A 118,308-nucleotide genomic window follows, 5' to 3' on the forward strand; every position below is an offset into this window, starting at 1 on the left:
ATAGCTTTGTTTATGTTGGCTGGCAATATCTTGCACTCATCCTGGACTGCCATTCTGCCTTTCTCAAGATAATGCTTCTGCGAGACTGTTAGCCAAGTAGATAATTGTGTTTATTGGCTCCATATTTACTAACATGGTGTATTTGACAAAGTTATGGCTGGTAGTGCCTTTAAACTGTGGTTCAATGGATTTATCAGCTTGCAGTGAAGTATGAATTTGGATATGTTATTGCAAGTCTGCACTATCTCTAATCCAATTAATTACTGGAAAATGTATTAAAATAATGACATCTGACAAATTAAGGAGGAGAGTTCATGCTCATCTAGTTACAGGACTGCTTAATTCTAGTAAGGAATTTACTATTTGTTTTGCTCAACAGACATGTGGAAATAGAAATATTGGTGTTCACAGCTGCCCAGACTGAGGCACAAGGAGTGCTCCAGTGGGAAGCACTTTTCTTTTTTAAGCCATTTAAGACAAATATTACATTTGATCTCACGAGTCAAAACCTCCTGCTGGCACAACGTAGTCCAGGGAGACGGTAAAGCCGTTTCCCCGCCACAGCAGAATACAGCAGTGAGCACAGATGACACAGCTAATGGAAACAAACCCACAAGTAGAACTAGAAAGAATGAATGTTTAGTCATTAATACTCAAAAATAATATAAACAAAATTGCTTGTAAGTGATACTTTTTCCATAGTTCACACTTTTATGACTGGACAAAGTAAAACACTGAGGAAAATGCAAAAATGCTGGATCAAATGGATCCTGTTGCTATATTTACTCCTATTTGCATACCAAAGCGGTGTATGTGCCGTTCTGCTCTGCAAAGTGACTGTGAAACTGCCTGGATGCTTTTTGGATAACTGATTTACATATAAAGCAAATCTTTCCTAACTACTGTTCCTGAAAACTCGTGCTAAGATCAGACCAAGCTGAATTCTTCTGCTCGAGTATTTTTGACAAGTAAGGAAGGTGATATGGATCAAACAATGGCTTATGTTGTGTTTGATAGGTCTGGTTTTCTCCCAAAAGGCTTTCAGAGGAGTCACTGACTGAGGCTGTAGCCAGTCCCGGTGATGATGCAGCAGAAGGGACCAAGTTTAGCTGCCGGCTACCGGCTCTGAGCTTTGCAGTGCTGGCAGGAACAAAAAGCAGTAAAAACTTGCCTGTCACTGAAGTCAGCAGCTCTCACAATGAATGCAAACAGGGGGCAAATCTGCTGAGTAAGATACCTTCCTACAGGGTGACTTTAGAAACTAGAACTCGGCACAGACAAAAAAAAAAAAAGAGCTTAGAAATCACTGGCTGCAAGCATGGAGTAAAATTAGGGGTGAAGCTGAAAGCTTAAATGATAGTGGCAGGATTTGATTTGATGATATCTCCCATCCCAATGGTCCATAGGGTGTTGATAGCGTGATTCTCGAGCCATGTGTTTGTAGCGTAGGTCTACAGTTTGGGTCTATTTTGGACTCGGCAGCTGTAAACTTACGGGCGTTTTCTGGTGGAGACAAGTAAAGGGTGGCTCATCCTTGGCAGCAGAGCACGGCCCTGCATGGCCATCTGGAAGTGGTTTTATCGGTGCTGTATGAAGGGGTCCGAGAACCATTGACAAAATGGCACTCCATCTCTGATCGGTTCCCACCCTCTCATTCAAAAACTAATCTGCACGTGGGGGAAAGCCCGTTTCACCTGGGTGTGTGGTGCTCTGCCAAACTGCACATCACTCCACCTGCACTGGGCACTGCAGGGTCCACTGCATGGGGCTTGCCTGAGCACCTCTACCGGCTGGATGCCCTGCGTGGGCATCTCCAGTTTTGGCACAGGCCTTTGGTAAAGCTGGGTCGGGCTCAGGGCCCGTTTTGCAGATGCTCGCCATGCCGGCGCGGAGCGCGCTGCAGGCTCTGGTGTCCAGGGGCGCCCTGGGGGAAGGCATGGCCGGCAGCTCCTACCGCGGCCGGAGGGGCTCAGCCCCTGCCCGCGACAGACCGGAGCCGGCAGAGCCGGGCCGGCTCGGGGCTGTCCCGGTGAGCCCGGGGGCAGCTGCCGTCGGGTCCCGGCGCTGTCCGAGGCGCCGCCGTCCGGGAGAGACCGCGTCTCCGGGCCAGCGCCGGTGCTCACCCGGGTGGGGGTCGGGCGCAGCCCCCCCGGCCCAGATGGCGCCGGAGCCCGTCGCCCCTCGTGCGCGGGGCCGGCGGGTCCTGCCGCCCCCCAGGTATTGTCCGCCGCGGCCCCCCGCCCCGTCCAGCGGCGTCCCCTCCCTCCGCCCCCCGCCCGGCCCTGCCCCTCGCCCCTCTCCTCCCCAAAGGCCAATGGAGACGAGATGCGGAGAGTAGGGCCGGGACGGGCGCGCCGGGGCCGCTCCGTCCGTCCCTTGTCTCCTCCCCTCGCCCGCTGACCGGTCTCTCTCGCGGCGGCCGGCGGGGCATGCCAGCCGCCTCCCGCTAAATGGCGCCGCTCCGCCGCCGGGCGCTGCTGCTCCCGCTGCTGCGGGCGCTGCTGCTCCCGCTGCCAGGTGAGTCCTCCCGCCCCGCGCCCCAAAGGCCCATTGTGCGCCCCGGCCCCGCTCCGCCGCACGTGGTTTTATTTAACCGGCATCGGCGGGACCGGCCGGAGCGGGAACCGGCCCCGGCCCCGGCCCCGCGCTTTGTTCACGCCGCGCCACGGCGGGCGGGCGGCGCGGAGGGACTCCCGGGCGCCCCGCCCCGCCGGCAGGGGGCGCGAGCGGGCCGCGGGGCCTCGGTCCGCATCGGGTTCCGCGGGGAGCGACCGTTAATTCGCCACGCGCTCAGGAGCTGGGCGCGGGGAGGGCGGCTCTGAGGGGCCGGGTGGCGCGGGCAGGAGGCTGCCCCGGGGCTGGCCGTGAGGGGCGGCGGGGGGTTTGCCCGCCCCCCCGCTCGCCGGCGAGGGGGTTTCGCTAACGATTTCTTGTAAAATTAGCCTTTTACGACTCTCCTCGCTCCGGCTCCTTTGGCAGGCTTGTAAAATTAGCGAGCGGCTGGGGCGCCCCGGCTCCCTGCGCGGCGCTGCCCCGGCAGCGGTAACGGTCGCACCTGTGTGGCAGCCCCCGGCGCTGCGGGGTTGGAGGCGGCACCGGGGCGGCTCCCTGTGGCCGCCGGCCCCGCGGGGGTCACCGGTGCACGCCTCGACACCCCGCGCGTCCCGTGCTGCGCCGCGGTTATGGCTGCGCGGGTGCTGAAGGCTGTGCTTCGCTAGCTCCCTCACACAATGCGTTTGAACACTAGGCGGCAAACGCCCGGGTGTTTTACAGCCTGATGGCTTCGCTCCACCTGAAGTCAGTACCACCGTTTTCCCAGAGTTTTCTGAGTTTGGAGGGTTCGGAGACCTCGGAGCCTGTATGACGGTAGTTGTACCTCGTGCTGTGGGTTCAGCACGGTGACTCGCAGCTCGCAAGTGCGCTTGGTAACTTGCACGTCTGTGCTTACAGGCAAAATCTTTTCTTCTCTCTCGTAGGACTCTGGTGCTTTAGTGAACTGTTTTTTGTGAAAGAGCCTCAGGACGTTACTGTTTCAAGGAAGGATACGGTGGTTTTAGACTGCCAGGCCCGTGGCGAAGCTCCTGTAACTATTACATGGCTGAAAAACGGAGGCAAAGTGTCTGAAAATGAACGGATCTACATTTTATCCAATGGCTCGTTATATATCAGTGAGGTGGAAGGAAGGAAAGGAGAGCTGTCTGATGAAGGATTTTACCAGTGCTTAGCTCTGAACAAGTATGGGGCCATTCTCAGTCAAAAAAGCCACCTCACGCTAGCAAGTAAGTTCTAGCTCTTGTTTATTAACCTGCTCCGGAGTTTGTGATAGTAATTCCCTGTTGTTTTGATTGCATACCTGAAAAGACAAATTATAAAAGTAAAGAGTAAGTCAATTCTGCAGAGCATTTGTTTCTTTTTAAAATGTGTGAAGATTATGAGCAAAACCTGTGGTGGCCCCTTTTCAAGTCCCTGATGTGGCAGGGACTTGTGTGGGTGGCTCATGTGGGTCAGTGGTCTCCAGAGCAGGTGATGATGTAGAGCCCTGCTGGCAACCTGCTATAAAAGTCCTGGGTCTTGTTTCTCCAGTGCTGTTCAGGCAGCCTTACAAGGGTTATCTACAAATATGATAAAAAATTATTATTCCTTGTTCAGTAGCTTGTTGTTGTGTTGTGCTGTCTTGGGGCAGGGCAGAATGATAATAGAGATGGCTGTCTTTGGGAGGGGGAAGAGGGGAAAGATTTTCTGGGCAACTGTGAGGGTTAAATTACCAAGCCCGTGCTTTTCTGACACGCGTGTTCAGCCAAGCAGATGTGGGTGCTGTCCCTTTTGGAACTGCTTCAGAAAGGGCCTGTTACGTGGTTCCGCTAGGAAGTGAGACACGTGTTTCTAGGGTGATTCCCTACTACTGGATGAATGGTGAAGGAAATAGTTGTGTGTAAGTGCCTTTATGGCATTAACAGTCTGACCCTGAGCATGTGTTGCCCTCCATTTTCCTAGCAACTTTAAATGTATTGAGCAAGAGATGTGTGTTAGGAACCAAATGCCATGCCTTTTTCCATGCTGGTACAGAGCTTTGCCAGTAGGCTGCTTCTACAACACTTATCTTTTTTGCTTTCCAAAAGTACTGGAGTAATTTCAAAGAAATTATAACACAGAGAAGTACACATTTTATGTAGTCTTCTCATGTTCCCTCTATAATAGGACTTAACTGATGAACTTAATCTAATAGGAAAAGGCTTCCTTTGACCTCTTCAGCCCTGTTCTTAGGAGCAAGTTGCACAAAACTGTGACACTGATACCACTACGGAAACTTGACATTAGTTGTAAATTACAAGTTTTACCAAATTCAGTCTGAAACTAGTTAATATAATTGGTACATTAGCTTACATTAAAAAATGTCTGAATGTTAACATTTTTTAGTTTTTTTCTGTGTGCTTCTGAACTGATTGTAAAAACTGTCCATAAGTTATCCCAGGAAGGTGTGAAATACCTTGTTCAGTGAGCTAGAGTGTTGGGCAGTTGAAAACCAGCCTGGAAGCAGGTGGCTCTGAGTAAGTGATGAGTTTTTCACATGTTGTAAGAGGCTGATCTGTGAACTCTCAATTTCAAAAACCTGGCTACTTATTACTTTGTATTGTGGCATCTTACTAATGTACAGGATTAATAGACCAAGAAGTTCTTGGATACTTTTGATAAAATGATGAAAAATTAAGTATTGATATTGTTGGCATTTAAATTCACATCATTAGGTTTCAGAGTGTCAGCACCATTAATAAACAGACTGAAGAAAATCTTAAGAGGGTAGGAATTTTTTTGTTGTTATTAATAAACATAAAGCAAAGCAGTGACAGATGGATTCTGTGTGTAGGAGTGGAAAATTCAGGGCCATTTTAAATCTGAGACATTGCAGGATGGGCTCTGTGCTCAGTATCAGAGAACTTCTGGAATAGTTCAGAGTACTATAGTAGTAAAGCATGGTAATACACTTGTAGTATCTGGGTTTATTCAGACAGTACTAAACTTATAAATGTTTGTTTCTTGCATGCACGTTATTTAATCAGAAAGGTGGTTTAATTTTTTGTTTTTTTTTTTTTTAATAGTGAAATTTTCACCAAGGAAGAGTTGTGAACCAACTCTTGTGTTGTGGAGTGAGACTCTTGTGTTGCAGCCTTTTTTTTTTTTTTGTCCCCCTCCCCTTCCCTGTAAGACTGTGAAGACTGTGACAAAAGGTTTCTTTTTCTTCTTTGAATATTTGAAAGGTTTCCTATGGCTGTTGGAGAAAACTGGAAGAGATAGTGGATCCATAATGGTCACAGTAGGTGTTGTTGACTTAGTGATTAGGTGGTTAACGAGTGACCAAACATGAAGTTATCCTACGTAGCAGTCTCTTCTTTTTAGTCATATTGTAATCTGACTGGTTTCAGAATATCATCTTTACAGTAAAGTTGTGAAATAAGGCAGTAATTTGTATTGTTATATTTTGAAACCCATAAAACACGTAGAAAATAAGTTTTATATCTCATTTTTACAGTGTTTCTGCCTGCTATCATGAGCTGATTGCATTTAGCAGACGTTTTAAGTGAAATAAAGTATTGTGGGGGATTTTGTAGGCTTATAATTTTGTTTAGAAGCAGTTGCTGCGAAGGCAAATTACCTTGTGGTCAGGGTACAGAAGGAACTATACGTATTGAACAGGTGGAGAATAGGCATTAAATGGGCATTCTTTCTTTGGAGGAAAAAAGCAAATGCTCTCTTCAGTCGCTGGTAGCAGCAGGGTGCGAGGATGTTCTTTTACTTTGCCTGGTCAGAGCTTTTGCCAGTAAGCTTATCTTTTGCTTCAGAATTGTAATGTTTAGTGTTGCATTTGGAAATCAAAAACTTTAATCTGTCCAAGAGTTTAAGATTTGAACACACGAGGAGATCAGATCTTGGTTTCTAAAGTTAGGAACTGGAAGCTGAAGGTTGCACTCTTGGCAAGAATTCCATTATTCATGTGCAAATTAAGAATTCACAGGGTTAAAAGGTTAGAAACTGGCCAGGATGAGGTTTACCCTTGTGATAAAGAGCAGATGACCCTCATTCATTGGCCAAAGCTTTCATGTAGCTCCTCTGCAAAGTTAGTGATTGCCATGAATTGTTCTCGAGGAATGCAGAAATTCAAATGTGAGCAGGCCTTTCCTTAAGTGTCACTATGGAGCCTTATCTCCCGAGCACATCAGAGTAGGTCTGCAGGGACAGGGTTCCTCCCCAGAGGCCCCAAGGCTTTGCTTTCCTGTTGTTCATCCATGCACAAAAGAATTTGACTAATTTAGGGCTTTTTTTGGTGATATCCCCCTACTTTTTTTAAAGGAAACTGTGGGTCTGAGGTATTGCTTAGGTAAAAATGAATATTAGTTTCAGTACATGTTTGTAGTTGTTTCCAAAGCAAGCTAATTGAGGGCAGGGGGGAGAGAGGAGGAAGTTCCTGTGTGCTTCTTTGTGAGGCAACGTGTAGGGGTAAAATGCCAATAGTGAAGATTATGACTTACTCAAAATTCAACTTACTGCTGCCACTGCTACTGACAGGTCTCTTTTAACACAATATAAAAGGAATGTAGACTGTGGAGAAAGTCTAAGCACTTTTGGTACAACTTTGAATGAGCCAAAAATAAACAAGCTGAGATTTTTGTATTCCTGCATTTTAAAATTATGACTGTTTAACCACAGTTAACTAAGATTTTGCCTGAAAAGAAAGTTAGACTTCCAATAAGATAGTATTAAGAAAAAATGGAGAAGGTGGATCATGTTCTGAAGCTCGTAACATGGGCTCTGGGCAGTGGTTGGGCAGGATGCTCATTGTTTATTTCCTTTTCACAAAAAGTGGAAATTGAAGTCTTAAGATGGCTGGATGGGATATATACAGCTGGGAAGGAGCATACCTAGATGACCCTTTCTCCTCTTGTAACTTGGCTGAATTGATTTCAATGTTTGTGAAGTACAGGAAACGTAAGCCCAATTCTTCGTGTACAGGTTTCTACATTTCACAAGAGTGAAAGGTTATGCAAGCAGAGGGTTTCTGGGAACATGCTCCTGGAGGGGAAACTGCGTGTCCACACTGCACTGCGGTTTGTGAAACGCTGGGCCTTTTACATGTAGCAGGATACACTTTGTGGAGAGTTTGTAATTTTGCTTACCTGCTGTGGCAGTGATGTGACTTCTGGTCCCGCTGTCATGACAATAATTGGCAATAGTTATGTATTAATATCATAATAACATCTTTTGCTCTGCTTTTAAGTATTTGCACTTAAGAGTGCATCCATCTGAGCCTTATTCTGTACTGTGACAAACATGTTTTTTCAGCCGTTCCAGCTATTTGTTCCCACTTTTGCGTTGTGCCCTTCCTTGTGTGGGCACAGCTGCACGTGTGGCTAACTGAACAGGGAACTGATCTGGGTTAAAATAATAGAGTTAAAACAAAAGATGGTGTTCAACCAAAATGAGTTCCCTAATGCGGTTTATCATGGAGCCACTCACAGTGATTGCACTGGTGTAACTGAAAGGAATGCTGTGGAGGTGGGAAGGCGTAGTGGGGACAGAGGAAGACTACTGAAACTTAGACTGTCACAAAAATAGATGTTCATCAAAGGGCAAAACTTTTGCCTTTCTGCTACTATTTTTTTAAAATTAGATTTAGTATCTTGCCTTAAATGGGTGATTAATAGCTGTGGTCTAACAATATAGTTTTTGTTTTGTATGGAATCTGTCATTTTGGGTATCTTCCAAATGCATATAGAGCTCAAAGGTATGTTTAATTAATTTAAATATTTATGGAGAGAGGAATAAATTCTGAGATGAAAGGGTGGGGTTAAGGGCCAGAAGTGGTTTTTGACTGAGGTGGAAGTAAAATGGCAAATGGCTGTTATAGATAATGGTCTTGTATTAAAAGAGAGAGCAAAGTCTTAATGCTGTAGAACTGGTGTGGTTACAGACAGTTTGAGGAAGCTGGTGCTGCCTTATTGCTATTGCTTTAATTAGTTGATTTGAATGTCCTAGAGGAGGATCCATTTCTAAGCTGAGTGTGTACATGGCTGATCCTTAGTGTATTTAAATTCCAGTATTCAAGGCAGGAGACGGACGTTTAATGTCTCAGTTGGCAATGTCAGTTGATAATAGGATGAAGAGTAGTAAGATTTTTTTTTTTTCTTTAACTGAGATACACTGAAGAAATAAGAAAACTGGGAAATACTTTCCTTCTTAACTCTTTTTCGTGTGGTATTTCTCTCTGGAGCTCCCCCAGACATCTTTTGACCTGAACTCCTACAACACCTTTACAGAAGAAATTGTCAACATCCTTTCAAGATATAACCACTAGCTACTTTTTTTTTTTTTTTTTTGACACTAGGGCATCCCCTGTTCTTTCAGCAATGACTGGTCTGCACTTGTAAGAACTCTTCCACAGGCTGAGGGATGGGTTTTTATATTGTTGCCAGGACAAAAAATGTATGAAACTTTACTTAGTGCACATGAACAGTGTTTGCTTCCGCTACCACATCACTAGAGAAGTGAGCTTTTTATGGGTTTCCTCAACACCTCAGTTTGAAATTTGTGTCAAGCATAATGCCAAACTGAGGTATTTCATGCCTTGCTTTTCTTCCTAGCTAGTAAAGCCAAAGCTGTTATGTTTTTCACTAGTTTTTATCACCGTAACTTTATAAAGTTTTTACCAGCTTCTTTTTTAAAGGAATGCTCAGTCTTACTGGCAGTGTACTCTGTAGATAATAAAACCTTCACCTACCTGAGAAATGTTGAAGGAAAACATGGTACCATGCCAGAAGTTGTTCAGAGCTGTGACTATGGGCACTCATTTCTTAGCTAGTGCAAGTTCTATGTGTGATATGTGCGCTAAACTATTGAGATTTCTTTTTTACTTGTATGGCAGCAAAGGATGCTGTTCTGTTCTTGCAGTGTGGTGCTACCCCCCACTGCTCCCTTTCTTCCCCCTTCCCTCTCTCTCTGCATTTCTTGGTGTAGAAATTGTTGAAAGGGCATTCAGTAAGGCCCCCTTTTGTCAGCCAGCTCTGATTATCCTAAAGAAAAGGATCTCACTCTGAGCAGTTGTTTGCCTAGAGACTTGTTGTCACGTCTTCACAATTTAACAGCTGTGGCTATTGATGGTGTGCAGAACAATTTAAGACAATGACAAAAGAGAATCTTGGAGGAAGAATTTAAAAGTTACTAAGTATTTTCCTACAGAAATATGGTCATTTCCATTGTTGGACAAATTTGTGCTTAGCTTTTGTGCGTTTTCCTCAGGATTTCGTATTTTTCCACATCCTATCTCCAAAATTGTGGACATAATCTTCTGTTTAGTTTTGCATTGTTTTTTTTTGTTTCATCAATAGGCCCAGCTGTTAAATTGGGATTGATTACTTCCAGTCTTTATAACTGGTAATCACCACCTAAGTGAAAAAGTAATCAACAACGTCAAGTCTCCACATTTTGTTGAGTAAGTGTGGGTTGTATGGTCAACATTAGTTACTAGGGTCAACCTCTATGTAGCTTTTAAGCAGCATCTACATTTTAAAGTTAATTGTCTCAGCAATTGAGTTAGAGGAGAGAAAAAAAAAATGCACTTTTTTTTTTTTTTTTTGTGCTGGGAGTTAGAAATCCATCTGGCAGCCTTCCAAAACGTACATCTATAGTGGAAACATTTTTTTTTGTATGGGTGGAATTGTTACTTTTTTAATAGATGGAGATAAACAGCAGAGATGGTTGTGAAACCACCAGAGTGTGGAGGGTTTGTCTGTGACTTACTTGATGAAATTACTGTAACCTCCTCTTCTGTGTTGTTTTTCTGTATCTAAAAGTTTTGGAAGGAGATGATCTTCCTTATATAGTAGAGGAAAATGTAAATAAGCAGTACTAGACAGATTTTCTTTACTGCTTTTACTTTGTTTCATAACTTTCAACAGTAATTCTGGTTAGGTTTTTTTTCAGTGAAATCTAATTTGATCTCCTTAGGTGACTGGAAGTTTTTTTGTTTAATAAACGAATGGCATCTGGATAATATAGTTATCATCTTGAGGCCCTGTTCCAAAGTGCTTGTTTCTCAATTGTCCGTCTCTGTTGGACTTCTGGTCCGAGGTTTCTGACACAGTGCATCTGCAGCTTAGGGGAATAGGATCTAGGTATCATTCCCCCCTCCGATGAGCATAGGTCTGCTGTATGCTCATGAGGTTCACTTAGATTCTTCTTATCATAACCCAAAAATGACAGAATGTCCAATCTTTGTATTTTATGGGGTAAAGATTTCAGGGTTACCAGGTCTTTCTGTGCCACTGTTAACACTAAACAGCTTTTAAAACTCCTGCTGTGGTCAGGGTATTGCCTGAGTTTAGCTAATGGGAAAACTCTGTAAACTTTTCAGTAGTTAAGCTTGAGGGAGTTATGTTTGCTTCCAGCCAGAACGCTTCGTTGTAGTAATTGTGATAGTATTCAGTGACTACCTTCTCATTTAGTGGATGTCAGACTAGTAGAATGCAATGTGAGAAATGAAATACTGAAAATGAACATGTTATAAAAGATACAGGAATGCTGACAACAAGCATTATAGCCAAAGCGGTTATCTGAATTTAATCATTAATTTGAGGCAAAAGTTACAATGTACCAAGATACCACTTCACCATCTCTGGAAGGGTTACTGGGAACTTAACTACTGGGGAGGGAGGAAGTCAGCAAGGAGTGCAGTTATTTAATCTTCTGTAATTATGGTTCTTGGGTTTATACCTATATAAACTGATTCCTCTTCTGACTAAAGTAGTAAGAATACACACTTATTCCCATAAATTATTTGAAAATTATCTTATGAAGTTGTTTCTGCATGTAGGCAAAGTTTTGAGGAAAGGAATGACTTCTGGAATATGAAATAACTGGAAATGCACTGATTGTAAAGTTGTAGCAAAATTGAGAGCAGACAAGAACTTTTGTTATAAAACTAGAAAACAGGTAGAAACCTCATTAAGTGAGTTTCCTGCAGTCATCGGTGTGGAGGCTTGCAAGGCTCATAGAACATGTGATGCACTCTATCCCAGCTCCTTCTAGAAACCTGTCCTTACTGCCTAGGATTGTTAATACAGGAAAAGAGCATGAGGGCACAAGGGTGCCACCCGTATCCTCATCTCTGTGGTTGTAGGGCATTTGTTCGATTAAAATATCTCAGGTGATCTTGAGAAATGAAAGTAGAAAAGAAATGCAACTTTGTTTTCACCTGGGATATTTCTTCCTGTCACTAAATCTGGGCGTTGATTTAAACTAATGATTGTACAAGAAACAGCCAGGTCATGTAATTTTACCTTGTATAACATAAATCAAGGAATTATTTTTCTTTAAAAAAAATAATAAAAAAAGCAAAGCTAAAAAAACCTTGGAAAAACGAAAATCCAAAGAGCAGGGCTCCTCTTTTACAGCAATGATTAATAATCTGCAAGTGTGGAAGTGCTGCCTTTGGATACCTCAGTAGACCCTAAACTATTATCTCAATGGCCATTTTTAAGGGACACTGCTACATGAGAAAACACAGCTGAGCCATCTGCTCAGTTAATTCAGTATTAAAAAAATAAATAATCAAAATCTCAGCAGTCCCTTCCATAGACAGTAATGGTCAATACTTTTCCTTTCAAGACCTTACAGTTACACTTTGACTTCTCTTTTACCAGTTTTTTCAGTGGTAGAATACTACTGAGCAAATTACATCTCCAGCCTTTGACAAGAACTGTGTTTGAAAGTGGTGCCTGCCGTAAGAGCCCTGGTAAACTTCTCCTGGACAGCAAGGAGTAAGATTGTTGTTTCTGAATTATGACAGAAATCTGTTGTGAAAAGCATGAATCTAACTGTAGAGAGGGTCTTTGATATTTTCCCATCTATAGAATCTTAGGAAGAAAACTTCCTACATACCGGCTGATATAAAGGGATTGGTGGTAGGATGGGTTTGTCTCAAAACATTGACATTCACTAAGTCTGTATTCAGATGTGGAACATCTTTGCCGAGCCCATGTTTAAGTAGATGTTGGAATGGGCAACAGATTCCATGCTGTGCACGTTTACAGTTCTGTCCAAAATTGGCAGGCTTTTCTGAATCACAGCTTTAAGTGGGATGAATACAATGTTTTAAAAAGGAGAAAAGAGTTTGTCTCTAGCTACAGGCTGCACTGAGTGGTAGGTATATTTGATGGCAAAGCAGCAAAACTTACCTCATCCTAGTCCTCTAGCCTCAGAACATGCTAAAAATATAATTTTGAATTTAATAATAGCAATTATTTACCTTGTCTTAGAATATGTGTAATGAAAATTTGCTCTGTAGCTCTGAGGTGCAGTAGCTCCATTTTGAAATGATTTGCGTATGAGAGTTTTGAAAGAAATAATCACCTGATTGAGCAGAGGTAAGGGGTACGTAAAAGTTATTACAAGCATTAAACATGTAATGTGGTGTTCTTTTAATACATAGCAGGGGGCAGTTAAACTAAGTCTTTACAGCTTGTGATGTATATCTTGTGTATAGTGATACATGAATGTTGGAAACTGGAGGGGATTCTGTGAACAGAAGCAACTCTGTATCTTCAGATTTGGTTTGTAACGTTCAGATAATAATCCTGTTCACATTGATTACGTTGTTTTTTCTCATTTCGATAGACCAGAATTTCTTACGCAAAACCTTCATGTCTTAATGGTATCCCTGGCAAATTGACAGAATTATAAAAGTAGAAAAATGTTGGATTTTTAATTGATAAGTGTAATTTTACTACATGTGTACTAGCTCATCTTTGGACACCCTGATAGATACACATGACTTACTTTTTTAAAATGGTGCATTACACCAAAGATCTTTCTGAGTCTTCCAGTCAAGAGGGTGTTGAATTTTGATTTTTTTTTTTTTTTTTTGTCTCTCCTTTGAGCCATTTCAGATTAAAGACAAAACAAGATAAAATAGGATTAGAAAAATAACTTACTCTTCTGTATCTCCTCAACTTTTGGAGCATGAGTTTCTCATGTGAAGTAGCAATGGTCAGCCTTCTCTTTTTCCACTAAAATCATAAAAGTTGTCTATCAGCCTGTTTACTAAGTGGGATTGTCAGTTCTTTTAAGCTGTATTGAGAGACACTTCCTGAACACCTTAAAATGGAGAGGAAAAAGTGTCAAATAGAAAAGCTTTTCATTTATTTGCTGATCTGTTCTAATATTAAAAATTTTCTCATAATTTGTGTCCTCTCCCATGTTACCACTCTTTTCTCTTTCTCATGTCAGGTTCAGGCTTGTTTTTCTGCGTGTAGTCAGGGTTTCTTTTTCCTTTCCTTTTCCTAAATTGTCACATATATGCTATATCATTGTTTTGGATTTGCAAGACTTTTTCTGGTGACCTCCCCTTTCTTATTCCTGTCTGATGACTAGAAGGAGGTACTGTTTTCCAGTTGAGGTTATTTTCACAGCTGTGGCAGAGGAGGGAAGTGTCATAAGATACTTTGAGGTCAGTTTTGACCCCAAATTTAGATGAGATAAAAATGATTTGACAGAAGTGCAATATCTTGTCTCAAGTGGTCTGGCTGTCACTTCAAAATCAGATAATAATTATGATTAAGAAAAAGCTGGTTTGATAGCCACTACAATGTACAATGAAAACAGCTCAGTGTTACACAGTATTGTTTTTTGTTTTGCAACTTGTTACAACTGGAAGTTATCAAATAAGCCATTATCTTTTCAAAGAAACTTTAACATTAATCTTAAGGTCTTTGAACATGCAAAAGAGTTTTAAATAATTTTTTTGCTTATTCCTGCTTGTACAATCTTCAACGTATTAATAATTGTTTAGGTAACTTACCAGCAAATTAACTAGTGTAAATTGTTAAATTACCATTTCACTGTCCACATCAAGATCTCTAGTAAATTCCTAATAATTGTAACATGTGCCTCGGGCAGAGCTGTGCATTATGTATGTTCTTTGTAACGAGAATTCGTTGACTTTATGAAGCCATTGACAGACATTTATCATTTTGTTCATTAAACTTGTCTGTGACATCCGACAAATTGACAGTAACTGGAAATATTCTCTGGGAGTTCTGGCACGACTCTCTCATTTTGCCTGAGGAGAGAGAAACTTTGTACATAGTGTGTCCCAAATTACAAGGGTGAAACTTCCTTCCCCCACCCCCTCCCCAAAAGCGTAAGTGAGCATATGACCAGCTCTTTTTTTCATCTTGCTTTTCATGCTTATTTATGCAAACAACCCTGTGGCCCACAGTTTGCAAGCAGATTTATCATTGATCTTCAATAGAGGCTGAAAGTGGATACTGCTTTATTAGTTCAGCCAGTCTGTGCCAGGAAGGCAGCTCACTTTTATCACACGACCAAACTATTATAAAAATGACCATAATACAAATCCACAGTGCTCTGTGCACAGTGGCTCGTGGAACAGGTACGTGTGGGTTTGTATTCAGATGCATTAGCCTATGCTCTTAAAATTAGTATTTCATTTATTTAAGAAGTGGAGATATAATTGGGTATGGGGATTTTTTGGTTTTGTTCTTCATTAGTAGAATTTTTTTGTTTATTCCCGTTAGTGAATTTTCTTTTTTTTTTTTTTTCTTCCCTCCTTTTAAGGATGTGAACTTTATTGCAATTATGTTTTCTAGTGTTTGGAATTCTTGGATATACTAAACACTAGAAGACATAAGCATTGATACAGTGTACAAGAAATTAACTATGGAGTTCTTGGTAGCATTGATGGGAGTTTTGTGGCATTCCCACCATGTGACATTTAGTACTTGTTTTTAGTGGTCATCATCTTCACCTGATGTTGCTTATTGCTGATTCTCATAAAAAATGCTTTGTAGAAAGCCTTTATAATATACATTATAGAGCAGTGCTTTGTTTGGTCTTTTAAAGTTACTGTGTTTGGAATGATGAACAATATCTCATTCTTTCCGCTCTTGAGCGCCCAGTGTGGAAAAAAATATGCACTTTTAACACCTGCCTGTGTTTGATTCCTGTGGATAGCTATCTCTAATAATGGCAGAGGTTGTTAATAGGATGTCTGCCCACCTGCTAGTGTTCCTATTGTGCTACCTGAATCCAGCTCTATCAGGGATCTTTCAAACAGGAGTGAACGTACTAACAAATTGTGGCATAACTGACTAAAATGTTTATTAATGGATCAAAGATAATGTAAAACCTTCCAAAAACTGAATATCTAAAAATCCATTACATAAAATTTTTGTATTTTGAGAGAAAAAGTAGAGCAGTTGGCTCTTTAAAATATATTGTGTCTCACTACATAATAGTTCACTGGATTAAATGAATTTATTGATTTCTGCTTCTTTACTGACACACATTTATGAGCAGTTTCTTTGGCACCATGGCCACATGTCAAAGGTCATAACTTTCCTTCACTGTGGAAGAATAAAAGCTTTCAGATGGTGAATCCCTGAAGTCCAAACAGTGCTTCATTCCCCTCTCCCCCCTGATATAATTACTGTTTTTCCGTGACTTTATTTAAGATAAATAAACAATAATAATAAAAAGTATGCACTCTAAAAAAACCCCTATACTATCTGTTATAAAATAACTGCAGGAAACTCTCTGCACTAAAGGCGACATATCTAATCTGCTAATAGGTGTCATTATGAGATATATGTTAGGCTCTTTTATGGTCAGAGATTTTATTGAAAATGGTCAATTTTAAGACTATAATAAACATTTCTGCTGAAGAATTTTATTACACTTCAGTTTAGAAACAGTATTTCTTTCCTTTTAGAGCTGTATCAAAGGCATATTACACTTTGTGCACCAGAGGTGATACTGGAAGTAGGTCCTGCTGAGAGAATGGAGCGCATCCAAAGTCTGTGCTTTATGTTTAGATGAACGTTTATAATGTTGGCATTTGCTTTAACGCGCTTCATTAGTAGTAGCCTGTGGGATTTTTGGTGTGTGCTAGATATGAATGTCCACTGATGACATAAACATGAAGCTGTTAAAAAAGTAACTGCCATGGAATATAAAGAAGTTTAATCAGTCCACTAGTTCGCAAAAAGAGAACAATATATCATGCTTTAAACATAAGGTAGCTGACACTAGTTCTGAAATTTTGGAAATGTGGAATAGGATGCAGTTAATGCCATATCCCTTGTGCAGTCTGTGGTGCTCACCTGTTTGATAACCTTGCAGAAAAAATACTTTTTTTTTTTTTTTTAGCTACATAGTTATCTGTCTAATGTGGTTAGTTGTGATGATTTGAACTGGCTTTCTGTGTTATCTGCCAAGTGCTAGAGCTGGCTGGAGGTAAGAGTAGTGGGGATTTGGGACTATCTGGGAAGAGTTTGTCTTTGCTTTTTAGCAGCTACTAACTGGTAGATTAGCTCTGACCATCTCAAGAAACAGCAGTGTGAGGGTAACTTCACTCAGGTGTTATTTTGATGTAAAATCATCAAAATGTTTGTGCTAGGTAAGGTGAAATAGGTTTGAATTGTTAGCAGGGCCGGGCTGTAGTCCTCCTAGCAGGACTGTTTCTGAAGAAATAGAAGAGCCTGGAGTTGTATCAATGGGGAAAAAACCCCATGATTTTCTGAGAAGATGTAAAAAGTCTTCCCATCACCCACCCCAACAAAGAGAGTTGTCTGCCAAACTTTATTTTTGCATACTAGGGATGAAGCCTGTTTATGCTTTTAATCATGACTCTTGCAAAAAATACCAGTGGTAGACTTTTCTTCTGCTCTATTGATTTGTGCAAATGATGATCTTATTATAAGTGGGTGGTGGCACTCTGCTGTTAAATTTACCAAATTTTTATATTTCAGGACTGTAGTTGCTAAGTTTCTGACATGTTAACCTTTTGGGTAGAAATTTGTAATGTCAGTATCCATCTCTTTGCTTTTTTTTTTTTTTTTTTAATATAGTATACTTCTGCAGGACTGTTTATTGTGTTCCCTAGAACAAATGTAAGATGAAATTGCTTCTTCTGTATTTTTGTTTTTCACTAGGATAGTGTGGGAATGTCTGCTTAGGGAACGGAGACATGGGATTTGTTGGGGAAGTGGTCTTTGTGTCTGGAAGAAGCTTTTGCTGTTGCGATGAATATATTTGCAAATTTGGTTGTCCTGTAAGTTTTGAGGAAAAATCTCAAACTTTTTTTTTCTTTTTTTTTTTTTGCACATGTTCAGCAGAGACTTACTCAGCTTGACTAGCTTGAGGCAGAGAAGATGCTGTTTGTGCTGAGCATGTTGCTTGTGAACACTGAGCTAGGCTTCCCTTCCAAGCAGTCCTAGGCAGCTGTGGACATGCCTTTTTTTCCTGTTCTGAATTAATGAGGAGCTAAAGTGTGATCTAACACTGCCTGGAGAAACCAGCTGGCATTGAAAGCCAAAGTAAGTGAAAACAATGGTCTAATTACCTGGAGAGGAAGTTTGGGAGGGGAAGTGGGTGAGGTGGAGGTGTGAGTGGTCTCATGTGTATAGAGTTCAGGAAGGGGAAGAGAAATGCATTGGTGGGAATGCTAGTATGAAGGAAAAGCTTGTGGAGTAAGGCCTGGGGTTGGCTTGGTTTGGAGATTGCTGTGGGTACAAGTTGGGAGTGGGAGAGGACCGAGGGACTGGCAAAGACGGACTCAAGAGAGTGTGCCCATTGGAGCAGCTGATATTTCAGGACGTGAAATGTGGACCCAGGAGTCCTGGACTTCCATTGGGAACTTCAGAAAGACAAAGAATAACCTCCCAGTCAGGGGAGCTTTGGAGAATGTAAATTGCGTCACTGCTTCAGCCAGAAGCTTCTACAGTATGTGATACAAGTCAGCTTGTCCCTGCTTTTCATGGGAAGTCTGTGATTACATGTTTCTTATGGTCTTGGTGTTTGATATGAGGTTCTGAGGTTTGATCAATTGGAGCTGCAACAAGTTGGGGGAGCTGTGGTTGCAACACATGGAGTGCTGTGAAGGATCAGTGTCTTATCTTGGACACCTAAATTTAGTGAATATTTTGGGCCACCGTCCAACTGTTTTTCCGTACCCAACAATAAAATTAAAATAATAAAAGAACGTCATCTCGAGGTGTTGTGAGAGTAGATGCGTTAACATTTGTGAACAACTGTAGTGCAGAGCCCTGCAGAAAAGGCCATAGGGAAGTTAGTAACTCTGTCTTCAGGGCAGTGCTTAATAGAGTGTAATAAATAAGGAATGAGGCCACACACTGAACAGAGAAGAGAAAACAAAATATTGAATAGATGCTCATTGTGTGAGCACCGTTCATCTGGTCCTGTGAATAGTGAGGGAAGCGTGATTGTGCCGTTGGATTGTTTCCTAAAGCATGTATATAAACAGAGCAAATCAGTTACACAAGCAGCTTCATTCCTCCAGTTTCCTGACTTCTGAGGATTTGTGTTTGGAAATCTTCATCTTGTGTGTGTGTAGGCACATATGTATGAGGCAGATGTACTGAATGATGTGTTAGTGGGAGAGTTTAGGGGTTAGCTTCATTTAGCTAATTATGTACGTAATGCAGCAAAACATGAAATAAATATGCTTGAAAGTATTAGAGTTTTATATAGGCAGGGTGTCAGGAAAAAAAGACTCGTAACAGAGGGCACTGCGACAACTTCTGAGACAATTTAAATAAGTTTATCAGAACTTCTTTTGATTCAGTGAAAACATAGGCTGGTGTCCAAGCATGTATTTAGCAATAGCTTTAACTTGATAATAATAATCCTCAGATAATTTTTTTTCTGTATATGAAAGTTTACTGACCAGTGAAGATACTGTAGAGGTCTGCAGCAACATTTATAAACCTGTTGGTAGTATTGTTTACCAGAGTGTAATCTGACTTAGGAAACCATTTTAGCACAGTACTAACAAAACCTACGTTTAATTTATACTTTTGACTACAGTTTAAGCTTGTGTGTGAACAGGGCTTAGGTGAGCGCTCACCTGTACACTCTCTGGTGTTTGTCAGTGCAACCTTTACTCTCTTTGTGACCTGACTGAGAGGACATTGGGTTAATTGCTGGTGTATGGGAGAAGAGCTTTTTTGTGGTGCACGATATTAGGTAGGTTGCAGGGAGGACTGCAGGCTCTGGTGCTGTGAAGGCGTTAGCACCTGTGGGTTTCACCTCCTCCTTCATCTGGTCTGTTCTCTTTTCTCAAGTATTTACTCCAGCTCATAGCCTAGAGTACCACCTACTTGTTAGGCTACAGGTCTTACCTTGAGCCATAGGGCAGGTTTCTGGAAATACAGCCTAGCAGTCATGACTAGAGAAAAGCCCCAATACTCTTTTTTTGTTCTTTTTCCTGACATATTTATGTAAAGAATCTCAAAGGTAGGGAAGTATTCAGCAGCTCGCGGCTTCAGTGCAAGGTATGCACCTGGATCCTGTCACGGATCTGGCCCTTTGGGTGCTGGGACATTCTTTCTCTGAGGATGTTTTTCACAGCCATGTTCAGAACCTGGAATTATGAGGAAATGTAAAGCATTATTTGTACTTATTTTAATTGTTCTTTTCCTCACTATTTAGTTGCTGCTGTGTTCGCCATTGTCTTGCGTTTACCTAAATAATGGTTGCCTGGCCTTTCACGAGCTTGTGAAGAGGAAAGATGGTGACCACCTGAAACAATAATATCTGTGGCAGAATAGCCTGAGAACTTTAAATAACCGAAGGGGACCGTTTCCAAGGCAGCTAAGTGACCTTTGGATCCCAGAAGTGGGCTATTCATAGAAGCGAAGCCTTTGTCCTGCTTTGACCAGTGGTCAGTGAACTCTGGCAGGCCCCTCAGCTCACCATCTTGGCCCTAGACTAGCAGCTGGTGATTGATTCATTTAACTGTCCAGATTCACATTCTTCTGTCAAGGACTTGTCAAGGAAGAAAAAGGTTCTATGGAGGGCTGTTCATTTTACTAAAAGGAAAGGGATGCATTATATGATTGAGTGGATTACTTTTGGGTCAGAAGAGTTCCTGCATTGCTCTGTTTTAATTCGACCTTCAATCAAAGAGAGATTTAGTTTATCAGCGCAGTGTGGTGCTCATGAAGAGAGGCAGATCGTTTCAATTCCATCAGTGCAGTAGGGCTGTTTTGTTTGTGGGTTTTTTTGTTGTTTCCTCCCCTCCTTTCTATGATTCATCCCCCCACCATTTTTTTTTCCAACAAATCCATACATTTTTGTGATTCTATGATATGGCACAGGGTTAAGAATATTAATTTCTATTAATCTCACTCTTAGTTTTAATGTGTATGATATATGGATATTAATGCTTCTACTACCTCTCATATATGGTGTTAAGCAATCCAGAAAAGCCTAAAGTAAAAGATTAGTGTGTTACCTCTGTTTTAGATGTGGAGAAAACTGAGAAGAGAATAAATTCTACAGGATCAAACTAGTAAATTACTTTCCTACAGACAACACAGGCAGCTGTAAAGCTGAGGGTAGAACCTAGTGTTTTCTATGCAGTTCCCATTTCCACCTGGTGAGCAGAAGTTTGTTGTACAAACCCAGCATTTTCCAAATGCACAAGAGTGCTATCTGTCCATTTGTCTGCTTGTTCAGAATCCCTTTTATAAAACAAGAGGGAAGTGTTTCCATGCTTTATGAAACTTGAATCATGTTTTCAATTTTATAATTAATGTGTCCAAAAACCAACTTTGCGTTGCACTAGCGAGGTGTGTTTCCACTTCATCGTGTTGCCAGGCTCTTCTGTCCATCTTCTTTTCAGCTGGGCTGTGTTCCCTTAGCATGAGGATTTTTTTGCTGATCCTCTTCATGAAGTACTGAGAAAAGAACGTTGTTGCTTAGCTCTTTCCACTGGAAATAACAGGCATTAAAGAGTAGATCCCACCAGTTAACCTTCTGCCTCTGTTTGAATGAACATGATGTGCTGCAGCAGATGAAATATGACCTTCAAGTTTTTTTACCCCACTCTCATAAGCTATGTATTGTTTTGATTTGGCTTATTGAATGCATTATGAGGGATTTCTGATTGGCTTCAGGCCAAGGTGTTATACTTCTGCTGATGGAAGTACAAGTGCATAATTTAGAAGAAAATATAGTGACACATGGTCTGTTGTATTTTTTTTCTCTCCTTTTTGAGGGAAAAGTGAGAATTTTGTATTTGTTGAGATGAGTGGTTTAACTATCTTAAGAGCACAAGAGAGGAAGAAAGTCTGAGATAATTAACCTTGCTTAACTCTTCTGTTATACACCTCTAAATATGTGTCAGAAATCTGGGGTAAGTACACCACCTCCTTCTTTCGTGGAGGCCTGGTGGTATTCTTTTGATGTCTGCAGTTGCGTTTACTGGGGATCAGTCCCCTTTCTCAGAGCTTGCTTGTTTCAGGCTGGAGCACGATGTCTGAGATGAGGGTACCGGCTTCTCTGTGCTCCAGGTAACATTTCCCTCGGCCCCTTCCTGGTGGCTTTGATTCACGGGCTTGAGCTGGAGATAAATAATGAGCTTTTGAAAATAATGGAACAGGAAAATGGGTTGGCATTGTGTATTAGAGAATATAGGTAATCTTAGTAACCAGAGGTATTGCCTACTTAATAGAACATGGTTATTTGCTTGCACTATGACCAGGCAAACTGGAAATCCAACTATTGCCTCCCACCCAAGCAGTCAACAGCCATAGCAAGGTGACTTCCGCTGAAGACAAAATTTTTTTGTTTTCTTCTGTTTGCCTTTGCTATGAGGGCTTTCATGGTGCATTCAGAATAAATTTGCAGGGTATTTTCCAGACACATAAGGGAGTGAGAGAAATATACTTGGGCAAAAATACAGGGATTTCTATGACATTGAAGGCAATATGATTTTTATCTGGAAGCCACACTTTTGATTTGTTTTATGTGAAAATTGCAAGAGTTGTAAATTCTTTTTCCCTCTCTACCTCCAGAAGTTTTCAGATAAACACCTAATTAGAGGATTTAAGTAACTTCAATAAACAAACTGTACTGACAATACCTTTTGTTACTTGGTTTTTTTTTTGTGTGAAGTTTGTTTCTGTTTTTCTCCCTGCTGCTATCAAACTTTAAGACATTCAGAATTTTGCCATTAATTACTATCTTCTGTAGAAGGACTGTTATTGGGGAGAGATCTCTGGGTTGTGTAATGCAGTAGGGGGGCATTTGGTGACAGGGAAATGAGCTGCAGGCGTTTGGAGGCATCTCTTCTTTCCCCATGGGAATGCTGAAATGTTGACATTTGGAGAGGGGGCTGAAGGGCTTGAATTCGCAGCGCTTCTCCTCAGCGTTTTGCAGTGAAATTGTGTCTTTCATCCGAGGATGCTGATTCTGAAACACTGTAAGCAAAAAATGGAGAGTGCTCGTATCTCTCAAGGGTAGTGTTTCTGACAGTCTGAAGACTTACAGCACTACCATATCAGCTTACGCTCATTCATATGTGGGTGGTGTCAGTTTGCCACTGTATGAAATGAAACCCCTTCCTCTGCCTCCCCCCAGATGTGAGGGAAGGCGCAGGGGTGGGCGGCGCAGCAGAGGAATGTGTGGGGCCCCGCTTCTGTCCTGGATGCGCTCTGCGGTGCTTCCTCTGATTGATGAGCTGGGCAGGGTGAGGTGAAGAGTGGGTGTTGCATTCTACTTAGGGTCTTGTTTTATTTTAGCCAGGAATAGCATTTATTTATTTTTAAAGGTACATGACTGATAAATAGAGGTCTTACCCTTCAGCTGGCATCTGCAGTGAAATTCATTGATCAGTGGGGCAGCTTTAGTGCTTACAGTGCTGGAGGCTCTCGTTGCACAGTGCTAAAATTGTCTTTTCTGTGTTGCATTGATTATTACATTTTCGTTGTTCTTTTTGGGATTGTTCTTTGAGGAATTTTAGAATCATAGCACTGAATCTTTAATTTTCTATTTTTCTTTGGGGTTTGTTGGGTTTTTTTTGATGCCAAATTAGGATAGCTGTGAAGGGATAAGTCTTTTGTTGCATAGTCCTGCTTGTGTTCTGATCCTTCTCTTCATGTTGTAAAGTACAAAACTGCTGGATGTTCCCCATGCAACAGTTGGGCTATTAAGCAGAACTAATTCTTCTCAGAATGGCAACAACTCCAAAGAAAGGCATCTGTAGGATTAAGCATAGATGCTAGAAGGCAATCACTTGGCAAACTGCTGAAGGAAAGCAGTCCTTGCAAGGGAGAAAGCGGTGTGTTCTTTCTCCTGAATGCATGCAGCCACACAAGTAGAACAGCTTTGAAGCTGGTTAATGTGGCTTATTGTGTGCCTTTTCTGTACTATTTCCTACATTTCTTGTCTGAAGAAGAGCAGAGGGGAATTCCTTGATAAGTGCATTAGCATTTATTGTGCACTTCTGTGGCCACACACTGTTGCCTGGATGATAGATAAACTGAGAAAGGAAAACCCCAGCTGGGATGCCTTCAAAAGTGAAAAGATCAAATCTCTCATGCTTGTTTACATGATTCAGTAGGGCATGTCAGTTACACTATCAATAAACTGTTGAATATATAGAACCACATATTTCTAAGCCTTAATCTTTTATTTCCTTTAAAACAGTGCTAGTGATAACTCCTGAGGTTATATGTTGCCTGGTTTCATTGGGCAGGGTGGTAGTGGTTTATTTTTTGCCACTTATTAAATGATTGAGGTGTACTAAAACAGTGTGTGTGGTTATGTGAATAGCTTACACATAGCTGCAGGAGGTGGAAAGTGCCGTTGTTACAATATCATTAGCTGCTTTGACCAAGGTAAAATAGAGAGACTTGGGTGTATTATCCTGTACCTTCTTCCTTCACAGACTGGGAATTTTGATGCGTGCCCCTGCACTGCAATTTTCCTGGATTGTCCTCTCAGTGTGGCTCTAAGAGCACCTGATGGGCCAGAGAACGAACAGTAAAATAAGGTGCTCATGGGTTGGTAGTATGTCAGTTAGGATCCTCCTTTTATTTTCTCTAGCACATTGGTGCTGCCTAGGATCCCATTTATTGTCACAGTTATGTTAATATGTCATGAATAACAAGCTGTGTGTCTGTTCCAATGGTCTGAAGAAATGAGGAAACAGTACAGTATAACAGTCACCTTGTCAAATTGTACTTTTCTGTTCATGCATGTTTCTGCATTTAAGAGACCTTTCTGAATGGTGATTGTCCACTTCTGAGGAGACCGTTTTCTTTAACTGTTTCGATGTTTTTTCTTAACATACAGCGGACATGCTAATGATGAACTTTTTCTGTTGCTAAGGTTAACGTCAGTGAACATATGCTGCCTATTTAGCAAAAGGAAAGAGCATCTTTCATAAAGTGCAGTATATGCTGAGATGAAATGATTGCTTTTATCCTTGAAAAAAATGGATCAGTATCATAGAGACTTCTGGTGTATTGTGATGCTTATAATAATTTTGAATTCACAGTTTTACCCAAGAAGGAAAGCTTAGACAGCCAGCCACATGTTTAAATGTTGAGAGTCTGGTGTGTCATTTGATGTGTCCTGTGCCCAGAAAACAAATGTTTACAGGACTGAAAGCCTCTGAGACAATAGTTAAATGGCAGTGGTAGGGCTTGCTTCTGCCTTCAGTGATGTCCATGTGTCTAGGAAGGGGTTGCCACTGCCAAAACTGCTTCACCAAAGGGAGGCTGTTCCAGAACCACAAGCCTCATTTCTTCTTTTTTTCTGCTGTTTTTTCTCTGGAGCAGCCAAAGATGATACTCTGTCCAGACCTTGCACTTGTAAAGAGCTCTTGCAAGAGGGAAAGTAAGTTTTGTTTTTTTTTAATGAAAAGAGAAACAAACTCAGGAAAGTTGGGATGTACAAGGAAAAGGCTATTCTTGGCTCTTAGGGGAGGTGGGGGGAATTTTTTCCTTATCTTGTCAAATTTCTTCTCCTTTCCTGTTAGCTATCTTCAACATGTATCCATTTGAGTCCTCCTCTTCTCTTGACTTGCTGCACTGGGATTTATCAGAAACTTGCTCACAATAGTTGCCATTCTGTATGTGGAGAAGACAATATACTGTCCTACTTTCTGAGGATACTGTAAGAAAGAAGGAATAAGAGGATACTGTAGGAAAGAAAGAATAAATGAGTACATTTCCCTAAAAACCTAGTCCAGAACAGTCTACTTGACTTCCAAGTTTTCAGGAAGAGAAAATACTACATATGAAACTTCAGACTGGTCTTAGCTTTGAGAAGCTGATGGTGAAAACAGTGTGTGTCTGTGTGTGGCCAGAAACACTTTTACAGAATCTAGTCCCAACCCAAACACTGGAGAGTTTAGTGATCTTTAGTGAACATATTCAGACTTGGTTATTCCTGTACAGAGATTTTTAAAGTGATCATTTGTCAGCCACTGAATTAGGAGCTTTAAAGAAAGGAGCAGGGGGACCCGAAAGTGCTAGAGGAAACAAATGAGATTGCAGCTGACATCTCCAAGGGAACTTTTGTTCAAGGGTGCTCAGGCTGTTGACCTCTTTGCTTCTCTATTTCATTGCCTTTAGATTATAGCATTCTTCAGTACCAGAAAAGTAGGGGCTAGTTTGTGACTGGGCAAATGCTACCTTTTTTTTTTTTTTTTTTTTTTTTTTTTTGTGAGGGAGGCAATCATGGACATTACTGTGCAAAGATTTTAATGCACAAAGAAACAGTTTTGGATTGTATTCTGAAAGTGTGGGTTTTATATATGAAGCTACGGATTTATTTGCTTTTCTCCCTTCTTATCAGAGATTGGAGAGTAATTCCTAGTGATCTGCATCTTAGTTTGGAAATCATTGGCTAAAAATTACACTACTTAGGTGTCTGTCAGCAGGTTGGCAAGAATATGAGAGAGGAAAGGAAAAATTAAAACATACTTTTTTTTCTTCCCTTTTCCATTCCTTTCTCTCTTGCATGTCCCTCTCTTTGTTTAGTTTTAGTGGCAGAACTAAGTATATGGTAGGCTAGAAGTAAATGTTTTTGCAATAAGGTGACCATAAGTTTTAGCAGAGCAGACTGTTTCCCGGATGTAATTGACTGGCAGTTTGTTGGAGGCAAAACTGCAGTAAGCTCTGCAAAGGAGCTCACCCTTTAGCTTAGCAATCAGGGCCATGGAGAAGATTTGTCCAGAGCAGAGGTAATGAATTGAGAACAGCAGAAAGGGCAGATGGCCGCAATCCTCACTTGTTACCTCATCTGAGGTCTCCTTGGTATTTATCAGTGAAAGCTTTCTGTAATTACCCCTATGTGCAGAGCAGTTTCTGGTCCTTCCAAAAGTCAAAATCTGATTTTTGAGAGGATCTAGCAGACTAATGCCTCAGAGAGATTTGCTCCTTGCCTACAACCTGCCAATACTATTCTGTGAATGGGAATGTGAGGAGCACATGGTGTGAAGGATCAGTTCCATCTACAGGGAATGTCAAATTTCATGGCCAAACCTGGGTGATTCCTTGTGCTTACATGTCTCTCACACTGTAGAAACGGGGTTTCTAATCTTGTTAGTTTTTTGCAATATTTGGACCTTTTTAAAAATACTTTTTTTAATTGTTTAAGTTTGTGTTTTCAGTTGAAGACTGACATATTTTGCACTCATAAAAAATATTTTGTAAATATTAGTAAAACAAACCGGAACAACTCCCTTCCCTTCCTGTCTTCCTTCTTCCCTCCTTCTGATCGCAACAAAGCAATGTATGCCAGAGTTGTGGAGTAATACACACATCATCTAGAGAATTGAGGAGGCACAGTGTTTTCTCAGTGAAGGGTCTATTACCTCTCTAAGTAAGGCCCTGTCTCAAAGCCTAGTGAAATCAAGGACAAGACTCCTACTGGTCAACAGGTGTGAACCGGTTGGGAAAAATGAAGAAATATGTGTCAGCAGTCTTAAACATCTGGCTTTCAAACTCTCTGGATTTGTGAACATGAAGTGCTTGGATGCCAATAAGCTATGCCAGTAGCTCCCAAAATGTCATCCCATTTTGGTAAAATCTATCCTTTGGCTTAGGAAAAAAAAATGGTAGGAAGGGAAGAGGAACCCAAGTTGTAGTGCTAAGCTAGTGGCTCCTAAAAATGCAGCTCTGTAATTTCCCACTCAACAGGGTTTTCCAAAGTATCAGAATAATAACGATCACTGTAGGAGATGATTGCATTCTGTAGAAGCTGTAATTCCAATGCACCTTCTTTAAAATGTTAAAATGTCTGCTAGGAGATTTTAAATGGCAAATGGTTAAGAAAAATCTTTGGGATAGACAGATTAATAGGTATCTCGTATCAATTATTGATAGCGTCAAATCAATGCAGCAGTTTCAGTCTCATTTAACCTCCTTATTATTTAGTTGTAATGCTCTAAGGTAATAGATTGAGACTGGATTCATTTTTCAATATGATTCTGAACTCTTGTCTTCAAATCTGCTGCTATGGTGTTCATACTATCACAGTCTTAAGAATTTCTTCATATTGGTGAAGCCATAGAGGAACATTTCTTTATCTTTTTGTTTTCATTTTAGGAAGAGAAAATTGGTGTATTAGGTTTATCCTGGTTTATCCTGGAAATATGTTTAACTCAAGAAATATCTGTGAAAATACACCGTGTAATCTGTTTCACAAATAGCATGGTGACAGACTAAATGTTATCCTGCTTGCTGATATTTCCAGTATACCCAGCAGGCTTTGGGGTTTTTGTTCTGTATGTTCCTGAACAGCTTAGAGTTTATTAAAGGGAGCATTACTTGCACTTCTGTGACTACTTTTCATTTCAGCGTAGGCTAAAGGAAACATGACTCATTACCATATCCAGATTTACATTTTTGTCTCCAACTAGTATTTTTCATGGAAAAAGTTTTGATGAATTTAAACTGAAACCTTTTGCTTAGTTACGGAAGGGAAGGTTTTTCTTCCTCAGATTTAATTTCAGTCCATGGTGTTTTGCTGAAAACAGATATAATTTGGACCAAAAAAAAGTCAACAGGAATCTATAAGGAAAAGCTGAGCATTATAATCCCTTTCATCAACAGTAGCACCTATGTTCAGTATGGTAGTCCTGCTGAATAAAATATGCATTAATGAAGAGAAACTTGAAAAGGATGCTTGCAAAAAAAAAAAGAGAACCTGAGGGAAGGAAAAATCCAGGTTCCTTGTTAATGGATTTAAGATTGTTGTAAACTAAGATATAGTCTCATACATGCAGAAGACAGCAGTTGCTTGTAATTGAGCAAATGCAGAAAAAAATGCAGTCCCTGTGCCAAGAAATTCACAATTTAAGTAGGAAAAAAGATACAATAAACAGATTCTGACAGGACACTACAAGGAAATTATACTGGTCCATGTCTAGCAGCCTCACGGTTACTGAAATTTTTTTGAGTGCATCATGACACAGTGAATTGTAAGGACAGGTTAGATCAACAACCTTAAAGCAGTCCCTGCTAGAATTTAGAGTTCTCTGATGCTCATACTTTATATGAGCATATCCACTATTTTATATTCATATTTAGTAGTAACTGGAGATGTTCAGAATCAGTTGGGAGATTCTTGGTACTTTGGTGACTTCACTGGGAGGATATTATGTTGCCTTTAAATAATAATGTAAAGGAGATGTTTGTTTCCTATCTAGAAAGTAAGTTATAATTTAAATTAGACCTGTAGCCACATTTCTTGGTGAACTAGGAGCACCATGTTCCCAACTCCTTGAGCAAAATACACGTCCTCTTAGATGACATTTACAGACTATGTGCTTCTGCATGAATTGATGTATAAGCTGCTTCCTTAGCAGCTTACTAAAAACATGGCATTTTAAACGCCTCAAGAGCTGTCATCTACCTGCATCCTAGAAATCCTGTTTTATGAGACTTTACAGTTATCTGGAGAGATTTTCCTTGTGTGTTTAAGGTTCCATAGTTTAGTATGGAATTACGATCATTGTATGCCAAAGTTGGCTTTAGGATTTTTTAAGATTAAAACTATTAATTTTAAGTTGAAACATAACAGGTTATAACCTGCTTCATAATAAAAACAAAAACAAAAACACAAACAAACAAACAAAAAGCCAATAATATTTTACTTTGAAAGGTTTTAATTTCCCCATGCACTTTGTGTTTGTTCTGTTGCACGGATGTCTTTCTAAAAAAAAGCAGCACTCATTTGTAGACTGCACCTATACTGATTAAAGATAGTCAGGTGTTTTTTTGACTGAACAGTTTAGGTTTGTGTTGCTGTAAAACTTATCTGCAGTTCAACTTGTTTTCAAATCCTGAATGTATAATTTTAAATAAGCATGTTGATGTTTTGTTTCTAAAAATCAGTAGAGCGGTCCTCTTTCTAATGTAGTTGAACAGCTGTTGAGGCATCAGAGGCTACCTTTTGTACCTGTTGATCATCTTGTCACTTTTTTCTCTGAAAGAAGTTTATTGACTCACTTGGCTTGAAAAGAATGGAGATGTGTAAGGATATTGATAAAGCTACTCAAATACATCAGCTGTGGAATGGCAAGTGTACAAATTGTTGTCCAGCAGTAGTGGTTCCAGGTGAGGTTGGATGGTGGCACATCTCAGCTGTCTATTATGCCTTAGAGGATCGTTTGCTGACTGACACTGGTTTCTACGGAGGGATGCTTCTGGTTTTAGATTTTAGGGCCTATTGATGTCAAATGTACCACACTGGTAAAGCTCTGAAGAGCAAAGAAGAATGAAAGAGAAGGCAGGGGGGAGGCGGAGGAAGACTGAAAACTGAAGAGCCTCTTCATACAAGTCTTTTTGCCTGGGGAAAAAGAAACCAAAAGACTAATAGATTCTGGATGTTTGTGAATGACAAAATTATTTTCTTTGTGAAAGGATCTTTACTGTGGCATTTGGTGTGAGGAAAGTGGCAGGAGCAGTGTCACTGCCCTTGGGGGGGGATAGGTAACAGCCCAGGCATTTCCCTTTGGCAACCTCACCTGAACTTCCCTTGCTAGAGCTAAAGCTTCTTCCTGCATCTTCTGTTCTTACTGGTTAATGAGAGTCATCGCTCCCTGCCTCCTCTAATATCTCCTTTGTATACTTGTAAGACTGTAATTTCACTCTTCAGTTTCCTTTCCCAGGGCTAATCAGGTCCCAGCTCTTACAATCTTTCTTATGGGTCAGGTTCAGTTTTCTCATGAAATCCCTCAGTTTTATGCCTCGCATTTTAAAAATAATAATTGTAGGTCAAACAACACTTGATTTAAAATTTAAAGGATGAATGTAAGAATTCACTGTGCTTGTAGTAGCACATACAAAACACCATTTCACAGTAATCTCTTTTCACTTACAGTTATGAAAAACTTTACCCATATTGTTCCATTTGTGTGACATTCACCTCTGAACTGTATGTACGAAGCAGAACTTGAGCTCTGAAATACTTTATTTAATTTTTACTAGCATCTCCTGGGAAACTCAGCAAAGGTCCACCCATTAGATCACTTCTTGACAGCTCCAGCTCTGTGTACTCCAGCTGCTTCATCAGAAATGGGGAAGAATAGCTGTGTGTCTATAGTCTTGCCGCATGTCTGGATCTGTCAATACTCATGTAAAGGTTATTCCCAACCCAGATCCAGACCAGAGTGTGCCATTTGAGTAGCAAATCAGTTGGAAATATGTGTCCATATAGCCAAAAGGGATGGCAGAACTCCTTTCATAATCTGTTTTAAGCCTTGCTCCTGCAAGGACTGAGAAGTCACACTAAACTTGAGGAAAATACGTGTAAGTTGGCTTCGGTACTGAAATCTAATACACATGTATATTTGTTGCCTTTTTAAACACTGCTTCAGAGAGAGAGAGAGCATCATGAAAACTAGATCTAGAAGAGAAAATATAATATTAAATTTATCATGTGCTGTCCTGAAATCCATTTATTTGGAAAAAGCCATAGCTTTTCTTTAACATACGAGTTTGTTTTTCTCAAGAGAAACCTCTTCACCTGAGAATTAAAAAAAGGGGAAAGATCCTTGGTGTCGTTTGAAGGGTTAGGGCTATTGTGTAATTCTTAATAGCATTAACACGTAAGTTCTACAAATGGCATTATGCACTTTTGTTCTTTCCACCTGAGCGGTTCATCTATCTGAGTGGCCATCATCTCTTGAGAAACACTTAAGTGGTTGGTATCATGTGCAGGAGAGTTTCTCAATATTTCCTGCTTTCTGGTTAGATGAAACCCAATTCTGTGCTACTGTTTCAGTTCAGGGAGTAATTCAAGTTCAGGGGTTTTATCTTCCATTCTTTCAGTTAATTTGTTTTACAGTTGCAGTCCAGTCTTGGGCTAGTGTCAGCTGTGATGAAACTAGCAAGCTTTAACAATAATAAACCTGTAGGTTGTTGGAATTTCTTTTCCCTCCTAAAAGAGCTCATTCAGAAAATCACTTAATGACACAAAATGTGTGAGTAGAAAGTGCAGCACGTAAGGGAACAAGTCACCTGGATTTGTATTTGAACAAACTTCAGGACTTCATTTCAGGAGTCAATGAAGTGGGGGTGTGTTGTGTTGTGTTTGTTTTTTTCTCTTTTTTTAAAAAAAAAAAAAGTGAGTGAAGAACTGCTGCTGTATTTAAACAAACAAACAAAAAAGGTGTGAGGGATGAGCTGCTTAAGTTTTACTTTTTTGTACCTTAATAGCTAAATCTATGTAAACCTGTTTAGGTACACAAAATTTTTTTGCATGTGTGCAGGATAGTATTCAATCCGTGTATGGTGCAGGAGACACCAGCAGTGTTTCTCTAATACTTAATCAGCATGTGACAGCAAGTAATCATTTGGGTTTTGAGCCTCAATGGTAAATGAGGGAACTCATACCAGAACTGAATTCTGATTTCTGCCTGGATAGATAACTTTATTGGACAGAACTGTGTGTTTTATGCCATCAAAGATATTAATACTCAAAAGTAACTATACAGACACGTTCCCATCACACAAATTGCAGGAATTTATGAAAGTGAATACAGTTTCTAGCTATTGTTTTCTTCTGTAAGCAGTGTTTAGTATCTTGAAAGTTAAAAAGGGTGGGAGCATCAGCTTCTCGGAGTAGCATTAATTGTTTTCTTTTGGCTATAAATCTAGGAACAAAATGATTAAATAGACTGGAGAAGAGGGGGGGAAACTCAAATAAAAAGGCACTTACATTTATTGCGTTTTGCAGGGTTGTTTTGGGGAACAAGGTATGTCTCTTGAGACTTTGTTTCTTATCCATTTTATAGAGCTCTGGCCTCTTAACAGCACCGCTTTAATGACTTGTTCTTGGGGTTTTGAGTTGGTATCAGCGCTTGCCATGAAAACAAGCCTGTTACAAAGAGGTCAGGTTTCACGAGACAGCAATAGACTCGTAAAAACAGATTTTACTGGAACAAATAAAGTCAGAATTAAGAAGAAACCAGAGATTTGCGTAAAGAAAAAAGATACAGAAGGAGCAAGAATTGAGCTAAACGGATAAATGTATGAATTTAGATGAGAGATAAGTGGGGCGTTTTTTCTTTCTAAAACCATATTTAATGACATTAATGAGCGTTTCTGAAGATTTTGTGCAGTTCTCCATAGTTCTGTCTTTTGCTGTCTTTAAAGATTATTTTTCTGAGGAAATACGTTCTTCCTGCTCAGGTGAAGAAATGTTCTTTAAATATCAGATTCAATTAACAACTTGCATTGGATTTTCTAAACTGTATAACTGAATCTCTTCTTGCTTGCTATCATGATGACATTTTGTGTTCTGTGAAATACTAATTTTCCTCAGTTTCTTTTGTAGTTCTTGAGTCTCACTTCTGTCTTTAATCATCAGTGGTAATGTACCCGATGCATGGAAATAAACAATTCTTTTTATATGCATAAATGAAAACCAAATATTGTGTTTCTGTTGTCTCACTCTGTCCCTTTTAAATAATCGTACCAATATAAGAAAATTCTGGGTGTAATTTTATAGTTCCTATGGAGATGACACTTTTAAAGGTGTGTAAGAGCTTTGCTTTGATGAGACTGCCTTGTTAAAATGGTCCTTTCTTATGCCACTGGCTGTGTGCTGCAGCTGTGCTACATGATGGCTCTGAAGCTCGTGTTGATTTGTGTTGTTCTTATTATCTATGTCTTTATTACATCCCTTTATTACATCCCTAGAGATTTTATTTTGAAAGCTAAGCAGACTTGCCTAGTTTACTACATCATACTTTCAGTAAGTAAATGAAGAACGCAAAGCACTAAATTTTCTGTTAGGAAATCTGTTAAGAAAGGCACTAGGGAAATATTATTCTGACTCCAGGTGAGCACACGTTGTCTGTGTAAGGAAGAACTAGAACAGAGAAGGGGGGAAGTAAGACAAGCTGGATGTTCCCCCCCGCTTCTGTGGTGGAAGACTACAGGAGAGTCAGACTGCATCAAATTCAGCAGAAAGCAAATCCAGAAAGTTTAGAGTTAAGGGAACAACCTGATGTATGTGCAGGTTATTTGATTTGCACAGAGTCCTGTTCTGTGAAGCTGAACTTCTGTAGGTAGGCAAAGAACTATTAAGTCTTTTTTCCTTCTGACGATTCCTTAGCAATCAAAAGAAAATCTGTTCAAAGGGAGAACTGTTTTTGTGTCCTCCCCAGCAGACTCTGAATGTAAGACTTCTGTTGTAACACCTTTATGCAAGTTGTGGGTTTTTTTTGTTTGTTCTTGAACCTGGAACTGCTCAAAAGTCAAAGAAAGAACAAAAAGTGGAACATAGGGAACTGAGTTAAATTCTGCTGGGGAGAGAGGTTAGTTCTGTCTGCGGTGAAGGTGGGTACGGAGCAGACTGCAGAGTGTGCTGGGGCTGTGGGGACCTGCTGCCAAAAGCGTGGGACTGGTCGTAAAAATGGATACCAGGAGCATCTCTGCTTGTGTCCTGGGAGTCTGCATCACATCTGAGGTGCCAGACCTGGTTTCCAATGGCCACAGTGTTTGCATTGTGTGGCTGCAACAACTTTCAGGTGATTTTTCTGTACAAGGCGGTTCGGTTGTTTTGGTAATCATCATCTTCGGGAGGTCTGTTCGCAAAGCTGCAACACTTTAACTCTGCTGGTATGATTAGGAACGCTGATTCCCGCAGTGCCTATGCAACTACAGGAATGCGGTGCAAAAAAAGGCTTTATTCTGACCAGGGAACCAAAGTAGGTGTACTAGGAATAGGATTCTTTAAGTTATGTAGCTAGGCCCACATTAGGAGTTAATTTGTGCATGGAGGGGAAAGCGACCAGGTGATGTCACATTTCCTTCACGCTACAATGTTAATCTATTGATGCTATGCAGTAGTATTAAAATGACGGGGGAGTGGAGCATTCGTTAGGATGCTTGGTGTGCATCAGTACTGTATGTGTCCTCTATGCAGAAAGGCATTATTGAGAACATGTTACAGTAAATAGGATGAAAAACCATTTAAATTCATAAACAAGTAAAATAGAGGAATTCTTTCAACAAAAAACTTGAATGTTAAGAGATGGGTAACTTACTAATATTGGTTTATCTATTGAAATCATGTTTCTGTATAATTTATACAAGGGTAGGAATTTACTTGAAATTTGATTTTTTTAAAAACAAATCAGTACCATTGAGTTTATGCAGAGATTGTTCCCTCAGCAGTTACAGGGGGTGGAAATGTGTGTGGAATTATTTGTGTTGCGAGTTACCCACAAGGAGTTGCTTCTGAAGAGTTGTTCTTTCTGTTAATTATGTTGTAAGTAGCAGTCAATAAGCAATTAATTAGGGGGTTCTGTATTCCTTTCCCTTTGGCTTTTATTTTCTGAGCAAAGAAATCCAACTACTGATCAATTTCTTAGGTGTCTGTTAGCTGGAAGGTATTTATTGATCTTCTACTTCCGTTGGCTCAATTTTGTGAACTCCTTAAGTTGTAAATGCTCAAAATTATATTGATGCTCTGTGCATCAGGCATCTGCCAGGTGACTTCTCAGACTGTTGGGATGAAAGTGTTCTTACATGATTAAACTTATTTTGAGTTCTTTTTTGGTTTTGATGTATTTTTGTTATCAAACATGAACTTGTACAATTCTGCAAATGCCTTTACTGAAGGACTAAAATATGACTGTCAGGAACGAAATGTTATTTTGGAAATTTTCTATTGCAGTCAATTTTTTTTTTTTTGAAATGTAGTGGGGCCCAGTCCCAAACTAGTTGAATCGACATGAACTTCATTAGTTTAATAATTGATGTGCTTCCAGCTGCATGCCAGTCAATTTGTGTGCTTCATTCTATTTGAGAGTGTCATTTTCATTGAAACATTTTTTCACTGAATTAGGTTAAAGCAAAGTTATTTTAAGTAAACCTTCAACCAATGAAACCATGCTGTAGGTCTAATTACCTTGTCAACTTTGCTCTATCTTTCTTTGCATGTAGAAAAGAGGACTATTGGAAGTATTTCTGGGTATTTTTGCAAGTTGATCTATGATCTGGAGTTTTGTTTAGCCAGAAATTTTTCCTTACTTTAGTCCTTTAAATTTGATGTTCTCTTATTTTTAGGCATTTCTGCATTTGAAGTCCAGCCACTTTCAACTGAGGTCCAAGAAGGTGGAGTAGCTCGATTTGCCTGTAAAATAACAGCAAACCCTCCTGCCACTGTGACATGGGAAGTGAATCGAACAACTTTACCTTTAGTCATGGACAGGTATGTAGAGTTACACATTTTAGAATGTAATTTATTTTCTGTGATAATTTTGAGCCTGCCTCAAGAAGAAAATCTGAGTACTTGCAATGCCATTACGTAAAAAAGGTTCCATGTGTATAGTATGTCAACTATTAAAATAGGTAGTAATAGTTACATTGTTAATGAATTTTAAATAGGTGTTATGAGTGCAGACCAGAATCATCCGCTATTGTCTACCCAGTAATCACTGACCTATGAATTGTTATTGGTGAATTTTACATGCAAGTCATCCTCAGGAATGGGAATTGGCAGTGGGTTACAGAATAGGTGGACTTTGGCTGTGGGGGTGGTTTGAACTAGCGGGATTGCTTTCACAGAAGGATTGGTGCTGAACCTGTTTTTCTTTAGAGGGCCAATAAAGAATTATATGTACATAAAATTGAGTTAAAACACTTCATGCTAGGGAAGTTCTTCGAGGGGGGGACTTCTCTTGAATTGATTAACTTGAAGCAGACAGCCTGTTCCCTGCTAGATTCTTTCCATGTCCAGATTGTATTTGTTGAAACTACTCCTGTCCTTCTTGACATGTAACTGTTGTTGAACATGTCTAAGATATACCTAGTGTGCACAGGAAGGTAAAAAGAGAAACATAAAAATTGAAAGCATAGGTGGGTTTCTGGGAACGGTATACCAGTTATGCCAGTATATCAGAAATTGCTGCCAAGAATCAGCCAACCTGAATAGTACAAATGTAGTAGCTGGCTAAAGAAGGTTGGGATGGTTGCTTCGGAGGGTGAGAAAGATCTGCTTGTTGAAAGTAAATTCCTCTGCTCTCATTGTGGTGCTGGGGGGAATCTCGCCTGTAGTTCAGAAGTGTGGGGAGGTGAGTCATGTATAGAGAATGCTTTTGAGTCTCCAGCCTCCTGTTCCCAGATCAGTGTAGCGATGGCTGTTTGTAAATCAAGTAGCTAAATCCATGATGGTGTTCACTGGCTTTATCTGCATTTCTTTTTTTGTTTCTGTGACAGGATAACCGCTCTACCTACAGGAGTTCTTCAGATCTATGGTGTTGAACAAAAGGATGCTGGGAATTATCGATGTGTTGCCACAACAATAGCCAATAGGCGTAAAAGCACTGAGGCAGTGCTGAGTGTTATTCCAGGTATGCAGCATGTGAGATTTTTTTCAATGGCATTATATTCTTTTTTACATTATAGCAAAAACACTTACATGCACTGAAGAGCTGTAACTGTCCTCTGAACCACTCGTTGAAATGATAATTTTACTTGCTTGTATCTTGTGGCTAAAATATTGTACAGTGTAAGTTTCCACAATTATTGAAATAAGGCTTTGGTGTAAATCTGATTTTAAGCATCCTTAAAAGAAAGTCATGTTTTATTTCATATTTAATTGACGTTTTGTTTAATTGTTCTCACTTCCTTTGATTTTTTTTTTTGATTTTTTTTTTTTTTTTTTTTTTTTTCCTCCCAAAGCCTCAGACTTGAAGCCTCTTCACAAGCCATCTATAATAGCTGGTCCTCAAAACATTACAGCTTCTCTTCATCAAACTGTCATACTGGAGTGTGTAGCCACAGGGAATCCAAAGCCGATCATCTCATGGAGCCGGTTAGGTAGGTCTTAAAATTACAGCGTATGACCTTCAGCCTGTGGAGAGGAAGTGAAACTGGAAAGAAAGGATTTCAGCAATTAGGTTACGGTTCTGAGGCTTCACGTAGTAGGTAACGATTAGTAGGTTAGGGTAGGGTAAGTGAAACACTTTTAGTTGCATATTTCCCTAGTGGTGTTAAGAAGCCCTGAGGTTTTCTGAGGCTTTGGACTCCCCACTTCAGCTGTCAGTCCCACCCTGCTCCCAGCGCAGTGTGGGCAAAGCGCTGGGCAGGATGGTGTCCTCCGGGGACCTGTGACTCAGAGTAGGATCAGTGGTGAGTTAGGGCAGGTTGGAGTGGTTGCATCCTGTGAAACAATCCTGTAAATGTTTCTCCCCTTCTTCTCAGAAGCAGTATGTGAATGTGATTTGGACCTTGTGTTAATGGGCCATTTGGACTATGGATAGGTATAGCCAAACCCCAGTAGTCTGCCTGGGATGGGAGCAGAGAGGGAATGCAGTAAGAATAGTAACATTCATCAATGCATCACATTTTTCCATGAAAACGATTTCTGTTTTTATTCTGATGTGTTACCTAAGTGTGAAAGTCAGGACTGTACCTGTAGAAGCAAATCATGAAAAGTTTTCCTACATTTTTATTTCTAGAAGTGGGAGAAATAAACATATCTTTCCTGGTTGATTCAATGGCTCTTATAGACAAACAAGTAAGAAAAAAGTTACCTAACAGTCACAGAGCATTTGCTGTGAAAGTAGAAGAAGATACATGGTAATCAAATATACTCATAGGTGATCCCTGTTTGTAAAGATGATGTGGATGCTGGTAGTGATGAACTAAATCATAGTGCAAGGTGATTGGGGAGGCTAGCTGGGAAAATGGCATTAGTTTTTTAGTGGTGATGGTGAATTTCAGATATAAACCACTTATCAAGTGGTGAGACCCAGCCATCTGAATGGTCAGATAACTAGAGTGAAGAGCAAAGGAAATGCAAAATGGAAACCTTTGAAAGCTCATCGGTTATTTCTCTTTGCATCTTTTGACTTTTAAACTCTTATCTATGCCATTATTGCCTAGGCAACCCTGTTTAGATAAGTTACTAAAATACATTGAGCAGCCTTGTAATCACACTTCTCCCACTCTCTCAAATAGACCATAAGTCCATTGATGTCTTCAATACCCGTGTCCTTGGAAATGGGAACCTCATGATCTCTGATGTGAAGGTGCAGCATGCAGGCGTGTATGTGTGTCGAGCCACTATTCCAGGCACACGGAACTTCACTGTAGCAATGGCAACTCTCACTGTGCTGGGTGAGCCTGCTTTGACTTCCACAGTGTGTTTTAACATCTTGTGTCTGTCTTGAGCTGTGCTAGGTACTGGGCTGAATTTTTATCTCGAATATAGTGCACCAAGGGCTGTAGGGAGACTGCAGAGATGAAACAGATCACAGAACTGTGGCTGCCTTCTTCTATCTGTTGACTTAGATGAGAAGTGTCAGATACTTAATGTTTGAGTTATAAACTAGCAGTTCATTTGCACTTGGAGATACCCAGGTGCAATGTTTGCTCTGGGAAGGCAGGCTTTCAACATAGAAAAGAATCCCGTAACAAAGCAGAAATATGTAATATGTGTGTATGCTTTGTGATCAGTATGTCATAGGCTGTTTGTATTCATAAATGCATGAACAAAAATGCGTAGAAATGTTGCTATCTGTGCAGATAGTATGTATCTTTAAACAAATGTGCGTTGTTTACGTGGAATGTGCTTTCTGCATGGGTATATGTGTATTTGAGTGGCCTGAGGAGAGAGGTTTGTGTGTGGAAAATACATTATTATTCTGACTGTTCTTGCATTTGTCGGGGCTTGATTTTTTTTTTTCCTCCCCCCTTGTTACTTATCTGTAGCTCCACCTTCATTTGTGGAATGGCCGGAAAGTTTAACAAGGCCTAGAGCTGGTACTGCTCGTTTTGCCTGTCAGGCAGAAGGAAATCCTGCCCCTAAAATTTCATGGTTAAAAAATGGAAGGCGAATACACTCCAATGGTAGAATAAAAATGTACAACAGGTAAGATTACAATTGCTGTATGAGAGCTGTGCTAGTGATGTGCTACTAAAGGATGACATTCCAGTAACTAAATATAGCCAAGCAAGATATAACTCAAGTAAACATGAAATTGGACAGTCAGTGTAGTTATGGATATTTCCTTGGCAGAAGGAATGCAGATGGGTCAATACCTAAAATCCTCAGCCAAGCTTTTGTGATCACTGCCTTACCTCAGGGGCAAACTGAAGAGTTTCACCACAGAGTTGCTCTAGATTTACAGTAATGTAGCAGAGACCAGAGTCTTGTGAGTTGTTTGAGGCTCAATTTCACCACTTCTGTAGAGTGAGCAGCTCATATTAAAGAGTTGGTTAAGAAATGACAGTCTTAAGGTTCTGCTTTTTGCAGGCGGGGAATAGATATAATAGAATATATAGAATATATATATATAATGGAATAATAGGTTTGTTTTCACTGTGCCTGGCTTTGCAGGCATAAACATAAACACAGGTTTTGAGGAACACTTCCAGTTGCTAAATTTCACAGCTGCATATTAATTTCTAATAGAAGAGTTTGTGGCATGTAAGTCAGTTATACTAAACTCATGAAGTAGAGGCAAACATAACTCTTGTTGCATTATGTAGAGCTAAGTTTATCCAAGATGTGAACTCTTTCCCCCTTTTTCTTCCTTTTGAATTCAGTAAATTGGTGATTAACCAGATCATTCCTGAAGATGATGCCATTTATCAGTGCATGGCTGAGAATAGCCAGGGATCTATTCTCTCCAGCGCCAGGCTTACTGTAGTTATGTCAGAAGACAGACCCAGTGCACCTTACAATGTCCATGCTGAAACGATGTCAAGCTCGGCGATCCTGCTAGCATGGGAGAGGCCACTATATAATTCAGACAAAGTGATTGCATACTCCGTACATTACATGAAAGCAGAAGGTAAGCAGTTTGATTTAAATACTATTTAACTACTTGTATGTGGTAAGAGCTTGAATGTCCTTGCAAAGACTGTCAAATTTGAATGGTTCATAGCCAGGGCTGCATCAGAGCATACCAGCATATAAATGTATATTGTAATCAACAGGCGTGCTTGGGGAAAAATGTTTTTGCCACATCATCTCATTTGTGGGACTGAGTGTTCTTCCAAATCACCCTTGTCTGATTGCTCCAGTGAGCAAATTTTAAAACCTGGGGCCTTCGTACTACTATCTGGGTTTCCCTCTGTCCCCAGCAGGAGCTTTTGCCTACTCTCTTCTGTGTGTGTGTGCTTGGCAGGGAAGGACAAGAACGTACAACAGAATCCTGGAGGCTTACAGAATTGAACTTTTCACCAGAGACAGCTCTTCTGTCTAGATTTTCAAATTCTTGTGGCTTTACTGACGTTCAGATATTTTGGAGCAGAATAATTGATCCTTTATTGGCTTAACTATCTTCTCTTAGAGCAAATACTGGCTGAAAGGTAAAATCCACTCTCCTTTCACCCCTTGGTCTCCTATAATGAGAGAAGTATACTCAAACTCTAAAATATGCTGAAATAGCCATGCATGGTTTATCCTAGTCTCTGAAATGATATATAAATTCCTATATAAAAGGGAATGGATAGAATAAAAATGAGTAACTAGACATTTTAAAATCTCTTGGTATCATGTAATTGCTTTAAGTTAAGGTAATCTTTAAGGTGACAGAAAACAGGCATTTTTCATAAGCAGGAGAAATGATTGCCAAATGACTTGAAAATTTGTTAAGTGCATGGCTTAAACTAAGCTGCAGTGCAGCTCTGTTTTCTAGGAGTGATTTCTTTTTCCATTTCTATTCAGTAAGTGGTTTATTCAGGGGCAGGACTGCAGATGCTCAGCTCTGTGTGGAATACCCGTCTGCCATCTGCTAAGCAGAGGACAGGAAGGACAGCTTAATTACTTTAATACTGATGCAGGAATAGCTGCTTTTGCTTTTGCAAGTGGGTATTTCAGGACACAAGAGAATTTTGTCTGAAGGAAGGAAGGAAAGAGTTTTAAAAGATAATGAGGACAAGAGGTGAGGGAAATTACCCCCTACACTTGCAGTCACTGAGGTATTGTGTTCACAACCCCCTCTTATCTAGTGTGATTTTATTCATATTAGCTTTATCTGGGTAATTGTATGTCCAGTGCCAATGTAGAGAGCAGAGACTGGGTAACTTCAAAGAAACCTGGAAAGCTGTCCTTAGGGAAGTGTGTATTTGTGCAGGAAATACATCCTTTCACTACTGTGCAAGAGTATGTTCTGAAGGGTGTTTTCTGCAGTATCATTTTGCAATCCCTCCTGCATTTGCTTGCTTATCCAGAGGTTATACCTTGTGAAATAAGACTGTAGCTTGTCTTGGTTTAAAAAACAAAACGAACTCCAAATAAAAGCAGCCAAACAAACAAAAAACTTTGATTTATTTGAACTTGCTTTCTCAAATACCCATTTTTTCATCTTTCCAGACTGTCTTGTGATATTTACTTTGTTTAATAAAATGCTGTTGTGCATCCTTTCACATAAGTAAAGAAATCCACGCAGGGAAAGTGGGGAGGGCTGTATTAAGAGGAGTAATTACAGTGGTGGGAATCAAAATGTAGGTGATCTGCATGCATTTTTTCTTTGGTAACATGATTGAGTAGTACCAGACGATCTGCATCAGGACGTAAAAACACTTCTGTTTTGTAGAAAAAATATTGAGCTTCAAAGGCTAGTGGACTGCGCTTCTGTAAAAATAATTGCTTTCTAACTGATAGTCTGTAAACCTTTCTGAGGATGTTGCCCACGTATCAGAGGCATTATAAAAAACCTAGAAAATGCCTTTGTGAGACAGTATCACATTAGCCATCTCTAATCTAAATTTAGAAGCAACTACATTTAAAGAATGCAAATTAAATATTAAGGAAAGTCTATGACATTCACACCATACCAGGCCATAGACTGCTAACATAGACTGTTGACATTGTCAACACCTTATTTACTCTGTAAGAATTCTGGATAATTATGTATTAATGTAAATAATTTGTATGAATGTGTGGCTTTCATTATTCCTTTCAGCCTGTCTTTTCCCAGTCCACCCTCACACCCAGTTTCAGACCCTAATGAAGATTAAAAATGATCTTGGATCTATCTGACTTAACTAGAGTGTATCTTGCTTAAAGCTTCTCATGTGTAACTTTTTACTTTATACATTTATGTTCATATATTGCTCTCTTCTTTTAGTTAGGAACCATATTTGTCAGCATGAATAAAGAACATTTTATTGCAAAAGAAAAACAGTGCTTGCTAAGCCTCCTAAGTTGTACTGATGCTTATGATTCCATAAACTTTAAACAGAAAGGAAAACTGGATAATACACTAATTATATGCAGTTTTGTAGAGTTTTTTCTGTAGACTTCCCAATGTGGTAGGTGCTTTGAATATAAAAGGTAATGTCACTTGTTGTTTAATTTCACAACTCGAGTATTCTGAAGTTTCACTGTAAAAACAGGTTCAGGTCCTCTTCCCTACTAAAAAAAAAAGTTAGTGTTTTAATCAAGTTAGTTGAAGAAACTAACAGGTGTTTTTTTGTGTTTTTGTTTTTTGTTTCTTTAAGCAGAATATTTTACATTCAAATCGGGGTCATAGTAGCAAGAAGAATAAGGGTCTGATGAGCGTGCATGTTGGAGTGTGTTAATTCCTTGTTAGTGATTTAGAAAAGGCACAAAGGGAACACTGATTGTGGTGGAAGGCAAGCCTTGTTCTCTATTATGGCTGTTTCATTAGGGCCTCTGCATGAGGCCTAGCAATCCATTCAATGAGAGAACAAGTCCTTTTAATTTGAGCTCAAGGATCTTGTTTAGCAGGTCAGAAATCGTGCCTTGCAATTCCTAATTAACAAGCCATTAACTAGTCTGTTGTGAGATGCTCGTAATCTTGTCTAATTAAAATGCTATCAAGTTAATTCATAAATGTGGGAAAACTTAATGGTGGAATTTGCCTTTCGTTTTGTTTATAAATTCAGTTGTGAAGAGAAGGAGCTGGCTCTTAGAGTTTTGATTAAGTTGACATGCACTTGGTGTGAATTGTTCGTTAACACAGCAGCTTTCACCACACTTATTCCACTTTATAGCCTTACTCTATAGGAATAAAGCCCAACAAAGACAAGGACTGCTGCATGCATTGCTATGCGTATTTTAATGTGAATTGCTGAGAATTTTTTTTTTTAACAACTCACTAAGGGGCCAAACATTTTTCAAGATCATTCTGGTCTGTTCATATTGGCCTTTCTCCAAATTAAAGAAAAAAAAAAATGTCAATCAAATGTAATAGAATTCGCAGGGATAAAAGGAGGTCATTTTGCTGAATAAATTCTTTCTGTTTGTTTCTTTTTTGGGGGGGTGTTTGTTTTGTTTTTGGTGGAGTGGAGCCCTCGCATTCCTTGCAGTCGGCTATAGAAAGGCTCTGTAAATAGGTTTTGAAAAAAACCTCCCTGACTCTAAACAAATAGATTTAGAAGCTTGGTATGAATGATAAGGCTATTAGAGCTTGTCTGTTGTGTTACTGTACATTGGGCACAGTTTGTTGTGACTAATTCTAAATAGGGTTTAGAATTGCATTCAGCATCCCTTATTCAGGAAAATCCTGGAACACCATAATCTACACCACAGCAAGACACAGTTACTCCTGTGCATAAAAGAGTACTTTTAAAAGCCTACTTTTACTTAGTAGGCTTGAAAAAACAGAGGTAGGCTGGGGAAGAACATGAAATAACTTTAAGATCTTAAAGCCAAGATAATTTGATGTTTAGGGATTGTCAGGAATTTTTGTTTGTCTAACCATTGCTTTATGCCAGGTTTAAATAACGAAGAGTATCAAGTGGTCATTGGAAATGATACAACCCATTACATTATTGATGACTTGGAACCAGCCAGCAACTACACCTTCTATATTGTAGCTTATATGCCTCTGGGAGCCAGTCAGATGTCAGATCATGTGACTCAGCACACCCTTGAAGATGGTAAGACAAATACCATGGATTTAGGTGAACATTTTTATTTGCACTGAATAGAAATGTACGATCTCGTGTTAACAGCTCTTGAGGATCCTAAATTTCCATTAACATCAGTGAGAATTCTGGATATGGGCAATGTAAGATGGAGCCATCTAATGAAAAGAATGAGAATAAAATAACACGGCAATATTATATATTACACAGTGTCTTTTTCTATGTTGAATGAGCTTTCTTTAAATTCTGTAAATAACTATTCTAGATCTTTAAGAACTTCCTCAGTGCTGAGAATTTGATGATAGCCTGGGATTTAGTCTCTATGACTCTCTCTTGGGCACCTGAAGCATGCATCAAACTGCACACCCACTGCATCTTTTGCAAATTTTGAAGGAAAATTTGGAATAAAAATTTGCTATTCTAAAAAAAAAAAAAATGTTTGTTTGCTTTGGTTTTTTTTTTTTTTGGTTTATGTGCTTGTTGGTAGAAGCAGAACTTCATAGAAAACCCTACTAACTTATTTCTGTGCAGTGATTTAACTAATCTGAACATCAGGGCAACAACAAACTGTTTAGTATAGTTCATTAGAACTGATTAATAAATTCTGACAGGGTTAACCTTTGGCAGCATGGAACATTGCCAGTTCCAGTTGTCTGCCTGTCTCTTTGCCAGGAGTTACTATCCTCATTACATGATTGGCGGAAGAAAACACGCACTGGGTCTTCAACAGTACAGGTTGTTGTCTAGACTCTCAGTTTAAGCTGCTGCATCTAACCTTGACCGATTGCGTTTGATTACTGCTGGCAGCAATAAGAAAAGAAAATGTTGAGGGCCTTACAGAAAGGAGCTTGCAAAGGCTATACTGCATGCTGAAGGTGAGAAGTATAAGCATTGTCAAGTTGTCCTTAAAATAAACAAGAATCTACAAAGCTTCTTGGATTATTTACTCTTACATTACTGGCACCTCATCATAGGCTAAAGTGTCAGATGAGCATTTTCCATCTCTCTTTTCCTGAGCTTAAAAGCTTTGTCTTTTCTTTTTAGTTCCCTTGAGAGCTCCTGAAATTAGTTTGACAAGCAGGAGTCCTACAGATATTCTCATCTCTTGGCTGCCAATTCCCACAAAATACAGGAGAGGTCAGGTGGTCCTGTATCGTCTGTCTTTCCGCCTCAGCACAGAGACCAAAATCCAAGTCCTGGAGCTTCCCGGGACTTCAGATGAGTATCTCCTCGAAGGCCTGAGGCCAGACAGTGTGTACTTGGTTCGTATCACTGCTGCAACAAGGATTGGCTGGGGAGAGGCATCTTTGTGGACTTCCCACCGGACTCCCAAAGCTACAAGTGTGAAAGGTAATTCTTAACGTTACCAGCAGCCTAGAGATGGGGGCAATTTCAGGCTTCATCTAAATGCTACAATTTTTTCTGACAGGTAGTGTAGGGGTGCAAAATACGTTTTTCCATTACATGTTCTTGTTCTGGTGATTTAGAAAATAGTGTTCAAACCGTGATTCTGTGCATAATCTGCAAAAGCTTCTGATTCCTTTAATAAATTAAATGCAGTTAATACAGTTTCAGGATCAAAAGTTGAAGGGAACTAATCTGTTTTATGAAAGGCCTTATATGTGAAAGCAGAAGGAAAAGATGATATATTATTTTGGTGTCAGTCTTTGATTTGTTTCCACATGTTGATGTTCACATATTTGACATGGTGGCAGGAAACTTGGATTAATGTTTGTGAGCTGTTCAAATATTTTAGCTTGTAGACTTGTTTCCAATGATAACACAATTTTCTTCTGTTCTATATAATCTGAATAAAAAAATCCAACAACCCCAAACCCCATTGTTGTTCAGTGTAAAATACCTTTCTGCAAATTGGGACATTACACATTAGCAGTGTGTGCAGGTACTTAAAGGATCTGAGTTGATGCATGTGTGTCTGTATTACAAACAATAGGCATGTATGTTTTGAATATGCAAATTGACTTGACATTTGAAGTCTTAAGTTGTTATAATTGAGCTTTGGATTGCATTATTATTTAGTAATGTCATGCAGAAGAGCATTTAACTTGGCTTTAATAGCTTGAAAAAGATGTAGATTTGAATTTGTAACTTTATTTCTTAGCTGTAGTCCACATCCATCCACTTTGCATTTCAAGTTTTGACTACTATAGCAAATTATTAGCACTTGATGAAGTGTGATGCTACAGTTAATCACATTTGCTCTGGCTCACTTTAAAACAGGAGGTAATTTTATAACTATCTTTGGAGTGTTTTCATTTTTCTTTGAAAATAACTACTTTATAAATTTTATTTATTTATTAAGATACAGAATTAAAAAATGTTTCTATTCTGATTTATCCTAAATTGAGTTGTTAGATTAGCTTATAGGGAGTCAACCATCACAATAAAGAAATAATTATGTGAGTATACATATGAGCTAGAATCAAAGTCTTGAGTGAACTTTGGACTGATGGGCACCCAGATTTTTGCGTGAAAATTAGTTGTTTCTAGAATGTAAGAATATTATATATATTTCTCTAAAACCAGCACCAAAGTCTCCTGAGCTGCGTTTGGAGCCGATGAACTGTACAACCATTACTGTACAGTGGCAGCAGGACTCTGAAGACACTGCAACTATTCAAGGGTACAAGCTGTATTACAAGGAAGAAGGCCAACAGGAGAATGGACCAATTCTGTTGGATGCCAGTGATCTTGAGTATACTGTCAGTGGTTTAGGTGAGTATATAAAATATTTCTTACCTGTTCTGGAAGATAGTGAAGTCAAAGGACATCTTAGAGTGCTTAAATCATTATACCTGTAAGGCAACCTCGTTAGGTTTGGCCATCTCCTTTCCCAGCAATAAGCTTCACAAGCTTGAGTTATGCTGCTGATGGAGTAATCCTCTCCCAAAATATGTGTTGCACAACACTTAGATAACCAGATCTTGTAAATCTTGTGTAAGTTTGAAGGACACCCAATGACTTCTTATAAGATGCAGAACTTACGGTTAGTAAACACTGCTAATAAATGACATCTTTTTAATATTCAGTTTAATACGCAGTTTTTTCAGCTTTTGTGTATTTATGCCTGATCTAGTAACAGTGAAAGATTAATACAAAAATTCCAAATATTTTTCTCTGGTATTTCTAGCCCATTTCTCTGTTACTTGTAGCCTTTGTCACAGCTATACTGCACAACAAGCACTGCTTGCTCGCTGTAGTAGCAAGTAGCCCTTGTGCATGTTATTATCCTGTTAATATTTTTAAGGAGTACTGATAAATATTTGCAGGACTGTGCACAATGATTAAGGCACAGAGCTTGCTGGGTCCCATTAGAGTCTTTCCATTGATCAGCTGACTCTTTCCTCCTCTAGCTCTTGTGATGTGTATTAGTACAGATGTGTTGGTATCATCCCTAGGTAGAAGGTGCTTCTGTTTACATATATAACTGAGAATTTCTTTCATAAAAAGATGTGATCTATAATATAATCAGCAGACGTAATATAGGACTTGACACTTAGTGTTTGAAGTGTGTTGAGATAGTTTACTTAGGGGTAGTGTGGAAAATTAATCTTGACTAAATTCTCAAAATTAACCTGCAGTCTTAACTAGGTCAAACAGCCTCTTGACCATGCTCAGATATATTCTCATCTGCTGCATACAGTTGAGATACTATTTTAGGGGAGATTTGAGGAGAGCATTCTGGTCTGTTAACTGGACAACTGACCATCTGTGACCATTTCTAGCCAGAGCATCTGGCAGCAGCTGACTGTTTAACAAAGCTGTGAGACAAAAGAGCAGTGGGTTGAAGGGATGTGGTGTCTGTGTGTCCTAGGACATAAACGCATTCTTTTTTGTCTTCTCATTATGCAGTTAACAAAGCAGTAATTTCAGACACATGCAGACTCTATTACCTGTGCGATCCACATGATATGGATTTTCTCAGTACACTAATCCTCCTCAGATTAAAATATTATTTTACAAAATTATGTTAGAATCTGTATTATCTGTGTGTTTTTGTTGGTTTTTCTTTCCAGTAAGCATGTAGACAGAGGAGAAAACAAAAGCAAAGTGGGTTTGGGAAATTACAATTTTTACATGGTCACATTGTTAACTGAATTACAAGAGCTGTGGGCATGGAAGAATTCGTGTGATTGAGTTACCCATTGAGTCATGGTGCATGTGATGTGTTGAGTGTTTATTCCTTATTCTAAATGTTTAAATTTGATACATTCCATTCTCATTTATATTTTTCACATATGTGTAATTCATGCTGCCATAGGTTAGATTCACTGGAAAGTAGTTTTTTCAAATAACTTCAGTAAAAGTCATTCTTTTTTTTATTTTTATGGGATGTATTGAGTTATTTGAAGCGTATATCAAATACGGGAAGGTTTCCTGTGTAGGTTTCTTTGCTGGTTTCTTATTTTTGTTTGCTTTGTAGCATTTACAGAAAAAGGCATTCATTGCTATAGCTACAAAAGACTCACTTGGCACAGGAAATTTGATTAGGTCATGATTTTCCACTGCTAAGACGATTACATCTGTTGAAGCCTGGAAAGTTGACATAGACTTCTCACAGTGACAGTGCCTGTCTACTGTATTTGCCCATTGAGAAGCTGCCTGTTTGAAATACTTGTGCACGCTAAATCATTTCTTAGAAAACCAACCTTTTTCTGCCTGTGGCAGCTGCAGATGTGGAGAATATAGTAGGTAAAATTATATGCAATATATAAACCAACAAAGACTGCAGCAACATTCACACATTAAGAAGGGACTGATTTGCTTTTCTTTTTATTTCTTGTGACTAATCTAAATCATTTGGACCAGGTTATTTTATTTATGCATTTCAAATTTAAAATATTACTTATTAGGAAGTGATCCTACCTGGTAGAATTTGAGAAGAAACTAGGCAAGCTACCACTCTAGGTTTTGTGACTATGGTAAACTGCATCTTCCTGAACTGGACAGAGGCTTTGAGGACTAATGTTCTGTCATCCATTTGCTTCTCCTGAGGACACTAAACTACTGATTTGTTGACAGACTCTTTAGAATAAATGTCTTCATTATGAGCTACAGGAATTAGCAGAATACTGCAAGTGTGAAACTTGAAGGGGAAAGGTGTGTGTTAAGATTTTTGGTTTCGTACATGTTGGATAACACAGTCTAAAGAAAAGGTTATTCGTAATTTGGAAGAATATGCTAATAGTATTAGGTGCTTCCCAGTGGCAAAGATGGAGTAATTTCTCATGCATTATCCGTTGCCACTGAAGTTATGTGGCTTCCAAACACTCCCTCATCATGTCTTAGTTTGTCATGACCTAAGGCTGTTCTGCCATTCCCTATTCTCTTGCATAGTTAATAAACTGCAGATAGACTTCTAGTGACATTTGGAGCATGTCAATACATCTCTCCATGGAACTTTCTGCAGATGTTGGTACAGCTGCCAGTTATGCAAAACCTGTGTATTTAATGAAGATGGTTCACTTACTCTGTGGCAACTGAAGTGCGTCACAAAATCAGAATTCATAATATTCTCTAATCAAAGAGAACATTAGCATTGATATTATAAGCACTGTTGATTGCATTGACTGTTGATAGCATCGATATAACTACTTAAATGATTTGCAAATGTCTACAGGACTCTTGATGGAGGGACAAGTGTGATAGGTAAAGCAGAATCAGCAATGCTGGTGTAAAATAGGTTACAATGAATGAACATGAAATATAGCAATATAAATATTATGCTGTATGTTTTAATCTCTTGTTGGTTTGTACCTTGTTTTTTGAGAACTGTCTTCTCTCACTCCAGTGTAGGTCTACCCAGTTACTTCTGTGTATTTTTAAACTGGATTATTTAGCATGATAGTCACCATGTAAATAGAATTAAATTATCTGATCAGAGTCAGGGCTGCCATTCTCAAAATAAATATTCACAGTTTGACACAGACGTTTGTTTGTGTTAAAGGCCTTGGCATTTATTTTTCAATAGCAGGCCGTTTCCTAGTCCAGTGTAAAATTCCATTATCACTTGAGTTTGCCACAGGAGCAGACCCTTGGGTGCATACCAGGCATTTTTGCCTCTATTTTTAATTCCTTCTTCTGCCCTAGAAAGTTTTCCCTAACAGAAAGTCATTCATTGTGAGACCTGATGAGTCTGCTGGTACAGGTTCTGTTTCTGTAGTGTTACAGGATATGTGTGTTCAGAAGTTCAAGTGAGTTTTGTTGATGGAAGAGTTTGCTTGGGAACCTTCTCGCTGTGCAACGGGGTAGGGATTGACAAAGCTTGAAAGTTAAAGGGAGTGTCCGAGAAGCTCATATCCCCCTTTAAATGTCTTCAAATGATTTTTTTCAAAGAATATTTTAAGCATGTGCATATGCATCTCTGCCTCAATGTTGTTGGTGCTTACTGCTGTGCTAGGTGGACTGTTTGCCTGTCACAGCTCACTGTTTGCAGCTACATGACCGGTAGGAAGGTAGAACCTATACAAGAAGGGCAGTGACTCAGAAGAATCCATTTTAGGCTTGTCTGGTCTATTGGAGCCAGGAACTCTTCATAACTAGGTTGTAGTGCTGACAGGAATATTGTCCTGGAACCTACAACTTAGGGAGAATAAAATCAAATTCAGCTTCTTGGTTAACAAACTCAAGAAAGCATGATCAGTTCTGATGCTGTAACACAAGAACGCTGTTCTTCAAGCTGTCTGGAAGTCTTCCTCTGAACTTTTTTTAATTTTTCAGTTCTTGTCATGCTAGTAACTAATTAAATGAGTGCCACTGGTGATTGGGGAATGCAACATGTTCTTGTGCCATTAATGCCTTCTACGCTTGGTGGTAGGGAGGAAAGCAAGAATGCACTCTGCTGATTCATCCTTCCGTAGTTGCTGTCTGGGAGCTGTCCCACCTTGAGCGATGGTAGTTACAGCGGGGATTTCAGAACGGTGCGCTTTGGTGACAAGGCTAATGTAGGGTCTCACTAAATGCACACGAAACCCGGAGGCAAGCAGGTTGTGGCAGAGATGTGCACACCTTAGGTCCTCTTTTGTTTCTGTTGCATACAAGATGATATTGCAGTAAATAACCGTTTTCAGGCAGACACCTTAGGGGATGGAAAAACTGGTCTGTTAGCTTTGAAAATGTCTTGAGTGTGGGAGCCCACATACCTTGGCCTTTCCCTGGTGAAGGCCCCTCCCAGGAGAGCCTGTAGAGTGGAGTGATCTGCACTGGGAGCTGCAGCCCCTGGAGCACTGCTGGCTCTCCAGGGCTTGGGAGGGCACTGGGCAGAAACTGGGCCAAAAAAAAAAAAGAGAGAGAGGAAAAAAAAAAAAGTCAGTGATTCATCTGAGGCTTGGAGAGACTGCAGGCTTGCTCTCTGGGAAAGCTGCTTCTATGCTGACTGGGGTCATCTAAACTGTTTAACGTGAGGGACATCACAACCCCTCGATGCTTCTCCTGGTGCTCCAGTTTTACATTACCTGGGGGCATTTTCCCCTGCCCCAATCTAGTTCTTTTGGGAAAATAATTAGATTCTGTCAGACTCATTTGTGTGATTTATTCCAAAAAGTTTGGTCTTAATCAGAAAAACCTCCCTGCCTGAAAGCTCTTCTATGTCCTACCTCTTTCCAGTTTCAGAGAGGAAAAATAAAGCAATGTCCGTTTCCCTGCCCTCCTCGACTTGGATAAAATTTCCAAGGGAAGAATTTGTCAGAGTCTAAATGACATAAAGACACATTTTGTGACCCTGCATGGCACTCTCCTCTGAAAAGGGGGCTTGTGCTGAAGAATTAGCCACCTACCTACTACACTTAGCATTCCCCCAGAGATTTGGCCTTCAGTAGTTTAATTTCCTCTGAATCTATTTTTATCGCTTTACAACCGTGATTATAGCTAAGCTTTAGTCCAGGGCAGCGAAGATGACAAGGTGATTCTACAGTCTATAGAAATTGAATAAAGGTGTGTAAGATGAGTCAATGCAAAGAATTTATCCAATTAAACTGTCTGATGCGTGTCACCCAAGTGTCTCTTGTAATAATTCTGTAAAAGTGCTTATGAAGTTTCATAAAGCAGTTGATATGATGGTCAGATATGACATAGTGGTCTCGTTTGTACCATATTGCAAGTGGATGTGCTAAAAAATGTAAATTTAAAAAACTTAATGACATCTTTGACAGCTTTGATGACATCTTTCTCATTAAGAACTGCAAGTGCTGTAATATTGAGAAGGAATACTGTAAGAGCTTTACATGTGTTAATATAGTTATTTCTGATAGCTAGGGCTGTAATTTCAGTTTTACCCCAGGTTTTGTTGGTGTCAAGATGTAGTCTCACATACTTGTGTCTGAAAATTCTGGGATATCCAAAATTGTGCATGTGGGAATTGATATTGCTTTTTGGTTATAAGTTACTATGGAAATTGAGCTTGGGATTCCCATACCAATTCAAGGAGCCAGGCATTCCTACGGTTTCATGAAATGATGTGAAAGAAACACAGGTCTTTTCCCTCAACACTTTTTTTTTTTTAATTTCATAGTTAACTGTTCTCAAATGGCATTCAATAAAATATAATCTAGGATTACAGATATACTGTATTTCTCTTTGAGGTATTTTATGTCAGACCAGACATTCACAGTTAATGAAATGTTGATTTGAACAAACTGCAGCTCTGTTTTTAAAAAAAAAAATCAGATATTACTTTAGTTCTTAATAAAGATCAACTAAAAGTTCAGTTTTCTTGCTTGGAAAACCAGATGACAGCACTGTATGCTGGATATACTGTAGCCATTATATTTACATTGTTACATAGTGAAAAGTGTCTAATAGCTCAGTAGGTGACCAGGACAAATATTATCATTTATTTCCACTGTTTACAGCTGGGTCAGCCTAGTGTTTACTTGCGCTGATTACATCCTGAAACTAAACCTCTTATCTGTCAATTCTCCTGATTGTGTGTAACAGGCTTGCTACTACTACTTATCAGCTAAAACATAAGGGATTTGCTGAGAGAGGGGAGGAGGAATTGGTCATATTGCACAGTAATAAAAGCAAAAGCCCTAGCAGTAGACTGGGCATGTTTAAAAGCAACCTCTTCCTCAGCTGACTGTGACCTCCTTCTATTTCACAGACATGGCAGTTTATGTATATTGGTACTTAACAAACCCGAGCTCTTGCCTAGTCCTGGTATGATAGTGTGCTTCTACTACACGTCAATAAACAGGAGACACGCATTCCTTACTTCATGATCATGAAGGGCAGACCTATCACTACTCTAAATGAGCCTGTCTTCCACATGCAGACGTGGCATATCTGCATAACATTTTTTCCCTTGTTTTTTTTTCTTTCAGGGTTTAAAAGGGGAGGGGGAGAAACCCTTCTAGATTAAAGGAGAAAAGGGAGGGGGCTTTATTACCCTGTAATTTTTTTTGCCTGCAAAATATCAAAGCAAATGCTGCTTTGATAAGCTTTTACCTCTTTTATATAAGGAACCATATTGCATTTCACAGGCTGTAAGTGTAAATAGAGATCAAACTGGTTTTTGTTCTGTTTTGTTGTTGGAATTTACAAACTGTCACATCATGTTTTGTTTCAAATGGTTGTCAGTGTTGGTAATTTCTCTAGATATGTCTGGAGCAGGGAGCTCCTTTTAGATTCAGATTTACTGTTCTTGCTTGTGCAAGAACTAGGTTGGGTGGCAGAGGCAGGGAAGGAATCAAACCTCTGTCTTGTGCAGCGTTTCTGATTACGTACTTGTTGGTCCATGTGCTGCTGGACATATACCAGGACAAGCGAGCGGGGAATATCAGGAGGTTGCACAGCACAAATACACTGACGTGAGGTGACCAGACAAACTGATTCACAGACTCACCCACTTGTTTTGTGCCTCCTTTGTGGAAGAAAAATACTACACTGCTCTGTTCAGATGAAATATTGATTCACTTGGGCTGTAAATTGAATTCTTACTGAGCGAAACTGAAGCTTGTGTTTAACTATGTGGCCCTTTGTTGGAGCTTAATCACAATAACTGCCTTTGGCTCAGCTTTATTTAAGCACTCTTACACACGACTGAGTGGGAATCCTAGATAAATATCAGCTTGTTCTGAGCAGATTTGCTGAGGAGAGGCCAGTTAACTATCAGCTGCTAATGCTGCATACTTATTATGCAGTTCAAGTGCCACATCTGTAAAACTGTAATGCCTTCCTTCTTGTGTAGTTCTGCAATTATTTCTCTTGCATTGTGCAATATTGCAGATTTGTATCATAATTACGTATTTTCACTTTAATTTTTGTTCTTAAAAAAAAGATACTTTGTCATGCATTCTTTGTGACAGCATTTAAGCTTGCCTCAAAGAAACTGGATTTATCAATTATCTGTTAAATCGCATCACAGTTACTTCTGCCTATGTTTCTGGTTTTTGAAAGGAAATGTTATTTTAATACAGTTTATTTGTAATGGAAAGCTTTAATGTTCAATGTATTTGTCAATTTTAAATTACACCATCAAGCCTCTCAATAGGGCTGATTTAGCCAGAATCAACTTCAGTAGGCGTTGGATTTCAGTAGGCTGAAATCTGTAACATCTGCATTAGCAGCATAACTGGTTTTGGCGTTAAGATGTTACATATGACAGACACTTACTAAGGAATCTCTAGGCTTTCTTTGAATTAACTGCAGTGTCATGAAATGGTTCTAAAACTCATGGAAAATTATTAATTTGTCTACATGATAAGTGCTTAATCTTGGGTCAGAAAGACACATTCTTGCTCTTTTAGACAGTTAAGATCTTTCAAAAACAGGCAGATTGTGTGTTGGAAGGATTGTCTAATATATTTTTATGTAACTTCCTTGAACATGCTCTCTGAACTGTTCCAGTTTGAACCCATTTATCTGGGAAAATAGTCCTGACATCCTCATTTAAACATGCCTTGGCTTTTGCAGTAATTCCTTTTAACTTCCCAAGCTAGTGGCTCTTTAAAGGGGAAGGACATGGTGAGGGGGAAGATACCCAAGTGCAGAATAAAGATTGAATGTACTATACTTCAAAAAACAAAATAGAGTGCTAAGACCAGTTAAGCCTGGCTCTCTAAAGTGAGAGTGGGAGCTGTCAGGATGAGGGAAGTTTCATTATTTCATGTGACAATGCCTTGTAGCAATTCTAAAGGCAAAAATGTAAAGATACAGGCCTTACTAAGGCAACAGGAGAGATTATGTTCTGTGGGCCCACTCCAGTAGCATGGAGGCTTGTTGCCTGTTTTTGAGAGACTTTCTGTCTCTTTTATCAGCTGTCCCCATAACTGAGTCAGATGCAGTTACTTCTCTCAGGACAGCAGACTAATTGTGTCACAACTCGAAGAACTGGAATCAAGGGTGCTGCAAAGCCTTGGAAATAGGAGGGGGAGATTTTTTCCACAATGGCAAGATAACTTGCTAGCCTATAGTAAAGCAAAATGTGTCAAAGTACTGAAAGGTAAAATTTGCAGTGGTGGGAAAGCGATTAGAATCTTGCAGGAAATGCTCTCTGCTGCTCTGCGTTCTCCGTGTAGAAATTCCACCGTTTAAAGCCAAACCCGTGTGGGAATTCAGTGGGGAAATTGTGTCATGTTGATTGAATAACAGTTAGGATGTGTGCAAATAGTGTTTCATTGTTCGTTTGCTGGAGCTGAAGGTTAAAATTTGCTTCATGAAAAGGACATATTGATCACTCTTTACATCAAGAAAGTTGTAAGTTATTTTAAATAAAAGCCCTCAAAGTTGCTTTTGAAATGTTGCTAAGTATTACAATGAATATGTAATAGTATACATTTTAATAATGTATTACATTATAATGTAAAAGTGACCAATAAATAAAGACTAATTTCTTGGAAGTGGAAATTAAGTTAAACGTGTACCCCTGTTTAAAGAGAAAAAGGAGCAAGCAGTTAACAATGGCAGGAATGACCAGATAATTGCTCAAGTTTCTTAAACAAAACAACAAAATAAACTAAACCAAACAAATCCCCCCTCCAACAACTATGTACATTCCTGCTATACAACCTTTTTTTAGATTTAACCAGAACTTTAAATACGGTGGCTGGTATTTTTTTTTTCTTTTCTCCTGCAATGAGAGGATTTGTCTCTGGGAGACAGCATTATTTAATTTGCTATTTATTGGACTTCATTAGTAAAATACTTAAGTGCTGGATTGCAAAGAAACTGCTCCTTGGAGAAAGCTTAGAGAAAACTCCTGTTATAGGAAATTAAATCAACATTGTCCATTAATCATACTGCATGTCAACCCCCAGACCTCTCTTGATTGTTCTTGGTGAATGTGAGGAACCATTAGATGTGTGAGGTCCTTAAAGGTCTGAGTAAGTCAAAGGGGAAGAGTTTAAAAAAATGCCACCATTAGCACATGAAAGAGACTTCAGAGTGGACAGAAGAAAACATTTGCTGTACAGGGCTAGTTACATTTCTTGATTTTTTTTTCCTTTTGTTTTATTATTTTCTTCCTTTGTTAAACAACAATCCAGATGTTCTGATCAAAATGTTAACTTAATTTTAATTTCTCCCGAGGTTTTTTTCATTAACTTTTTTTGTGTCGTGTTACCACTTGTGATATTTGTATGGGAAAGGTAATAATAGTTGGGGCTCTTTGCAAATTCTATGTTAGTGATAAGTAAATGCACTTCTAAAGCTAAGCTAATATGTTTTCTGGTAGCTTTCCTGCCTTGAGTAACACTTTGGTTATATATTTGCCATGAAGGCATTATTGCTAACAGAAGCGTTTTTCTATTTTGGGAAGAGACACAATTGTGGAAAAGCCAATGTGTTTGGTGGTTTGTTTTGTTTTGTTTTGTTTTTTCTTTTTTTTTTTTCAGGCTGCCTGGAGTCACACTTTTGTGGCAAATGAAGGGAGGGTATGCAGGAAGTGGGGAAAAAAACAATCTTGTGTTGGAAGAAGCAGCTCTTGCTGTGAAACAGCTCTTCCAAATCTGTGATTTTTTTCAACTGGGAAAAAAGTTTAGTAGAAATAAGTTTTGCATAAAAAGTGTATTTCAGCATTTATACTCACTTTCACAGTGTTTTTACCATTATCATAGCTGAATGTTGTACCCTGGCTCAAGCTGGTTATCATTACAAAACAAACGTACTTCTTACTGCACATGTTTGTAGAAGCTGGGACAGGGAAATACATGCTTGATCCTGTTTGGTAGATCAGTTAAAGATTTGAGTTTTCTGCCTCTTGTATGCATCCAGTTGTGCATGGTGTGGCTCTTTATACACCTGACACATTTGTATATTCAGACAAAGGAGGAGACATAAAATATTGTGTGCAAATACGTCTTGAAAATGTGGTCTGTGTATCAGATCCCAGGGCTTTTTTTAAGGCAGTTGAACTGGAGATGTTTAGAAGCAGTAGGTAGGGTAGGACGGTGTATGTGGGGGAATAGAGGCAGATGGGTAGGTGTTGCACTATTGTGCCTTGTGTCCATTTACCCATCAACTCCCCACTTTCTCTTTTGTACACTTACGAGGTGGAGAGGGATGTGCTCACAGCCTGTTGCCTAGCTCTGTATCTGCGTGTCTATATATGCATGTGTATGTAGAAACTGTTGGGAGAAAAAGAGGGTGTCTTCTGGCTTCCTGATTCTCTTTGTCTTAGTCTAGTCCAGCACTTCACCATCAGAAGCATGCCTCTTACTATATCAGTCGTCTGTATTCATTTTTATTTTCATAATAATTATTAATGTTGGCCTAACCTAGCCTTTTTTCTCTGTTCAGATCTTTTGGCTGCCTCCTTACTGTTTCTTACCTGCCTTTATCTAATTTCTCTCATTTTCTCATCAGTCCTTGTTGCCTCGGTGACAACCACTTGCCCTGGAAAATCCATAGCTGTAGCACTCCCTACCAGTTGTTTGTGCTGGAAAACTTTGCTCAGGGGTGGCTTGGATGTATTAAGTCTTTGTATGTTACCCAGGCAGAGTCGACAGGTATGCATGGGCTGTGATTGGAAGGGCCCTGTCATATATGCAGTGATAATCATCTCTCTCCTTCAGAAATGACAGCCAGATCACACTTCCGATCAACCCAATAAAATACCTGAAGAAAAGCGCCACAGCACAGTCAGGTTGTAGGACCGAGAATTGAATTGCTTAGCATGATTCAGAGTGCAAGCACAAGTCCGGAGTACTCTGGCGGGCCCAGCAGTGCCTACACCTCCCTCTTTTGCTTGAGCCTCCCTGTTGGAAGATCTGCCTCTGAAGGGTCATCTTCCCCCTTGTTGAAGCCAGGAGGCGTGTCTCCCCTGTGGGACTCCAGAGCCTATATTGTCCCTGTGCCCCCGTGCAAGGCAGCTGAAGCACACTGCCTGGAGTGGTGTGACAAAAATCCACTTTAGGCAGTTATTCATATTTCCACTTTTCTTTATTTCTGCTAACACATGCTGCGTTCTTCCAGCACTTTGTAACCGTTCCAATGAGTTTCACAGGTGGATGAGTGTTCACTGCCCCATCTTACAGACTGGGTACCTGAAATACAAGGAGGAGAAGGGCCATTTTCATGGAGTTGCTCGAGTACTGATGGTTTAAACTGAATGTGATAAGATATCCCCGACATCAGTGACAGAACTGAGCTGTACACTTCCAGATTTCCAGCTTTGCATTCAGTCTATTAGATAACAGCTCCCCCTTGAGGGAAACTTCTTTTATTAATAAATCCATAACACAGCTATTCTGTCATTGGGGTTTTTGTGTGGATGGGTTTGAGGTTCACAATTTCACCAGGCTGTGTAAGATGAAACAGGCTCCTGGTGGCTGTGTTGTGTCCTAAGCAGCTGGCAATAGTGAGATGGTCCTGCCACTGGCTTGCTCTGTGGTCTTGGGATGTCACTTAGTTCTCAGAGTTCATCAAAGTGCAACTCAGAGCATAATAAAGTAGCAAAAGCTGGCAAGAAAACACCCCACATTCCTTGTGTACCTGTCCGTGCTAATTTGTACTGCTCCTCTCTGTGCTTGCATTAGCACTTGTGTGGTTGCACGGGGACAGGGTGGGAAGTTGGCCTGAATGAAAAATAGCTCGGCAAACGAAGACTGTGGTGGGAGTGAGTGGCTGAAGGGTGAGGGGAAGCAGGCTGGCTTCTTTCAGCTGCAGTGTTGGCTAATGCTGGTTTAAAATGCTCATCAAGCTGCAGGCTCAACTTTGCATTTGTAAAACTGAATTAATGATGGGAAACCCTTTTAATTGTACCAAGGAAGACAGCTAGCTAAGAGTTAAGTAGCTGTGTGTTTATTTTACTTAAGTAATCAATCAGTCAGACTGCTTTCCATTTTCTGAGTGTTGTATAAACTTCATATGCAGAGGAATTACATCAAGATAATTTTGTTCTCCCTTTTTCAATCAAGATCGTAATGTAGCTTGGATTTAAATCTTGAATGCATTAGGAAAGATAACAAAAATTACCTTGATTGAGTAGTCTCCCAGTTTTTTACTCTGTAGCTTTCATTTTGTTAATACAATGTTTGACATGTATTCAAGGCTTGTTCTTCACAAAACAAACTACTTAAAAATACAGCAGGTATGGCAAAAGATTTAAATTGCAACTGGTCTGTGGTCAAACAATTTGACAACAGCATTGCTTCCCATGAGAAGTGATTTTGTTTATTAAAAAAAAAACAGTTAAAGAAAAACATTTTGAAGGAAAAATTTAAGCCAGACCAAATTCCCATGTATATAATTATGGAAAATACTTTACACACATAAAAAGTATTCTTGGAAAAAGGGGCACGATCTGTGAAATTCTATTCCAGATTCTGCGAAGTTGTAATTTACTTTTCCATGTTGTTATTGCTATTCTGGGCTATTCTGAGCATCCTTTAAAGTACAGTAGTATTTACCTGTAGTAAGTAGTATTTACGTTAAAAACATGTTGTAATGCATTTCCAAGTGGGGGAAAAAATACACTTTTGTCTTTACAAAACAACACGAAGTGTAAAAGAAATAGTAACTTCTGTGTCATCAGCCAGAAGAGCAAAAGATTTTCAGAAGTTTCGGGAAGCCTGACATCTTTCAGGCTGCTCTTCTTGTTTAGATGCCTCTTTGTATGGGCATTAAACAACACTTCTGTAGAAGGGTGTTAGTACTCAGAACACAGTTCAGAGAATTACCCTGAGTAAAGCATTTGAGCTCCTGAGAATATCGGGTCCAAATTCAGATTGCACATGTTGACCCCTTTTACACCACCTGCAAGATCTGTCTATGGTGCTTTCAAGAATACAGTTCCAGAAATTTGGTCTTAATTAAATAGTCTTCAAATAAACCATTAACATCTATTTAACTAAAAGCAACAACAGCATTAACTTGCACAGCTGCTGCCACTAATATAGACTGAGTAATCCTTCTGCTGAATTATCTTAGAAGAGCAGTGTCCTGGCCTGGAAAGAGATGAACACAAGATGCCATTGAAATACGGTTTTAGGTGAATCAGTGTGGAGATGAAAAGTTAGTATAATTTTTACAGAGAAGCAAATTCTCCTGGCCTTCTAGATGGGTATTTGTACCAAATTTAAGCTCACTGAAAGCATTCAAGAAGGAATATAAGTAGGTAGTATATCAGGCTTCATCACCTGGTGACAAGCTGTCACTTACTTTGTTCTTTTAATAAACTTTTCTGTGCAAATTCCTACCACAAAACTCATTATGAATAGCTCATGCCAGCGTGCCATTGAATATAACAGCGGTGCACATTAGAGCGAAGGACATTGCAGGGTCCTGGATACTTTTATTATCATTACAAATGGAAATTTTCTTCAGGGCATGTTTTAGAAGTCCGGGATGTGCTGCATGAAAATGTAAAGGCTAAAAATAACACTGCTGCGCCAAACCACTAGGGAGGTTGTTCGGCATAATCTAAATGTAATTACAATGAATACCCTTGCTAAATGTCGAAGATCCGCAACCAGTCAGAGAGGCTGTAGAGAATGAGGCATCTAAGAAGACGGTGAGGGAAAAGTAACAGACATGTTCATGTATGGAGAGAGATACTGCAATGCATTTCATGGCTGAGGAAACAGACCTGTGTCCTCATGCCATCACACTTCAGGTGAAATTACCTGCTGAGCTAAGGCATTTGAGTTGGACTCTTTACAAGTGCCATTAGCTGTCTTCCCTGCTTCCTGGTTTATTAACCCGTGTAATTGGAAAATGTTTGGCATTATATGCTGAGTTTTCAATGAATGCTTTGCATTAAAAGTCGTGTACAAAGGAAGCTTGATGCCAGCCTTTTATTTTAAGCCTTTTTTTAATGCATCTGGATTCAACTTCAGCAAATGAAGTATGAGAGTTGTCATATTAGAAGCAGTAAATGTGTATCAGACTAACTGGCATTCTATGACAAATGTGTCAGTTTAGCAAATTCACTATAAAACTTGTCAGCCTTCTAGGTTAACCTGCCCCTCCACCCTGTATTCAACAAATGAGTGCCAAATTTTGAACTTCATTAAGCAGTTGCTTTATTTACATATGCAAAGTGTCTGTATAATAACAGTTCAGTGCTCACACAAATGTGCATGCTAGCAAGCCCGTGGACACAGAGTGCAGGTTAGGTGTCTGTCTGTCTAGTAGGTGCACCACCACAACCTGGTGTCTGACAAATAAAAGGGAGTGAGAGCTGTGTGAGCAGGAGCACCTGTGGCCCTGGACACCTGCAATAACAGAATGTCCCACAGAAGTTTGGGCCCTAATAGATGCAGCTGGATATAAGCTATGTAGCCAATATTTGGCTTAAGAAAAATTTAGTGGTGGTTTCTACTTGAATATGTTTTGTTTGTTTTCTTGTCATGACTGACTTGTTTTACATCTAGCAATTTGGATGTGTTTTAGTGCAGTTCCTTGTTGCCCTCTCAAGGAGGAGAGTGCCAGAGTGATTGTTAGTTGCCCTACCTGAAACTTTTGCATCCTGCAGTCATGCTTGCAACAGCACAACTCCTAAAGCTTGAGATCTGAGAAGAGTCACCAGACCACAGATGTTTTTGCAATGAAACTCTGCACCTCCTAGAAAGTCACTGTGGTGCAAGTAATGATAGATAGTGTTTTCATTTTGCTGCACAAAAGGGTCAAAATGGCATGGGGAGTCCATGACAGACCAGCAGAAAATGTTGGTTCTGAAAGAAAATTTATTTCATAGCTTCAGGGGAAGGTTTGGGCGCTGTGAACAGATTGCCTTTGTTGTTGTGTAAAAATATGTGGTTTGTAAGGTGATGCTGGATGTCAGGCCCTCAGTGCGTGTGTATGATAGAGCTTGGTACCTAAACAGACGTTAAACCAAACTTGCGTTTAGATGCGTTTTCTGGAAGCATTCCTCTTAGCATGAAGGTGAGGCAAATTGTCTGAACTTCCTTCTTATCTGCAACCCAGAAATATTGGTCTTCACTGGGAAGATCATCTTTTCAGTCTCTTCCATCTTATGGAAAAGAACCTTTTAGAGCACACTCCTGTTGTGATGTGCTTGTAGCAGCATTTGTGTGGGGTTTTTTTTCCTTTTTTTTTTTCCCCCCCCTCGACCCTCTACTGTAACATTTGATTCACTAACTGGTTTCTGTCACTCGTGCGTGAGTCAGTTGCTGTATGTAAGGGAACCAGTTGTATGGGGTGGCACATCCTATTTGGACCACTGTGTGAATTCTCAGCAGCGGACAGACCTGTGTTAGTAACTGGGGTAATTAAGGCTGTGCTGGCTCCTTCAGACACTCTTTCCCTCCCCCCTCGCCCTCCCTTTCTCCTTCCAGAGATGGCCTCTCTACATAATTCCATTAAAGTGATTGTGCTCCGAGGGGTGGACTGAGGGGCAGTGCTCTCATCTTTCAAAGCAGGACCAATGAGCTATGTGCTTTCCACTGGGCAGCAACAAAAGAAAAGGTCTCTTAGAAGAAAAGACGAGCACAAAAGATCAAAATTAGGTGTTTGTCCAGGCCTCTGGTATTGCTTTCAAGTTAGCTTTTGAGGGCTCGCTTTGAAAACGGTGAGCCAGGCTAGTTAACATAAGGGTGTCTGTCTGCTAGTTTTAGAGTGTGTTGTTAGAATAATATTGGAAGAGAGCTTTTTGCATGTGCAATTTAACAGTTCTCTAAAGTGCAAGAGAAACATAGGCACTGATTGAAAACGTTGTGGGTGTAGCGGTCCTGTTCTACCCCTGTAAGGAAATCGAGCAAGCTTAAAATCCTTGAGATTTGCTTCACTTCTTTTAAAAAGATTAGAGACGTGTAGATGGTTCTCTCGGTTCTGTAGTCTCCAAAAGGCCAAACTGCTGTACGCTGGGAATCCATCCTGCCCCGCTAGCCCTCCCCCCGCTTTTTGTGTATAAAGCTGCTATTGCTGATGGTGGGCAGGAGGAGAGGTGATGTTTTTACTGCAAGGGGGTGTGAGGTGGTGTTTGTCCTGGGGCCCTCGAAGGGGATAGCGCAAAGCTACAAAAGGGATACAGACCCTTTTCAGATTTAGACAAATAAGCGAGAGCCATCCAAAGCCGTGGAAAGCCAGACCGTTTAGCTGGATCAATTCATGTATGTCATATGTTCTAGTTTCTACCAAAATAAACTTTTACAATGTTGTACAAAGAACAAATTGCTTAGTTTCTACTTCAGTTATTTGGTTTGCAAAGGAAAACATGAATATCACAGGCAGTCTTTGTTCCAGCAAACAGTTTAAAGTTACCTTTAAATTGAGAAAGAAACCATGAGATGTAAACGTTGGCGATTTGTAACCTCTCAAACTACTTTAATCTGATATTAGAAAGCTGATATTTAAAATGCGCAATTGAAATTCCAACTCCTTTAAAAATAGAATTAAATATTATCTGAAGCTAGTAATAATGCTTAGAAATTACAACGCAGAGCCTCAACAAGATTTTACAAACATAATGGAATAGGCCTGCTAAACAGTGTTTATTTGCTTAATCTTATTTACTTGAGCAAGGTAAAAGGGCATTTTTTAGAAAAGAGAAATAAAATCCAGTACTGAAAACCTGAGAGGGAATACCTGCTTTTGAGGAACAGACATGAATCTGTATCATCCTTCTACTTCCTGGCTTTATGTTACTGTTTGTCTTGATGCGCTTCTCTGTCCCTTTCGTCTAGTGTATTTGAAATGTATTTGCTTATTTTCCTAATAAGTTTCTGCTGTATTTACATTACTTTGCTTCAAAAGTACATTTTTAAGGATAGTATTTCTCAGTGCTCTTCCTTTCCCACCCTTCCCCCTTAATAATTCCCCTGGACCTCTGTTGCTTGGAGCAGACTTTGGCTAGCCCCAGATTCGATGTCAAAGGCCATGACCCGATGTCAGAGCAGCTCATGCTGCTGGCCTCTTCTTTGAATAATTATCTGGAGTTTATTGTGTTGAAGGGACGGGCTTGGGAGCAGCACAGTCACCCTGGCAAACCAGACCAATGAGCTCTCCAGCCGTACCACTACCCAACAATGGACCTGTAGGTTACACAAAAAATCCTGCAGCACAAAAGATTAGATTAAAAATGGACATTTGGCCACGGAAGTTTTGTCCTTAGAACAACCATTTTTTCAGCCTCCTTAGTGTAATGTGGTTTTGATACCTTTAATTAGAAGGAAAAAAGTATTATTTAAAATTTTGCATGTAACCTAGAATAAAACCAAAATATTTTTCTTATTGCCTTCGCCAACTGTTAGAATCACTATATTGGATATAGCTTAAGAAGTTGTTTCCAGGTTTCTAGCCACTGAACTCAACTCAGAACATCAAGCCACTGAACTTTTTTTTTTTTTTTCTCTAGAAATTCTCTGCAATCCTAACTCTTTTAGAAATAAGATCAAAGACCCCAATACATTTATTTCTATCAATATTTTCCTTTTAAAGTGCTGAGAATGGGAATGTTCAGAACGGGTGTGAAAGTATGTTCAGTATCCAGACTTAATGAGTCAGCAGTAAATGATAGTGAAACGTCCATTTTCTTTGGCCTTCCTTATCTTTTCTTCTCCCCGAGGAGGACTTAAAAAGTCTGAAATCCAGATTGTGGAGTGCTGTCTCTTCTTATCAGGACTGAATGAAAGGCTGCTGGAGGTGGACTCGCTGTTCTGGAGGGGTGGGGGGAAAAAAAAGTTCTTTCATGGTCTGACCTCGGATTCTTTCTTAATTTTATCTAGCCCTGACCTGTTGGCTCTGCTCTGGCTCCTTTCAAGGCCTTAGGAGCTTCACAAACATGCAGCAGCTGAAGGAAACAATGACAGGGCTTTTAGGGGTTGCAATATTACACTCTCTTGTAACCTTGGCTAAGTAGCCTGTAAACAGATGCTTTCTATGAAGCATTTGCCAGAAAGACAAAATTTTGGCTGTGTTGATACCAGCAAACACGGCTCTGTAACACTTTTGATTTAAGACTCTTCATTTTGTATTCAATATAAGCTTCAGCTGAATGAACAGTTACCCGGTGTGTCTCGCGAACACTGTGGTTGTGGAACCTGCTGTTACAGGTTTTATATTTCTCTTTAATGCTGTAAATTTACCTGCAATAGAAGAACTGTATGAAGACAAATTATTAAAATCTGAATGGGATAAACGCAGTTTGGTCTTTTGCAGAAAACTGATTTGAAGATAGTGTTAAAATGTAATCAGGACATATGCATTTCTATGTATTCTTTTGAGAAGGGAGGATGGAATTCTATATGGATTAGGATTTTTCATTGGCTGTGGTGTTAGTGGTGTGCTGCTTTAAGCTGAGAGGGTTTTAATAAGAACGTATTGAGAATAGAATTTTTGTTCCATTGTGAATATGGAAGTGACTTTATTGTTCTTTAACTTTTCCTAAAAGTTCAGTCTGTGTAATCTTAGGCATTTATGAATGAGGTAGTTGCATTAAAAAGTACTTCACCAGCTGCAAAGTGATTAGAAGCACATTTTTGGTTTTAGTTGTTTAACTGCTAATACAGGCATTTAATCTTCGATGCCTCTAGTTTTTCCAGCTGTGTTCATTGTAAGTGCATGAGGACACCATCTGGCAGTAATGAGGTATAGCTCTACCAGATGGAACTAACCCGCGTTGGTTGGAGAGATGTTCCTTCCTCTCCCCATGTCACCTTTGTCACTAAGGAAATGTCTTCAAAACAGAGGACTTTCCCCCCGCCTCCCCCTCCAAATAATGGTAGCTGCTAGAGCAGTCATCCCAGCAAAACCTAGGTTTTCAATGGATATATTTCAGAGGCCAGTAAGGGTCAACAGAAGCACCATTTATTTTATTGTGGAATAATGCCAGGTTGTTTTTTGTGTATTTGTCTCAAAGTTTTAGAAGAAGTGAAGAACTAAGTTTGAGACAGTAACTCAATGGAATTCCATGGAATACACTAACATACACTAGAACTAGTTCTGGCATGAGAAGATACCAACTCTGTAGTTGCTTTTGCCTACCGTTGTGTATGTATTTACTAGACCATTTATATTTTCCCAGGCTTTGAAGACTGGGCTCTGTGTGTTTAATCCATGTTTACCTAATAAATAGATATAATTTGAACATATAAATATCTTCAGTTTTGTAAAAGAAAATGGGAAAATCTGATATGAGTATTTCTGACTGACAGCTGCTTTGTAGTAGCAACTTCTCCCCTTACTGAAAGAGAAATGGAAGGTTTACATAGAAGCAAGGCTGATGGCACTAGTAAAGAATACTGAATAACTCTGAGCTGGTGCAGCAAAACGTGGATGTTCCAATGAATTATAGAGCAACAGAGCTGCTAATAAATAAAGTCTCAGTTCTTCATGATATTTTTGCAGTTTCTCTCCGTTTCTTGAATCCAGACAGATAAGCAGCTGTGGTTCTCCCTTCATGCTGGGAAATGAAATGACTTGTCACAAAAACAGGGTTGGAACATCTGAGTGCACTGTAATATTTTTCTTGAAGAATCTGGTTTTACAGCATTAATACCAGTAACTGCTATGAGCTGCCTATCTGCTTTCTGAGAAGCTGAACATTATCTCTAAGATAATCTCTCAGGGATGTAGTAAGACAGTAAAATACACAAGTAAGCCACTGTCATCTGAACTCTTACCAAGCATCAGCTACTGTAATGTTTAATGTTTTTATCCAAGTTACAATCCGTGTTTTAAATGATAGTTCAACTTATTTTTTTTGCGCATACTTGCAGTATTTAGCTTTGCTATAGTTTTACTATATGGTGTAGAATCTATTCATAGACTCACAAAACAAAGAGAAGGCTCCCCCATGTGTCTTGCTGCTGAAAGACCTATCAGGGTTAAATCTGCAGGGCTCACTGCAGATTTTTATGGGAGAGTGAATGACAGGATGTGGGATTCCAGAGGAGTATCGCCAGCGAGCAGCGACCTACCTGCCACAGGAAAACGAGGCTGGTACTACATAAATTGTAAAACAGTTATTTTTGGGACAGTATCTATTTTGATAATTTGAAATTAATCAATACAAGGCATATTTAGCTTTTTCCTACTCTTCTTTTATCGGAGTATTATTACCAGAGGTGAAATTTGTGCCTCTGCTTGAACTACCATTCATGTATTTTTAATACTGACAGGTTTTGGTTATCTAAAAAGGGTGTGTGAGGCAGATCCATTGCACTATGCGAAGCTGTGCTGGCTTATCACATCCAGCCTATAATGTCTTTTAAAACAGTGTCTGCGTACTCCAGAGGCACTCTTGTAACAAAATCTATGAATTGGCTCTGGCATGTCTGTATCAACATCAGTGCTGGCCTCGTGATTTGTACAAACAGTGTAGTTTTTGTGTCCTTTCTACCATCTGATTTAAGTAATAACAATAAAAATGCCTATTAAAAAGCTGTAGGTGCTGTGACACTTAACTTTACAAAAACCTAATGTCAGCAGCACTAAAAAAAAACCAAAACAAAACAAACCACATTCAACAGAAACAAATTAACTTTAAAAAAATTCAGCCAGTTGCTAAATAGGCTACAAAATTGTTCCTGTTCACCTTAGGTCTGGGAACAAGCCTTCAGCCACTAGACAAATGCTGGCAATTGCAAGAGAATTAATTGAAATGACTCGGTGTTACCAGCTGTTCAGAGAAATTTTGAAAATGCAGAGGTGAAATCTTGATGTGAGTTTTTTTTTTACTTAAACTGAATTTGTGTTGGATGGGTTCAGTAAATCACTGCACCTAATTTGTTTCTGAATAGCAGTGATATTCTGGGGAAAGATGTGTTACTCCTGGGTCTGTATGAGCATGACTGATGGCCTCAATACTCTTTTGCCTGATTTCTGAGCCTCTCAAGCCTCCTGTTGCTGTATAATGTGTGTGGATGGCATACACTAAATTTGAGACTGTCAGCCCCCCGGGCAGCCAGACCCCAATCTTTTATCAATGATTTATGTGTAAACTATTCAGGATACCTATGCTGGTTAAAGATAAGAAAGCTCCTGAAGTTTGTTTTCTCTCTAAGGATACATCTGGCTTTGAACGTTTGATCCAGCTGATGAACTGCTAGATGAAAGTGTTTATGCCAAGTTTGTACTGGGATTGCTGTTGAGGAGTAAATCATATCATAAGCCTGTAAATGAAAGTAACAATTGTTAAAAACATTCTAAACAGAGGCTACTTCAGACAAAAAATATTTTCCACCGCTTCATAAAACAAATAGTGTGCATGTATCTGTTGGAACGGGAGGCAGATCTTTGGCTATTGGTTATCTTGTTTTGCATATGGTGAAGCTATGATCAACATGGAACACCATCTCAGCAGCTACTTTGAATTGGTCTTCACTAATGTTATACATGTAATCTGTGAAGCAAGTTTCACAACAGTTTCTTTCACTGCTCAGGACAGTGTCTTTAAAATTCTTTTATATTCTCCTTTTTAGATTACTAGAATATTTGGGCTTTTCTAGGCCAGTACATAATGCAGCCCTCCTCAGTTGCTCTTTCAATTACAGATACCTGCAGAAGGTTTTTCAACCACAGACGTGCTACCATTAAACCATGATGTCCTGAAGTGGAAATAACCTTGTTTTTCAGATGGTAGAGACTAGTGGAGAGACTTCATTTTTAAACAGGTTCTTCTATATAAAGATAATTCTTTTTGGAACTTCTTGCATTAAACAAGAGTAAGATGAATGGTATTCAACATTGTGCTTTTTCTAAAAGTAGAGTGTTAAAGACACTTAAAAGTAAGATTAAAAAAAATGCATTTTTTGCAAAGACATTGGAAATTTTTTTTGTCAGAGTCACCTTTTTGCCTTTCTTCCACATGCCATTATTCTTCCTCTTTTCCCCAATCAAGTGTTAATGAGGAATTCAGGTTTTAAAAAAAAAGCAATGGGGACAAACAGACCTCACAGGCTTCTCATTCAGCTCAGCAGGGCACTGGACCTTAGCTATTCTTCATTTCACAGTGAAGGTGATCAGTTCTGGGTGACCACTTTCAAAGGGCACAGAGTTTTTGAAGGTGCTCGGCAGGATGATAAACTGTCGTGTCTGTCATCCTGTGTCTTGCGGAAATGCAGCGGGGGTCTCTTCTGCAGGAACTTCTAAAGAAAAAGATAGACTGTGACACTTGGCCGGTTGGATGCGGCCTGTTTATGTGGAATCTCTTCGAGGGTCTACTAAATAGTACCTGAATTCAAGTGTTTTCTAAGAATGGATGGGAGAATCGATTAGTATAACAACCTCCAAAGCATAAGCCTAATGAGATCTTAAAGATATTTTGATGGTCTCTTTTTAAAATTTAGACTTTGTTTTTGAATATTTCAGTTATGCGCTAAATATATGTATTCCTAGCAGAGGTTAAGAAGTCTGGGAAGGAATATATTTCTGCTTTTCTGAGATGCATGCTGTAATTCACCTCCATAAGCCACCATAACTTGATTTTGGTGTATTGAATCACTTCGTGCTTTTGAAGTGCAGTTATCTTTTTGGTTGGGCTCAGTGTTTTTAAATGCACCTTCCATTCACATGTCTTTTATTTTTTACAAACTTTTAAGAAATTGCAATGATTTACATATAATATCTTACCATCTTCCTGAATTTTCAATGTTAAAATTCCATATTTTCTTTTACCACATGCTTAAGGTTATTCTGTGTGTTTGTGTCCATCTCCTTTTCTCTGATTGTAATTTGTTGGCTAGGAACAACTGATGTCATGTGTTGTTAAAGTGTTTTTGTAAAGTGAAAAAAAAAAACTTTAAAGCAAATGAGAATTTTACTCTAGTTTAAAAAAAAAACTAATTTTTTGACATTTTGTTATTTATATGGTCTACTTGTGATGTTAAACTCTATTTGAAAAATGGGAATGGGCTCCTCTTGTCTATTCCACCATTAGTGTTAAACATATCAAAGAAATACTTTAATTCAAATTTAAGAGCCCCTTTTCCTTTACACCTATATTTAGATTTTGGTAAAATAGTCTTTTAAAAATAAACATACATAGGGATGTAAACTCTACCTAGCGATACCTCATTTAAAGCTGATGTTGGTAACTACAGCACAAAAAGATTGTCTATTTCAAAATAAATATGAAAAGATTTTACAAAACATGTTACTAGGAAATTACCATCAAGAGTTGTTAAGACTGTGTTGCTGGTGCAGAGACTGAAGAGGGAGCTAATGATCTGATGGAAACGAAAGTCCTATTGCTGGTGAAGAAATGTCAGGGATTTGCATTCCTGTTTATTTCATGAGAGGGGCCATGTCAAATCTCAGCTAAAACGAGAACGAGGAGAGCTTCTTTTGAGAAGAGATAATATTATGGTATTTTAGGGAAAGGAAAAAAGAAATAACAAGATCAGCACAGTTGTATAACACCTGTCTAGACCTTCTGAAAATCTTAATAGAAAGAACAGGTTCATGATAATAGAAGACAAAAATGTCCTAATATCTACATCAGTACTAGGATGAAGGTCAGCTGGACCCAGAAGAGCTCATATGTACTAGTAGCAAGCACTACTACCTTACAAATCATCACTGTATGGAAGGGATTTGTTGCAAGTGCTATCGCAAGGGAGTATGCTGCAGAGAAGCAGTGCAGCCAGCCTGGAGGTTTGCACTCCTACCTACCTGTACGTACCCCACACCATCCCCGCTACAGAAAGCTCAAGGCCCCTTTCTAACTTGTTTCTTTGTAGTAATTTTTCACTTGGATCAAGGCCAGTGGATCCATGAAACAGAACTAGAGAAGCAGCAAACTGCTATATGGGTACCCAAAGACAGGGCCAGAGAAAGGAAAATAGGGAGACCCTTCAAGCTAGGAACAGTGACCCTCTAAGAATGCCAGAACCAGCTTTCAAGAAAACACATGGAAGTTGTTAGTCAAAGGCATTATTAACAATCACTGTTGTTTCCCAGTAGATCTCCTCTAGGAACCTGAAACCAAACATTTCCCATTTCTTTCCTGGGTCCTGTCTTCCTGCCTTTGCTTTTATTGCCTTGCTTCATTACAACCTGCTTATCTAGAAATAAATGTTGGTTTCTGTGGACCTTATGCTGTTTGTTTTAACAAACCTTTATTAGAGACTGAAAGCACTTTCAATATGCTGAATAGTACTATTCAATCTAGCTCTGTAGCTGTGAAGGTGTGATTTTGTTACAAATAGAAATGCGGTATTTATCCTGCTCCCACTGATTTCTGTTACAAACTTCTGTTTCAGGCTATCGGAAGCAATACTGGGAGATAGTGACTGATTCTAGTGCACTCTGGGCAAAGATTCAGGGAAATTCACTGGGCTGGAGAAAAGACAGGCTTCCAGGCATCCAGCCTGTCATCAGTCCTGCTGATCGTAGCAGACAAGTTTTGAACCAAACTTGCAGGAGAATTGAGCTATCTCACTATCTGTAGAAGTCTGAACATCCTTATTTTTCTACTTGAGTCTAATCATTCCTTTTCTCTTTGTGCAGATCCTAGAAGAAAGTATCATGTAAGGCTGCTGGCATATAACAGTATGGAAGAAGGTTACCAGGCAGACCAAACAGTGAGCACTCCAGGATGTGTCTGTAAGTGTTGTAGGTGCATGAAGAATTTATTAAGAGCTGAGCTGTTTCAAGGTCCCAGCAGCTCTGTGTTTCTAACGTATAAATAATCAATTAATTCAGTGTAAAACAGAGAGCCAGAAAGATCATATCTGTGACAAATACTGTCCTAGTCATCCTGGAACTGAAAGAGTCTCCTGTGTTCATGAACTACAGCTGAGGAAACAAGATAGCTACCAAGCATGTTTTCCTCCCCTATAGAATTGTCTGCATCATCTAACCAGTGACATATCATGTATCCTTATGAGAGATTTATCTCTCTCCTTTGTCTCTGTTCATAGTTTTGACTTTGTTTTTGACTCTAAACAAGTGGGACTACAGAAGTAATATGTGACGTGTATTGGGTTAGGAGGGATCTTTAATAGCTTGAACAATGTTCCTGGGTCTGAATACCAGGTAGTGCTGGGTAGGAGCAGATTTGAATCTAAACCTGTGGGCTCAGACCTGTCTCTTAATCTTACCAGTGTCTATATACAGTTCATTAAATAATTCATGCTCCTTTTTTGTTTTAAACAGCTGTCCGTGATCGCATGGTACCACCACCACCACCCCCTCACCACCTCTACGCCAAAGCTAACACTTCATCGTCTATCTACCTTCACTGGGGGAAGCCTGCCTTTACATCTGCACAAGTCATTAACTACACAATCCGCTGCAACCCAGTGGGGTTGCAGAATGCTTCTCTGGTTCTCTACCTTCAAACGTAAGTGCAGCACTACTAATGAGTCTTGGTTTCCCATTTCCAGATCCTTCTCACTCAGTTTCTACTCTTCCTGCCCTCTCTTAATTGCCTTTTACTGTAACAACTTTTATCTCCCTTAGAGGACCCTGTGTTTTGTCCAGTGGCTGCTAGTTCTGTTTCTTGGATTATTTAAGATGTGTTCGTAGAACAGCTTAATTCTCTACCTGTGATCCTTGTGTTGGATCCCTGGACGAGCTCTTGAATTTTTAATCACTTTTTAGCTGTGTAAATTGAATTTAATTTTAAGCTCCTCTTCAGCCAAACAGAAGAGATTACCTATTTTATAGGTAGCTTGTCTGGGCAAAGATGCGATTTAGTCCAGTGTCTGATTTTAAGGCTGGAAACAAGAATTTTTGAGTTTTGAGGGGTTGAGCATGTTATTGTGGGAATGCCACATTCCTGAGTGTGTGGCACCCTGCCAGGAGAAGGCTGAGTAGGAACTACAGGTTGCGTTTCAGAGAAGCAATGCATGAGCCACAGAATGGCACAACAAGGAAGAAATTCTACCTGGGCTTGGTGTTCAACTCTGCCCAGGTGCTATGGAAGCAGAAGACTTTGCTCCATTGTGACTGCCTATGCTGGGGGCCATGATGCTGTTGAGGGAATCTGTACGTGTGTAGCTCCCTCAATACTTGGGTTTACTCAAGCCTTCTAAATAAGAAAAATGCTGTCTTAAAAGATAGTTTCCATCCTAATATTGGTGGTTTTCTCTTCAAAGAACACACCCCCTGCTGTATAACTCCTGACTTAATGATTAGACACAGTATAATCACCATGTAAAATTCTTAGTGTGCAATATGCTGCTTTTTGTGATAGGATGAAACTGTTGCAAATATTGGTGACTGCCTTTGCAGTATAGATGAAAATACTCAGTGAGATTTAATAAAGCAATATCTGTAGGGTAACACCATTTTACATTGAGATTGAATCTCAACTTGGTTATTATCACCTGGAATTAACCCTGGTGTGTAGGAAAGATTTCCCTCTGCCCCCAGAATCAAAATAAAGCAGAATGTCTACAATTGACTTTGTGATCAAATAGTAAATTGCGGTATTATAATTAATAAATTACCAAATATAACTACAACATGAGTAGGGAACATTCATATTCTACAGACATCCCCTAAACATGAGGTGATAGAGGCCGTAAGTGGAAGGGGAAGTTGCACACATAACCTATGTCTGTTCTGTGAACTGAGAAGCAGATCCAGGAAAAGCTGATGGAGCCAACAGCATGTGCCTTTTCAGCTGTGGTGCTGGTTGTAGTTTAAGTCTTACTCCAGCTTGAAGCATAGTGTCCTATGGACAACTGTGGAAAGAGCTGAGTTCGGGATACCTACTGGTGACCTGGGCAATAATGTTCTTGGACTTGCTTGTGCATCAGCTGTCAAACAACCTTTACAAAAACTTGAGCTCAAGTCAACTGACAGCAGACTTAATACCCTCCAGAGAGCTCCAGCGTTAGTACAATTACATTTCAGGTAGACAGCACAGATGGACACGTGTCTAGGGCTTGAACCTGTTTTGTCTTGTGTTGGACTGACAAGTGACAATCTACTCAGAGTGACTAAGAGATATCATTTGAGTTTGGGATCTTCTAGTCAACTGCTGCTGTTAAATTTATTTTATTGCTTCATCTGTACAGGTCAGAGACTCACATGTTAGTTCAAGGTCTGGAGCCAAAAACCATGTATGAATTTGCAGTTCGGCTGCATGTGGACCAGCTCTCCAGTCCCTGGAGTCCAGTAGTCTACCATACTACACTTCCAGAAGGTAAAGCACTAGGAGAGGACCATGTGGGTCTAAATGGCCTGAAATATTGCTTATTAATTTTAAGCTGTCTGTAGGAGAGAGAAATACTTTCCTCTGAGATACAGATACTGCTCTTCTCGGTGAGAGATAGAAAAATGCTGTCAGGAAAATCCTTGTTTTGGAACTGTGAAATTATTTTTCAAAATCTACCTAAAATCAGCAACAATTTTATATAAAATGTGATATACTTACACCATTAGCAACCACTGAATGGAAATAACTTGAATAAAAAATTTAAAATATGTATTGAAGAGGCATGGCTGATTCATTTTAAAAAACAGAAGTTTTAGAAACTGTAAGAATATTACACATCTACTGCCCTAGTTGCTGGTTTGCTTTTCTGTCAGCTTGGTCAGTGAAAATCAAAAACTTCAGTTTCGTGTTCTCAGCATTGCGATGTTCGGGATGTACCTGTTCACAGGGCAATGATGTGTTTTTTTTTGTCAGTAACTCTTTCCTTGTGGAGCTGAAGGAAAAATACAAAATTTGCTTTTACAAAATCTAAGCTATTGACCAGATCAGAGTTAACAGGAGAATTTCTCTTGAGGAGCAGTATGTGTTTGTATGTTGTTTATCTGGGAGGTAGCAGTAGCCATTAGGTCTGCACATCAGTTTCTTTCTGAGCAATTTAATTGCATGTAAATTAGGTTAGCCTAATAGCATTGTGTTACTGTTCTCACAGCACCATCTGGCCCTCCAGTAGGAGTGAAGGTGACTTTGATAGAGGATGATACTGCTTTGGTTTCCTGGAAGCCACCTGATGGTCCTGAAACAGTTGTTACAAGATATACTATCCTCTATGCATCCAGGAAGTCTTGGATTGCTGGGGAATGGCAAGTGTTGCACAGAGAAGGTAACCTACAATCATAAACCAATGAAATGATGCTACTTAGAAGATGCTTTGTTACTTTCAGCTTCCTTAGACTACAATAAGAAAGAAATTCATATAAATGTTCACATAAAAGTTATAATTAGTTTAGAATTATTCGCATAGTTGTGATGTAAATGCATTAAAACCCAATCAATACTCAGAAAGTGAAGGGAGAGGGGCTGTCTGTGTTGCTTTGTAGCTCAGTGTGTGCATGTGAACCAAAATGTCTCATAAATCCAATTATATCCATCTTAGTTCTGTTGTAACCATGGTTGTGAGGGCTTCATTTTGTAAATGCACTCTTTCAAATCTGAAGTCTCTGAGATGCCTTGCTCTCCAGAAATAAATTTATAAATGTGGCTGTGTGGGTTTATATGTTTCTTTTGATCACTGCCAATCCAGTTAGCTCGGTTTGCTTAATAAACTTTCCCCTACTCCCAGTAAATCGCTCTGCAAATTCAATTTAACTCTCTGGCTCTATTCTGCTGCTGAGCCCCAGCTAGCTAACCTAACAGTAATGCAAGTATGGTGATATGAACTGCAGCCACATCTTTGTGATTAGATGTAGATATAGTATAAATTTTTATAGGCATTTCCCAGCATAATACTACGATTTGAAGAGCTGCATCAAGAATGGATTTCTGCTACAGCCAGAAAAAAAAGAAAAAGGCATTTACTGTTTGGTTGGTATTCAAAATAGACAGAAGCAGTTCACGATAGATAATGTTCTAACATATTAAACCAGAGAGGGAAGCTCAGTGTTACAGAGTAAAGTCATGTGCTTGAGTAGCTTATTTAAGAGGATTGCCCAGGAGGAGTTACTATTTTCTTGTTCTGTGTTGTTTCATGGCTGAAAGCTTAGTTGTCAGCAGAGAGTGAGGCTTTAAATTCTCAGTAGAGAAAATTCATAAAACTTAATGAGCGCACTCACAGAGGACAATTCATTTCGCCACCAGTGAGAGTGAACTGTTCTAGTTCAGAGACAGTGGTTGTCCTTTGTGCTTCTCCCGAAGAGAGGATGAACGACCAACATCCATTTTGAAAGGTGGCAGTGCAGCTTTGTCTTTGCTGGAGCAGAATGGTATTTGTCAGGCTGGCCTCAAATAGAATGGCTATCTGTGAAGAATAACAGTGAAATGACTATTAATCTTAAGCAAAACTTGTGAAAAATAACTAGTCTCTGAAATATCAATGAGGTCTAACTACAGGGGGAAGATTGAGCGCATGGTTCTTCACTATTAAAATTGTTCAAAGAAGCAGTGATACAACGTTGTCCCATTAAATTGCTGAAAGAAACAGTGATGTAAAGTTGTAATATTAAAGGACCAATTTAATATTAATTTTTACTCACTAAAAAACCCAGCAGATTTAAATTCACAGAGAGCTTATATTCGAAGAATAAATCTCGTCATTCTGGTGATGATATGCTCTATTTGTTGTATGCAGCAAAGTGGCTCAATTGCTTTCAGGTATATACTTCAGCTCAGCCATGATGTGAAACTGAACAGCATCGCAAATAGTATTTTGCTATAGATGTTTCGGATGAGGGGATGGCAATAACGGTAATCATTTTCATGTGTTCCCATACTGAAAGTGTTGGAGGGAATGAGCAAATGGAGAGCTATAAATCTCAGTGTATTACTATATCCATCAATGTTAGAGTCACTAATTTTGTATTTTGCCAGATATATTAGGGTTTGAGGCATGGCATGGAATTCGGGCTTCTTGACACGTTAGGACAATCTGTAATGCTCTTAGTTAAAGTACAGATGAAAAGGCCTGTGAAAGAAAAGGAGTACATAGACATAAAATTGGGCAAATACTGTGATAGTCCTGTGACAGTCCTTTCATAGGTAAATTGAAGTAGAAGCAGGGTTTGGGTTTTTTAATGCATTTATTCTGATAAGATCAGCTAACCCTACGCAATAAATAGCATTGTTTTGTCTTGACGCTAAACTTGTTCTGCAGAAGATTTGTGAAATCTTAACCCCATTCCTTTCCCATACCTCCAAAGACAACCCCCCCCCCCAAAAAAAAAATTTAAAAAACCCACCAAACCAAAATAAAACCCACAAACCAACCATACCACCTCTAAAAGTCCTAGCATGGGCTTTAGTTTATGCATGAAAATTTTTACCAATCCACCAATTTAAAAAAAAAAACAACCCTGTTATTTGACTGAGCTTTTGTCAGCCATGGCAGAATTAGAAAACATAACTGCAGTTTGTTGCTGATTCGTGATGTGAGTTATCTCCCAGCCACCTCCCCCCTTTTCCCTAGATCTCTTCAAGTGGATGAGAAGTTACAGCCTTCACACATGTGCTGTGCAGTAAATCAGTACAAAGTGCTTACTTGCGTTAGCAATGCAGCAGATTTGAAGGGAGCTGGTGGGGAAGAGCCTGTAATATTGAAACGTGACCTTTCGCCCTTGCTGGTGCTAAATATTACAGCTCCTTTGGTTACAGATACCTCACATTTTACTTCAAATGCTTGCAGCTAATGGGTGTTTTTATAGAAGAACTGAAATAGCTTTTGAAGTCGCTTCCCTTTTGTCAAATGTATAATCTTTTCTGTCAACACAACCACCTTATATTTTATACGCTCCCATGATACTATAAATTCTGACTTCTGAAACTGATTTGAAAGGTTGAAATTTAGACTGAAGTCTGAGAAAGTGAATGGAATATGTGAAAGAGAACAAGGGATAGATTTGGTCCTGTAACTGCCCCTATTTAGGGAAAGAAAAGCAATATATTTCTATCGTAGGAAGAAACACAGGCATTTTAGAAAGGAATTGAATTTTAAGCAGCAGTCTGCAGTCCCTGGACAGGCAAAGCTTTCATTGACTTTGATAGTTTTGCCTGTCTAAGGATGATGCAAGTGAATCCTATTTATGTTCTTAATCTGTTTTTCCTGCCTTCAGGGACTTTAGGAAATGAATCCTTAGCATGTGAGACATTTTCTGTAATATTTTCAGTAGCACAGCTTAGACGCACAGTAATCAAGGAAGCCTACACAGGTCTAAATAGGGTTTAATTTTATTTTAATAGTGTGGTATAATATACTCTTCCAAATCTGTCCTGTTCATTTTACCAACTAGACCTGAAATTTGATAAACTGAACCTGGATTATATTGTTATGACAATTTTCATTCACATTCATGGTACAGTGGATCTAGGAGAGGCACATAGATTAGTAGATGAGAGAGGTCTAACATTCTGCTTTCTGTGCCTGAAAGTCTGTTTAATGCTTGGAGCATCTTCCCACAGATATTATCACAACATAAACACTATCACAGTGAAGTGCAGCTAGCGCTAGATTTAGGATTAGTAGGCTTTGTATCATAGCCAATGCTTTACTCTTGGTTTTGAACTATACTGGTACTTCACAGTGTGCTGTGTTCAAGCAGTTATGGAGAGAAAGGACAGAAGGGAAAAGCAGGCAACCTCAGTGTTCATTCTATACCCTGTATATGCAGGTTAGAACATATGAAAGTGATCACAGTCCTGATTTGGAGGTGGCATTGGAAAGAAAGTTTAGGTCCTAATGTCTAAATCTCAGTCTGTTCCCACAGAGTTTGTCTAACTGGAACTGTTTATCAAATCTTTTCATAGGAGCAATGACCATGGCTTTGCTGGAAAACCTTGTAGCAGGGAATGTCTACTTGGTCAAAATAGCAGCCTCCAATGAAGTGGGAGAAGGACCCTTCTCAAATGCAGTAGAACTTGCTGTCCTGCCAAAGGAGACATCAGAGTCTAATCAGAGACCTAAACGCTTGGATTCGGGAGATTCCACAAGTCAGTAGCAATGTTTTGATTACTGCTGTCACAAGTACCAGGAAAAAAAGATCCCTGTTTGGTTTAGATTGTAAGCGCTTTCTGGGTAAACCAGTCTGTTTGTGTGAGGCAGTCCTAACAGTGTAGCGTTTTCTTCTAAATGAAGCCATTTTGGCATTTTTATCTCAGTTCAACTCAGAACTGGTTTAACTCTTTTGCTCAGAAGTTGGAAGTTTGCTTTTCAAATGAGAATGCATAACTGGTTTGAATTTTGCATTAATATCAACTTTGCAGCCACTCTTCTAACGCACTTCCTGTAAGTCCTTTATTTGGTTTGAGATACCAGTAGCACTGGGCCAGACAGAACCAGACAGACCAACAGAAGTGAGACAGCATCTCAAATAAATCTGTTGAAATTTGCTGGTTCCTGCTATTCCAGCAACCCAAATCAACCTGTCAGTCAGTGATATACCAGCATATATTTTCAACAAAGTCAGCCCCACCTGCTGCTCATTGGGGAAAACTGTTACCTTGCAGAAGTTAAGGTAAAGAATGGAAGAACATATTGTCTTTGTCTGATATAGAAGAGGATTTATCTTGGTGACTTGTTACAGATTTTAAAGCTATTTGGGGAGACAAGAGCTAGTAATTATTCAGGTACATGATCCTTTTAACCTTTCCTTGTTGCTACACATTGAATTGTGATTAAAACACAGGGGTTTTTCTTGCTCAGGTTTTCTCCCTTCCTGGAATTCCATTATATTTTAGGCCTGAATAAAGCATAAACCAAAGTGAACCCTCTTCGTTGACAGTGGCTGGAATTCTCCAAGCCTTTTCCCTTTGTTGTCTAGGAGCACCCTGTAAGGAAGGGGTTGGAGAGAGCTCCTCTACTCCATGTTGTAGGTCACTGAAGAGGCTGTGGTGTGGGGCAGTCCCTTCTTCCCCTCCCGCATCAGGACTTCCGTATGCTCCTCTGTTTGGTCTACAGGTTTATTTGCAAAAGTGTCAAAATGTATGACGGAGAAGGTCTGGAAATCTCATTAAAAGGAAGCATTTGTCTCTGTGGTTGTGACTGTAACCCTTTAATTTCCTGACAGGGAGCAGGGGGTAACTCTTATTTACTGAGCCTTTCGATGTTCTTTTTTGCTGTAGCTTATTCTGACTATTACCATCTGGACCAGAAATCAATGACTGGCATTGTTGTCGGGGTTTGCATAGCGTTGACCTGCATCCTTATCTGCATCCTGATCTTAATTTATCGCAGTAAAGCCAGGTATGTTTTTGTTCTTGAAGACTGAGCTCTTTTTCAATGCCCTGATTCTTGGGACGTGCCGCCCTCCAAGAGTGCTAAGTTCTCTGAAGTACTCTGTCTCTTCACCTGTTCCTACTAGCAGTGGAAACAAAGCACTTAGTTGGCTCTTCCTACTGTACCTGAGCCTCTTCTCCAGTGAAAAGAAAGAAGAACCCACAGAGTGAGTCAGTGGTGCTTTAACAACTAAGTATGAGACATGTTCCCAAATAAAAAAAAACTCTTTGAGTCAGATAAGCATGCTGCTTTACATCATCTGCTCCTCCTACTTAACCCTCCAGCCTCCCCAGGCCTGGTTTGCAAGGCTTTAACACTCTGGTGTTGCTGGACAAGAGGAACTCTGATATAAAGCAGTTCCATGATGCAGTTTCTTTGCAGTGGTGCAAGCCACCATCTGTCTGTCTTGTCATCAGCTGCTATGGGGCATAAACTGGCCCAGTGACTCTGCCCATAACTGTGGGATCAGAACAAATGTAAGTTACTTGAAATAATAAATTAAAAAACTGTCTGAAAGTATATTTTAGTAACAAGAGCATTTTAGGCATACATGCAGGAAAAATATGGATTGGGAGACAGTCTCTGTGTAGCATGGTAGCAAAGTCTTAATATCATTAGCTTTCTCCAAGTAATATTACTAATCATGACAATTCGTGTCTGCACATAAGCTTGTAGCCTACTGTGTATGATTAACTGGAAGCAGATGTTATTTTCATCACAAGCAATAACATTTAAATTCCGTGAGAGTTAGAAGTATCATATAACAAAATGTAAATGCCAAGAATATACCAATATTACTTTATTAATAACAGCTTTGAAGTTTCTTCTTGATTTTTTGTACTTTCTTCCTGTGGGTCAATTTTATTCCTGCTTAACATTGTGTAGGAAAACATCTGCTCCTAAACCTGTGCAGCAAAGCACTGACCAGCTGTCACATACCAGCATCTCATTAGCCAGTGCTAATGAGGTGGAGAAGAGTATTGAAGGAATTGCAGAGAATGAAGAATCCTTATTGCCAATGATAGTGGGAAACAGCTTCATTGATGCTAAGGTACTGTGAGCTTTACTCACTCCCAAACCAGAAATCTTTCTTTAGAATTCATTTCTATAACATCTGAGTCCTTATCAAAAGCAAAATATGTACACTACAAATCCACAGCATGTTTTTTTAATGGGACAAGCACAAGTTTGGCAATCCAGGGTGAAATTTTCAAGACTTTAATCTTAAAGTTCACCTAGAGATCTGTTTCAATACACTTATCTTGCACTGTACTCTGCAGATTGCAGAGTTTGGCTCTGCACAGCGTCAAAGGATAAAAACTCCATAGACTTCGGGCTGCTAGGTGGCCTCTGCTAGCCCAAGGAGATAGGGGAGAGTGTCCGTGTCAGCACCTAGTTCAGTAAGCGCCTGTGCATGATCTAGTCAAGTATGACACTAAGCAGGTGTTACAGAAACTATTATTTTTCTGTATATTTACTGGTTAAGACAATGTTACATTTTATAAACTCATATTTGGTCAAATTATAAATTAATCCAGATGGCAGGATGTATCAGTGGATGTGTAGGACCTTACAGTCTCGGAGTCCAGTGTGACAAAACCACACTGGCCTTACTTTCACATGCAGACATACTGATTTAAGGCTTGTTCTGTACACACTGCAAACTGGAATGGAGCCGCTCACGGAGGATATATGCAATGGAAACAGGCCCCAGTACAGGCATAGACACTATGTCTATGAACAGTCACATTCGAAGTAGTAGAGCAAGAGCAGTGGCTGGAATATTTTGCTGTGTGTTTACAGCATTATAGCTTTTGGGTCTGGCCTGTGGGCTTGCCAGATTTAGTGGATCTGGTCTTGACTTGTCTCGAGCAGTAGATGAATACCGGACCACAAAAACGTGACTAAGCACTAAGATTTCGTTTGTCTTTTTTTTTCAGTATGGAGCCAATAGGTAGCAATAGAAAAATATTTTCAAGTATCTTAGAAATTTAGTTTGTTAAAATAAATGTCTGTGTGTCGTCTTCTATTGTAGGGGGGATCTGATCTGATTATTAACAGCTATGGGCCTGTCACAAAGGCTAACTGCAAGAAAAGGTGGCTGTTCTTCCAGGATACTAAGAAGATGAAGACTGAGGAGGTAATTGGCCTAATGGGCAGAGATGCACAATCTTTACTGTAATACCCTGTGTTTGCAAAGGAAGATACCTAGTTTTCTGTTTATGGAAAAGCATAATTCGTGGTCTAAGTTTTAATCAGATAGTTTCAGTTGTGTTAAGGTTGATGGTGTTCTACCTTGTAGTAAAGTCTTATGGAAGTTTCATTTGCTGTCCCAAGTTGTCAGATACTGTAACTCACAGTTAACTGGTGGCTTTCTTGCCTGTGCCCTTCCATCTGTGAGCAAAATGATTTCTGTGTACTGGATCTATGCATAGTATCTACAGTACTGCATCTGCAGAGACTTTGTATAAATACAAACTAAATATCTATTTGTAAATAAAAATAATATAAAAATATAAAGAATCCCCTCCTACCCTGACAGCTAAAACTTTGTTTGCTGAAGAGAAACCAAAAGAAGGAAATTAAATTATTTACCCCAAGTACTGAAGAAACTGAGAATCTGAGCTAGAACTCTCTGGCTTCTGAAATTGTTGCTCTGCACACATTTGCTATTTGGATGAGAAAAATAACAGTTTAGAACTGAAGTGTTAAACCAAATCCTGAACATTATCATGCAAATTCACACTTATGGGGCATCTAACCAATGTTTATTGCATTGTAACTTGTATTGTGCTCTTGTATGTTTAAGGAAAAGGAAGTCTTGATATCCATGTTGTAAATTCGTATTCCAAACTATTTCCAGAAGCAGTTGCATATTTCTGATGCCTCTATAAGCAAAATATTTGCTACCACCCAAGGAGTAATGCTTAAAGAATATGCATGAAGGGATGGGAGAGAGCTCTACCAAGTATGTTTTTAAAATACCATTCAGGTCTCTTCAGTGGAATCATTCTTGATTAGCCATGCTTAGCTTAGAAGGATTATTTCATCTATTATGGAAGAGAAAAGTATGAGCAAGACTTGAAATTTATCTTTTTAACCTCCTGTAGGAAAGCCAGATTGTTCTGAGCCAATGCTGTTAGAGGCACTCTGGTGGAATAGGAGATAGGAAATGCAGTAAAAATTCAAATTATGGCTCAGCTTTTCAGAGGCTGAACAACCTTTTTTTCTCTACTTTTTATGTAGCCTCAGAGAAGATTTGTCCAGGCGGTGTGTCTGTATCAGCCAGGCACCACTGTGCTGATCAGTGAGGATGACTCCCCACGCTCTCCTGGCCAGCAGTCTAATTTCCAGGTGCCGTTCAGTATTGTTGCCGATACGGAGCATTCGGCCAACAGTGAAGGAAGCCACGAGACTGGTGACTCTGGAAGATTTTCTCATGAGTCCAACGATGAGATACACCTCTCCTCTGTGACAAGTGCCACTGCTCCCACTACCAGTCCTTTTGTAAGCAGTGACTTGGATACGAACATGCCAAGCCCTGCCATAAGTGACTGCACAGAGCCTCCTCTGCCGTTCACTGCTGACCAGACTCCTACCTCACCTCTTCAGATACACTCTGCGGTGCAAAACTGACATCTTTAGGGCCATGCCAGACATTCTTGCAGTGTATGTCTGTTCGAAGGACAATGAACAGGGAGCCAAAGTTCTATTGTGGAAAGCCTGAGTAACCTAGCAGGTGATCCCAGATTTCTGTTGAATGTTTTTTGGGATTTTTTTTTGTTGTTGTTTTTTAAAACTCACTCATTGTGAATGTTCAGTGGTCAACAAATGTGAAAGGACAGTGAAGATTTCTGACTAAAGTTAAAAATATGTCACTGGAGCAAAGGGAAGGCTGTTGGCCCTTTTGCTGATTATCTACCTCAGTTTGCCGAGAGGTGAACTCTGAATGACGACTGCTTTACCTCATTTGTGTTTTAGTTGGTCTCAGCTATGGAACTGATGATACTTCCTAGTAGTGTTGTTTTATTTTGGTTTGGTGGGGTTTTTTTTGGTTTCAGTTTTGTGTAGAATGTGTGTGTGTGCGCGCACATGTGTGTGCTCAGTGATCGGGGAGTTGTATAGGTAGGTGAACAAGATTGTTTAGCTGAAGCTCTGTCTTTAAAAAGAAGGAAACCTCAGAGTATAAAACATAATGATTCAATATGTTTGGCATAGAGGATGTTAAAAACTGGGAAAACTGGAGTTGGTGCTTCCACATATACAGCCACATGAAATCTTTTGTATCTCTCGATTTCTCATAACCCCAGTAAGCCTAGGACAGTGCCTTTTCCCCAGAAACTTGTGCTAGCAACTGCTGACAGGATGCATGCTATATCCTTAGGGCTCTGGGACATGTTGGGTTCCCCACAGTGACAAATGTTGCCCCTTTATTGACAGTTAATGCTAAAAAGCATGGCAAAATGAAGAAGTATTCAGCATTTCCAAACAGTTTGGCTCTTCCTGAGAGTCATGGAATAGATAATAATGCTGAGCATTCCTGTATCGCAGTACTTCTTAGCAATGGTGCCTTGCATTATATATTATGAAATTACTGATTTGCCTTATGCCTTTTTAGTATTCATAAAGTTGCTTTGGAGTACAGAAAGATGCCTTAAATGCTTCTTATATGTTATAAGTAAACTGTATCAAGAGTTTATAGTTCATTTTTACCCAGCTTTGAGTGCTGATAAGCACTGCTAGCATCATAGTATGTGTCAGAGCTGTTGTTAGGACGCAGCCCCGCTCCTTGCCTTCGCCTAGTGTGCTATTAGCCAGGAATTTTAGCTCAGGGAGTGACTTTACCCACATGCCAATCTAAAACTCTGATTAGGCTACCATGAGAAATAAAAAAGCCAGAGCTTTAGTTGAAGAGTCTGTTGAAAGAGGTGAGTACTGCTACTGCCTTGAACCCATGCAATTCCTGTTTTATACTACCTCCTTTAAAAGTTATTCTAGTGTTTTTTGGGGTTTGTTGTTATTGTTTTTTCCTGTACTCAGGGAACAGTTTGTTACTTTTGAGCTGCCTCACTGAAATGTGGAGCAAACTGACAGGGTATCATGTTTTGTTTTTTAATAGGAGAGAGGGAGAGAGAAGGAGGAGGTTGGAATCATCCAATGTTATAAACTTTCCTGTATCTATATCCAGTCCTCTTCTCCACTCCTCCTCTTTCCCTGTTTTACTTTTTTAAAAAAAAAAAAAAAAAAGAAAAGTTAGGCTTATGTTTTTACTTTAAAAAAATGCCTAAAATGTAACGTTGTGAGAAAGCAAGCATAGGAACTCCTGGCTCTATTTGTCTGTCAGAACTCCCATTGACTTTACTGGGGCCAAGATGTCACCCTTAACGTGGGCCAGGCTGACTTTTGTATTGTTCCTTATGTATCAAAAGGTGGTCAGAAGTCGTCAATAAGCCCTGCTGTTCTGTCTGTTTTGTGTTGATGAATCGCCCTCTGGTTACTGTAGCTCTTTACCTTGTAACTGTTTGCTAGTTCTGAACCAGACAGTACACATTCACCTTTTCATAACTGTTCATTCAAACACTTTAAAAATAATCTTGTACCAAAGACTTTTCTGTAGAAAAGAAGGAAGCATACACATATTGTCCAAAAATAATTGAACTAGTTAAAAGCTATAGATTTGAAGAGCTGAATACATTTTATTGTATAAGTAGTTACTAACAAAAAACAATAGGGCTTCTTGATTGTAGTAGTTGACTGCATAGAAGAGTTGTATGCTTCTACAATTTTAACTACCTTGTTGTTACAAGAGCCTTTAAAGAAAGTTATAATAATACCAGCAGATATCTCCAAAGACTTCCAAGTGTAACTTTTTTCTCCAGCATGTAGTTGATCAACAATACAGTATTAAAAAAATATTTTTGAACAATTTTTTATCTACTTGCTGAAGAAAAAGAAAACCTTTTCACCAAAGATTTATTTTTGGTCTCGTCAGGCAGAATGTTTAGTGTACAGCAGAGTACTGTTTCTAGTTAGGTTAAGTGTGAATTAATCAAAACTAGATTAAGAATGTGTAATTGTAGCATGAAGTTTCACACTTCATCTTTCAGAGTAGCCTCTTTTGTTAGTTTCATTCAGAAAGAGCTGATATGCAGATGGTAACTGTTTGCTTCTCCAAAGACTTGTTTGCTGTAAGTACTGATAATCAGATGTAATTTTATGACCTTCATTACAGGTAAATACTTTAAATCCTAAACTTTTTCTTCCAGGGACCCACTCTGTAGCTTAATCATGGATTAATTTGAGAAAAAGAGACTTCATTTACAATTTGTCAGTCTAATATAGATGCTTTAACTTCAATAACCAAAGAGATTAAAATATTCAGTGTATTAGAGCAGTGCATCCAGAACACTATTCATCACTTAATGTTTTATTAAGGTACTTTTTATCAGCAAATAAAGAAAACCAAAGATATTTAAGGTTACCTCAGCATATAGGCAAGCTTAGTTAGACATTAATTATTCTGTCTTTTTCTTTATTTTTATGTTAACCAAATATAATAAGTTTCTCCAGAACCCAGTCTACATTCATGTGCTTCCTTTTAGTCATGATTACTACAGAACAAAAAATAACATTCTCCTCAAAATTTATGGCCTATTACTAATATATCACAAGATTTTGTGAGAGAAAATTTGTCTTATGATTGAAAACTCCACCAATGTAAGCAAAGGAATCTCCAGAAAAATTGTGTAGAAATTGATACTTTCTCTGTTGAACTGAATAGCAGAATCAATCCTTCACCATTGTAACAGTGCAAAATTGGGCTCAAAGCTTAAATGCTTCATATCCTTGAAGCCAACGTATGTAATTATAGATATGATATTACAGATATTAATTTTCTTAAAAGTTTATACCTGTGGCTGTCTAAGGAAATCAGGTTTTCAGATGTAAACTTTGTTCATTCCATTTGCTTAGAAAGAGCTGGCACAACACAGCAGGCAGGCAGAATGGTTTCAGGTTTTCCAGTATTTTTTTTCTTTGTTATGTCTGTAAAAACTGGGTCCTGGAGAAAAAAATATCATTTTTTAATTATTAATTTTACTAAATATGTTCTGGAAGATGAACATAAATGTGGAATTTAGTGTTACACTATGTGAATTGATTTTGCTTAAGTGTATTAAGAACTGAAGAGCCATGGCTGGTGTAATGAGTGTATATGCAACCTTGTACTTTAAAAAGAAAGCAAAACGTTACAGATGATGTGACCAGAAAAGCATCAAAACTTATCGAGGAAATCTTGAAAGCGGCTTACCATGCTAAGTGTGTTTCCAAGTGAGGACTCTGCCCTTCAATTGCAACAGCAATGCCTGTTCTGCAGGACCTGGACCCAAAACCAAACGCTCAGTCTGCCCACAGTTAACTTGTGTACTTTCTTCATATGTAACAAATAAAAAGTATTCTAATCTTTCAGGAGTTATCTAGGAGAACTGGGAATGTGTGTGCTGTGTAGAATAGGGCCTATCAGTTGATTTTTGTTTTGTTAGCTCTGCTTTTGTAAGAGAAACTTGAAAAATCTACATATACTTTTAATAATTTCCTATATGAGCTGTGCATTTTCTGTATAACTGATGAGATTTTAACAGAAAAGAGTATCAAGAGATTTCTTTACCTGTTTTTAATTATTTTTCATAGTTCATTCCCTCTTTGGTTTTATTCCCTTGCTTTAGACTATGAGCTAAATCTTGTTTGCCTTATTCAAATCAGAGTCCTCGTCCTGTTTCATTTTAATTCAATGGGAGAATTAATTTTGATTTCAGTTTGCATGGTCTGGAGAGACAAAATCAGCTTGTTTGTTTGTTTGTTTTCTAAATCTTCACAGTATTATTATTTTTAAAAGACTGAATTCTTACATGGTTAAAGCTCCCATTGACAAATGGATTTTTGTAAGATAACAAGTTACTATGCATCAGAGGTCCACTGTAACTACCCATGCACCTGTCTTAGCCTGTAGTAAATACCGAGTATTTCAAGTCAGCTTACCTCTTTTTCATTGCAAACTAAGTCAACTTGAATGACTTAACCATTTGCTGCAACCAGAGCGTACACAAGAATAGTTACCATGGACTGCTGGGTCTCAGTAACACGTTACTCTGAGCAAACTTGTAAGCCCTAAGACCAGGAGCTCTTGCTCATTTTATTCATTACAGAATGAAGTTCATGCAGGGAAAAGTCCATCTCCTAACATGGGGAATGTTGGTAGGTTCTGTAGGGCATTCCCATGTTAAGCCAAGAATCTCATTCTCACCAACTGAAAAGAGAGCTACACAGGTGTAACTCTGGTGGTATTTCATAGAAATCAATTTACTGAAGCTATTCTGGTAAAATTGCAAGCTTAATTATACCTAGTTAAGCTAAAGAGGTAGTTCTTAGCTTGGACAATTGTTACACACTTCTTCGTTGCTGCAACTGCAGCTCTGCTAATAGCAAGCAATTTCTGAAGTGGAAGAATTTGGCTGCGGGAAATATTGAGCGCCTTTCTATAATAACATAAGTTAGAAATATATTATTTATGTACCTGTGTTTTTTGGAACGTGTGTTTCAAAAAATACTATTCTTCAATACAAGTCCAAAACCATATCGCTTTCTGTTAATAGAGGCCCATATGAAGAGAACAGAAATTCAATTTGGCTCAAATGCGAATAAGTTTGTTTCTTTGGAATTCCTCTAGATTTACACTGAGACTGGTCCTAATTGACTCAAAAGGGATGTAAACACATGCTTAAGGTGTTGCTGTGTTGGGCCCTCGGGTTCCATTGCGAGCTGTGCTCCTTCTGGGATTTCCAGCTTTTCGTGGTTGCATATACCCACATTGCATCTGCCTCGTGTGTTGTCAGTGAAGACTGACTGTATATGAAAAACTGACTTATACAAATGTTGCTTTTTGACTGTTTGGCTTTTGGGTTTTTTTAAAGTTGTGAATGAATTGCCAGTGTAGGAGCCAGGTATGTATCTCATATTGTGGTGTTCTGGATCCTTTCACTCCATGTGCCATTTTCTTCTAAGGGCAGCAATGGCTGACTGGCTAATGGAGGATGGAGCTGAATTGTATTAATTTTATACTTGTCTCAGGGGATCAGCTCTGTGAATTCCATTGCGTGAGGGAAGCTAATGTTTGCCCTGATTTGAATGTAACTTTTTAATGTCTTTTAAAACCTATTTTGTTTAATAATGTGGATTTTTTTTTTTTCTTTTTCTAGCATTCTAGTAAATGTTAACTAGTGTGTTGGTTCATTTTTCCCCTCCAGGGTTGTTTATATATTACCCCAAAGGTCATGCCAAAAAGTAATAGAAGTTTAAATGCCAAATGTTTATGAAACTGCTGTCTAAATACTGATTGATTGCACAGTTGAAATAAAAGTTTTCCTTAGTAAAAGTGCTGCTTGATAAATACTTTATTTTAGTGTCTCTGACAAGTGCTCAAACCAAGGAAGATATAAATACAGTGCCTCATTTTAGGCTGAGTGGCTAGGGAGATGTTGGCACTTAAAGTCATAAAAAGAGGTAGACAGTAAACTGCACATGCCTTATCATTTGAAATTCATGGAACTTTCCCAAACATGTACTCACGTATCATTTATATACCTGGAATTACTTCCCGCCTAAAAACTCCATCTGTGTCCCACTACTGTCAAACACCTGTGTAAGATCTCTGTTTTGGTTTATTTTCATTGGGTGTGGAAGGTGTGGTTCTCGGCACAGTTGTTCTCAAAAGTCTGGAAAGTTGCTGACAAAGCTGCACTACTGAGTTTTCCTCAGCATTTTCACACCTGCTAACTGTTGATCCTGGTATTTCAACAGATGACAAGACTCTGAAAATGCCATTGCTGTTGGTCAAAAGGCAAATTGTAATTTTTACAAAGGACTACATTCTAGGCGAAAGTCAGTCAAGTTAAGTCAGTGAGGAAATTATGTTCTATAGGTATTAAAAGGTTTCTGTTGCTAGCAGGTTGATTACTGATCACCACTTGAAAGCGACTGAAAAATTGGCCAGGCAGGTTAGAGAGGTAGGTACAGAGCTGGACTTAGCATAGTGGTGCCCATGCAACTCTTACACTACCAGCAATGAAACCACAGTAATTACTGCTGTTGTTTACAGGGGCTCTAGGGAGAATAAAAACAAAACAGCAGTGGTACCTGAACTCTCACAATACTTAGGTAGGTTTGACTTTGGTTGTTCATCTATACTGTTCCCTAAAAGCCTGGAACTCTTCACTGGCACTGAGTATACTTAATGGGAAAGAAAAGATAGTTCACAGGTATTTCAAAGCTTTGAAATCACAGTATTGGGAATTGAAGATTTGAAAGAAATGTTCACTAACTTTCTTCTTGTCCAGGTAATGGCCGCTTCTCAATAACATTTATTTTTACTTCTTATTTTGACCCTCTCTAAGAGGCATGTGACCTGTTTTTTACGGGCGCCCCTGAGAAAGAGGGTGCACTGTGTGCACCCCTAGGAGACAGCCTTTCTGCTCTGGCAGCATCTCGTGCTGGTGAGGCGGGCTGCCTGGATTCTACAGTAGAACCATGATGTCTTTCTTTCCTTTTCAGTTCTCAGAAGACAGAGGAAATCCGACAAGCCTCATCATGCTTCTTTATGAATCACAGCTGTGCCTACCTGTGTAGTCTGCTTATAGAACAGTTCTGCCTAGTTGGGTAGCTTATATGACCAGCTGTGGTGACTATTTATAAAACAAACTCTAATCCAAAACTCTTTATTCCTTATGTTCAAATAAAGGAACACTGAAAATATTGTTATTCAGAGGTAATTGAGAAAATTAGACCAATGCGGAAAAAAGAATAAAGTATTTTAACAGAGTATTTGTAAAAAAATAATAAATCTTAAATATAGTAAATAAATTTTAAAAGATAGCAAAGAATTTCAAATAGCTAGAGAGCAGTTCGTCTTGGACTGTCCCGTGATACAAAAGCTCTACCAGTGCAGTCCACCAGAGATGCCGTTCTTTCTCTAGGTGAGAACAGGAACCAACTTGCAGTTCCTGATTGTGTTACTGGTGGTTAGTACAGGTGCATGTAACAGTCCAGAATCCTCATTCTCAATAGCAATAAGTAAATAGTAAAGCCCTATCTTTCAAGGAATTATTATTGCAAAGGAAACTTTAAAACAGCCCAGGTTTGTGATCTGATGCTTGTGCTACCTGCTGGCAGTCTGCCACCAACCGTCATGTCTGAGCTTCAGAGAGGTGAGCTCTGCGGGCCACTTATATTGAATGGCCAAGTTAATTCAAATGACAACATTGCTGGTTTTTTGTTTACCTTATCAGTGACATCAATTTACAGTCTTTGTTTACCTGTTTTTTTGGATAAAAGGACCAATACCTTGGAATATGAAGGCCAGCTTTCTGCTGTGCTTTGCAGGTTGCTTGGCCCCCAGCAAGCGGGAAAGCAAGGGAGTAGGGAGGGAAAGGACTCTACCTGCAGTCATGGCAACACATCAGGATTGAGGTATGTGATGTGAAACAGCCCTTGCACTACAACAGGTGAGCATCAGTTCAAAGGAGTTAATTCCTCTTCCTGTTCTCATCCTTTCACTCAGCAGGTAAAATTGGCATCTGTTAAGAAGCAGAGTCTGTGCCTGTATTTGGCTGCTAATACTGTGCAGAGCACCACGTGTTAATGGAACTGGCTGCCCCAAGGTCTAAATGGATATGTGTGTCTCGAAAACCAGCCCGGTTCTCCACCAAATCTGGGGCTCTGGTGACTGCAGATTTGGAATCTCCTTTGCACGTAAAGCTAGACTTTGCATTTTGTTATATACGAAAAAAGACATCTGCTTTCCATTCATTTATTCCTTAAGTTATTTCTCTGAATATTTCCAAGTAAATCCATTTGGGTTTTCTGTTTGGGAATGCATAAGCATTTGTTATCAGTAGGATTAACCTATGCTGTATCTTAGTTCTAATACATGTTGGCACTGTGCAGCCCAGTCTGTCTCCCCTATTTCCTTCATCTGCAATCATGGTCTCAGGATTGGTGCTGGACAGGAGTGCATCCTCTGTCAGTAAGAGAAGAGCTGTAAGTGCTAATGCTGTTGCTGTCCATGTTGCAGTGTCCTACTCTATTCAGACTTGGCTTCACCCTTTTCTCCCCACACAGTGAAGCGGATGGGATTTGAACCTTTGTCTCTGCACATACCTCCATGCTAGAGCCCCAGGTAAACAAGCTCAGACTTGACAGAGAGATACCATATTGTTTCTGCCTGAAAGTGGAGTGTAGGCTTTATTTAAATCCCGTAATTTAAATCCTACTTACACAGGAATACACCATTAAGACATACAGAAGATGCAAATAATTCAGAGTCTAGCTGTGCCTCACTGAAAGATACACCATGCACAGATACCCCTAGTCTGTAGGATCTCCCTTGGCTGGCAACAGAGGTCTGGGGGCTGGCAAATGTTTGGGTGCCACCTGCTCTCTGAGAGACTTCTACCCTTGCTGTCAGGCGTGAATTTGGCCTGCAAGAACCAGCTGAGATGGTTTTCTGGCAGTGCTGCAAAGCAAAGTGGTCCAAGTTCCTCAGGGTTTCTCTGGAGACATGGCTCAAGCATCACTGGAAGTTTGCTGAACTACTTGCTCATAGCCTGCCCTATATTAGGTCCCTGAATTGCAGTTGGAAGTAAGATGGTTTACAGCACAGACTGTAAAATAAAAATACAATTAATTTCCATTAAAAATTATATCATTCATGTTTGGCAACCATCATGCTTTGGAATAGATCCTGAAATATTTAAAAGTCAATAACAGCTTGCTCAGTCACTTCCAAATCAAACAATCTGGCTTTGCTTTACACAAAACCCACAGTCAAGGCAGAATGAATCCCTTGAGATCAAGATTTCCAATTTCAAAGGATAAGTTAACTCCAAGCTTGAGTTCTAAGTATTTCAATTAAAATTCTTCTGCAAAATCAAAACCAAGACAACCTCTAGTTCATAATAGGAAAGAATTCTGATACTGGCTTTTGCAACACTTCACAGAAAAATTAGAGGAAAGCACTCTCATTTTTTATATGCTGCACCTCTAGCTTTGTGATCTGCATATGATAAGATAAAATCAGTAAAGAAGGTCTGCGTATTGGAAGGCGTTGTAGCACAGCCTAGAATCACAGTCAATACCCAAGAGTCCACTTCTGCCATTGTAAAGGCTCAGAGGTTTACATGAGCCTGGACTACCTCAGTGATCAGCTTTTGAGCACTGGCTAGAGATGGGCTAAGCACCCTGGCACCCAGCAGACTCTGCTGGCTTGCATCATATCCTACGATTTAGAAGTCTCAGCCCAAGTGACAAGGTTGCCATTTGTAGTTGGGCTGACTGGAAACAGCCTTTTAACAGGCGCACTCCACAACTTGGTTTAGTGTTCAACACAGTTTTAAGAGTTTTTGAAGATGTTTCTCTTCTGTAGCTCAGCTGGGCCAAAACTTACAGCCCAGCCCTGCAGTTGCAGATAACTAAATGACAGGATGCCTGTAGGAACAGATACGTAGCACCCTAAAACGTCTGTCTGTAAATTTCAGATTTTGAATTGTACCCACTAGGCATAATACATGTCAAGCAATTTAATCCAGTTTGGTGTTTGCAGACAGATAGTGCATGTATTTTAAATAATTAGTTCCACATTCTTTTCTTGAAATCCTGGATTTCATGTGAATTTTACACTGGGGATTAGGGAAGCATCTCTCAGATGTAATGGGGGAGTGCAGCATCTGTGTAACTATTTAGTTATCTGTTCTTGCATTCTTCCTGAATTCTGTTGCACAATAAACAAAAGAGGTAACTAAGTTTGATTTGTTATCTCCTCTTAAAGGACAACAGAATTCTAAGATTTCACAGTGGTATTTTTTTACTGCATTTTTCTAACAATGGTATGTTTGTGATAGCTTTTCTTTTAATTTTGATTTTTTTTTTCTGCTTTAGCTGCATTTTCCTTTCATAGTCTATAAACGCACAAAGTCAGACACTAGTTGGTTCCTGCTTCCCAGCAAATCTCGTTACTCATAGTTACTTGTTCAAAAGAGAGGTTTTATTACTGCATTCCAGTAAATATTTTCCTTAAAAATTAAAACTAAGCTATAGTTGCCAAAAAAAAAAAAAGAAGACATAGCACATACTGTCATGTAGCAGTCCCCTCGATTGGCTACAACTACATTTCCTTGTTACTTGCTAATTGTGGAAATGCTTGGTAATTACTGCAAATACATGATGTCTTACTGTAAGAAGGTCTGTAACATTATGATGAGTTAACCTTGGCTGGCTGCCAGGTGCCCACCAAGCTGCTCTCTCACTCCCTCTCCTCAATGGAATGGGGAGAAAATGAAAAAGCAGCTCATGGGTCGAGATAAAGACAGGGAGATGGCTTACCATTTACCATCACAAGTAAAACAGACTTGACTTGGGGAAGATTAATTTATTGCTCCTGGTCTGTACTCACAGAGGCCACCCCTGCAGCCCCCCTGCTACCAAAACCATGCCACCTACACCCAATACAAACATTAATGATATTTTTGTACTGAGATTTTTGGTCCCATTGCTCTTAATATAGAGCTGACTTCTGAGCATCCTACTCTTAATTTCAAAGAAACATAATTATAGCTGAAAAACTCAACTACTGATCTGGATGCAGGGAAGGGCCGGTGATATAATTTGACTAAGATGGCTGTAAAATTAATTGTTCCTCTTGACAGACATGTTATTGCTAAAATCTGTCCCGATTCTTGGCTATCCGTATCCTTCCTAGAGAGATCAGATGTATCCCATAAGCCCCAGTAGAGAGTCCTCCAAAGAGAAACTAGTACAGTAACATCAAAAACAGCCGGCCTCTACATCTGACTTGGAGTTTTGTAGCTGTGAGCTGAGCATCAGTATTTTATCTCACAACTAAAGCATGTTGGTTTTAATGGAAGACAGTGAATCACAGATGCATGGATTAAATTTATTCCTTCGTGTGCTCTTTGACTGTTAGCAATGAGGTACTGATTCTCTTCCTTAGTGCAGAAAGCTGTTATTTACCCATGTGTAACTAGGGTTAGAGCAACTGCAGCGTGCCTTGAAGTTGCATAGAGTGGTATCACAGAATCCAGAACAGTCTACAGAGGTACTGAGGGAGGCTCTGCTATTCTCTTAGTGACTCTGCCTGATTCTCTGAGCTGCATTTTCTGTACGTACTTAACTCTGACTGGACAAGCAGTCCTAGTGCTTGAAATTCAAGGACTTCAGTCAGCGATGTTCAATGGGTCTGATCCATCCGAGAGGCAGCGCCCTGTGAACTGCACTCTCCACAATCATATAAAGCAGACCACAAAACAAAACAAATGCATTTTCGTGTGTGGAAGTTTCTATAATATATAGATCTTGTCAAATGAATATGACTTGCAAAACTTTGTAAAAAAGTTGTTGGTGGTGTTAAGAGAAAAGAGGCAGCATATCCAGGAAGATTCCCTCTAGTGCAAGCAGATACGCATGGGTCAGGAAGCCCGTGCCCGTCCAGGGCTCTCACTGAGGCACAGGGCGGACATGAGAGAATACACCCACAACCGTTCTAAGCCTGGAGAGCTTTTTCTGCAAAAGGCTCTGCTACCTCTAGAGTTAGCATTACCACTCCTTTAGTTTTGTGGCAAAGATTTCGCTTTGGCAATTCCGCAATGCAAATCCCAGAAGAGTCTTTGCCTAAATTTAATTACTTCCAAATGTACTGATGCATAGAACAGCCTGGGACAAGGATTGCTCTGGTTTTCACAGCACACAAGCTTAAAACTTTGACTCTCAGCAAAGTCATCGACAGTCTGGATCCAAGAGCAGATTCATAACCAATTATTGCAAAGGTCAGCGTGGCCTTTGCAGAAAACTAGAAAGGGCTCTTGAGAGAACTGAGTTAAGTGCAGGAAGTAAATGCTTGCCTCTCTTTCCATCAAATCACGATAAACAGGAAAATGTAAAGGATTAAATATTATAATCCAGAAAGCACAAGAAATTGCATTTCTTTCATTTCCCCACAGAGTGTCCCCATTTCACTAGTCATTGCTCAACAGGCGACCACTTCTTTGAGTAGGTAATAGTCCATTTTGCAGAGGAGCCCACAAAAGTTTATTAAACACGTGTTTGTCCCTTTTAAAAATTTATTATATTGATAACATTAACATGGCAAACTGAAAGTTCCCTTTTACTTATCCTAGAGGTAAAGGGGAAAGAAATCTTACATTCCTTGGTGACTTGAAGATCAAATGAGGGGTTTTTAATGCATATACATACACACCCACTGGCTTTCTTGTCAAAACTTTTGTACTTTGGTATATAAATAAATACAGTAATGAAACTTAAGTTCCTAGATAATCAATGTCTGTCTTCATATTTTAAATGTTTAGGTACTATACTTACTAATTTTTACACATTGGCTATAAAATTTTATAGTTTAAAACTGTTGGTAAATTGTAGGGTTTAACTTTAGAAGTCATATGTGTTCTTGGCAAGAGCATCTGAGTGCACCAATTTTTTTTTTCCTGAAATACTTGAGCACGGCTGTATTTTAACTGGAAGTTGAAAAGGCAAGTGTGCACTCAAGAAAAGAAATCAGTTAGTCTTGCTGAGTTTCAGAACTGTCTAAGAGCTTGCTTTGAACTTTAAAAATTTTGTTCCAGTATAGATACGACACTAGAGTGGCCTTTGTACACATTTCTGAGACATTTTTTTGATCAGTCCACTAAGAATTTGTCTTGCAAAGCTTAGAAAAATGTATTTCATCAGCCAATGATTTGCTATGTGATTAGACAAAGGCATGATCATTCTCAGGCTTTTTACTTGATTTCAAGATACATCATGCATCATATGGAACAAAACTAACACAATGGACTACAGAAAAAATCTTATGTTCTTTCATGGACTAACTCGTAAAGCAATCTGTTCTGCACTTTTTCCCTACAGTTTTGTATTCGTTTCAAATTAAAGTTGAAATATGAACAGACAATTAATTAGATTTTGTTTTGTACTTTATATTATGTGGATGAATGGTTATTGTGGAAGTTTAAACAGCCTTAATTTTTGTTGATTAAAAGGAGAAATGAAACAGATGTGGGCTCGTGAGGCCTGGTTTACATCACCGTAACAGATGCAGCATTCACCAGCAGGCGAGCAATTTGCACTAAAATAGCTTCCAAGACTTGTGCTCAAACTGTTTCAGTTACAGTTACAATCCCTGAGACTGGCAGAGAGATGCTCTACATCAGATAGATGGAAAAGGGACCTGGTTAACACATTTTTCCAGAGCAGTACCAGCTGCATAACCAGCTAGACTAAAAAGGCAGAAAAAGCACATCTCAGTGTAACTTACTTACAAACATGCACGTGTTCAGTTTTACTACCCTGAAAAAGGAAGATGTGGAGGAGGAGAACAAATGAGTCTGGAGGAAGAGGTGTAACTCCAGTGTAACAGCAACAAACAGATTTTTAGTGTTGTCTCAAGCCTGACAGGAACTCCCTCCAGCCTTGATAAGTAGTCCTATTTATCACAGTAGTATTGTGAAACATGTCCAAGTTTGTAGAACTAGCACTTTAACTTGTATAACATGAAAAAGGGCCTTTTAGAAAAATGAATTATTGATTTTATTTTTTTCCCCTCATAGCAGGTGGGGGAATCAAATCTACTGATGTTGGAAGACTGTTACGAGACAAGGCTATCACAATCCAAATTTCCTTAAACACATCCCTTTTCTCCAGCTCAACACTTTGTCCACATGGCAGAGAGACTACTGCCTGCTTCGCTTCTGTGTCCACATGCCAGAAAGCCTGCGCAGGTGCTGCTGGATCTTGCTGTGCATGGGCCATACCTTGACACTGCCCGTGCAGGCTGGACGTACTGCCCTTCTGCATGAGCCTGCTGGACTCTCAGGGCCATGTCCATTTCCGTCTTGCTGTGTAAGAAATCTGTGATGAGTTGATAAATCACAGTAACCTGACAGTTTAAAGCTATGTGTGCTTTATTTTAAAACATATGGCTTACATGAGAGGAAAACTTTGTATTTTCCCCTGGTACTGGAAGTGGCAGAGTTACACAGTTCAGCCAGCTTCCAGCTTTTTTCCTTCTGATGTCACGCTTTCTTTTTTCTTTCCTAATTTTATTCCTCTGGAATTAAATCTTCTCCCCCCATAAAATCAAACAGAACAAATCTTTCACTTTTTCCTTTTTTGAATCCCTTAAACGTCAGTGAATTTCTCTGAGGTGTTTATATTTTTTCCATTAGCACATTTGCATACATTCATATGTTGTCAAAATGGACTTCTATGCTACTCTCTGCTCCTGAGATATGCAGCAGATACATGTGAAAAGAAACAGTAAAAATCCTTTAAATGTTAATGCTTTGTTGTGGACCCATGTCTCATTGATGCTTCTCTCCTGATAATGTAATGCAGTGTTGAATGTTCAGATTCTATGACAATAATTAATAAAAGAACTTCCTTTACCTGCTGGTTGATTGTACAGAAAGGCTCTTTCAGTAGCATTCTTTTTAACCTGAATTCAGAAGGAAAGGAACCTAGAAGTTACCAAAAACAGCTCTTCCATCCTTAACATTTTTAGGCCTGATATGTCATGTGTGATTGAAGTTACTGTTATCTCACCAAAGCCACCCTTTTCAACAGTGATGGTAAGTGATAAAGTATTAAATAGTATTTGTTTACTAGCAGGGAGCAAGAGCTTCCTGAGTGGTTGGTTATTGTTAAAAAGAAGAAAATTATTGCAGAATCACAGAATCATTACAGTTGGGAGGGAGCTCAGGAGGCCCTGACATTGAGTCCAGCCTCCTGCACAAAGCAAGGTCAATGCTGAACTCGGGCCAGGCTATTCTGGGCTTTGCCCAGTTGGGTCTTGAAAACCTCCCAGGACAGAGATTCTACAGTTTCTTCAGTTTCTTGTCCCAGTGCTTGCTTAGCCTCAAAACAATTCCCCCCTCCCCAGCCAGTTAGAACCTTGTTTCAAATTATGACCACCGAGTCCCATTTTCCTGTTATGCACTTCAGTAAAGAGCCTGTCTCTCTCTTCTTGGTAACCTCCACTTAGGTGCTGGAAGGCTGCTACTAGGTACCCCTATGCTTTCTTAATGAATGTCACCTTTTGAGAGGAAGAAATGTTGGAATAATTTTAAGGACAACCAATGAGCAGCGAGGCTGTCAGGTCGTGAATGGTGTGTGATAATGATAACTTTCATAGACTTTTGGGGAATATTTGAGATGTTGGTGTAGGTACCTGAGCAAGTGAATTAATTCCCTTCAGGCACTGTGTCAGCCGTTTCCAATGTAGGTTTAAAAGTGTAACGTCAGTCCAACAGGATTCTCACAGACCACTCACTGAAGACCTGAGTACAAGTTAAAGCTGAACTTGGATGAACAGCAAAACAGAGCTAATTTTTTGCAACTAGAGCACTGGGTTAAATCTGAATTCCGTGCTCACATTTCTGATGCGATCTCCCCCTAGGAACCTTTATAGACTCAGTGACATCAATCTGTGCATCCATAATTACAGTCTACATGCTATTACAAGGCAGCCTTGCATGAAAGCTCACGCAGTCCTGTGAGAATCATCTAGGCCTACAGCAAGCTCCCATCACAGAAAATGCAAATCTCTTCACAGATAACACACATCTTCCTCCAAATATAGACTAGTTTACACCCACCTTGCTAATAACAGGCTATACTTCTCTTCAGCAAGATCACACAAAATTAACGAGCAGATCCCACGAGAATATTGGCAATACGCTATACTTCGAGGTACATACATTCTGAGATTGCTGCAAAGTAAAGTAAGAGACTGTGGGCAAAGAAAAACTATGTCTAGGGAAGGGCAGAAATCAACATAAAAAACTGAATGACTTTCTCCATTTTATTTAGTTAGACATGCAAAATGTAAAAGCAAAAACATATCTTAAACTTTACACAAACATCACTTTTTTCCCCCCTCAGAAAAACTGTTCCAAATACTTGAAAAGTACCAACTATCCATCTAACAAGAAGGTATGTAAAGAAATAGTACTGCTAGGTATTGTGAAATAAGGCATGCGAGCATAATCCATACTTGACAGCTGGACAGCTTTATCCTAGTTAAGGGAGGAGAAATCCTTACTCAAAAGATAATTATTTTTAATACAGTTGATTAACAGTTTTGATCAAGGATGAGGACTCCATATGTAACACCTCTGAAATGCAGTCATTTCAGATGATGGGAAACTGTGGCAGAATGTATGTCTCCACACAATTAGTGACAGTGGCAGTGATTTACCTATCATCTTGTGTTTTTCAAGGGTTCAGAAGGGTTTACCAACGCTGTCAGACCCACCAGTTGGGCCCAGTGGGTTGGGTCTCCTCTGTACTACCCTCAGGCTTGAGACCAGACTAGAGAGTAACACCTGTATGGAAGTAGCCCCTCCTTGAAGAGGGTCCTCGAGCCGGCGTGGACCTACCCGCCAGCGAGCCGCCGGAGCTTCAGCACTTCAGGTGAATGCCCGCGTGGACTGGGACGAACTGGAGCTGCGGCCTGAAGGCGAGAAGAATGCGTTAAGCACATGTCGCAAGAGAGGTAAGCGATGAAGCCATTAAAAACGCGAGGAGCAAGCCTAGACCGAGACCTGAGCAGCAATTACCTGCGCGGCGCTTGACGTGCCTGACTGTGGCCGAGAAATCACCCGAAGGAGCCGCGCAGCGGCCCCGGCAGCCGCTCCCGCCCGTCCCGGGCGCTTCCCCTCAGGGCACGGATGCTCGTGCCCCGGCCCTCGCCCTCACGCGCACTAACGGTCCTCACGGCCGCGCGCTGGGCGCCGGCCTCACCGCCCCTCTGCGCCGCGCGCGGCGGGCCCGAGCCCGCCCCGGGGCTGCCCCGCGGCCACCGCAGGCCCGCGGACGGTGGCGGAGCCCGCCCCGGCGCGGCGTCTTTGTTCCGAGCGGCGGCGCGGGCCGGGGGCGCGGCCGGGAGCCCACGGGAAGGGCCGCGCCCCGCCGCGCTCATGGCGGGAGCGCGGGGAGCCGCGCGGAGCGCCCCGCCGCCGCGGGAGCTGAGGCCGCTGCCCCTGGGGGCCCGGGAGCCGGCTGGCAACGGCGGCCGGGGCACGGCGCGGTGAGCGGCGCTGGTGGCCGGGGGGGGCGCTGTGCGGGGCCGCGGGGCCTGGCAGCCCCGGCGGCGGGCGCCGAGCGAGGCGGGTGCCCGCAGCCCGCGGGGGCCCTGCCCGGCGCGGCTCTGCGCTCCGCGGGGCCCCGCGCAGCTCCCGGGCAGTACCCCTCCGCTCACCGGGGCCCGCCTCGCCCGGCCCCCGCCGCGGGCCGCCGTAGAGCCCTCCCGCGCCCAAACTTTGCAAAGTCTGGCAGCTCCGCTGCTGGGGCGGCGGCGGCGGCGGCGGCTACGGCAGCAGCGGGCGGGGGCGGGGGCGGAGGAGGCGGGGGCGGAGGGGGCGGGGTGCGGGCCGGCGGCGGCGGCGGCAGCAGCAGCATCAAAGAACCCCAATTCCTGTCGCCTTGGGAGCCATGCGCCGCTGTCTGTAATGTCAGCGGAACAGGAGAAGGACCCCATCGCGCTGAAGAGATCCCGAGGTACGGGGAGGGCTGGGCTGGGGGCGGCCGCTGTTGGGGCCTAACTCCCGTGAGGAGAGCTGGCGGTGCCGCGGGATGCGCGCACCGGCCGGACCCCATCGCCGCTGCCCGCCGGCCTCCGAGCCGGCCGCCGCGCCGCCCGGGCTGGGCCGCCCCCGCCGCGGTCCCTCTCTGCGGCTGGCGGCGGCGGCGGGGCCGGGCGGCGTGGGGGCCGTGCTAAGTTTGCACGGTGGGGCCCGGGCGGGCCCCGCGGGCTCCCGCAGCCTCCGGGCCTTGAAAGGCAAAACTCGGGGCTAGCTCTGCGCGCAGATGTGACCCGCGAGTGGCGGCGTGCGGGTGCGTGGCTGTGTCCGCTGTGTTTTTCTGGCTGTGCTGCCCATTAGTATGCAGCGTGCATCCTGGTGGTGCAAGGGAATACGTCGGCAGTGCCACATGTCCGAGTTAGTGTTGATGCAGAGCCCGTAAATTACACTTGAGTGTTCGCTGTTGGACCCCTGGTCTTGCTCTTGTGCTTGATTCTAGTTAGGGGTTTGCTTTTCTCTTTTCGGGAAATGAAAAATTTATGGAAATATTATTCTTTATTAATAGCACTGTTGTATGGCTCTGGTGAGGTCTGAAGTACGCTTTTCTTTGAAACGTGTAAGGAGAAGGGTAGAAATACGGTATCTCTTCTGACTTCGGCTGTGCAACTGACTTAAATGGCAGTAGCACATCAGTCTGTGTAGCGGTACTTGTGTCCTTACAGTCCTTAAAAACAGAACTGCATTTCTGAATGAAATAATGAAAGAGTAGGGTACCGAGTTGGGTGAAAATCATGGCAAAATGTTGAGGTCTGTGATTTATTGCTTCTCTTTCCCTCACCTCCTGTTTTGCCCCTGGAATTCTATTGTTCTTGATGTTTTAAGCTTTTTTACGGTTGGGTAAGTGGGCAAAGGTGTGGATTCTGCTATGCATATTGTCATCGATTTACAGTTTGCTTTTCTAAAACCGTTATAGTAACAGCTGGATTGCAACCTTGAGAATGAGAGAATGAAAATATGCAGCAGTGTTACAAAGGAGACTGGGATTCATTAGACTCCTTCACTCTCAAGCCCTGATTCTGCAAATATTTAAGCACATACAGTTTCACATACCTGAGTTACTCACCGAGTTCCACGCGATTACCACTTAATATCAAAACTGTTTACAGTGTCAGGGCCACAGAACAGGCTCACCAAATCTGGTTGAGATTAGACTCTTTTTACTTTTCTGACTATAATGAAAAGTTTATTCGGCCATGTATTTTTATTGGAAAAACATTCTTGCTGAGATAAAGCACTGTTTAAAAAGACGCTGGCATCCATCCTGCAAAAACCTAGACAGAGATTTATCAGTGAGTATGAAAATACTCCATAGTGTATTTGCACATAGTTTATGCCGTACTTAACATACTGCAGAGTCATAATCTCTTAATGCGTAAACAAAACTACAAGTTGCAGTTCTCCTGACTAACGCTGAAAATGTCTATCTTGTGTACGTATGAAGTAAAAAAGAATACGGAATTTACCTCTTCACCTTTTGCCAAGTGTAAATGGCTGAAATACATTTTATCCATTATTTAATAAGGGAATAGTTATCAGATATGTATTTATATGTCTAGATCCATTACATATATGATGTCCCAGTCAAAAAGATTGTATTTTTTCCTGGAAAATTAGTCTCAGACAATGAAATATTTTTTTTACTGCCTTAGTGCAATGTTTCAAAATGCTCGGTACACCTTTTAATGAGAGTCTGCGTGGTAGGTACCAAAAGTGACTTTCTGGAAAGTTTATTTTGGCTGCATCAAAATGAACCTTATTCACTCTTTTTTGGAGGTATGCTAGGACTAACATTCTGTTTCCTTTCATGTATAAATTAAATCATTATAAAATCCACAGGGAAAATATAAATTCATAGGGCTAAATTAAATCATTGGCCTCACACAGAGAGAACTGAAAATACAAAAGCTTTGTACCTTTCCAGACATAGGACTCAGTTCTGCAACCCTAGGCGTATGAATGGCGTCACCTGTGTAATTCATGTAGAAATCAGTGGAACTTGTCACTGGAATTCTAATATTCATATGCTTATGTTTTTGAACAATGATGTCCTGGAGAGGGAACTTATACATAATTTTATAAAGTTTTAACTTATGCTGCTGTGAAACAGCACTTGCATATGATCCTCAGTATTCTACTTGATCATAGGTTTGCTAACATCTGTGCTGCTAGTTGTTGAATTTATTAAAAGAAATCTGGATATTTGTAATATTTTGCTATCAGTGGTTAATGTCGTTTATATATTAAATAGAGTATTAAGAGTATAGGACCATGAACAGGAGTATATTTTATGCAGTTGTGAGGAATGGTGTTCCCAGTACAATCTCCCACTGAATTTGTGATAAATGTATAGGAATGCTGGAGAAGAAGCTAATGGAAGTGCAAGGACAGTTTTGAGCAAATCGTTTATCAAAAAGACAATTTATAGAGTTGGAATTTAAGGGAGATTTGTCATCATTCTTTATGTAAAACTTCATGCTGGGATTATTTAGTATCCACGGTTAATGTAGTGGCAGTACTTCATAGCACACTAGGTGTATGCAGGATTTTATATTCTAAATCAAGGCAAAAAGGACTGTTTTTTTTTTTTTAAAGAGTAATCCCTATTTACTCTGATGGTAGGTTATACCGTGACATGCTATGCTCAAGCATGAGTTTATTTTGAGAACACGATAGTCACTTCATGCCCTGGTCTTTGAAATTCAGACTTAAAATTTGATAGGTGTTGCTTTGGGATGTCCACGTATCTTCCTTATGTATAATGAAAAATGAAATTAAATTTCAACAGTGACAGCCAAAGCTTGAAGGAACTTATTAAAGCAGAGGCAGAACTGGATTCTTATTTGAGGTAGGACTGGTAAATTCCCTAAAACATCAAAAAAGCAGGGGTGGGGGGAAGGAGGTGCTAGGAGTGAAAATCTGTCAGGCGTCCTTTGCTCAGGAGTATTTGAAATAACTGTTGGATGTTTCAGTCTGTATACAGTAGGTCTGCTTCTTCCCTGTGAGAAGAGATTTTGTGTTACTTTACTGAATAGTCCTAAAGCTGGTTTAGCTGTCTGCTGGGAATACTTGTCTTAATGTAGAGTGGTGTAATGTCATATATTATGCTTCTTTGCATAACACTGTTGATAATTCACAGTTATCTTCAGGTTGCCTTTGGTAATAAAGACAGACCCGTGTGTTCAGCTGTATGCTTGCATCTTGATAAAGTTTGACTTGTCTTTTGAATATGAGTTTTAAACAAATAACAGTAAAATTTTTAGGTTGGATTGCCCGCTTATTGTTCTACACTGTTACTATATATATATATATATATATATATATATATGTTAAAGAGCAAATAAGCTATTATCTTAATGGACCTGGGAAAAAAAATGAATTAACATACAGTTTCTTAATGTAATGATGTTAGTGTCTTAACTTGTTGCTCTCATATCACCCAAAAGTGACTTTCATACTTCAGCTCAGGGTTTTCTTTGCATTCCTGTATGATGGCAAATCCACTTGAGCCCCATGAAGGCAGACTGACTGGGATAATAAGGAATGTGCTAGAAATTTTTTTTTTGTGCCTATGATCTAACTAGAGTTTTAAAAATGAAAGCCACAACTTACACAGCTTTGAGACCTTGTCCCACTGTTACGAAAGGTGAAAAAGAATCCCAGGTGAAGGACACGTATCTCTTTGTATTGCTCAGAGTCCAATACGATTGAGTGATCAAAAAAATGAACATTCTTTACTTATTTTTGTGCCGGAGCAGCTGTGCTTAATTATTCTATGAGGTTTCTGCAGAGTAGGGCAGGTTCACTTAGACCCCTCTCATTTTTGGCAGGTGTCTTTTTGTTTGATCAGGTCTTGCATTTAGTGAAATTTAGATCTGATAAACTGGAGATCTGTCCAAACAACATGGCAGGTTTTCAGTGGCTTTTATTCATGGATCTACTACTGTTTGCTTTTTCCTTCATGGTGTATTGTCACATACTGTTGTATATTGATACACTGAGTTTGATAAATGCCATGTCTGTGTAAAATAAATAGGAGGTAAATCTTAGGTATGGTTTCAAGCAGTTCTTTTGAAAGTTTTATGCATTATGCAAACAAGAAATACTTCTAACTGGTGAACTGGAGATGTTAAGAACGAAGGGACAGATAAACATAAAATAAATCAAAATGTTTATTCCAACTCTAATGAGCATGACTTGGACATTAAAGTGGTAATAGAGTAAGATAGCTGTATATGAAGTATGCTAACTTTTACCTCCAGATATTTGCTCCTTAAGGACTTGCAATGTAAGGCACCAGAATTAATGCAAGTTCAGTATTTGTAACAGATACCTGTTGCTATGACAGACAGAGGCAAACTTAAAATACAGTCTGTAAGAAAACTAATGCACTATTGCACTGATTGAAATTTTGTAGGTGGTGACAGTGGATTGGATGGGTTAGGAGGACCAGGAGTACAACTTGGAAGCCCTGATAAGAAAAAGCGCAAAGCAAATACACAGGTAAATTCCCTTTGCTTCTTTTGATTTCTTATTAAGTAGCGCACTGAGATGTTGTTTGCTGGTATGACTATCTCACGTTGTTCAGGCTATCAGTCTATTCTCACAAGTAGCAGTTACATACAAAATATTTCAGTTGTACTGTGAAGTTGAAATCTTCGTAGTACTAGCTATTCTGACTGAAGTTATTTTAATCTCTGTAGGTCACCAAAGACCTATAAAGAGAGGAGCACAGTGAGACTGCAACAACTTGTATTTTACCATATGGATTTGATTCTGAGGCAGACTTTCTTTTAATGACTTCGTAGCCATTGGTAGAAATCAGTACAGCATGAGTAGTTGCCATGAGACTACTTTTCTTCTTTTATTCCTGTATTTGTAGGTTTGTGGGCTAATGGATCAGTACAGTTAGTTAATGCTTTGACCAAACTCTTGGCGTATTCCACAAGTGATTTTCAAGCAAAAGCTGTGAGGCAGGTTCAGCTCCTTTCCAGTGAATCCCTGCAATTTGGCATTTCTGTGCAGTTTCTGTTTCCAGAAACGGAAGCCTGAATACAAAACATCTAAAGCAATTAGAGATATCTGTGGTGCAGAATTTTCCTTTGTGTGTTCATTCCGCTTTGAATGAGAGTATCTGTTAATTTGGTACTGCCCAGTGAGAGTAATTTTATTTATGTAGGTCAAACAATCACTTTCTGGTAGGCCTGTCCAGATTCCACTGAGATGTGGATCTGTTTTCTTAATTTTTGTTTCGTTTTAAAGTGGTCACGGTGAAACTTGCTCTGAGAAATATTCAGTTAATTTAAGGGTTTCAAACCTCTTTCTTGGTGGAGTTTTCCTTGTGTTCTGGAATGGTGATAACTGTAGAGGACATGCAGATTAGTTACTTCTCTTTTCTTGCCAAGTTCAAAATTTGCAGTCCAGCAGAATTTATTTTTGGGGAAAAAAAAAATAAAGTCTTGGCTTGTTAGTATTTAGGAGGAAATGCTTTCTGTGAGCACAGTTAGCATGAGGGTGAACCAGCTAGATGTTCCCCACAGGCTAGTCTAGAATGAAATTCAATTGTATAGCCACTCTGATGACATTTAAACAGCCTCTGGGCTCCATTAAACACTTGATTATGCTCTGTAACCAGAAATCCTTGTATTTTATACCTACTGACTATGCTTTGCAGACTGTCCACAATCACTGAATGCTCATAAGGGACACTTGTGTTTGGTACACAGAGTATAGAAAATTCCTATATGCAGACTCCTATATTCTACATACCTTTTTTTAGGGTTATAGTAACATTAGGTTTGTATATCCTCATAGAAGTGGGGTGTCTTAAGAGATGTATATTCAGTAAAATGAACCCTAAATGAAACTAAGGAAATGCTTCACGTCTGCTCTTCAACATTTGGAAATATTTTGTGCGTGTGTTTAAGTGACACATGGCTTTCTGCATCGTTGCTTTTCTTATGTAAAAGATTAAGAAATGGAAGTCACATATCAAGTAGTATTTTAAGAATCATGGTTGTGCAACTGCACAATTTTTAAAACACTGAGGTTACTATAAATGACCATGTTACCTGGAGCCCAAACTCCTCTCTTGCCTCTATACTGAAATTTCAGACAGCCTGGCAGGGTTCAGTGGGTGAGCTTTACACAACAGCTGAACAGTTCTTTTAGCAGTACTGCTGCTGATCCAGGACCTTTGTGGTTGGTCTGTCTTGCAGGTAAATACTAAAACTAATTTAAATGTATTTAAAATATTTTTAGGGATCATCATTTCCTCCTCCATCTGAATATGCTCCACCGCCGAATCCAAGCTCTGACCACCTTGTAGCTGCAAATCCATTTGATGACAACTATAATACTGTGTCTTATAAACCACTTCCTTCAGGAAATCCATATTTTAGTAATCCTGGTTATCCTGGCTTTGGAGGCTATAACACTTTCAGAATGCCACCTCACATGCTGCCTAGAGTGTCCTCACCATATGGTGGTTCTTACTCTCTCAGAAACCAACCACATCCCCTTCCTCAAAACCCTGTGGGAATGGGTTTTAGTCGACCCCACTCTTTCAGCTTTGGTCCACATGATAACCCAGGTTTTGGGAATCAACCACCTTATAGTAGTGGTCAGATAAATCAAAATGTCAATATGCCTGGTCAGCATTTCAGACCAAATCCCACTGAGAACTTTGGCCATTCTGGTCAGATACCTCACCCTGACATGCCATCTAACTTTGGTCCTGGAAACAATCCAAATTTCCCAAATTCTCAGCTAGAGTCAAACCATTCTTTCGTTCCTCCACCAAACACGTACAACCAGACAAAATCATCAGCACAAAAGCAAGACTTTAGTCAAGGTGCAAGCAAAGCATCCGGCCAGAACACTGCTGCTCATCAGCATCATCACAGGACAGAGGACATTGTGAGTCAAGGTAACAGTGACCTAAAAAATGTTACTCGAAACAATGTGGGAAATCAGGATAATAGCCATTCTAATAGTGCTGATAACACTAATGCTGGTCATTCAAATGGGACTCAGAGTAAGTCCCGCCAGCCTCGAGGTACTGCTGAAGGATGCAACTCTGAAAAGAGCACCAAAACACCCCTTCATCCCAGTCGTCATGGTCACTCGTCCTCTGAACCCGTCTATCCATGTGGAATTTGTACACATGAAGTTAATGATGACCAGGATGCCATCCTGTGTGAAGCCTCTTGTCAAAAATGGTTTCATCGGATCTGTACAGGCATGACTGAGTCAGCTTATGGCCTTCTTACAGCAGAAGCATCAGCAGTATGGGGTTGTGATACTTGCATGGCTGACAAAGATGTCCAGTTAATGCGTACAAGAGAGACTGCGGGACCACCTGCACTGAATACGGATGGCTAACAACGTGAATTGGTGGTGGTGGTGGTGATTGAAATACTTGCTATGAAGATTTGCTTACAAATTGGGTACTTCACTTTTTGCAGACAATCATTTATGTTTGATTGCTGTCATCTTTTTTTCCCTGATCTGTTTTCACTCATAAACTTCCATCTCAGCTTTTGTATTCTTACTTTTATGTGTGCAAATGTTTTACAGGATGGAATATTTTTTGTTTCTGATTAAACTGTAAAACATAACTGACAACTGATCAGAAGTAGGATGTGCATTGACAATTTTATTGAAGGCAAAAATGTGCCTGTATGAATAGCCCCTAATTTGCTAGTGTTAATGTGTTAACTAACACTAGCATTTAGTGCTCGGTTTGAATGGTACTATATTTGCAAGTACTTACTACATTTTTTTTGGGGGGGGGTCAATGTCCATTACTGTTGTTCTTGCTATCCTTTCTTTGAGTATAATGGAGATGACATGGAGCAATGTGCATTACTAAGTTTTTATTTTAGGGTAAATACAGAGAATTTCATGTGTGCTTTTTCCTATTTTTGAAGTAAAGCATTAACAAGCTATTCAAAAATCAATGACTTCATGCTTAGTAACACAATGAAACCCGCTCACTCTTACACATTTATATTTCCTTGAAAAGGCCACGATCTCTCTTGACTTCTCAGTAAATACTTACTTGCTGAAGACTCTTACTAGGTCTTGCAGTATTTGGAAATAGTTACAAAATATTATTACATTGGAAAAAGTACACATCAAGTTTATGAAGTCCAGAGCTTTAAATCTAGAGAATACCAAAACTAGGCTTTTATATGTAACCTTAATTCATTTATCTTAAGCACATACATTAGGATACAGTCTCTGCATCTGTCACAGTTGTGCAATCATGCACCCCTCTCTCATGCTTTCTCATTGATGGTTGTAGTCTCCCACCTCAGCGCTTCCTGAGAATTGTGAATGAACTAGTGCAGGGAAAGCCCTGCCCATCTTCTAGGGCTTTCAACTAGAGCCTGCTTGGTTGTCCTGAGCTTACACAGTCCACTTGGCATGAAGGAGGGTTCAAGGCAATGGAGTGTGCTCAGCATAGGCTCTGAGTTGCAAGACAATGTGGCCAGCAAAGTCTTAAAACTGAATTCCCACCACTGCCTCAGCCAGTCTTGCAGTGAGGGGGTGGGAAGTCTACAGTGAAGAAAAATACAGCTTTCGTATCAGGTGAGTTTAGCTCATAACAGGAGCAAGTTATCAGAAGTTTAGCTTCTTTGCTAAATTTGATATCCTACTGACAAGTATGAATGGCACTACAGCTTCATGTGTGATGCTAAGAATTCTTTTTTAATATGGGTAATTTGATTTTATTCTTGATCTCAAAAATAACCCTCTTTTTTTTTTTTAATGAGGGGAAACATCTAGCCTTGAAGACTTCAGCCTTACCAGTGTGATAAAGTTGCATATGCAACTGAAAATGAGTGTTTCTGTAGAGAGAAGTGTTGTTTTAACTTAGTAAAAGGTGGCATTGTAATAACAGACTCTGCTTGTAATACCACTGTGCTGGAAACTTTTAAACAATCAGCAATTAAATCGTATGTCAAGCATTACAGGTACTAGTCATGTTCCTTAATGTGATAAGTTGTTCAGGTCTGTGGTGATGAGTGAGGTAGGAGCCTTTATAGAATACAGTCATTTATATAAAGAGGTAGTTTTTATGGTAAGCTATGCTAATGAGTTAAAAGTAAGGCCTGTTTGACAAACACCATTGTGTTTGATTTTAAATGGGCTCTACTGTGGTTCTTTCCTGGAAGATACTGTGCAGATCTACATTCCTGTCCTTGTTTTATTTTAAAAGTGAAAAGTTTTATATACTCTTTAACTGGAGAAGTGCAGTATTGCCCTCTTTTTTTGTCTTGCCTCTCATCAGGAAAAAGGAAATAATGTCTACAGTGTAAATTACACAATTTGTATCTTGAGGATTTCCTGTATGGAGATGTAAAGAAAGTGTAAGGCAAATCCAGGGCTTCTGTTTTCATCACTATTTGCTTTATTTAGTACAGAGACTAAACTTAATCTTGTTTTGTTAGAGGTGAGATATTTAAAAACAAACAACAGAAAAACAACCAAGCAACAACCTCTGCTAGATTTATTCTTCAGTAGTTTTCCTAATGACTGACTGACTGTTAGAATTTGCTTTTTGTATCTAAAGCAGAAGTTAAACCAAACCTTGTTTAGATAGATTTGATCTTCTGGTAATCAATTTAATCTCTGCAACAATTTGCACTGCGAAGGTAGTGGAGCTGGTTCAGACTCACAGCAATGTAAATGGAATAAAAAATTTTGCTCAGTGAAAATTCAACAAAAGTTCCAATGATATTGTTAGCCAAGCATGCTGTTCACAATACCTTTCCCACTCCCACAGCCTGTTCCTGTTGTGAGATGATGTTTGGAGCATTTGTTCTCAGAAGTCCAATTAATGTTTTAACATTTTGGAGCAGACATTGTATTTAAAACAGCCATGTATTTCTTAATCTCTTCTTCAACCCTACATGAAGTTAGGCAAGTGTTTTCTATATTAGTTAGCAAGACATTAGAATTTAAATATAGTGTTCTTACAAACTTAAAATCAACTGGAGTATCATTTTACAAGGCCTTAAATTGTGTATTTGTGAAACTTATTCTAACAATTTATTTCAGTTCTTCTAAACTGGTACTATGTTGGGTTTGTAATCCAGTAAGTTTTCTGCGTTTCTTAACCTACAAATTTAAGGCATTAGCATATGCCAATTATATCAAATAAAAACAAATGAACAACAAAACCAAACTTGTTGTCACACTGATCATAGAGATATGACTGATTAGGATCTCCAAAAGTCATTCACCCGATATGCTTGCCGTACTGATACCCTCTCGGCATACCTGGACGCTTTATCAAGAGAGAGGGTTATACTTTGTTTTTCTCTGCATGTGTTGCCTACTAGTAGTTCAAGTATGCACAGGAAAAACAACAGTCATGTTTTGTTAGTAAGGTACTAGGAAAATGTCAGCTGGTTAGAATTAGAAATTAGTTATAGAAGTGTGGGTGGGAGGGAGGGGTGATTAGAATAGGTAAGGTTTTTTGTAATACTCTACATGAAACAATTTGTATTGAACTATCATGTGCTTCTTTCATTACTAGTGATTTAGACTGTACTGGTGCTGCACACCAGATTCTTGTAAATCTTACAAACCTTAACATTTTTGTGGGAAATGCCTGTGTCCTTTCTAAATAGCTCCTTGTCAGGGTCAGAAATGCAGCCTCTATTGCCCAAAATGTTCTCCCCCCGGCTCAAATAAATAGGTATAAACTGTATTGAACTGTCCTTAATACTTAGGGTTTTTTTGCCAGAGACCAGTTTTAAATGAGAAAATATGTAATTTGCTCTTTAAAATACTTCTTTTGTTGGTGTCAGGGTAAGTGACAGTGCCGCATATAGGCCAGAGGGGAAGTATCAAAAATCCTGTTTCTGGCTGTTTTACTGATCCCTTCTACAACTTGAGACAAGCAGGTTAACTGTTTGTGCCTCAAGCTCTTCTTTCAGAAGATCGGACTGATGCCTACTTCCCGAGGATGTTTAGAGGCCTAGTTATTGTTTGAGATCTTCAGATGAAAGAGTTTGCTCTATTTAAAATAATAATACAATTTTGGGGGCTGCTCAAAGAAGAATATACTTTGTGACCTCTAAAGTTTTTAATTTAAGAAACAGATTTGTAATCACATTTTTCAGGCTTACCCTCAAGCATGTGAGAATTAACGAAGTCACTGGAACTGCATGCACACAGTCAAGAACATTTCAAAGTGTCTGCAGTTCGAGGCCTATGATATTTGCAAGTGAAAAGCTTTTCATGGTTTGAGATTTTTACAAAATCAATGGTGTTCAAATGTAGCACCTTTTTAACATTTGTCTTTATTCCAACTTAATACGATAACATATCTGCACTAAATATATCCCTTTCATTTTATAAATAAACATTGCCTGGCAGTAAAAGTATTGGTGTAACATTTTTAAAAAGGGAAGTCATGCTTCTTATCATGTTGAATGTGACTTAAATGACTGTTTCATATTAAAACTAATCTTTCCTTATGTACTGCTTAAATATACCTGTTTTGGGATATCAGTTCAGTACTTTTTATACAATCTTGAATGTGTTCCACATTGGTGACATGTATTTTTGCAAACAACTTTTTTGTTTCGATTTTAAATTAGAGCATGTCTGAAGTAATACATGCATTAGTGCTGTGGTGTGTGGCAAAGTTAATGTATGTAATTCAAATTGGAAAAAAGTTTCCAGACTTTGTCCAACATTAACCCTGTGGCCAGGGATTAAATTACTATGTAATACAAATGATTTCATATCATGATGTGTTTTAAGCTACTCTATGAAGTATGTGAAACAGTATTGTTTATGGATTGGTAGCTGGCGTGGTATCTTGCATAGAATGAGGTATGATAGATGGTAGCAATTCATGGTAATTAAAACAGACTACCTTTCAGAACACACAGCACTTACGTGCATTGTCATCTTGTTGCCATAATTGTTAGTATGAATTTCTTAATATTATTCACTGACAAATGGGTGAACATTTGGTAATAAGCTCATGGGTGTGAAAATTCTGTTTAACACTCTTTACTTGGTTTACAGAACATGATTTTTTTATCTATTGGATGTGATTAGCTATATGCAGGAGGATGTAGAACTGGATGTATTTTAAAGTTATTCTGCAATTACTGAGTTTTGTCTGAAGCTTTCTATATTAGAATAGACTTTTCCTTAAAATTGGAAAATTAAGTGTACTTAGCAGAACTCTTAAGGCAATATAACTATCCTATACTACATCTTGAGTTATGCACATTCACTTCTTTGTATGGAACTCCTCTGATTTCTTGTTGGCTGATGCTTTATATGGAAATAAAGGGTCCCTTTAGCGCCCAAGTGTTGTGTCATCAGTTCTGAGGTAATTAATTCTGAATGGTGTTCAGCCCCTTAGAGGTGCTGTCTATAGCTTAAAGTATTCAATGTTACCCTTGGTTTCCTGGTTGAGAAATGGCTTATCCTAACATCCTAGGGAATACCTATTTTTGTATTGTTTGCCATACATGATTAATTTTCCTTTTTCATGTTCAAACAAACTGTCTCAAAATAATTTTTGATCCAACCCCACCTTTTTCTCGGAGGTTTGTGCACTGTAATTCAGGAATTGCTGTATTGGAGACAGTTTGGGATTGGAGTCATGAGAGATGTTGTGCTTATTCTTAGACACTCATCTTCTAAAGGATGGTCTAATCTGAACTTCCATATAATTTAAGGAGGCCAAGCTTTTAATATATTTCTTTTTTTTTGCCTTTCCTGATAGTTTTTTCTGAAATGTGAAATAATACGGAGTTGTTGAGGGATTTTTACTTGAAAGACAGTCTCTCCTCCAAGCTTTTTTATATGGCCTTTAGAGCAGACACTGTGTTCTTTAAGGCCTTCTGACCTGGAATTTTTTTGTCCACATTTTCTTTTCAGTGTTAAAGATGAGTAGAAAAAGGCAAGTTACCAATCTACTGCCATCCAAACAATGCAAAATATAAGCTGATTAAGATTGTTGACATTTAATTTTTTTGTTAATAATGATGTGATATTTTACCTTTTAGAAGAACATATATCAGAATCTGATTCAAGCGTTCTTGGAAGATGTATATGGTAGATTTTGTCCAGCACTGTATGTAACTTTGTTGCTTTCTGTTGTCTGGTTTCAGTTTCTTTTGAAATAAAGATAGTTTTTGCGGGGAAGTTGCCTGTTGATTTTATGAAGATTATATAATGCCTAGATTACCTCTTCTAATGTTTTGCCTGTGAGAATGCATTTGCATTAAGCATAATCCTGCAAGAAACAGTATGAGGTTGTACTGATCAGAAAAGCCAGCTCTTGCCTCTCTTGGAAAGGTCTGCTGTTCTGTAGAGGCATTAATGTGAAGTAAGCTCAAAGCAGATTAGAAGAGGTCTTGCACCGTAAGCCCCATGTCTTTCTTACAGGATGGGAGGGAAGGCTCAGGCACTGTTTGGCTGAATAGGTTTGGGGTTTTTTTTTAGAGCTTTCTGCACTTGGGAAGAGATTATGCAAATAATTATTTATTCAAATTTATAAAATTATTACTAAGCTATTCCTGATTGTTGAAATGCCAGAACTAACACACACCAAATCAGTACCTTCCCGATAATTTTTAAAAGCAACTGATATGGGTGGTCCCAAGCCACCCATGCAAAACAGTTCATTGGAATAAATAGCATCTCATAAAATGTTCCTGCTCCTCTTGGAAAAAATATGGAGGGATGAGAGAAATGAGAGAGAATTTAGAAAGGATAGGAGAAAAAAAAGGTTCTTTATTAAATTAAAGATAAGAAAATGTAAACTATTTAAAGGATTTTTTTTCCCCATATACTAAAGCCTCTGAAGCCATTAGAAGTGAAATAACACCTGGAAGAGATGTATGTATGTATTGGCAACTGGAAGGTCCAGAATCTTAGTAATATGATTAAGATTTGACTGGAATATAAATCTCCATCCTTCATAGTGCAGGAGATGAGAACTTAAGAATGACGTTTTCCAGGGAAAATTTTATCTCCTTTCACTACAAAGTTTCTTGCATTTTTGACTGACAAGTTAGTGCCAACAGAGAAAGATCCTGAATGGACCTCTCTTTAGGTTTATTTTGCAAAAGTGTCATAGAGAGAGCTCAGTCATGTGGCCAAGTAAGCTAGCAATGTGGAATGTGTATGACATAGGTGGTGATTCAAGAGATACGCATTAATTTAAGATTTTTAAGGTTGATCCAAGACCTTGCTGAGTCCCTTTTGTGTCTTTTAGCAGCTAAATCTGCTACTTTGACTTAGAAATGTGTTAGTCACATTTACTGTGTCTTCTACGAGTGAAATACATAGCTTTGCATTGGAGATCTAGCTTTTAAGTAAATAGACTTTTTTGTTAATGTACGGGAGCTATTTTGTGTACTTGAGAACACCAAATACAAGTAACCATAACTATGTCTTATCTTGTAAAGTGTATATACATAGTATGTTCTTTCTGGCAGGAATAAATAATAAGCTGCTTCATTTCAGTATATTCTCTGTGGTTAAACTAAAAATGACACCTGGATGACCAAGGCAGAGAACCAGCACTCAACGAATCTAAGACTTTTATTGTCCGTGAATGAACTCCCCGGAACTGAAGGATGCATTCTGGATGACTACAGCTGCATTCTGGAGTGGTAGGAGATTTTGAGTTACTGTTACATTATAATCATTCTAGCCAATGCTGCTATTGGAGCATCCTGATTTAAAACAAAACAAAACATTATCCCCTCCAACTCCCAGCTCTCCCATTACTTCATCTAGGAAGTGGGCAAATAGGATTTTGACTACTGTGTGCAGTTTTGGCCTCTCCATTTTCAATATAGTAGAACTGGGAAAGCTTTGGAGGTCAGCAAGGAAGATAAAGCTATGTGAAAGAAATATAAGTAAGATAAGAATCTCTCTAGGAAAAAAGAACATCTCTGAGTGGAGACAGGTCTGTAGAAACCTGAATGGCGTGGAAGGGATGTTTAGAACTTCCTTGTTTCATCCTTGTCTGCACTTGGCCTGAAACTAAGAGGTAATAAATAAAGGTAACAAAAGACAGGTTTAAAACAAACAGGAGGAGTTTTGTTCTCACATAGAGAATCTTTCCTCGGCTTTTATTTACTTATTTATTTTCTCTTACAGTTTCTTAGACTGGTTTAAGTCTAGGTTCTGAACTATAAACCACAGAAGTCTCATCTTCTGCAGCTGACAGCAAGGCTCATTATGCCATGGTGCAGATCCTACTGTAAGTCTTAAAATATGTATCATGCAAGGTTTAAAAGAAAAAAGTCCCATGTGCCAAAAATACCTAAAGCATTTTGACTTCCAGTTAAATCTCTTTCCTCTTGTACATTTGAATGCTCTTGGAATAAGGAATTTAAT

General features: G+C 39.6%; 2 protein-coding genes and 1 long non-coding RNA gene across 4 annotated transcripts; 2 read left to right on the forward strand and 1 right to left on the reverse strand.

Annotated features, from left to right (window-relative positions):
• The first annotated feature begins 2,429 nt into the window (after positions 1-2,429).
• On the forward strand, positions 2,430-84,835 carry PRTG (protogenin). The gene is given in 20 exon segments (XM_068410440.1): positions 2,430-2,517; positions 3,477-3,779; positions 35,910-36,054; positions 37,062-37,195; positions 37,527-37,664; positions 38,808-38,966; positions 39,561-39,720; positions 40,398-40,645; positions 44,541-44,705; positions 45,738-46,043; positions 47,241-47,429; positions 72,561-72,656; positions 73,209-73,395; positions 75,080-75,207; positions 75,929-76,099; positions 79,732-79,914; positions 81,046-81,166; positions 82,085-82,250; positions 83,235-83,339; positions 84,446-84,835. Coding segments are annotated over 20 exon segments (3,582 nt in total).
• On the reverse strand, positions 76,884-102,051 carry LOC137668702 (uncharacterized). 2 transcript variants are annotated; one of them, XR_011048977.1, is made up of 4 exons: positions 101,893-102,051; positions 101,713-101,786; positions 100,930-101,043; positions 76,884-77,233 (listed from the first exon to the last, which is right to left on the reverse strand). It is a non-coding gene; the product is annotated as an uncharacterized lncRNA (long non-coding RNA). The 2 variants fall into 2 exon arrangements; XR_011048978.1 differs by lacking the exon at positions 100,930-101,043.
• A 662-nt stretch (positions 102,052-102,713) lies between these two features.
• PYGO1 (pygopus family PHD finger 1) lies at positions 102,714-113,354 on the forward strand. Its single transcript, XM_068409843.1, has 3 exons — positions 102,714-102,832; positions 107,330-107,415; positions 109,174-113,354. Exons 1-3 carry the CDS (start codon positions 102,784-102,786, stop codon positions 110,293-110,295), a joined length of 1,257 nt encoding a protein of 418 aa, XP_068265944.1. The 5' UTR covers positions 102,714-102,783; the 3' UTR covers positions 110,296-113,354.
• The last annotated feature ends 4,954 nt before the right edge of the window (positions 113,355-118,308 follow it).

Source organism: Nyctibius grandis, chromosome 11, assembly GCF_013368605.1.
Source record: "Nyctibius grandis isolate bNycGra1 chromosome 11, bNycGra1.pri, whole genome shotgun sequence".
Classification (NCBI taxonomy): domain Eukaryota; kingdom Metazoa; phylum Chordata; class Aves; order Nyctibiiformes; family Nyctibiidae; genus Nyctibius; species Nyctibius grandis.

Coding starts and splice junctions, on each gene's coding strand:
- PYGO1 (XM_068409843.1), top strand. CDS start 102,784: ATGTCAGCGGAACAGGAGAAGGACCCCATCGCGCTGAAGAGATCCCGA. Junction 102,833..107,329: donor CGCGCTGAAGAGATCCCGAG/GTACGGGGAGGG, acceptor GAAATTTTGTAG/GTGGTGACAGTGGATTGGAT. Junction 107,416..109,173: donor AGCGCAAAGCAAATACACAG/GTAAATTCCCTT, acceptor AAATATTTTTAG/GGATCATCATTTCCTCCTCC.